This window comes from Dendropsophus ebraccatus, chromosome 4 (genome assembly GCF_027789765.1).
Source record: "Dendropsophus ebraccatus isolate aDenEbr1 chromosome 4, aDenEbr1.pat, whole genome shotgun sequence".
In the NCBI taxonomy this organism is placed as follows: Eukaryota; Metazoa; Chordata; class Amphibia; order Anura; family Hylidae; genus Dendropsophus; species Dendropsophus ebraccatus.
Window position 1 is genome coordinate 66,531,712 of NC_091457.1, and position 144,179 is coordinate 66,675,890.

The 144,179-nt window shown below is 42.5% G+C and overlaps 4 protein-coding genes across 4 annotated transcripts in view; 2 read left to right on the forward strand and 2 right to left on the reverse strand.

The window, feature by feature from the left end:
• Positions 1 to 16,593: 16,593 nt before the first annotated feature.
• Positions 16,594 to 81,008, forward strand: LOC138788269 (polycystin-1-like protein 2). Its single transcript, XM_069965990.1, has 37 exons — positions 16,594 to 17,137; positions 17,336 to 17,428; positions 19,253 to 19,293; positions 19,432 to 19,549; positions 19,632 to 19,839; positions 25,618 to 25,735; positions 26,552 to 26,696; positions 27,093 to 27,296; positions 28,685 to 28,830; positions 34,528 to 34,716; positions 35,784 to 35,909; positions 36,160 to 36,318; positions 42,641 to 42,765; positions 44,316 to 44,442; positions 44,855 to 44,986; positions 45,124 to 45,349; positions 46,934 to 47,124; positions 47,228 to 47,458; positions 47,578 to 47,679; positions 47,788 to 47,966; positions 48,477 to 48,623; positions 48,925 to 49,124; positions 49,244 to 49,467; positions 55,258 to 55,468; positions 59,668 to 59,896; positions 61,136 to 61,364; positions 61,467 to 61,563; positions 65,486 to 65,620; positions 65,938 to 66,123; positions 67,833 to 68,160; positions 68,519 to 68,652; positions 68,736 to 68,863; positions 69,277 to 69,437; positions 71,369 to 71,579; positions 75,932 to 76,033; positions 78,572 to 78,703; positions 80,608 to 81,008. The coding sequence occupies exons 1-37, from the start codon at positions 16,741 to 16,743 to the stop codon at positions 80,719 to 80,721; spliced, it is 6,225 nt and encodes a 2,074-aa protein (XP_069822091.1). The 5' UTR covers positions 16,594 to 16,740; the 3' UTR covers positions 80,722 to 81,008.
• A 4,200-nt stretch (positions 81,009 to 85,208) lies between these two features.
• On the forward strand, positions 85,209 to 100,481 carry GCSH (glycine cleavage system protein H). Its single transcript, XM_069968479.1, has 5 exons — positions 85,209 to 85,368; positions 90,672 to 90,751; positions 93,072 to 93,135; positions 95,960 to 96,091; positions 99,916 to 100,481. Exons 1-5 carry the CDS (start codon positions 85,257 to 85,259, stop codon positions 100,011 to 100,013), a joined length of 486 nt encoding a protein of 161 aa, XP_069824580.1. The 5' UTR covers positions 85,209 to 85,256; the 3' UTR covers positions 100,014 to 100,481.
• A 3,681-nt stretch (positions 100,482 to 104,162) lies between these two features.
• LOC138789706 (deoxyribodipyrimidine photo-lyase-like) lies at positions 104,163 to 117,530 on the reverse strand. Its single transcript, XM_069968480.1, has 8 exons — positions 117,234 to 117,530; positions 113,844 to 114,732; positions 113,422 to 113,594; positions 113,087 to 113,171; positions 109,396 to 109,628; positions 107,502 to 107,696; positions 107,088 to 107,313; positions 104,163 to 105,237 (listed from the first exon to the last, which is right to left on the reverse strand). The coding sequence occupies exons 1-8, from the start codon at positions 117,450 to 117,452 to the stop codon at positions 104,699 to 104,701; spliced, it is 2,559 nt and encodes an 852-aa protein (XP_069824581.1). The 5' UTR covers positions 117,453 to 117,530; the 3' UTR covers positions 104,163 to 104,698.
• A 25,371-nt stretch (positions 117,531 to 142,901) lies between these two features.
• The window catches only part of LOC138789707 (protein phosphatase 1 regulatory subunit 3E-like), a 2,567-nt gene continuing 1,289 nt past the window's right edge, over positions 142,902 to 144,179 (reverse strand). The window contains exon 1 of the mRNA XM_069968482.1: positions 142,902 to 144,179. This exon is cut by the window's right edge and continues 1,289 nt beyond it. The gene's annotated coding sequence lies outside the window, so the exon portion shown is untranslated.

Below are 144,179 nucleotides of genomic sequence, written 5' to 3' on the forward strand. Positions count from 1 at the left end.
AGACAACTGGGCCTCCTCAGGTACAGACAGCAGGGAGCAGAGACAACTGGGCCTCCTCAGGTACAGACAGCAGGGAGCAGAGACAACTGCGCCTCTACAGATACAGACAGCAGGGAGCAGAGACAACTGCGCCTCCACAGATACAGACAGCAGGGAGCAGAGACAACTGTGCCTCCACAGATACAGACAGCAGGGAGCGGAGACAACAGCGCCTCCAAAGGTACAGACAGCAGGGAGCAGAGACAATGGCGTCTCCTCAGGTACAGACAGCAGGGAGCGGAGACAACGGCGCCTCCTCAGGTATAGACAGCAGGGAGCGGAGACAACGGCGCCTCCTCAGGTACAGACAGCAGGGAGCGGAGACAACGGCGCCTCCTCAGGTACAGACCGCAGGGAGGGGAGACAACGCCGCCTCCTAATTCACAGGTACAGACAGCAGGGAGTGGAGACAATGGCGCCTCCTCAGGTACAGACAGCAGGGAGCGGAGGCAACGGCGCCTCCTCAGGTACAGATAGCAGGGAGCGGAGACAACGGTGTCTCCATTAAGGTACTTAGGGACCAAATTTTAAATGGGAACATTCCAGGTACACAGTAAATATGACATTATGTATCCCATATTGTGAACACCACACTAGTGCTGCCAGTAGAGATGACCGAATCGCTCATCTAAACTATCGCTCACCTAAACTTCATAAAAAAAAATATATATAAATATATACATGGGCCCCCCTGTGCTTACTGCGCATACAAATTGAATCTTTGCCCTGGGTGCAAGAGAGCCTAGCTACACCTCTGCATGGAGCAGCAGCTTATCAGTGAGTAAAACCAGCTAGGTTTGGGAGCCTCCCCCTCCTTCTCTGCTCTGCATCTCAGCCACAGGCCCCTGAAACAATTACCCATTCCTTAGAGCTCAGCCACCATTCCCCCTCTGGGATCACCATCCACCCCCGCCCGGAGCTCAACCGCCGGCCACCACAACGGTCATTCTCTACCCCTCCCCATGGAGCAACAATTAAACCCCCCCCCCCTTCCCAGAGCTCAGCCATCGGCTACCGCAGTGATCACGCCTGGCCACGCTTTGATCACAGGTAGTGGTATGCCTAGTTACAGCGAGAAGCAGCTAAAGCCTCCTGTGGAACTACACATCCCAGCATGTCCTGAGCCAAGGGTGGCTGTGGTACAGCTAATTCATATGTAACTGCATATTCCAGCATGTCCTTAAAGGCAGCTGTGGCACTACACATCCCATCATGTTCTGTTGAGTAGTGATGTGAATAGTCATAGCCTGGGGTCTAGAACTACACATCCCAAAATGTCCTGAGAGATGGTACGCATAAACATAATCAACTCTGCCATCTCACTACCTACTACCTCAACTTTGATGTATCATGTTGATATCATCTCATGGACCAATCAGGCAGAAGCATTGCATGATGGGAAATGTAGTTCCCTATCTTGGATATAGACCATCGGGGAAATTCATCAAACATGGTATAAAGTGAAACTGGCTCAGTTGCCCCTAGCAACCAATTAGATTCAACTTTTCATTCCTCACAAACTCTTTAGAAAATGAAAGGTGGAATCTGATTGGCTGCTAGGGGTAACTGAGCCAGTTTCACTTTACACCATGTTTGATAAATCTCCCCCAATGTTTTAGAAAAATGTGTAACTCAGGAATGGCAGCAGCCAGAAAGATGGCTCAAAATACTCAGGGGGACTTGGTCTGTAAGACCAGTTAGGTTTACGGAATTTCATTTTTTTGCTCTTGGGGGAAATACCCTTTTAACTTCTATTGAGAATGCTATTGAGAATTAATCTGTGTTTTTGCAAAAAAAATGTAAGATGACTTTACATTTTCCACACTTTCTGGAATGCCAAACAACTCTAGCATGTTTTGGTATAAATTAGCCTTCAAAGGTAACCATATGACATGTGCCTAATCCAGCGTTTCCCAACCGGGGTGCCGCGGCACACTGGGGCGCCGGGAGGACCCTCCAGGGGTGCAGCGGGATCCTGGTGGGAATTGTCACTCTTTAAGCATCCCGAGAAGCTGCGGCCGCGCAGCTTCTTGGGATGCAGAGATCGCTTTCATGTTCCGCCCGCACAGTGAGCGGGCGGAACAATAAAGTGAGCAGAATGTAGGAGCAGGACCTGTCAGCGTCCTGCTCCTACATTCACTCCCATAGGCTGCCAGAACTTCATAACTGCAGCCTATGGCAATCCGGGGTCTAATCTCTTGAGGTTCCCATACTCTTATACTGAAGTCAGTCGAACCCGCCACTTTAAGGTGTATGGAGGCTTCCACAGATTATGTCGATAGAGAGAAGAGTCAGGCGAATTTCTTCTTCCCCACCCTTTTGTTCTCCGGGGGAATAAGCCGACGCCAGGGCAGTCTGTGGCTTACCCTTCCCCTTCACCAAATGCCACGCCTAAACTTTAAAGAGGATGGAAGATATAACTATAAGATGAACAAAGGTATTCGGACACCTATACACATTCAGCATCTGCTATCAGGAAAAATAGGATTTTAACCTGGTGCCCCCACCAGGAAGTGCCGTGCTCCTGGCCGGGGTGGGGGCGGGCTGACGCGGCCGTCATGCATGAGCAGAGAGCGGCGGCCGGCCAGATAGTGTGAGAAGCGGTGAGGAACGGGGCGTGCGGGCGGGAGTAAGGAAAAGTGATGAGCGGCGCGGCCGGCCGGATAGTGAGTAGCGGCGAGGGCGGGTGGGAGTGAGCGGCCGGCTGGATAGTGAGTAGCGGCCGGCCGCATAGTGGGTATCGGCGCGGGCGGGTGGGAGTGAGCGGCAGTCAGAGGCAGCCCCTGTGTGAGCGGCGGCAGGGGTGATAGGGATAGCACAGGTACTACTCCCCCATTATCTGCAGATAATGGGGGTGTAGTACCTTGTATATGTGCCCAGCACCGAGCAGGGAGGGGGGAGGTAGATGGCACTCCTCTCCCTCCCTGCTCGGTGCCCTGCAAATCTATTCATTGAATACATTTATGGGATACTTTGGGGAGCAAGGACACTTGCTCCCCAAAGTATTCTATAAATGTATTCATGAAGTCCCCAAAAGTACAGTGCATAACATTACATTACATACACTGTAATTCCTTTGGAGTGTCCAGCAGGGGCGCACTATATATAGAAGTCAATGGTACTCATTGACTTCTATATAAAGAGCGCCACCTGCTGGACACTCCATAGGAATTACACCTTTCGTCGTGACGTCACTGGATCTGAGAGAATTCTAACACTTCCTGATACACTTAATTAAGGGAAATAGCAGTATATGAGCATTTCCCATAATTAATGTACATTAGAAAATTGTATAACTTTTCATAAGTAATAACATATAAAAAAATAATTTTTTTTTTTTATATTATTTTATTTTTATTTTTTCCATTCCTTAATTCTTACAAAAATAAGCACATAACACATTATCCAACAATAAACATATCATCTCATGACACTCTTAAAACACTCTATACCTTCCCAGTACCCCCCCCCCCCCACCCCCACCCTGGCCACTGGGGAAAAAGAAAAAAGAAAAAAAAAAAAAAACCACCTTCTCCTTTCCTCATTTTTCAAAACATTTACAACAATTTTCCCAATTTTTGTAACTCGGGGGAACATGAGATATCCAGTTTCGGGCAATCAATAATCTACCGTAAAACAATAAGCGTAACACTTTTTTAAGTTTGAATCTTGTAATTTTATCCTCAGGTGAATCCCCCAATATCATTATCTTATATGACCAGGGAATTTGTACACCAAGATCCGCTGTTATCTTCTCTCTGATCCGGGTCCAAAATTCCTCTAATTCCCCACATTCTAGCAACATATGTGCAAATCCCGCATTACTTTCCCCACACCTTGGACATTTATTATGTGACCATTTTCCGATCTTATATAAAAACACTGGGGTATAATACAACCTATGGTTGATATTAAATTGAATCATTCTGTGATTTTCAGACCTTGATATTAAATTCATGTTTTTATAGATCCGCTGCCACTCTTCACTACTGACCAACCCTATCTCCTCTTCCCATTTTCCCTGGCTATTATAACTTGTAATTTGCACTTTCGTAAGATATTTGTATACTTTAGAAATTATATTCTTTTTATAAAGACCCTCACGTAAGCCGCTTATCAGGGAATTATTACAGATCTTTATGTCGATCTTTTTACTCTCCACCTTCAAGGCGCTACTTAGTCTCATATAATCCAACCAGTGTTCATCCCGTATTCCATATTCCGCTTTCAGGTTCCCCCAACTCTTTATTTTACCTTGTGCCACTACATCAGATACTGTTAGGATCCCTCTCTCACAGAGACCCTTTAACACACCCAGAGATTTAACCACCGGTAAACTATGGTTGTACCAAATCGGCGCAAACTCACAAAAACCCTTCATCGCTACTTTCTTTTTCATTTTTTTCCAGGTTTTCGTCAAAGCTTTTACCATTTCCCACCCTTCCCATTCTCTAGTCTCCAATACACCACTCTCTAACTTTTGGAAAATATCTAACTCTGGAAGGAATTGATTATACCCTATATAATGAAAAAAAGGACTATCCCTCCAATCAGCCAACCATGCTAGCTGAGCGGTGAGATAATACATCTCCATATCTGGTACCCCTAACCCCCCTTTCCCTTTTGGGACACTCAATAAAGCCAGCTTCATACAGACTCTCTTTCTCCCCCAAATTAGGAGGTTAAATATTATTCTTATTCTCTTCAGTGCTTTCTCCTCTATCCAAGTGGGAGCTGCCATGAACACATATAACAATTTAGGGAGAAGAATCGTCCTCAACAAAACTATTCGATCTACTCTAGATAAACAACATTTCTGCCAAACCTCCACTTTTTTCCCTATCTCTCCAATCACCCTCCCTACATTCAAATCATTATAATCTGCCACTCTCCTCGAAACTTCAATTCCCAAATATTTAAAACTGGATTTCTCTGGGAGGATGGTTAATGGACCAAAATCACAATCAAAATTTACCCCTTCTTTTAATGGCATCAGTATGGATTTACTCCAATTAATTCTGAAACCTGAAAATTCACCAAACTCCCTAATCAGCGTCATCAATTTGGGTACCCCTATTGCCGGCTCTTTAAGAAACAAAAGCATATCATCGGCATACAGTGACACCCTGTCCCCCTCGCCCCTCGCCCCAAACCCTTGAAGATCTGGGTCCTCTCTGATCATACATGCTAATGGTTCAACACTTAGGGCGAAGAGCAAGGGGGAGAGGGGGCACCCCTGCCTTGTACCCCTCTGTAGTCCAATAGGTTCAGAATAGTTCCCCTCAATAGTTACTTCCGCATTGGCCCCGTCATAAAGCAGTTTTACCATATTTATAAAGTTCTCCCCCATCCCAAATTTCTCCATAACCCACCAAAGATATTCCCATTCCACCCTGTCAAACGCTTTTGCAGCGTCCAGTGACAGGATGGAATGGGAACCCGGACTCCTAATCATCTGGATATTCTCATATAGTCTCCGAATATTTGTTTTCGACATTCTCCCCCCAATAAATCCAGTTTGATCCATGTGGACAACTTCCCTCATCACTCTCCCTAACCTTAATGCCAAAATCTTCGCTAATAGTTTAATATCTGAATTAATGAGGGAAATTGGCCTATAAGACTCCATTTCTATCACATTTTTACCGGTTTTGGGAATTAAAATAATAGCTGCTGCCTTCATAGACTCGGGCAAACATCCCTCCTCTATGGACTTAGTTAACACCCGATACAAAGTAGGAATCAACAGTACCTTGTGCTTTTTATATATTTCAAATGGAATCCCATCTTTCCCAGGTGCAGACCCATTTCCCGAAGACTCCAATGCACTGTATAATTCCTCAATTTCTATCGGATATATGGGATATATTATAGGGTTTTTGTTTTGTTTTTTTGTTTTTTTTTTTTTTGTTTTTTTTTTTTTTTTTTTTGTTTTTTTTATTTTTTTTTTTTATTTTTTTTTTTTTTTTGGCGTTTGTTGCTTTATTGGTTATGGGATATGTTGTTAGATGTCTGTTAAGATTTTTTCCTGGAATGTGAGGGGACTGAATGATAAACGGAAGAGGATGGCAGTCTTTGATCTTCTGAAGAATCATCTCCCCTGTGTGGTGTGTCTCTTGGAGACTCACCTAGCAGGGGAGAACAATATTAGGTTAAATAAGCTCTGGTGGGCCCATCAATATTTTGCCGGTAACTCAAATTACTCAAGAGGGGTGGCGGTATTATTTCATAAAAAATTAGATTGGGTGGAATATGGAAAGAAGATAGATAGGGAAGGGCGCTACATCTTCCTGTATGGTAAATTAGAAGGTTTAATATGTAATCTGGGATTTATTTATATTCCGCCTCCTTTCGCATCAACTGTTTTATATGAGTGGTTTGAATTCTGTAAAAAAAGGGGGAATTGCCCTGCATTAATAGTGGGGGATTACAATATAGTAATGTGTGAAACTCTAGATCGGGTAAGGATAAACACTCCAAGTAGGACTCCTGGTGTATCCCCCTTTCCAGTTTTGATAGGTGAACTGGGGTTAAGAGATATCTGGAGGGAGAGATTCCCGCATACAAAAGAATACTCCTGCTGGAACAGGACGAGTAAAACCTTTTCTCGGATTGACATGGCTTTAATAAATGATAGTATGGCACATAAGGTTAAAAATGTTAAATATAATAGGAGAACACTCTCAGATCACTCATCTATAGTTATAGAGTTAAAGACAGGTAGAGATCACATTGGAAAAATATTTAAAATTAACTCACATTGGGTAAGTTTAATAGAGGAGAGTATTAAATTAGAAAAGGAAATAGAGGAAGCTATAGAGTTAAATTGGGGCACAGCACGACCACAAGTGGTTTGGGACACTATAAAAGCAATAATTAGGGGGTTGTATTTTTCTAAAATCACTAGTATGAAGAAAAAATTTAGGGAAAAAGAAATAGAATATAGGAAGAATGTAAAGAGTGGTGAAGAGGAACTATTAAAGGCACCAACACAAGAGGCACAGGATAAGCTTAAAGCCTGTCAAGAGGAGTTAGATGAATACCTATTAGATAAAGCGAAAAACCAGATGGAGTTTAATAAAAAGAGGAACTTTAAAGAAGCAGGGACCCCTAATAAGAGGTTGATGGCGATAATAAATAACCAAAACGGGAAAAAGGGAATAGATGCCATATATGGGATAGATGGGAAGTTAGTAAATAATAATAAGGATATATTAGGGGAATTTAAAAAGTTTTTTGCAGGAATGTATTCATCACAGTTTACACAAAATAAGGTAAATATGGATAAATTCTTTAAAGGTTACAAGCTCCCTATTATCACTCAAGCCCAAAAGGGATAAAAAAATAATTTTGACCGGACTTCTCCTTTAACAAAGGTTTAAAATTTGCCCCAAATAACTCACTTAATAAATTTGATACATATATCGGACTAGAGAACTACATCCGTAAACTTTGCCTTACTAAATACTTTCTTAGAAAACCTATGGAAAGATCAAGCAAACAAGACATATACTTACACACCAACTGTTCACTTAAGTCAAAATTCTACCCCGAAATGAAGCCAGCAATTAGATAAATACCTTCATAGAAGCAGTAGAAACAGCAGTAGAAACTCCCAACCAATTCCAACAAGTACAATCTTACATTCAAAGAAAGACAGGCTATCAAACAATTACAGACTAACCACAATATTACCAAACATTCAGCAGACGAAAGGTGTGTGTGTGTGTAGAGGGGAGGGGAACAGTCATCCTGGATCATGACAACTGCAACGCAGAGTGCCTCAAACAATTACAAGATCACTTCACTTACAGACAACTAGCTTCAGACCCTACAGACCGATATGAACTAAAACTCAAACAGCTTTGTGATCCAGCACTTGAAGAAGAAATCATTAATACAAAAGAATATGACTTCATAACTGGAACCCAGAAACGCCTCCCCGTTTTCTATTCTATCCCAAAAATACATAAAAACCCTAAAAATCCCCCTGGATGTCCAATCATATCTGGTATACAATCTCTCACTGCTAATTTATCTAATTATATAGACTTTATCTAATTATATACTTGACAGAAAAAGCACAACTGTCCATACAATCCCCTGAAAGAGAATACTTTTAAAATTATCTTACCATACAATCCAGACTACAAGAAAATAGAAAAAAATCATACATAAGAATTGGCCTATTCTCTGCCAAGATAAGAGACTTAAGAGAAACAGATTGCTGAACTCAGGGAGAACAGCCAAATGACAACACTGCCGGCTGCTAATGAAAGCGCTCAATGCAGTGAAGTCCTAGGTGCATTGCCCCCTGGGAAACATGAGTATGCAAAAGAGGAGTCCGTGGAGCCTCATTGAAGAGTCTCAAAACACAGGACTAGCCAGATATCCCTCCGGGAAGGACCCAGCCAAGTGGCAGCTCCTGTTAGGAAACCACCAAATCCACCATATTAAGTGGCCCTATAAGTCAGTGTAATGACAAGGGATAAACCAAGGCTAGGTAACCATCCACAGACAGCTGTTTCGGGGTGTTGCCCCTCATCAGTGTGGAGCAGGATTCTGGCTAGGTGGGAGCAATGCCTAGTAGAGCCATAAGAGAAACAGATTGCTGAACTCAGGGAGAACAGCCAAATGACAACACTGCCGGCTGCTAATGAAAGCGCTCAATGCAGTGAAGTCCTAGGTGCATTGCCCCCTGGGAAACATGAGTATGCAAAAGAGGAGTCCGTGGAGCCTCATTGAAGAGTCTCAAAACACAGGACTAGCCAGATATCCCTCCGGGAAGGACCCAGCCAAGTGGCAGCTCCTGTTAGGAAACCACCAAATCCACCATATTAAGTGGCCCTATAAGTCAGTGTAATGACAAGGGATAAACCAAGGCTAGGTAACCATCCACAGACAGCTGTTTCGGGGTGTTGCCCCTCATCAGTGTGGAGCAGGATTCTGGCTAGGTGGGAGCAATGCCTAGTAGAGCCATAAGAGAAACAGATTGCTGAACTCAGGGAGAACAGCCAAATGACAACACTGCCGGCTGCTAATGAAAGCGCTCAATGCAGTGAAGTCCTAGGTGCATTGCCCCCTGGGAAACATGAGTATGCAAAAGAGGAGTCCGTGGAGCCTCATTGAAGAGTCTCAAAACACAGGACTAGCCAGATATCCCTCCGGGAAGGACCCAGCCAAGTGGCAGCTCCTGTTAGGAAACCACCAAATCCACCATATTAAGTGGCCCTATAAGTCAGTGTAATGACAAGGGATAAACCAAGGCTAGGTAACCATCCACAGACAGCTGTTTCGGGGTGTTGCCCCTCATCAGTGTGGAGCAGGATTCTGGCTAGGTGGGAGCAATGCCTAGTAGAGCCATAAGAGAAACAGATTGCTGAACTCAGGGAGAACAGCCAAATGACAACACTGCCGGCTGCTAATGAAAGCGCTCAATGCAGTGAAGTCCTAGGTGCATTGCCCCCTGGGAAACATGAGTATGCAAAAGAGGAGTCCGTGGAGCCTCATTGAAGAGTCTCAAAACACAGGACTAGCCAGATATCCCTCCGGGAAGGACCCAGCCAAGTGGCAGCTCCTGTTAGGAAACCACCAAATCCACCATATTAAGTGGCCCTATAAGTCAGTGTAATGACAAGGGATAAACCAAGGCTAGGTAACCATCCACAGACAGCTGTTTCGGGGTGTTGCCCCTCATCAGTGTGGAGCAGGATTCTGGCTAGGTGGGAGCAATGCCTAGTAGAGCCATAAGAGAAACAGATTGCTGAACTCAGGGAGAACAGCCAAATGACAACACTGCCGGCTGCTAATGAAAGCGCTCAATGCAGTGAAGTCCTAGGTGCATTGCCCCCTGGGAAACATGAGTATGCAAAAGAGGAGTCCGTGGAGCCTCATTGAAGAGTCTCAAAACACAGGACTAGCCAGATATCCCTCCGGGAAGGACCCAGCCAAGTGGCAGCTCCTGTTAGGAAACCACCAAATCCACCATATTAAGTGGCCCTATAAGTCAGTGTAATGACAAGGGATAAACCAAGGCTAGGTAACCATCCACAGACAGCTGTTTCGGGGTGTTGCCCCTCATCAGTGTGGAGCAGGATTCTGGCTAGGTGGGAGCAATGCCTAGTAGAGCCATAAGAGAAACAGATTGCTGAACTCAGGGAGAACAGCCAAATGACAACACTGCCGGCTGCTAATGAAAGCGCTCAATGCAGTGAAGTCCTAGGTGCATTGCCCCCTGGGAAACATGAGTATGCAAAAGAGGAGTCCGTGGAGCCTCATTGAAGAGTCTCAAAACACAGGACTAGCCAGATATCCCTCCGGGAAGGACCCAGCCAAGTGGCAGCTCCTGTTAGGAAACCACCAAATCCACCCAACACCCCGAAACAGCTGTCTGTGGATGGTTACCTAGCCTTGGTTTATCCCTTGTCATTACACTGACTTATAGGGCCACTTAATATGGTGGATTTGGTGGTTTCCTAACAGGAGCTGCCACTTGGCTGGGTCCTTCCCGGAGGGATATCTGGCTAGTCCTGTGTTTTGAGACTCTTCAATGAGGCTCCACGGACTCCTCTTTTGCATACTCATGTTTCCCAGGGGGCAATGCACCTAGGACTTCACTGCATTGAGCGCTTTCATTAGCAGCCGGCAGTGTTGTCATTTGGCTGTTCTCCCTGAGTTCAGCAATCTGTTTCTCTTATGGCTCTACTAGGCATTGCTCCCACCTAGCCAGAATCCTGCTCCACACTGATGAGGGGCAACACCCCGAAACAGCTGTCTGTGGATGGTTACCTAGCCTTGGTTTATCCCTTGTCATTACACTGACTTATAGGGCCACTTAATATGGTGGATTTGGTGGTTTCCTAACAGGAGCTGCCACTTGGCTGGGTCCTTCCCGGAGGGATATCTGGCTAGTCCTGTGTTTTGAGACTCTTCAATGAGGCTCCACGGACTCCTCTTTTGCATACTCATGTTTCCCAGGGGGCAATGCACCTAGGACTTCACTGCATTGAGCGCTTTCATTAGCAGCCGGCAGTGTTGTCATTTGGCTGTTCTCCCTGAGTTCAGCAATCTGTTTCTCTTATGGCTCTACTAGGCATTGCTCCCACCTAGCCAGAATCCTGCTCCACACTGATGAGGGGCAACACCCCGAAACAGCTGTCTGTGGATGGTTACCTAGCCTTGGTTTATCCCTTGTCATTACACTGACTTATAGGGCCACTTAATATGGTGGATTTGGTGGTTTCCTAACAGGAGCTGCCACTTGGCTGGGTCCTTCCCGGAGGGATATCTGGCTAGTCCTGTGTTTTGAGACTCTTCAATGAGGCTCCACGGACTCCTCTTTTGCATACTCAAGATAAGAGACTGGCACCCTTACTACCTCAGAAGCCACCAATTGTATTCTCTAAAGCCCCTAATTTGGGCTTGAAAGCATCCCCTACCATTAGAAATCCTGCACAGAAACAACAAATGTCTACTTGGTTAACTCAGGGCTTCTTTAGATGTGGAACATGTTCATGCTGTAAACATACCAAATTTCCTTAGAAAACATCAAAAAAGATTTTAACCTCTAATAATTATACATGGGACATACAAGAATTATTAAGTTGTCAAACAAAAGGCGTTATGTACATAATTCAACGTCCATGCTCCAAACAATACATTGAACGTACAAAACAGCAACTCAAAATCCGATTATATGAACATTTTTATAATATACAAAAAGGCAACGAAAAACACCCACTGTCCTCCCTTTTTAAACAATACTATAATTTTGATATCTCCGGCACCCAATTTACTGCATTACAGAAGGTTAAACCAAGCTGGAGAGGGGGAGACTACATCTCAGCCATGTCCAGAGCTGAATCTCGATTAATTTATGACTTTGAAACAATAGCTCCAAGGGGTCTGAATAAAGAACTTAACATTTTTGGTTTCATCTGATACATGTCCAGTTTCCTAGGCCTCTGGGGCCCTTTCCCACGGCCCATCACCTGCCAGGCTGCCTATCAGCATGGTGATGGACCCTGTGATTGGTCCCTAGGGGCCCACACGCACTCTTTTTCACCTAGCATATCATGTTATCACTTCCATCAAGATTCCATACAGCAACTACAAGCCTAATCAATTATACACATACAGAAAAGTCTACAAACGTACAAAGAGTCACAGTCCAACTATATTCCATATATATTTACAAATGTATATAATTTCATGAATACGAAAAAAGTGGGTGTCAGCTCACCTGTTTTAAGCCAGGGTCAAGGTTTGTAGATGTGGAGTGCACGGATCCCGGGTTGCCAACCCTGTACGTAATGGAAGTCTGTCAGCTGAAAAGCGGGTGGATCCAGCACTCGTCCAGTAGGAAAAATGACTGTTAAAACATATATCTTTATTCCATATTTAGGTTAAAAGTGGGACCCATGTGAAAGGGTGCTATCGGTAAGACGACGCGTTTCGCACATGCGCGCTTAATCATGTCTGTATACCGTATGAAAAGAAGGTGATTAAAAGACCTGGATAGGCCTATTGGAATTGTGATACTAACGTCACGTGACGTGACAGCATGTTAAATGAATGCAACAGCTGTGCGGTGCGAAGCGGAGTGGAGGAATCACTCATTCAAATGCATCTGATAAAATATTTAAAGAGATCCTCTCCAAAAAGTCTAAGTGTGTATGTGTATAACACTGCAGTCTGAGCATGTATGTGTATAGCACTACATTCTGGGCCGACATGTATTATATGATTACCAAGAAAGAGGGGAAACTTCCAATTCAATGTGTTGGCACAGAAAGAAAAAAACGCTATGGACTACAAACATTAAACGCTACATATGAACACACACCTATGACTCAAGAGCTAAATTAGCAATATCTGGATATAAACAGAAAAGCAACCTAATAAAGTACAAAAATGTATGAGTAGGGAACAAGAAAGATATATATTAATTAACATTTTTCACAAGAATATTAATATTTTGAGACAGGATGAAATCTTGTCAAAAATTGTGGACATCGGTGGATATCGGTGTGTAGCCCGCAAGGGAAAATCTTTGGGAGACATGATTTCACCCACCATGTTCCAACTCAATCCCCCCCTAAACACCTCAATTCGGTGTACAGGTTCCACACATACTTATACAAACAGTAATTTACGTGATCGAATGTACTTCCTGTAAACTAAAATATGTCGGCTGCACTATCCGCAAATTAAAAAATCGGATAAGTGAACATCTAGCCGACATTAGGAAGGGTTTAACCCACAAGTCATCAGGGGCAGCAAAACATTTTGTACAGGCACATGCTGGAGATGTATCTTCCTTTTCATTTTATGGTATTAGGAAAGTTGCCAAACCACAAAGGGGTGGAAATTGGCAAAAAAAAGTTTTACACATAGAAGCGGAAAACATTTTTCGCTTGGACACAAGAGCACCTAAGGGCTTAAATTTCAAGAATGATTTATTGTTTCACTATTAATATTTATCTTTCTTGTTCCCTACTCATACATTTTTGTACTTTATTAGGTTGCTTTTCTGTTTATATCCAGATATTGCTAATTTAGCTCTTGAGTCATAGGTGTGTGTTCATATGTAGCGTTTAATGTTTGTAGTCCATAGCGTTTTTTTCTTTCTGTGCCGACACATTGAATTGGAAGTTTCCCCTCTTTCTTGGTAATCATATAATACATGTCGGCCCAGAATGTAGTGCTATACACATACATGCTCAGACTGCAGTGTTATACACATACAGGCTTAAGACTTTTTTGGAGAGGATCTCTTTAAATATTTTATCAGATGCATTTGAATATATAATTTCATGTTATTGCATGATTCATAATATTCCTCTATAAGCATTATTCATGTACATAATTTATTTCATATTTTATATGTTTTTTTTTATGCTATGTTTATAAATATGGTACAAACAATTAGCCATATACTATGTTTATTTCTTTGGAATATCGGTATCTCACTTTGTATTCGTATCTCACTATGTATTTGTGTACCTGTTTGTCAATTAAGATCCATTTACAGGCCACTAACGATCCATTTTGTGTTTCCCACTCTGTCCCACCTCACTTAAGGAAGGACCAATCAGAATTAACCCTTCCTGCATAAATATACATGGATTTACTCCACATGACCATTACTATATTGCTGTTGAGAAAGATGCCAAGAGGGCATCGAAACACCTCCAGCCATTTTTAATTCATTATAATTCATATTGCTACTTTTAATTCATACTGTTACTTTACAAATAGGACTATTCCTAAATCCATTCATCCATTAAACAGCTGACTTTGAAAATTAGCGCCAAATTTCCACAAGGTCCCGGGGGCAAAAATCCTCTTTGGGCATGTGCAATATATCTACTCTATATATTAAACACCAGACAGCGCTGTAGGTGCTTGCCAACCATCAGGAACAACATGGCGCAGGAACACTCCTATCAGACCCGACTCAACTCGAGATCTGCAACGCCAGACGGGTGAGAGTTGTATAATACACTGGACTTTATATATCGCTAAACGCTACATACATTACTGATTACTATACAAGTAGCGACACAGAAAGCTACAGAGCGATATTCTGCAGTCTGCATAAAGAAGGAATACAACATAGCCAGTGCTAACTAACGTTAAAATACGCTCACAATATCACCCTTCTTATAAACTATATGAACTATATGTTAATAAATGTATAGAGCATTAAAAATAACTTATGCACTGCAAACCTGGCATTAAGAAAGGATTATCGGCATACCGCTACTAAATATCAGATACTGACGATTAACCTCAGCTATCTGGATAAATTAGATAAATCTCATGAATTGTTTGCATATTTATGAATGCTTAAACACTGTTTTTTCTTTTAATTGAGACTCATAAATATATCGGACTGATTTTATCTTATTTTCATCTTAGTTTCCATTTTTTTCCTTATTATTTTGTATACTTTTTTTATTTTCATCGCAATTTCTGTATGTTCATATTTCATTTCAGGAGCGGCGGCAGCAGACCACTGCTATCTGCCTGTCATCTCGTTGCTGACAGAAGTAGTGCAGTGTATTGTAACAGTGACCAAAAGATCGCTGCTTAGTATACACTAGTGTACATTAATGTACACTAGTGTAAAAGTGGGAAAAAAAGTTTGCACCAAAACACACACACAAAAAATGTATTATATTCCCTATACATAATAAAACATTACATAAAACATACATAAAACAAACCTAAAACCACCTAAAAAAACAAAACCTATATTTGTTTGGTATTACCATGTCCATAACGACCCAATCAATAAAACTATTTTATTCATTATATCGCATGACACACACTGTAAAAGAAAAATAGAAAAAAAACGCCAGAATTGGTTTATTTTATCAATCCGCTCACGAAAATACATCATAAAAGAGATCAAAATGTCATATATATGTAATATTTGGTATCAATAACAGCTACACATCTTCCCGCAAAAAAATGAGCCCAAAGCCAGCTCTGTTGCGCAAAAGATAAGAACGCTATGGATCTTGCAATGTGGCGACAGTTTTTACTCTTTTTCTCAGGAAGATAGTTTCTATTGTGCCAAAGTGGTGATAATAGAAAAAAAAATATTCAAATTTGGTATCGACATAACTGTAGTGACCCAGAGTATACAATAATTATGTTATTTTTACCGCATGCATAATAGCGTAAGTTTGATATAAAAAAAACAGGAAAAATGTTTTTTTTCCAATTTTACCAATTTTTTATATTTTGAAGTTTTTAACATAAAACACACAAGATAGTGACCAAATTTTGCAATCTCAGAATCGCTAGCATAAATTAATGCATCACGAAGCTATAACCGCATAAAGTAAGGGTCCATTTACACAGAAAGATTATCTGACAGATTATCTGCCAAAGATTTGAAGCCAAAGCCAGGAATGGATTTAAAGAGAGGAAAAATCTCAGACTTTCCTTTATGACCTGATCTCTGTTTATAGTCTGTTTCTGGCTTTGGCTTCAAATCTTTGGCAGAAAATCTGTCAGATAATCTTTCTGTGTAAATGGACCCTAAGACAGTTCAGATTTAGAAAATTTAGCTTGGTCATGAAAGCCCAAACTAGCTGCAGAACTAAGGGGTTAAAAGGGTGGAAAAACATTGCCACACTGATCCTCAGATTGTATGTATTATTACAACTATTATTAAAACTGAGCTGCAATACCACATGCAAACTGAGAACAAAAGTGGCACTGTTTTTGGTAGAAAGCAGCTATGGTTTTTCTAATTCTGGATAACTACTTTAACTATGGCAGTACATATTAACTAATAAAATTAGACTGCATTCCCTTACATGGCCCGATGAAGTGCCACATTGAGCGCCGATCAGCAAGATCGATACTTGTTTGCAGACTCTTTACAAGGATCAAGCAATTGTGTGGCATATTAACTTCACGACAGTTGCTTGCACTTTTCCATTTACACAGGTAGATGTGCAAGCAACAACCAATGATTTTACTGCCTGCACATAAAATGTGATCAGCTGACGAACAAGAGATTTCTCCCTCACTGCCTGATTGCTTACTCTTTTCCACAGGTTAATTATTGGCAGTGAGGGTTCCTGTCTGCCAAAAATCAAGCCATCTAAAAGGACCTGAAGTATATGTTCTTTTTTGTGTTTTGTGTTTTTATGTGTTTGCTTTCTTGATTTAGGCAATGAAATGAACATCTCTATTTTACATGATAACATGACTTTAATGGAGACCAGGGTAAAACCTCAGGATTCTTCTCACAATCTGACCTTGGACAGTGCATCTCAAAAGCTTATTGGCCCAGGATTTCACCAGCTGCAGATCATTGCATCCGGTCACAAATCTTCAATCCAACTTAACACCAGTGTTACCATCCATCTTATAGAGGTGGTATCCAATTTACAAGCTCATTTATCTACCAACACTGTGGAAGCAGGAAAAGAAGTGCAGATAAATGTGACTATATCTCATGGGGTGCCAGCTAATGTAATGATTGAGATCACAGGACCTAATGATACCATGAGACACCCCAGGGAATGTGTGACCACCCTACCACACATATACAACATCACCATTGGCACAGAAGGTACAGTAATCTGCAAGTAATAATATTTGTTAAGTATTTTGATGCTTACTGCAAATGGTCCATTGTTTCATTTATCCCCAGTTATATATTTCATTGCATAGTACATCAGTATGTTGGCATTCATAGATTATTGTCAGATATAGCATTTATGAATTAATGCTAGATGCAGATATAATTGATTTCATTTTGTTATCACAGGTGTCTATATGGTCACAGTTATTGCTGGAAATTCAGTTTCGAACACCAGCTTATACATCGGAAACATTACAGTAACAGAAAACATCAAGAAAGGTACTGAAGTTTATGCCATGTACATTAAAAAAGAAAAAGTAGCCATAGAAAAGGTGGCCTAGCTAAGAGGTTTCATAAAGTGACACATTTATTAGGGCTTGATTCATCTTATCGGTGCAAAATATTAAACTGGTCAAGCCAAGATGGTGTAAGGAAGTGGAAAGTCTTTAACATTTGTAGCTAATTGGACCAAATTCATGTGCCTATGCACTCAGTGGGGCACATTTATCAGGGTGCACCCCTAGAGTACGCAACAAAAAAGGCGCACATTTCTGTACAAACTACCTGGCGGATGGGCGGGCATACGGGCCTCCTCCCACATCTGATTTAGCATGGTTAATGCCCAGCGAACTGCATGGGGGCAGACTTTATTTATATGTCCCCCAATATTTGTACAACTACCAGAAAATAACACGAAAGGGGAAATTTAAAAGTCTGCAAAGATTTGTAAGTTTATACTTTTTTTTTTATTACCCTTGTGATTTTTTTTAAACTGCTGGATTTACTGCAACTAATACCAGAGAACTGGTGTAATTTGTACCCGACATCTTTGTCAGGTTCTGGCTGGTGTATCTTTTACTCTACTCAGCCATAGATATGAATAATTTATTAAGGGGCCTCTATCTCTTTATTATTAGGTGCATAGTACTGCCCCACAGATTAGTTAAAGACCACTATGTGCATGCAATGTTTTTTGGGGAAACTTGTGGTTTTTTTTTAATTAACGTTTACTTGCTTTTACAGTTAAAAACAGTGAAAAACTGTCCTGAGTAGGAGAGGTTTTCAATGAGGATTCCCATAGAAAGCCTCTCCTGCTCTGGACAGTTCCTGTCTCGGCCAGAGATGTCAGCAGAGAGCACTGTGTCTGAATGTAAATAAAACACTTCCTGCATGACATACAGCAGCTAATAAGTATGGAATGACTTGAGATTTTTAATAGAAGTAAATTACAAATCTATATAACTTTCTGACACCAGTTGATTTGAAAAAAAATTGTTTTTGCTGGACAACCCCTTTTAATTTAGTAATATAAAATGCTTAAAGGGAATTTATTGGCTATCTGTTTTTGTCGTTTTTTTCCCCCCATTTACTTTTTAGTTTAATATTGTGGAAGCTGACATTTTGCATCAGCATTTAGAGATATCTTTTGCAGCTAGCACCGTTGACATAGACACTAAAGACTGATGGTGACTCTATTTACTGCTATAGAAAGGTACTCCAGGCTTGCTCTGTGACCTGTGCAGAGGTCAAGCCTTAGGAGCTCCTAATGAAGTGAGCGAAATGTACGTGGGGCAGTTAGTGCTGGAAGGGGGGTAAGACATCAGTGTGCGTTCACCATACTGTTTTTTATGTTGGCTTTTTCTTCGTTTTTTTTTCTGGGAGACGTCCTTTCAGGCCTGGCTGTTATTTTCTTGCTGTGGAATCAGTTATACTGCTTGGCTTATATTTTATGCCAACCTCTATTGGCCCTACAGCTTGGTAGTAAAATTTCCTATATACTGATGCCATACATGAGGTGATCGGTGTGCGGTGTTTTTTTGCCTTATGCAGACACCTTACTATGTTATATTTATGTCCATGATAGTGATTTTCATGTGACAAACCACAGTACCCATATCCATCTCCTCCTCCAGTTTTGTACTTCTGGGTAATCTATCCCATGAATTTTATGATGTTTTAATTATTTCTATGTGTGATTAATAAGGAAATGCATGTATTTTTTCTAAGATTGTTTGAGTTTGTGCAATTTCTTTTAAGCATTTATTTTATGTGCCAAAGTGGCCTTATAAAGTTTCCTTTGTAATGCATTTTCTTTTTAAATAGAGAAAGAAGAAAAACATGCAAAACTAAGTAAAAAGGGAGATGTGAGTATTAATCAAATTTATTTTAGATATAGTGTTTATAGAAATAAGGATTGCCGCTTAATAGCTTTACTCTGTAACATAAGTGTACAGAGTGTATCACTAGACAATTATAAAAAAAAATTTTTTTATATTATATAGGATGTCATTAAGGAGAAAATACAGATGCATATAGCACCTCGCAGACATGTCAGCCCCTTCTCCAACATTACTCTGCAGTGGCCTGGCAATAGTACTGCTAATATCACATGGACATGTGGTGCGTTACAGATTTCTATGTATTGCAGTAAACCTATCAGTTACTATGGCCTTGAACATACTTTTATTCTTTCTTAATGTAGGCACCTGCTGGTCAGGGTGGTTTGAATGTGTGAAACAAAATCTCATTAACATTAACTCATTTACGACTGTGGTCCCTGCCACCTGTCTCCCCCCTCCCAACGCTGCATTTACAATCCGGGCTATGGTAACTTATAACGAAGAGGACACCATGGAAGATGAGCAATGCTTCTATGTTACCTCCAAGAGTCAACTCCAACCAAAAATCAGGTATGACGGAATTACACAGAACTAGTGATCTCTATCTGTTGCCTTTAGTAATAAATGAATAGGACGCATGTTTGCTGTATTATACCAGTATGATGTGTGATGTGTATTTTATCCACTGATCGAAAATGTATAATCTGGAAAATATCGAAACGAGCCAAAAATTGTGCTCATCTAGCTTGGGATTCGAGCATCTGGCTGTTTGTAGGTAAGCAAGATTCTCTTATAGCTTACTCACATGTGACTAAGGGGGTTCTGCCCCCAAAACAGATGGGAGGAACTCCAACTCCGACGGAATGCAACATGTTGAAAACTCTAGCAGTCACTGTGATGCACCGAATACTTTATTAAATAAAGAAAATTGAAGACAACTAAACCGCAAGATTAATCAAGATTAAAAGTGTGCTCCAGATACACATTTATGTATTCTGGGAGAACTAGGCCATTAATGGACACGCACTTCCATTATCTGGGGCCTATCCATTTGTAAGGAGAAAAAATAATTAACAAATATACAGCGGTGCCTTGGATTATGAGCATAATTTGGTCCAGGAACGTGCTTGTAGTCCAAATCACTCTTAAACCATAAGAAATCATTGAAATGCAGACAATTAGTTCCACATTCCAAAAATAATGATTTGTTATTCTGAATAACATGTAACACAAATGATACAAACATTTAGAAACAGCTGAATATGTCATATTATAAGTTACTGTAGAGTATAGCAATGTTTATGTAGAGTATAATGTATACTACAGTTAGGGCCAGAAATATTTGGACAGTGACACAATTTTGGCGAGTTTGGCTCGGCATGCCACCGCATTGGATTTGAAATGAAACCTCTACAACAGAATTCAAGTGCAGATTGTAACGTTTAATTTGAAGGGTTGAACAAAAATATCTGATAGAAAATGTAGGAATTGTGCACATTTCTTTACAAACACTCCACATTTTAGGAGCTCAAAAGTAATTGGACAAATAAACATAACCCAAACAAAATATATTTTTTTTCAATATTTTGTTGCGAATCCTTTGGAGGCAATCACTGCCTTAAGTCTGGAACCCATGGACATCACCAAATGCTGGGTTTCCTCCTTCTTAATGCTTTGCCAGGCCTTTACAGCCACAGCCTTCAGGTCTTGCTTGTTTGTGGGTCTTTCCGTCTTAAGTCTGGATTTGAGCAAGTGAAATGCATGCTCAATTGGGTTAAGATCTGGTGATTGACTTGGCCATTGCAGAATGTTCCACTTTTTTGCACTCATGAACTCCTGGGTAGCTTTGGCTGTATGCTTGGGGTCATTGTCCATCTGTACTATGAAGCGCCGTCCGATCAACTTTGCAGCATTTGGCTGAATCTGGGCTGAAAGTATATCCCGGTACACTTCAGAATTCATCCGGCTAATCTTGTCTGCTGTTATGTCATCAATAAACACAAGTGACCCAGTGCCATTGAAAGCCATGCATGCCCATGCCATCACGTTGCCTCCACCATGTTTTACGGAGGATGTGGTGGGCCTTGGATCATGTGCCATTCCCTTTCTTCTCCAAACTTTTTTCTGCCCATCATTCTGGTACTGGTTGATCTTTGTCTCATCTGTCCATAGAATACTTTTCCAGAACTGAGCTGGCTTCTCATGGTGTTTTTCGGCAAATGTAACTCTGGCCTGTCTATTTTTGGAATTGATGAATGGTTTGCATCTAGATGTGAACCCTTTGTATTTACTTTCATGGAGTCTTCTCTTTACTGTTGACTTAGAGACAGATACACCTACTTCCCTGAGAGTGTTCTGGACTTCAGTTGATGTTGTGAACGGGTTCTTCTTCACCAAAGAAAGTATGCGGCGATCATCCACCACTGTTGTCTTCTGTGGACGCCCAGGCCTTTTTGAGTTCCCAAGCTCACCAGTCAATTCCTTTTTTCTCAGAATGTACCCGACTGTTGATTTTGCTACTCCAAGCATGTCTGCTATCTCTCATGTCTGCTATCTCTCTGATGGATTTTTTTCTTATTTTTCAGCCTCAGGATGTTCTGCTTCACCTCAATTGAGAGTTCCTTTGGCCGCATGTTGTCTGGTCACAGCAACAGCTTCCAAATGCAAAACCACACACCTGGAATCAACCCCAGACCTTTTAACTACTTCATTGATTACAGGTTAACGAGGGAGACACCTTCAGAGTTAATTGCAGCCCTTAGAGTCCATTGTCCAATTACTTTTGGTCCCTTGAAAAAGAGGAGGCTATGCATTACAGAGCTATGATTCCTAAACCCTTTCTCCGATTTGGATGTGGAAACTCTCATATTGCAGCTGGGAGTGTGCACTTTCAGCCCATATTATATATATAATTGTATTTCTGAACATGTTTTTGTAAACAGCTAAAATAACAAAACTTGTGTCACTGTCCAAATATTTCTGGCCCTAACTGTATGTGCATAAGAACAGACGCAGTTTGTAGATACAGGAAGAAGCAGAAGATCCCTATAATGCAGTAGTGTAGTACATCAGGCAAGAATAGAGAAGCAGGGCTGCTGTCAGAGGTCTGTGTGGTCACATGACCACAATGGGGAAGGGGTGTGTGTTCAGCATAGACCAATCAGGAAGTGAGAATCACAGAGCTGTGCAGGAGGACAGAGACAGAAACTTTTACATACAGCAGTGTGAATGGATGAGTATAAGTTCAGGCACATTATAGCAGCCGTGTGTATAGCTGAGTGTGAGTGCAGGACCATTATAGCAGCAGTTTTAATGGCTGAGTGTAAGTGCAGGAACATTATAGCAGGGATGGAGAGGATGGGAAACACAAGGACTGACAGAGACTGCAGGGCCCATAAAGGAATGATCAAAGCAGATGTGGGCCCAGTGAGCTCTTAAACCAAAGCAATTAAACCAAGTTACAATTTTGAAAAACTGTAAGCTCTTCTTGCAAGACGCCCTCAATTCAAGTTACTCTTAAACCAAGGTACCACTGTGTTTGTATGTGTGCGTGTATAAATATATAGATATATTATATATATATATATATATATATATATATATATACACTACCGTTCAAAAGTTTGGGGTCACCCAAACAATTTTGTTTTCCATTAAAAAATCACACTTATTCACCACCATACGTTGTGAAATGAATAGAAAATAGAGTCAAGACATTGACAAGGTTAGAAATAATGATTTGTATTTGAAATAACATTGTTTTTACATCAAACTTTGCTTTCATCAAAGAATCCTCCTTTTGCAGCAATTACAGCATTGCACACCTTTGGCATTCTAGCTATTAATCTGTTGAGGTAAGCTGGAGAAATTGCACCCCACACTTCTAGAAGCAGCTCCCACAAGTTGTATTGGTTGGATGGGCACTTCTGGCGTACCATACGGTCAAGCTGCTCCCACAACAGCTCAATGGGGTTCAGATCTGGTGACTGCGCTGGCCACTCCATTACCGATAGTATACCAGATGCCCGCTTCTGCTGCAAATAGTTCTTGCACAATTTGGAGGTGTGTTTAGGGTCATTGTCCTGTTGTAGGATGAAATTGGCTCCAATAAAGCGCTGTCCACTGGGTATGGCATGGCGTTGTAAAATTGAGTGATAGCCTTCCTTATTCAGAATCCCTTTTACCCTGTACAAATCTCCCACCTTACCAGCACCAAAGCAACCCCAGACCATCACATTACCTGCACCATGCTTAACAGATGGCGTCAGGCATTCTTCCAGCATCTTTTCATTTGTTCTGCGTCTCACAAACGTTCTTCTTTGTGATCCAAACACCTCAAACTTGGATTCATCCATCCACAACACTTTTTTCCAGTCTTCCTCTGTCCAATGTCTGTGTTCTTTTGCCCATCTTAATCTTTTATTGGCCAGTCTCAGATATGGCTTTTTCTTTGCCACTCTGCCCTGAAGCCCAAAATCCCGCAGCCGCCTCTTCACTGTAGATGTTGACACTGGTGTTTTACAGGTACTATTTAATGAAGATGCCAGTTGGGGACCTGTGAGGCGTCTGTTTCTCAAACTAGAGACTCTAATGTGCTTATCTTCTTGCTTAGTTTTGCAACGCGGCCTCTCACTTCTTTTTCTACTCTGGTTAGAGCCTGTTTGTGCTGTCCTCTGAAGAAAGTAGTACACACCGTTGTAGGAAATCTTCAATTTCTTAGCAATTTCTCGCATGGAATAGCCTTCATTTCTAAGAACAAGAATAGACTGTCGAGTTTCAGATGAAAGTTGTCTTTTTCTGGCCATTTTGAGCGTTTAATTGACCCCACAAATGTGATGCCCCAGAAACTCAATCTGCTCAAAGGAAGGTCAGTTTTGTAGCTTCTGTAACGAGCTAGACTGTTTTCAGATGTGTGAACATGATTGCACAAGGGTTTTCTAATCATCAATTAGCCTTCTGAGCCAATGAGCAAACACATTGTACCATTAGAACACTGGAGTGATAGTTGCTGGAAATGGGCCTCTATACACCTATGTAGATATTGCACCAAAAACCAGACATTTGCAGCTAGAATAGTCATTTACCACATTAGCAATGTATAGAGTGTATTTCTTTAAAGTTAGGACTAGTTTAAAGTTATCTTTATTGAAAAGTACAGTGCTTTTCCTTCAAAAATAAGGATATTTCAATGTGACCCCAAACTTTTGAACGGTAGTGTGTATATATATATATATATATATATATATATATATATATATATATATATACACACACATAATATACATACACATATACAGCATATACTATATATATATATATATATATATATACTGTATATATACACAGGAAATGTGTAAATATATAATTTTTTGTAATAGTTTTAACTGCTTTTTTAATAACAAACTCAAAGTGGCCTCCTATAGTTTTCGCATGGCTTTGTATGGCTATATATTTTGTATACTCCTTTGTTATTAGGAAATACTTTATTATGTTTCATAACATTCTTAAAATAGATATTATAGACTTGATTTATGCTCCATGAAAGTAATATGACGGAACAGCTGTACTGTGTGGATATAGTTATCCTTCTGTACATGGATATGATATTAAAGGGAATCTGTCACCTTCCAGTGCTGAAACGAGCTGCTGACAGACATGCATAGTTGTTAGAGCACTAAACACATCAGCGATGGCTAGCTACCATAGAGGCAGGGCAGGGCAGGAGGGGGGCCTGGGAATACACAGGGAAGATAAGAAGCATCCTGTGTCCTTCTGCTTAACCCGTTATGTACATTTTTTTGCTATAGGGCCCCATGAATCCTAGCTACGCCCCTGCACATCAGTGTTTTAAAATCGTAATTTTTTCCCCCATGTGGACTGTCAAAGAGGTGGAACTGAGCCACATAAGCACCTTCTTACTCCCCCTCCTCTTCCTGACCCACTAAGCCCTGTCTCAAAATCTTGCACATATGCAGTGACTCATTGACACATGCTATTTGTATTCATGGCACATTGGTAAGATTTCAAGATAGGGCTCAGTGCTGGAACAATAAATAAAGGAAAGCCAGGGATGGGGGAGGGAGTGAAAAGGCACTTGAGTGACTCAGCACCACCTCTTTGACACTTCACAGAAGTTTTTCAAGCAAGATCAGCGAAATTTAACATACTATTATGTTTTTTGCTTAACCAACTATACATGACTGACAGCAGCTTGTTTCGGCACAAGAAGGTAAGTTTCCCTTTAATTCTTTTCTTCTGTGGGAGGGAGACTGACTGATACATATTGCATAGTATATTCTTGGAATATCTGCCTTTAACTTCGTTAAATGATTTGTTAATCTGTTTCAGATGTGAAACTAACTGCAAAAATGTTAACATTTCGGAGGTGGTGGTATTCAGTGCTACCTGTGAAAACTGTCATGGTGTTACATACGACTGGTATATTGATATGAGCTTAGTACAGAAGGTTAGTGTCTCATAGTACACAGGATACTTAATATAAAGTAAAGCACTAAGGTAATTCTTACACCGCTCTCTATTGAGAGGTGCAATAAACAAAACAAAAACCTGTTTTCTTACTGATTTTAGTTGCAAATATTGTGACAGATTTTCAGGTGTATTTTAAAGTTAGTTAAATGGGTTGGTTAAACTCCCCTAAGCCGATCCAATAGAATATCCTCCATCTGTAAGAATCCTGTGCAAAAATGATCTCACAGCTAGAATCTACAATAAAGAAAAAGATCAGAATTGATAATTTATTGATGTGCACCAAATCACAGACATGACATGACTTGGGGGGAAAAAAATTCTCTGGATTTCCCCTTTAAAGCCTAAAACGGTAAAGCAAAAAGTTTGAGTCAGACCAGAAATGTAACCTTAGTAGGCACAAAGTAATAGCAGGGACCCATCAAGGGTCCCACCATGGGTGTTGCTATTAGGCACATCCTTCGCAAAAGCCTGTACTTTTTGTGTGTAAGTGGTGATGTAGTAGTGTTAAAGTTTCGCCACAAGATGTCACTGTTGATGGCTTCTTGCTCTGTCTGTCAGAGGGCCCCCTTAGTGCATAGGTCCTGTAGCAGGGGCTTGGTCTGCCTTAATGGTAGCTATGGCACTGCATACCCAGATTTAATATCATGTTAGGTCATCTATCAGTGTCAGGTGCAATGTAAAGACAGTTCAGGTTGCCTATAGGGCATATGAAAAGGGGTTGTCTTAGTGTGATAACTACTTTAATGTTATTAACATTTTTTATATAATTTCTTGACTTCTCACTTCTTTTCAGCCTGTAGGTCTTCCGGCTGTTTGCCACCTTCGTGATTTTAAACCAAGTTTTCTTACCTTATTACAAAGTGACTTGTCCACTCTTGTACTGAATAGCACATTACTACAAGACCAGACTGAAGGTGCTGTTAGGATTAGGCTTATCGGTGAGTGAGTAACATGCTTATTATTTAATGATTTTGCAAAACACTGCTGTTTTTTCCAACTGTTTAAACAACTGCTTTATTTTTACTGTGTGAAAATAGCCTAAACATTTTTCTTGGTTATGCATCATACTGCATTCCGTTAGCAGTTTTGAAGGCTCAGAACTGCTAGAATACTTTCTCTAAGCAAATGTGCCTTCTCTGTATCGCCAAGAACAAGTAACTATAGGCATTGGTTAAAAAGAAATTTGCAGCAAGAACACCTTAAACTGTATATATGTCTCCCTCTTTGCCTAGCTAAACCTTTTCGGGGAGGCGGGGGAATCATTTTAGTTCTTCAATAATGTCCCTTTTATTATTTATGTACTGAAATATCTGTATTCATCTGGTTTATTTTAGCTAAGACTTTACATGAATATGGAGAGGACATATTAGTTGTTAGTACCCTGCCACCTCCAGAGGTGCCGAGCTGTACCATCTATCCCACTGAGGGGACTGTAATGACCAGTTTCCAGATCTCCTGCCTTTCTCCATGTTCTCTTACTGACTCCTGCATTCAAGATCAACGCATCTCTCTCACATACTGTTTTTATCCTAAGCCAAGTAAGTGTCATGTACAGTAACTAGACTGAGCTGCATATAGTGACCAAAACAATGAAATTGACATATACATAGAGGTGCATTAAAGAAATTATGTTATTCCATGGTTCTGCAGAGTCCACCAATGCAGTAGCTGCTGTTTCCAGTGGTCCTCTGCTAAAGGAGACATAAGGTGTCATCCAAACTCCTCAATACACTAGAGGGGCTTTAGAAGGGACTGACATGGGATTCTCTGTTTGGAGGTTTGTTTGTTTTTTAGGTAGGTCATTGGGCAAAGCTAGATACATATTCATAATATTACATAACTTATAAGAACAGGTTCTTAATAAATAGGTGTTTTGAACTTTAGTCATGAATAACAATATTCCAAAGTAATTTCTTTTTGCGGAATAAGTTACGTCCATGTTTAAAGACTACAAACAACTTTGCATAGTCTGATTTTCTTTTTGTCTGGATAGCAAGAAGTAGGGGACAGTTGAAAGGGAAGCTGGCTGTAAGGGTTCAGATTATCGTTGAATCTTTCCAATCTAAACGATAATCGTTCGTTTGAATATCAGTTAATGATTAACGACCGAACAAGTAATCGTTGATCGTTTAATAAGACCTGGACTTATTTTTATTGTTGCTCGTTCACATTGAATAAGATGTCGTTCGGTCGTTCGCAGCAGTGACGACCGCAATAGCAACGACAAGACGACCGCAAGAACTATCATAAGTAACAATTAACGTTCCATGTAAATGGGTGAACGATTTCAGGTCTTTCGCAATAGCGGTCGTTTGGATCGTTTATCATTAACGATTATGCAAACGATAATCGTCCCGTGGACCCTAAGATCAGACAACACAAGGGTTGTGTGTTTTTTGTGTCTGTGAGGATGCATAGGTCGTCATAAGAGTGATACACACAAGGAGATCTGTACACACACAAGGATATCTGTAATCACAATTAAAAATGCTTTATTTTTTAACTGAGATGCCCTGGAGCCAGAAAAGTATTTTGGTTGCAAATGCTGCCATACCATTTTATATAAATTTATCACAAATTTATCATATAACTTAAACTTCTCTCTTTTCTTGTTTCTTGTAAAACCTCATATAAATCCACATAAAAATGCAAGTGTTTAGGTGTACAGTATACAGTGTATAAACAATATACAGTATATGATCCACAGAAAAAGCAAGAATTTAGGTGCACAGTATACATGGTTTCCACGTCTATAAGTTTTGTAGGCCACGACCCACAACAACTTTTTTTGACCTTTTGAAAGGCATTTTCTTTTACGGCCGTCATTTCGCACGCAAACAGCGGCCAAAGAAAAATAAATCGCTGTTGAACGACCAATAAAAGACATCATGTGGTCATGGCCTTACACAGTTTATTTATGTTTTAGAATCTCAGCTCTACTGTGGACCAAACCAAGAACTTCCTTCCGTGTATTTACCTCTTGGAGAAGAAGAACACAGCTTCCTATTAAACATAACTGTTACTGTCACAAATAACTTTGGTCATTCAGTCAGTACCATGTTGAAAGTAAAGGTAAAATACTCATTTCATTTTTTGACAAGCATTTAGTTACTGCCAAGGGGGGGGGGGAGATTTATCAAGACTGGTGTACTCATATGCTGGTCTTAAATTCAGGCCCCGTGCCCTTTCCCCAGCCAAATTCACTAAGTGGTGCATGCCTCTTAGTGAATTCACCCGGCCATGTGCCATTGGAATAAATGGGGCCTGCTGCAGTACCCCACGGTATGCGTCAGCATCTCTTTTTTGATGGGATACTGATGGCTACTAATGTTGTACTGGAATACACAGTGTAAACCCAGGCTTTGTGGGCATCTTCAATAAACATGGTGTAGGAAGCAAGCTAGAACTGAATTAGAACAGTGGTAAAAGTCCAGGGAAAGGAATGTAAAGGCCCTGAATGAGTGTTCCTAATTCCTCACCCCTGATAATCAGCCATGTACAAGGGGAATAGATCAGCTGATGCATGAAATAACACTTGTTCATTGTCTAGTCACATCTTTTGTGCAGCCATTAAAATCATCATTACTGACAATGCTGACCTTAAGGGACACATACACGATTCAGCAATCATTTTAAAGCTCACTAAATGGTCCTTGTTATCAGGAGCTTGTTGGCAAGAGTAAAAGAAGCTTTTACATGGGCTGATTATCAACAATGAGCTGAAACCAATTCGGCTGATAATCAGCCCATGTAAAAGTGACAGCGATTAGCTGAGCAGGAGAAAGCACCTCTTCATCGGCTGATCGCATCTTTTAAGGGTCCATTTACACAGAAAAATTATCTGACAGATTACCTGCTAAGATTTAAAGCCAAAGCCAGAAACAGACTATAAACAGAAATCAGGTCATTAACCTCTTGGGGACCCATGACGTACCGGTACGCGGGCCCTTTAAACATGCGCCGCGCAGCGCTCTGGTAAAGATGGCTGCTGATTTTTACAGCAGCCATCTTTCTTTGTCAAGTAGGGGGCAGTTTCCCTGCCCCTCGTGACGACAATCGCTGTGATTGGCCGATGACTTCTCATCGGCCAATCACAGCAATTTCCCCGGTTTCCGGGACCGGACCCCGGCACTAAGCTGTAATTGGTGCTGTCCGAGACAGCACCAATCACAGCAGTGCCCGGGCATCACCTGCCCGTGGATCCGGCCCCCAGATCGCCTGTGATTGGCCGGTAACCACCAGCCAGCCAATCACGGCCGATCTTTACTACTACTCCCATCATCTCCTTCTCTGCTTGCCCAGCGCCCGGTGCGTACCTGGTGTGTTCCAGGCGCCTCCTCCCGCCGCTGACACCCCCCCCCACCCACCCTCCCTGCTGACACCCTATCACCCACCCTCCCTGCTGACAACCCGGCTGACACCCTCCCTGCTGACACCCTACCACCCACCCTCCCTGCTGATGTCCTCCCACCCCCCCTCCCTGCTGACACCCTCCCACCCACCCTCCCTGCTGACACCCTCCCACTCACTCTCCCTGCTGACACCCTCACACCCACCCTCCCTGCTGACACCCTCACACCCATCCTCACTGCTGACATCCTCCCTCCCTGTTGACACCCTCCCTGCTGACACCCTTCCCTCCCTGCTGCCGTCCACCCACCCTCCCTCCCTGATGCCACCCACCGTCTCCTTGCTGCCACCCATCCTCTCCTTGCTGCCACCCACGGTCCCTGCTACCACCCACCCTCTCCTGATTGCCACCCACCCTCCGTCCCTGCTGCCACCCACCCTCTCCTGATTGCCACCCACCCTCCGTCCCTGCTACCACCCACCTTCCCTGCTGACACCCTCCCTCCTTGCTGTCACCCTCCCTGCTGCCACCTTCCCGGCTGCCAACCACCCACCCTTCCTCCCTGCTGCCAACCACCCTGCTGCCACCCTCCCTACACTCTTCCTCCCGGCTACCCTCCCTCCTGCTGCCACCCACCCTCTCCTTGCCGCCACCCACCCTCTCCTGACTTCCACCCACGGTCCCTGCTGTTGCCCACCCTCCCTGCTGCCACCCACCCTCCGTCCCTGCTGACACCCACCCTTTCCTGATTGCCACGCACCCTCCCTCCCTGCTGTCACCCACCCACCGTCCCTGCTGCCACCCACCCTTTCCTGATTGCCACCCACTGTCCATGCTGCCACCCACCCTCTCCTGACTGCCAACCACCCTCTCCTGACTGCCACCCACCATCCCTGCTGCCACCCACTCTCTTCTGATTGCCACCCTCTCCTGACTGCCACCCACCCTTTCCTGACTGCCACCCACCGTCCCTGCTGCCACCCGCCCTTTCCTGATTGCCACCCTCCCTGCTGCCACCCACTGTCCATGCTGCCACCCACCCTCTCCTAACTGCCACCCACCCTCTCCTGACTGCCACCCACCATCCCTGCTGCCACCCACCCTCTTCTGATTGCCGCCCTCTCCTGACTGCCACCCACCCTTTCCTGACTGACACCCACCCTCCCTGCTGCCACCGCCTGTCCTGCCACCCTCTCCACTGCCTCTGCCCTCTTCAGTTTTTTTTTGTTTTTAGTTTAATTTTCTTTTCCTTTTCCCCCGGTGTACCCCAAATGAAAAAAAAAAAAGAGTTAATAACTCACACAAATAAAATGTAACAGTACATAAAACACACACACTAACAATTTCACGTGTAAAAGCATAACACTTACACACCCCTCTAAGGGTGCCTTCACACACACACACGATCCGCAGCGGAGTGCATCCCTATGAGAAGACATACACACAGCGGGTAGACATCCCGCTGCATGTATGTAAGTTAACCCCCCGGCGGCCGGAGCATACATCACCTCCTCCCCGCTCCGGCTTGCTTCGGGGGTTCTTGGCAGTGGCAGTGGCAGACGCCAGCATCCCCGAAGCAAGCCAGAGCGGGGAGGAGGTGATGTATGCTCCGGCCGCCGGGGAAGGGGGGTGTTAACTTACATACACGCAGTGGGATGTCAATCCCGCTGCGTGTATGTATTCTCATAGGGATGCACTGACACTATATCCCAGCTTCCAAAATCCAAATTGCGCTCCTTCCCTTTGAAGGCTTTCCGTGCGCCGGCTTTGCATTTTGTGTCCACATGTGGGGTATTCCTGTAATCGGGGGAAATTGCTCTACATTATTAGTTGTTTATTTTTTCTTTTAACCCCTTGTGAACATGAAAAATTCAAAGTTACACCAACGTTTTAGTGTAAAAAATTTAATTTTTCATTTTCATGGCACATTGTTCCACATTTGTGTCTGTCACAAGTGCGGTCCATATGCTCACTATACTTCTTGTTACATTCTTTGAGGGGTGTAGTTTCCATAATGGGGTCACTTGTGGGGGGTTTACAATGTTTTGGCAGCACGGGGGCTCTGCAAACCCAACATGGCCTTAGTCCTCCATTCTGGCCAAATCCAGCTCCCAAAATCCAAACTGCGCTCCTTCCCTTTGGAGGCTTTCCGTGTGTCGGCTTTGCACTTTGTGTCCCCATGTGGGGTATTCCTGTAATCGGGGGATATTGCTCTACAAGTTTTATGGTTTTTTTCCTCCTTTTAACCCCTTGTCAATCTGAAATATTTAAGGCTAGACCAAGTTTAAGTGTTAAAAAAAATTTTTTTTCAATTTCACGGCACATTGTGTCTGTCACCAGTGGAGTCCATATGCTCACTATACCCCTTGTTACATTCCTCGAGGGGTGTAGTTTCCTAAATGGTGTCCCTTTAGGGGTGTTTGTTAGGTTTTGGCACCCCAGAGCCTCTGCCAACCAGAAGTGGTACTTTGAAAATTGGGCAATTGTAAGGAGGCTTCAAAATTCACTAGGCGCTCCTTTACATCTGAGGCTTGTGGATGCGTCAAATAGCGCAATATGGCCACATATTATATATTTCTATAAACTGCAGACATGGGGCGATAAAAATTGGGATGCATTTCTCTGGAAATAGGTTTTCTATTAAGAAAGATATTGGATCACAATATAATTTCTGCAAAGAAAATTAAAATTTTCAATTTTCTAACACACTTAGCTTTTATTTCTGTGACTCACCTAAAGGGTTAAAAGGGTTTTTGAACAGTTTGGGGGGTGCAGTTTCTGAAATGGGGTGCTTTGTGGGGCTTCATAAAATACAGCCCCCTCAAATCCACTTCAAACCTGAACTGGTCCCTTGAAAAATCCGATTTAGAAATTCTTGTGAAAATTTGGAAAAATGCTGCTAAACTTTCTATTGTCTTAAACAATTAAAGGCAAGTTTAATAAATGCTGCCAACATAAAGTAGGCATGTTGCTAATGCTATTTCATATCTAATTTATGTGTCATATCCATTGTCCTTACAAGCACAACATTTCAAAGTTAGAAAAATGCTATTTTTCTCAATTTTTTGCTCCGGTCCTTAAGGCCATTTTGGGCTCCGTCCTTAAGAGGTTAAGGAAAACCTGAGATTTCTCCTCTTTTCAAATCCATTCCTGGTTTTGGCTTCAAATCTTTGGCAGATAATCTGTCAGATAATCTTTCTGTGTAAATAGACCCTTATGGCCCTATTCCACCGGTCGTTTAGAGGAGCAAACGAGCGCTATTAGCGCTTGTTTGCTCCTCGTTCGCCGCTCGCTGCCGCCGCTATTCAACGCGGCTGCAGCGAGCGGGTGAGTGCGGGAGGGGCGGCGGGGAGCTGCGGGGGGGCTGCTCGGAGGATCGCTGATATAGGATATAGCAGCGTCTGCTGCCGATGCTCCTATTCAGCGGAGCGACGGCAGCAGATCGCTGCTATATCAGTCGCTTGTTTTTCAACATGTTGAAAAACAAGCGACTGCAACGATCAGCCGACATGAACGATGTCGGCTGATCGTTGCACTCTATTCCACGGAACGATTATCGTCCGTAGCGGTCGATATCGTCCGAAAATGAACGATAATCGTTCCGTGGAATAGGGCCATAAGCAAGGCTATAAATCATTGTATACCGGGCAGTAGCAATGTATTTATATGTCCCAAACAGATATTTAAGCAGCACCAGTAATGCAATGTCAGAGGCAGAGTGCTTGTCTTACCGGACTGGACCTAGGTCCGTAATAGGATATCCAAAAAATGTAGAGGAGACAGCACATCCAAAGGAAATCTTCACTTTAATCACACCAGTGCACTGGTGTGATTAAAGTGAAGATTTCCTTTGGATGTGCTGTCTCCTCTACATTTTTTGGATAATGTATTTATATGGTCACACCAATGATTAAGGGATTGTTTGCGCTGGCCGGCTGCTTGATTGGTTTTGCTGTGGAGCTTGTTTGTTTCCGAAGATGACCGCAAATCAGGCCGTCTAAAAAGAAGGGGTATTCCCATATCATCTTGTCATCTTCTATTCATAGAATAGGGGATAACAAGCTGACTGGTAGGGGTCTGACCACTGGGACCCCTACAATGCCTGGAACAGGGACATAATTAAGTCCCTGTGTTATCTTCACATGACCAAAACAATTTTTTTTAACTATTGGAAGTAAATCATGAAGGTTTCTATTAAATGATTCTAGCACTGAACACCACTGAAGTCCTGAACACCATGAGGATTGTATACATCAATATTCCCTATTTAATCACAAACACTAATGGCATTCCTGAGGTAGGGGCTTTGGGCCCCCAGTAAAAACATTTACCAATAGCATAAAAAGAGCTTCATGCTTGGTTACCTTTTTTTTGTTTAAGTAATAAAAGCACTTGATGAGATGCCCTTCTTTTTCCAGGTCAGATATGATGAGACAAGAACTGACAGCCTGGCATCATTTCTTTCGGAAAGGTCAGCCAACCTTTTACTGGAGGGGAGTGACGGCAGCTCGCTCATTCAGCTGTACAAATCTGTGTCTTCTGTCCTCAACCAAGAGCCCCCTAAGGACAACCATAATGTATCAATGCAGGCCGAAAATAAAAAAGAGGTTTGCCTGGCTTTAAAACAACATAATATATCTGTGTGCTCAGTACTGTGGGTTATCATAGCCAATAAGTTATTAACACAAAGTGACACAACAGACACAACATGGTGCAAATCTAATTTCTTAGGCCACCCTTCCTTATTGTGAACCAAAAAAAGGTATTATGATAATTGTTGTAGCTTATCCAGTAAAAACAGCTATATTATATTCTATCATTATATTCTATTATAACTATATTCTATCATTAAGATTGCCATTGCCATTAAGGGTATGGTCACATGCTGTGGATTTTTTGCAAATGAACTGTAGCAGGTCTGCGGGAAACCTGCAAATTCTTGCGGTCCTTTTGCATGGACCCATATGTGGCCATGTAAAGATGCAAAGAAGCACTTTTCAGTGAGACTGGCACTTGCATGCAGTGCCTTTACAAGGCATAATTAATTATGTGGTCGGGCCGCACAAATGATCACTGTATTGTTCATGCTACCATTTAAATACATTATGAGCCGCACATTTTCTATTTAGACAAGGACATGTGTAGCCAATAACTAAAATTTTCAGCCCAAACATTTTTCAGTTTACTCACTCTTTTGCTGATCTCTGTCTCTTTTACACAGGCTGATTATCAGGTGAATTAGCATTTCTAGGAATGCTTGTTATCGATAATCGGTCCATGTAAAATCAATCCTTGGCATGGAAACATCAGAGATTTAAATCAATAAATGACAAGTTATACTGAATCTTTTCCCATAAAGATATATATCAATCTGTTCAGCTACTTCTGCTCTATAACATTATGCCCATGGTGGTGTAGTCATTCACCCTTCATTGGATTGCTCACGTCCACACACTTCGTTGAATATTTTTGAGTGCCCGATATAATACCCTTTTACTCCAGGATATTTTAGCTAGGATAGCTAATATCCTGGTATATCAGTCATTGCCTTTAATGGCTAGTGTGCATAGTTTATTTCAATATTAACAATGAGAAATGCAGCACAATTTACTGAGAAGTAGAAGTATGGCTATTATTCAATCATGCCTACAACTATATTTTATTTCCACCCTAGTTACGTGAAGTGATGATCACAGCGCTCTCTGCTGTTAATGTGACAACACTACGCACAGCTCTTGAGATGTCTGAGGTGCTGAAAGATATTACAATGAGAAGTGAGGAGCTGTCTTCATCAGCTCAGGTGAGACATATTCTACGTATAAGTCAATTAATTCAAGTCTTTGGGCCTCATGTATCAAACACATGTGTGTCTCTGTCATTAAAAAAAAATGTTTGACTTGCCTTTTCTCTTAATGATGGGACATTTTAAACAAAATGCATCAGAAGTTCAGTTTTCTAGCATATTACATGGTAACAATAGTGAGGAAATCAGTTCTGTCAATAAACCACTATGGCTGCACAGTCAGATGTTTTGTGTACATTTCTTCAAGGTGGAAGCCATCAGCGTGCTAAGGGATGTCAGCCAGTCCTTGCTGACCATAAGCAATGAACAAGATGCGACAAAGGAAACAACAGCAAACTATCTTTTTAATGCCATGAGTAACGTGCTGGAGGCCAGTGCGAAGAATGGAACTGCGGGAAGCAGCATGGTATGTCTGCCATTAGTACAAAGGAAAAGTACAGCAGTTGGCCATAACAACTAATCAGATTACTACTCTCAATTTCCAAAGAGCTTAAGGCTATGTTCACATTCTGTAAGAGACCGGCCGTTCCGTGACCCGGCTCAAGTACCGGCTGAATGATATTTCCTACCTAGCTGCTCGCTCCATAATGTGCACTGACAGGGTTTTCTGCGGCCACTATTCAATGAATAGCAGCCACAGAAAACTGACATGTCAGTTTTCTATGGCGGTGTTAGGGATCCCGGCCGGAGGGTATACTACAGTGTTTCTCAACTTGCGGTACGCGTACCCCAGGGGGTACGCGCCGCAGGCTGAGGGGGTACGCCGGGAGGTGGGGGGGGGGGGGGGAATATTTTGGGTGCCGGGACACTGCTATCACCCAGCAGTGTCCCGGCACCTATCCCCGCCGCTTGTCTCACATCCTTCCCCCAGCAGCAACCTTACCAGCTTTCTGTGGGGTACAGGACATGGTGAGGCTGCTGGGGGAAGGATGAAGTCCGAGGTCACAAACCAGCAGCCTCTCAACTCACTGTCTCTGAGGCCCTGCTGGTCCGGCCGCCTGCGTGGACAACAGCCTGCCGCCGCATCTCCTCTCCGCCGGGTCACCTCAGGCAGCCTGTTCGGGATTCGTCCCCAGGCAGCCTGACGCTCTTCCCCGCGGCTCCCGGATCGGGTTGCAGCGTCCAGCCGGGGGCTCCAGGAGGATATGCGGCAGCCTGGGGACGAATCCCGAACAGGCTGCCTGAGGTGACCCCATCATCATCCCCATCATCACCTCTCTCCCCCCTCCACCTCCTTTCTACCCCCATTATCACCTCTCTCCCCCCTCCACCTCCTCTCTACCCCCATCATCACCTCTCTCCCCCCTCCACCTCCTCTCTACCCCCATCATCACCTCTCTCCCCCCTCCACCTCCTCTCTACCCCCATCATCACCTCTCTACGCCCATCATCACCTCTGTACCCCCATCATCAGCTTTCTCCCCCCTCCACCTCCTCTCTACCCCCATCATCACCTCTGTACCCCCATAATTAGCTCTCTCCCCCCTCCACCTCCTCTCTACCCCCATCATCACCTCTCTACGCCCATCATCACTTCTGTACCCCCATCATCAGCTTTCTCCCCCCTCCAACTCCTCTCTACCGCCATCATCAGCTCTCTCCCCCGTCCACCTCCTCTCTACCCCCATCATCACCTCTCTCCCCCCTCCACCTCCTCTCTACCCCCATCATCACCTCTCTCCCCCCTCCACCTCCTCTCTACCCCCATCATCACCTCTCTACGCCCATCATCACCTCTGTACCCCCATCATCAGCTCTCTCCCCCCTCCACCTCCTTTCTACCCCCATCATCACCTCTGTACCCCCATCATTAGCTCTCTCCCCCCTCCACCTCCTCTCTACCCCCATCATCACCTCTCTACGCCCATCATCACCTCTGTACCCCCATCATCAGCTCTCTCCCCCCTCCACCTCCTCTTTACCCCCATCATCACCTCTCTACGCCCATCATCACCTCTGTACCCCCATCACCTCTCTCCCCCCTCCTCTGTACCCCCATCATCACCTCTCTCCCCCCTCCACCTCCTCTCTACCCCCATCATCACCTCTCTACGCCCATCATCACCTCTCTCCCCCCTCCACCTCCTCTCTCTCCCCCTCCACCTCCTCTCTACCCCCATCATCACCTCTGTACCCCCATCATCACCTCTCTTCCTCCTCCACCTCCTCTCTACCCCCATCATCACCTCTCTACGCCCATCATCACCTCTCTCCCCCCTCCACCTCCTCTCTACCCCCATCATCACCTCTCTACGCCCATCATCACCTCTTTCCCCCCTCCACCTCCTCTCTCTCCCCCTCCACCTCCTCTCTACCCCCATCATCACCTCTGTACCACCATCATCACCTCTCCCCCCCCCCCCACACCTCCTCTCTACCCCCATCATCACCTCTCTACGCCCATCATCACCTCTCTCCCCCCTCCACCTCCTCTCTACCCCCATCATCACCTCTCTACGTAAAAAGTGGAAGTCCACAGCTCCAAGTAAAATGTAAAGTCTTTTAGAAATCCTCTTAAAATCCAAACATAACAATAGAAAACACGCCGACGCGTTTCAGGACACTGGTGCCTTCATCATGGCAAATTTATACTGAATATTACAAGCTTTTATAAGAGGATATGACTAGTATGTTACAAGGGATACGCCCCCCAAAAGGGAGGAGAAAAACATCACATGATGCTAACAGGTGTGTGCTAATAGTTGACTCCTCCTCTCTACCACCATCATCTCCTCCCTACCCCCATCATCTCCTCTGTACCCCCTCCACATCCTCCCTACCCCCACCATCTCCTCTCACCCCTCATCACTCATCACCTTCTCTCACCCCCATCTCCACTCTCCTCCTCTGTCCTCCTCTCTCCCCTGTCTTCCTCTCCCCCCTTCACCTCCTCTCTCTTCCTCTCCCTTCTTCACCTACTCTCTTCCCTGTCTTCCTCTCCCCCATCACCTCCTCTCTCCCCTGTCTTCCTCTCCCCCCTTCACCTCCTCTCTCTTCCTCTCCCTTCTTCACCTCCTCTCTCTTCCTCTCCCCCTTCACCTTCTCTCTCTTCCTCTCCCTCTTCACCTCCTCTATCCTCCTCTTTCCTTCTTTTCCCCCTCAGACCTTACTCTCCCCTTAATCTCCTTGTGGCTCAGAGGCTGGAGAATAGAGGAAGATCCCCTCCATGGGCGGATAACGTGAGTATGAATTTTTTGTTTGTTTGTTTGTTGGGGCAGGAGGGGGAGGGAGTAGAATGGTGGGCATTACTATGGGGACAGGGCAGGAGGCATTATTACTATATGGGGGGGTCATAGAAGGAAATATTATTTTTAAATGAGGGATCCTAAATACGGGGACAACCCACACACCTACTCACTTTACAGCGCATTACACCAAACAGCGAAATTATTACTGTATGGGAGCCTATAGGTAGGAAAAAGGGAGGGAAGTTAAAGGAAAACTGTGACGCCTAAGATGTTTGGCAGGTTCTCTGGCAAGAGGTAAATTGTAGCTGCAAGAAATCATCATGGTGGTCTGGGCCAGATGGAGAGGAAAATGAAAAGTGATATATGGCTACATGGGGAGGTATCTGGCTATAGAAGGAGGTATCTTAACTACATGGGGAGATGTCTGGCTGCAAGGGGGTAGGTATCTGGCTAGATGGGGGAGGTATCTGACTACATAGGGGGAGGTATCTGACTACATGGGGAGATATCTGACCACATGGGGGAGGTATCTGGCTACATGGGGGAGGTGTCTGACTACATGGGGAGATATCTGACTACATGGGGGAGGTGTCTGACTACATGGGGAGATATCTGACTACATGGGGGAGATATCTGACTACATGGGGGAGAGGTATCTGGCTACATGGGGGAGAGGTATCTGCTACATGGGAGAGAGGTATCTGACTACATGGGGGAGGTATCTGACTACATGGGGGAGGTATCTGACTACATGGGGAGAGGTATGTGACTACATGGGGGAGGTATCTGGCTACATGGGGAGGTATCTGACTACATGGGAGGAAGTATTTGGCTACATGGGGGAGGTATCTGACTACATGGTGGGAGGTATCTGGCTACGTATAAGGGGTATCTGGCTACATAGGGGAGATATCTGGCTACATGGGGGGAGGTATCTGACTACATGAGGAGGTATCCGGCTACATGGGGAGATATCTTGCTACATATAAGGGGTATCTGGCTACATAGGGGAGATATCTGGCTACATAGAAGAAGGCCTCTTGACCACATGGCGGAGGTATCTGACTACATGGGGGAAATATCTGGCTACATAGAAGAAGGCCTCTTGACTACATGGGGGGAGGTATCTGGCTCCAGGGGGACATATCCATCTCTGTGGGATATATCCCACCTGCTTCTCTGGCACCCGGTTTACTGACAGCCTGCTCAGCCAATCAGTGCACAGTCCCACCGTAGCCACTGATTGGATGAGCGGGCTGTCAGTGAGCTGGGAGTCAAAGAAGCAGGTGGGAGTACAGGGAGGTAAGTATGATCTGTTAAGGGACGGCAGCTAATTAGGTAAATAGGCAGCGGCTACATTCTCACAGCAGATAGAAAATCCTCTGTGAGAATGCAGAGCCATAGGCCATAACAGTACAGAGTATCGCAGTGGATTTTGCTGTGAAACATACATGTAAATCTACCCTGGGCAATGTTATTAATGGATGGCATAGTTGGGGGTTCTCGGCTGGAGCATCTCGTCGCATGGGGGTACTTGTCCTGAAAAGGTTGAGAAACACTGGTATACTATGTCTTGGATTCCCTTAGAAGGCAGCACTACGTAAGTTCCATGAGAATCACGTCCGTTGTTACAACGGACATGATTCCCACGGAACTTATGTTGTGTGAACATAGCCTAAGGGTGTGTTTACACGGACAGATTTTGCATTGCAAATATTGAAGCCAAAGCCAGAAACAAACTATAAAAAAAGAACAGGTCATAAAGGAAAGATGGAGAATTCTCCTTTTTTTCAAATACTTTCCTGGCTTTGTTTTCACTAATTGCAACCAAAAATCTGTACGTGTGAACATTCTTTTAGGACAATGAGAGACCAGATATGTTTTTTGTAAGAAACTTCTGTACTTTTATCTTTCTACTAGTTTACTTTAACCTCCACCATTATATTTTCCACAAATATATTCCAAGCTGTATAATTCATATATGTCAAAAAGTTACGATGAAAGGGACAGGCACAACTTCTATCATGGGGTGTAATTGTTTGGTGTCCCCATAAAATATTTTTCTGACAAATTGTTAAAACAAAACAGAAAATACTGCAACATTTTCTGGGAAAACTCTCTTTGTAAAGTAATTTAGTGACATAATAGCTTTTTGATTACCCCCCCCCCCCCAACAATAACTCAAATTAAACTGTTTGCATTTCCTAACCCTAACCTTAAAGGGGAAATCCAGCTTTTAAAATTTTAACCCTTCGAGGACCATGCCCAAAATGACCCAGTAAACCGCACAAATTTTGATCTTAGTGTTTTTGTTTTTCCCTCCTCCCATTCTAAGAGCTCTAGCACTTTCAGTTTTCTATCTACAAGGCCATGTAAGTGACAGACTTCCATGGCGTAACTGTACGTCCAGGGTCGTCTAGGGGTTAAAATTTATTATTGCACTGTTGGTAAACAAAATAAACATGCAACCTCTCTGGATGCGGCCGCTAGCTGCAGCTCCACTACTTCCGAGACAAACTCAACTCAGGAGTAACAGCTTGCTCAACCAATCACTGGCCGCGTTGCTGTCCAGTCTCAGTCAGTGATTGGCTGATCGGGCTCTTCCCCTCTGAAGTATCAGAGCTACAGTCAGCAGGGGACACCAGAGACACCATAGTGGGAAACCAGGGCAGCGTGGAGAGGTAAGCATTAAATGTTTATTATGTTTACCAACAGGGCAGCCACATAAGAAAATCTACAAAAAAAATTAAGGCTGGATAACCCCTTTAATAAATAAAAGACTAAAAGGATACAATGTTAGCTTTAAGACAAGCTCACTTGAATTCACACCTCTGAATGCAGCCATATCACTTTATTGTAGTGTTTTGGCTATTCTGGAGCTCCCTGCATCATAATGAATTAGGACACAGGGAGCCCAGTTATAGATGAGTGTTCGGCCTGTGTTACATGGCCAGCACATGGACTGTATATCATTGGCTGTACACGGATGTGTGAATGCAATTCCTGGTCCAGTCAGTGGCACTGGTACCGAGGTTTGACATGGACATTGCGCTGGGCTGTTTGACAAATAACAGGACTCTGCCAAAAAAAACAAGTGTACACCTATCACAAGTGTCACCTTAGACTGTAGTACCAGAGTAGCAAGAGCCAAGACTAACTGTGTAAACTCAGTGAGCAAGATGGTCGGAATTCCGCGGCGGAGATTTCTGCTGCGGAATCCCGCCGTGCTCAGTGTGCTGATGTAAGTGAATGGAGAGGGCGCGCGCTTGTCCGCTGCTGCTGCTCTCCGCTCCGAGGACTATCATGTTAGTTCTTTGAGCGAAGAGGAGAGGCAGCGGACGAGCGCGGGCCCTCTACATTTAAATTAGTGCTGCGCAAAATAAGTGCACAATCATAGACGTGCCTCTTACTGTATATTACTATACCAATGTATTCTATAACAATGTCAGCAGTTTGGAACATGAATTGCAGCTGACAGATTTACTTTGATGCCTTAGATGCCAATAATGAGCAAGTTCATTATGTCCTCCATTTCTGTAGAGTACAGTATCTCACCATTTACTCAGCGCAGTAGAGAATCTGCAGAGTGCATTATTGGTGGGAAAACTACCGGATAATGAACCCATGGTATTGATGGCTCCTGCTGCTACTATGTACATAAACAGGTATGTTCACCAATATAATATGAATTATGATAATATGCTCACAAATATAACATAAAATTATGAATTATTTCAGCACTCCTAACACTTATTTTTAATGCTAGAGATCAGTGGCACTAACATTTTTGTTTCCATGACTGGAAATCTCTGACAATTGGTCGATACCAAATTAAAATGTTTTTTGATTTTATTTTTAATGGGTAAAAATAATATTTATTTGTACAACGCCAACAAATTCCATAGTGCTTTTTTAAAAAAATATATATATAAGTACAATACAGAATATATTTATATTGAATTATACAATAAATAAATGAAAATAAAAATGATACAGAATTAGAGACCTGCTCGCAAAAGCATACAGACTAGGAGGACACGAGAGGCAACAAGTGCACATTTGCCGATGTTCCAGTCATTGTACATAAAGTCTCAAAGTGCCTATAAATGATTGGGCGAGCCAGTCACACGCCATTTTCTGAGTTCAGGTAGCAAGTACAATGTAGATGTAGATGGCACCGAAAAGGTTATAGAGAGGATGGAGAAGGGATAGCAGAGAAAGAGACGATATTAGGGAATGTTATGATGCTACTAACCCCCTTACTCCATAAGCTTAGATGCTGCACATTCTATATCTACCTGTATAAAATGTGTCTGTCATCTTTCTGCTCTTAAATCACTTCATTTCCTCGGTGGACATTGTCAACTAGGTGGGGCTTCACAGCAGTTGGGCCCTCTCCCTGCCATTATCCGATTAAATGAAGCGAGAGCAAGCGAGGTGACAGTATCACTTTAATGAAGTCATGCATTATATAGCAATATGTATACAACTACTGTATATGTACACAAACTGTTGTACTGAAAAGTGCAGTTGACCATGCACTAAGGCTTTAGGATCCTAATGCATCCCCTCCAAATGTAAGCTGAAAAAGACATATTAGGGGCATATCATTTTTCTAGGTCATGTCTGTCTATTTATCTATTTTAAGCGTAATCACATATTGAAAATATTATGATTATTTGGGGGAAATTTTTAGTTTTAAATCATAAAGAAAGAACTGAACACTTAGGGGGACATTTATTTAGTCCAACGTTTTTTACGCCGGACTTACAAATGTCCCCGCATCTCCAGCGCTACGGGGATTTATGTAGAGGCGCAAATCGGCACTTTCCGCCGATACGCACCTTAATACATGTCCCCCTTAGGGTCCATTCACACTAAGTAAAACGGTGTGAAAAAGTGGTGTACATGACACATGCCAAATTTCTTGTTTTTTAGACACTGAAAAGGGAGCATGGCTAAGAGGATTTTAGAAATGTTAATAGTGTTTGCTATTCCATTATTTCTAAATATAGGTGTGAAGTATATAGGTGTTAAGTATGGCAATCAAAAAAAGTATCTACAAGAGTGAGCATCTTTATAAATTTTGTCATACTGTGCGGCACAGGTATTGCCTGTCTAGTCTACTTTTATTATACAAAGCTTTTTTTATCATCTGCCCCATACTATGAACAATGTTAACAGCTGCATGTTATTTGTGTTTGTACTCTGACAGGCTGCAATCTGACCAGATAGAGAGAACATCTGTTAATATTCCAGATGTAAGCACAACAGCATTTACCCTTCCATCACTATCCTCTCTGAATCTGTTGATGAGGGATGAAGAAGCTCTGGATCTTCGGGCAAGTATAACATGGCAAAATAAACTAAATGTGCTTGTATAGTGTAGAAAGGGGGCACTTCTGATATGTGAAGAGAGCTTGTGATCTCTTGTAGGAGCATCAGCATTTCTTAGTTTTCTAAATTATATAATAGTATGTCGCCATCTAGTAGAATGTTAGGGTAAAGCAAAAATTGTCTGTTTAACCCTAGTATGCAAAACGTTAGAAATCTAAACATTCACATAAGATAAGATAAATTACTAGATCTAACTCCACTGTAGATTTCATACAGATCTCAACATTTGTCGTGGTGCATTTGTAGGTGACATGTAAAAAAAAAGTAGGTTGCTCAAGTTACAAATTGTAGATCTCCTAGCATTAGAGTGCATTGCTATCTTTATTAATGTTTAATAAGACGACCTTCCTATTCCAGATGGTGAGCTTCTCAGTGAATCCATTCACCTCTAGTAACACACTTGACATTACCGGATCTGTGGGGGGGCTGAGCCTGACCAGCATGAATGGCTCTGTTATCCCTGTAAAGGATCTCACTGAATACATAGAGGTAAAATATGCTCTCTTTTATGTTAATTACCTATAGGCAATAGATGCTGTTGACATCCCCCATCCCTGAGACTTTTTAAAATTTGAATTTAAATACTTTATTACACATTAGAATTACAATAATTTACTTTCCTGCAGATAATGTTACCCAGAGACTCCGCTGCTGATGAAGCGCAAAGCACTTTGTTCCTGGCCAATTTATCAGCCATCCTGGTAAACATAACATCACCCCACCATCCTCTTGTCATCCATTTGGAACTCAGTGAGGACATACCTCTGGTACTGTACCTGGGGTATGAATATCACCCCAATGAAACAAACTATGATATCAGTACTCATCTACCAAACAGACAGTATCCTGGAGGTAAGATTTAATACAATACACATGCTGTATGCAACAGATTAGCCATTGTGTACTTGCTGCCATTGTAGCCTACAAAATTTATATCTACTTTTTTCAAGGCATAATGCCGCATTCATGTCTGCAACACAGGCATAAATTGTAGCCAAAATCTATACCAGCTCTGAGCTGGCGTAGATTTCAATGAGAATGCACAACAGCTTAGATGTGACCGGACTTATGTAGAGGCCAAAACTAGGAGTGGAACTGTCACAGAGCAAATCTAAAATGGAAAGATTTTGGGGGAGATTTATTAAACTGGTGTAAAGTAGAATTTACTTAGTTGCCCCTAGCAACCAATCAGATTCCACTTTTTATTCCTCACAGATGAAAAATGAAAAATGAGAAGTGGAATCTGATTGGTTGCTAGGGGCAACTAAGACAATTCTACTTTACCCCAGTTGATAAATCTCCCCCTTTGTGTTTTAGACCCACTTCAGGTTTTGGGTAAAACACAGACTAAAAAACTAACCAAATGTATGAAAAATATGTAAGCATTTGTAACAGTCTATCTCTAGTGCTATGTAGATATCTTTTGGCATCCTTGTACTGCTGAATTTTAATCTATCATTGGTGACTAGTTATCTGTAAAAGCCTTCAGAACATAGAGTACATTAAAATACGAAATATTGTATTTTAGGCCATGCTCATATGTTCTGTCAGGTTTGTGTTCCTCAGAGGATAAAAATACTTGTTTTGATGGGAGACAGCTGTCAATCAAGCCAGGCAGGATAGGTTGCATGAAGCGCCAGACAAGTTACCTAGGTGAAGGAGTTGTGAAAACTTTACAGCTAAATTTTGGCCTGTGCAGCTTTTTTAGACAAATTCACAATTTGTGCCAACATTTTAATGCAAATTTACCATCAGGTACATCGCTTTAAAATGTTTTACATCAAACGACTGGTGCTGGAAGGGGGATGCCGGTGGCGCGGTCCTTTTTTTGAACCGTGACCCAGTTCCTGGGTACCAGCCTGGCCTGAAGCACTGGAGGCAGGCCCACCTGCCCCCAGTGCGACGAAAACCCTCCCCTCTGTGAGGCGGCTCCATTAGAATCTATGTCACAGAAGGAAGGGCTACGTCACACTGGCGGCGGGCGAGCCCACCTCCAGTGCTTCAGGCCCAACTGGTGCTCGGTAATAGACAGGAGCCATGTGCAGGAACCATGCAGTGGTTCAAAAAAAAGGGCCGCGCGACCAGCATCCCCGTGCCAGTCGATTGATGTAAAACTCTTAAAGCGATGTACCTGGTGGTACATTCATTTTAAATTGTATATTGACCAGTCACCAAAATGTACTCATGTTTTAGTTTTTTTGTGCAAAAAAGCGCAAGAAATTCACAAAGGTTTTCTGCATAATAGTTAAATTTCATGCATAAAATGCCTGCAAAAATAAGTGGAAACAGAATAAAAATTGCAGACTGAACAACAAATTCCCTCTTTAAAGGTACTATATATTGTTATGGGAAACAAGATCTGATTTTCTGACTAATATAAGTATTACTGGAAATTTTTCATATACAGCTATTTACCACTATAAAATTTTTTTCAAGATAAAGTGTATTCCTGGGTGATAAACCCTACAGAGCTTTATGGAGATGGTAGCTACTACTTGACATTAATACCAGAGATGGAAGAAGATGTTTTCGACATGAATTCTATATCTCTGTCAGTTACCAGCTTTACTTCCCAGTGTGTGTTTTGGGATGAGGCCAGTCAGGAATGGAATAACACTGGCTGTCATGTGAGTAGAAGTGATGAAAAAAATATATTACTTAAATACAATATCTGTATAAGTGTAAAACTAGAAACAAGTCACACACATCTGCTTGTTTCTTTATTTCCAGGTGGGACCAAAGACAACCGCTCGTAGCATTCAGTGTCTTTGCACCCATCTAACCTTCTTTGGAAGCTCTTTTATCGTCATGCCGAATGCTGTAGATGTGAGCAGAACAATTGAACTTTTTGCTACATTTGTGGACAACCCAGTGGTGGTCACTACAGTCGGATGCATTGCTTTAGTCTATGTGATGGTGTTGATTTGGGCCAGGAGAAAAGATATCCAGGATAACGCCAAGGTTGGTAGTCTTAAGTACCAACATAAAGCTAGTATGTTCTACAGAACCTTATATAAGAAACTCAACATTTGCCTGTAGATACAAATAACTTAGACATAATCCACATTATTTTGAATCAGGTGAAGATCATAGCACTTGAAGATAATGACCCATTTGCCCAGTATCGGTACCTTGTGACTGTTTTCACTGGTCATCGAAGAGGAGCTGCAACCACATCTAAGGTACACGATCAAAAATTGTTTCCAATGAAAGTTGCTATCATGTATTGTTATTTTCTTCCTTAAAGAAACTCTTTATTCCTTTAAATTAATGGAAGCTCTGTCCTGCAGGTAACCATAACTCTCTATGGCTCTGATGGAGAGAGTGAACCGCATCACTTGTATGACCCAGATGGCATTATTTTTGAGCGGGGAGGGTGTGATGTTTTCTTGTTAACTACTTTATTACCTCTCGGAGAAGTACAGCGTATAAGACTCTGGCATGACAACTCAGGGGATAAGCCTTCATGGTAAGAATGAACTTTGCATAAAGATGTCTATGCACATTAAATGAAAGATGGTGACACCTGCTAACTAATATGTATGGTGTCCAAACCTCCGATGGCAGATGTCATGTGAAAGAAGGATCAGTTTGATATAGGAATCTGAGTTGTCTGGTAGCAGCTTATTCCTCTCTCTCTATTTAAAACCCATAAATGTTTGGCCAATTGTACATATAAATGGAGGAGTATATTTAAATCAGCTGACTGTTGTTGACCTATACAATGACTGAACCTAATTGTATAATTCTAATTTTAAAGGCAACAGTCTAATCTGAGTTTCCTATAAAGATCCAATCCACCATGAACCCTAACCCAACCACCAAACTGTAGGGATAAAGTGGGATAAGCAGAGGGAAGGGGGTCTTGTAAACATAAATAGTGATATATTAGAAAAATATATATGAACATTATATTAGTACTTGTCAGCTTTCTTTTCAGTATATTGCTGATTTCCTGCATCATTTATTGTTGTTACAGGTATATAAACAGAGTATTGGTACATGATGTGGAAATAGATCAGAGGTGGTACTTCCTTTGTAACTCCTGGCTCTCCATCGAGGTTGGAGATTGTGTGTTGGATAAGGAGTTTAGTGTTGCCACAGAAGAGGATATGAAGCAGTTCAGGTGAGGACATATTGCCACAAAGTATTTTGGTCCATTCTTTTTAATCTATTAAACTGTTGAACAGTATAGTAAGAAAAAAAAAGCTCTTTGTTCAAATATACATTATATATTTTTATTGCAATAAAATTGTCAGGGCTGTTTGTTTTCCACATTTTTGAATGCATCTTGAGCCATAAATGGCCCAAAATATAATAGCCAAAATAAAATAGCCTTTCTTTTGGGCTATAGCTTTTGCTACACCGATTACCTGACATTACAAATACATTCAGTCTACTACAACTTCCACACCTTTTGCTTTCAGCAATCTATTTTTTATGAAGACATCCAAAGGTTTCAGAGATGGGCATATCTGGTACTCAGTATTCAGTCGTTCACCCCGGAGCCCTTTCACTCGGGTACAGAGAGTATCCTGCTGCTTCTCCCTGCTCCTGTGCACCATGTTGACCAGTATTATGTTTTGGGGGGTACCTACTGACCCTGCGGAACAGAAGATGGACTTAGGTAAAGACTGTATATTGTTTATTACTAGTGAACCAATAGATCTTTTTGGAGTTAGATGTGATATGCCATTATCCACATTCATCCTCACTCACTTGAATTGTTGTTGTCTGTGATACCAGGTAAAATTGAATTCACATGGCAGGAGGTGATGATTGGATTTGAGAGCTCCTTATTGATGTTCCCCATCAACCTCCTAATAGTTCAGATCTTCAGAAATGTCCGACCTAAACCAACTAAAGAGTCTTCAGAAAAAGCGGGAAAAGATTGTACATCCCATACTGAAAAGAAATCTGCTTCACCTATTGTGTCAAGCTCAGTTGTTACCCCAGATGCTGTTTGGAAGGTACAGTAATTCTTATGATGGGATCCATTATGAATATTACAGCTTTTGCTTCGCAGTGCTATAGAACCTTCCACTACTTGGCAATTCAAGATACAGAGTGATCAAAGGTCCTAAAAGATTGAAATGATTGTTAAAAAATATAATTCTGCTGACTTACCTATGCAGCATTTCATTGGTAACCCCATATTAGGGTTGTCCTGCAGTGCTGTGGTCTTAAATACCAATCCAATCATGGACAACATGTGCATGGAGTTTGTATAACCTGTCTGTCTTTCGTTTCCTTTAGGGTTTCACATATTTTGCCATGGTATTTAAAGCGACTCTGTACCAACAATCTGCCCCCTCCTAACTGCTTGTACCTTCTTATAGCCTCTTTAATTCTAAGATCTATCCTGGGGTCTGTTTGGTAGGTGATGCCGTCATTGTTGTTTTAAATTGGCGTTGCCTATAGTGTCTGTGCCCTAGGCTTGCACCGCCTCTCCGTCCCTCCTCCCCACTCTCTTCATCATTAGGAATTCCCCTGGACAGGATTTTTTCTATTCATCACTTGTCCGAACAACACACGGGTGCCTTAACGATCTACGCAGTGTTCAGACAGGTGATGAATAGGAAAAATCCTGCGTGGGGCCTTTCTAATGGTGAAGAGGGCGGGGAGGAGGGATGGAGGGGCGGAGCAAGTCTAATCCTCAGATACCCTAGGCCACACCAATTTGACACAGGGCTGCAAGTTTAAAAGTAGGGATGGTCTGAACCTGCCGAGGTTCGGGTTCGTACGAACCTGAACTCTCGGCAAAGATTCACGCTGTCTGCCCTCTCTGTGCAGCGGGTGGATACAGCAGGAGGACCGCCTGGAAAACTGGGATACAGCCATAGCCATAGGCTGTATCCCAGTTTTCCAGGCGGTCCTCCGGCTGTATCCACGCTCTCCACAAAGGTGGAAGACAGCGGGAATCATTGCCGAGAGTTCAGGTTCGTATGAACCTGAACCTCGGCAGGTTCGGACCATCCCTATTTAAAAGTTCAAATATGTAACAGTGTAGTAGGCTCTCAAGAAATGGGTGAAATAATATTATAAATGTAGCTGTAATGATTTCAACAAATATTTAATACTGCAATTCATAAACGGCAATAATCTAGAAGCATAGAAAAATAAAATACAATGAAATAAAGATACACGTATAAATCTGATAAAACGTCCACATGGACAATAAAAATATCCAATAAATGGTGGAAATGTATATATATAAATATACTAAAAAGAGAGCCAAGTGGTGAGCACCGCGCCGGGCCCAGCGCGGTCACCCCACTTTAATAATGGCAGTCCCGAGTCACGGTTTTTAACCTAGGCTCGTATTGTTGTTGAGCCGGTGTACTTGTACTTTAGATAAATAATACTCCTTTTAGAATGAGATCATGCAAGGGAGAATTAAAAGACAAGTAAATGGTGGTGGGATATCCACCTCTCACCCTGCTGGTGATATCATCTGCAGTCAAATGCGGTATTGTGATGGCAATCCGTGAACCAGTCTCTGCAGTCAGCTTGGGAGCCGTGTGATCGCGGTCTAGTGCAACTATGCGTTGACTTGAGTTGTTTGTGGCGTCCGCGTGGATGGAAGCGCGCGCTCCTTCCGGCTGATGTTGTGTAGGGTGCCAGGAGAATGTGGCTCCGGTTCGGGATCTGCGTTTGTAAACTTAGGTATAGTTTCTAGAAGGCTCTGTTATCCTGAATTCCCAGGACGCGTTTCAGGAGATCTACTCGCTCCTTTCCTCAGCAAAAGGAATCTGGATAACTCTAATGTCCCTTGTATCCTGTCAGCTTTTATATCCGTTCTGGACTAATCCACAAAACCTGTGATGGATCCTTCCAGGTAATTCTCCACACCTGTAGATCATTTGCTGCTACATAGTTGTCACAATCTCATATGGAGTTACATGGATCGGCAACTTAGCAACATATATTAATCTACATCATTACATTTCTTTTCTTATTTTTGCATTGCTCCCACCGTACAGTTTAAGTGGAAAATGAATTAAGTTTAGATATAATAATAAAAATAATACACAATAATGAAAAGTAGTAAAAAGAATAAGAAATGTAAGACTGCATAGAGGAATATGTGTCTGCAACATATAAGGACAAAATAAAATGCAATACAATAAATATGTAAAATTATAATTGAATTCCCTCTGTATTGCCATCTGATCTTACTTAGTACATCTGAACATATGAGTGTTCCACGTATTTCACACTAGGTGTGGCTTCTTTCCTGTGTGAATTCTTTGTGATCTGATCTTACTTAGTATATCTGAACATATAGGTGTTCTGAACATATAGATGTTCTATGTATTTCACACTGGGTGTGGCTTCTACCCTGTGTGAGTTCTTTGTAATCTGATCTTACTTAGTGTATCTGAACATATAGGTGTTCTACGAATTCCATACTGGATGTGGCTTCTTCTCTGTGTGGGTTCTTTGTGGGAGGTTTGCCGATGTGGCTTCTTTCTTGTGTTGGTTATATTACAGGTGAGATAAGATGTTGGTGTTTCAGGCGATATGGTCTAAGTACTATGTTCACTAGGGCACCAAGGTCTGGCCAGAAGTGTTGTTTGGTAGTATCATAGATTTACATATACATGAAGGTATGCCCATGTCCAAAAGACAAATGTATATATACACCAACAGATATGGAGAAATAAACTGGGAAAGAATAAATGGATCAGGTAACAGATGAATGGAATAGAATAAAATGGATACAAAATATATGAATAAAAATATAAAAATATATATAAAAGATGTATATATAGAATGTAAAGAAAAAGAAAAAATAGAAGGATGCCGGGAGTCACCAAGGGGCGGTCCAGGCACTGATGAAACAGTCTGGCACTGTACCGTCCATCGGTCACACCCCCCCATCCCTAACCTCGTAGGTTTAAAAAATCCACGAGGTTAGGGATGGGGGTGTGTGACCGATGGACGGTACAGTGCCAGACTGTTTCATCAGTGCCTGAACCGCCCCTTGGTGACTCCCGGCATCCTTCTATTTTTTCTTTTTCTTTACATTCTATATATACATCTTTTATATATATTTTTATATTTTTATTCATATATTTTGTATCCATTTTATTCTATTCCATTCATCTGTTACCTGATCCATTTATTCTTTCCCAGTTTATTTCTCCATATCTGTTGGTGTATATATACATTTGTCTTTTGGACATGGGCATACCTTCATGTATATGTAAATCTATGATACTACCAAACAACACTTCTGGCCAGACCTTGGTGCCCTAGTGAACATAGTACTTAGACCATATCGCCTGAAACACCAACATCTTATCTCACCTGTAATATAACCAACACAAGAAAGAAGCCACATCGGCAAACCTCCCACAAAGAACCCACACAGAGAAGAAGCCACATCCAGTATGGAATTCGTAGAACACCTATATGTTCAGATACACTAAGTAAGATCAGATTACAAAGAACTCACACAGGGTAGAAGCCACACCCAGTGTGAAATACATAGAACATCTATATGTTCAGAACACCTATATGTTCAGATATACTAAGTAAGATCAGATCACAAAGAATTCACACAGGAAAGAAGCCACACCTAGTGTGAAATACGTGGAACACTCATATGTTCAGATGTACTAAGTAAGATCAGATGGCAATACAGAGGGAATTCAATTATAATTTTACATATTTATTGTATTGCATTTTATTTTGTCCTTATATGTTGCAGACACATATTCCTCTATGCAGTCTTACATTTCTTATTCTTTTTACTACTTTTCATTATTGTGTATTATTTTTATCATTATATCTAAACTTAATTCATTTTCCACTTAAACTGTACGGTGGGAGCAATGCAAAAATAAGAAAAGAAATGTAATGATGTAGATTAATATATGTTGCTAAGTTGCCGATCCATGTAACTCCATATGAGATTGTGACAACTATGTAGCAGCAAATGATCTACAGGTGTGGAGAATTACCTGGAAGGATCCATCACAGGTTTTGTGGATTAGTCCAGAACGGATATAAAAGCTGACAGGATACAAGGGACATTAGAGTTATCCAGATTCCTTTTGCTGAGGAAAGGAGCGAGTAGATCTCCTGAAACGCGTCCTGGGAATTCAGGATAACAGAGCCTTCTAGAAACTATACCTAAGTTTACAAACGCAGATCCCGAACCGGAGCCACATTCTCCTGGCACCCTACACAACATCAGCCGGAAGGAGCGCGCGCTTCCATCCACGCGGACGCCACAAACAACTCAAGTCAACGCATAGTTGCACTAGACCGCGATCACACGGCTCCCAAGCTGACTGCAGAGACTGGTTCACGGATTGCCATCACAATACCGCATTTGACTGCAGATGATATCACCAGCAGGGTGAGAGGTGGATATCCCACCACCATTTACTTGTCTTTTAATTCTCCCTTGCATGATCTCATTCTAAAAGGAGTATTATTTATCTAAAGTACAAGTACACCGGCTCAACAACAATACGAGCCTAGGTTAAAAACCGTGACTCGGGACTGCCATTATTAAAGTGGGGTGACCGCGCTGGGCCCGGCGCGGTGCTCACCACTTGGCTCTCTTTTTAGTATATTTATATATATACATTTCCACCATTTATTGGATATTTTTATTGTCCATGTGGACGTTTTATCAGATATATACGTGTATCTTTATTTCATTGTATTTTATTTTTCTATGCTTCTAGATTATTGCCGATTATGAATTGCAGTATTAAATATTTGTTGAAATCATTACAGCTACATTTATAATATTATTTCACCCATTTCTTGAGAGCCTACTACACTGTTACATATTTGATTTCTATTTTTATCCCGTTAGCGCCGGGACAGTAGTGCACTCGATAAGGGTGGTTTCCATTTCTATGGAACAGGTGTAGCAGACCTCCTTCTTTTTCTTTTTCTTTGACCTATTTAAAAGTTGTTTTTAGTACAATAACTGCATTACCTGCCAAGGGGACCCTAGGACAGATCTTGGATTAAAAGCAGCTATCCAGAGGTACAAGTGGTTTGTGGGGGGCAGACTGTGGGTACAGAGTCGCTTTAAAGAATAATTCTAGATAAAATACTTAGAGAGAAGGTTATCAAGACTGGTGTATTGTATGCCAGTCTTAAATAAAGTCTCTCTCCCATTTACCAGACATGCAACTTTTAATAAACCAGTGGGAGCTGCGCCTGTCACAGGGATTGCATTTTAATCTACATCTCCAGAGCAGGTGTAGACTTCTGCATGGTTTATGCCTGTTTGCAGGTGTAAACCAAGATAACCAAAGAGGGCTAGAAGGGTAAATCCACAATAAAATAATTTAAACATGCATGGGATCAATATATTTCTATCCTAAGATAATAAGAAAGAAATAAGGGCAGACTAGATGGACCAAGTGGTCTTTTTCTGCTGACACTCTTCTATGTTTCTATGGAGACCTTGCCCATCAGGCAAGCAGGGCTTTTGCCTGGCATATGCCACAGAAAAGGCAGAAATCTGCACCTCCTCTGCGGTGTATGCCAGGGGTGCATAATGATAAATGTGCCCCTTAAAGTGTACCTTTCATTCCCCCACCCAAAAAAATAAAATAAATAACAGTGCCCTATAAAGAAATGAGTGGGATTGTGGATGATCAATGCATGGAAGTATTCTCTACCTTATAATACGTCTCAATTCACAAATTATAACACTGTTACATAGTACATACTAATAAAAAAAATATCACAGATAAACTTGCATTCAACTTTGTGCTTCACAGGACATCAGAAGAATTGCCAACTCCATCTTCAAAGCCCAAAAGGCTCCATTACCAAGTGTAGATGCTGGAAAGTCAGCAGATATCAATAAACTTTTATCACTTGTAGAAGACATCATCCTGAAGCAGAACAGAATTGGACAAGAGTTTTATGATGATAGTAAGAAGAAGGAAAGGTCATTGACCCTCAGCTTGGGCTCTGTAGACCTACATGGTAATGTGTCAAGATCCTTCACTGACTTATTCTTAGCAAAGTTGGCCAATTTTGCAAATATTTTTGGACAGTGTTGTTCACTTTTTAATAGTGGTGTCAGTTATTATTTATGTATGATCAGATCTATTAACTAGCAGCACTCAGAATATGTTTTCAGAATATCTCACTATTATCCCTCCCATAAAAGAAACTATATAACAACAAAAAAGCGCCCAAAATAATTTGTCCTATTTGCAAAAAAATGCAAATCAACAAAGAAAGAAAATGAATCTATCCAAGAGATCCCCAAAAGAATTGCTTGACAGTAAATAATATAACACAATAATTCTTTATTAATTTATGATTAAAAAATGGAGACGAAAAAACAGTACCATACACATAATGTTATGAGGGGACAAGGAAAATCAGTTACATGATAGTATATTGCACATGTTCACAATAAATATATATATGTATATACCAGTACATGCAAATAACAGTAGATGGCACCTTAAAAGAAACCTGTCATCTCTTTCATGGTACCTGAACCATGAAATCTTAGGGCGGCCTCGCTGGCTTCTTCACCTCCACATGAACCTTGGGTAAGAGATGTCTCCCTCTTTGGGTATAGGGAAAGCTCTATAAATTGAGGGCAGCGGGTAGGGCTTGATTCTCCCTGCATTTTCCCATCTGTTTCACTGTGTTCATGGTCAACCCCATCAAAAAAATGTATTTGTTCCAACCCACTTTTTAAAACAATGTAATCCAATAGACAACGGATTCTGCCATATGGCATACAGCAGAATCTATTTTTAACATCGTTTTTGCATCCATTTGTTTTCTTTTCTTTTAATATATGTTAAATCAATGGAAAAACACAGTTTGAACCTAGCCTAAGGGCCCTTGCACAGTGAGTAAAAGAGGCAGAAGTTACGAGCGGAGTCCATGCGGCGGATTCCGCTTGTCATTCTGCCTGTCCTATTGCTTCAATGGGATTTCTTGAGCGCCTCTGTTCTTCACTCAAAGAATGAACATGTTCTTACTTCCATTTTACTCTTCTGTTGCCAAGACACATCTACTACACACACTGCTAGCAGAGGTATTGCCAGGTGCCTGCTCTGTTTGTTAGATTGGACGAGCCTAATGGCACGTTTACACAGGCAGATTTACTGACAGATTTTGGAAGCCAAAGCCAGGAATGGATTTGAAAAGAGGAGAAATCTTAGTCTTTCCTTTATGACCCCTTCCCTGTTTATGGTCTGTTCCTGGCTTTGGCTTCAAAAATCTGTCAGATAAATCTGCCTGTGTAAACGCACCATTAGGCAGAAGTTGCCCAGGATTACCCAAATATATTATGATTCTGGCAGCATGAAAGTAATGATTCCATTTGATCTATGCTCAGTTAACCCCTTCATGACCATAGGTCATTAATGCATTGGTGTCCAGGTCACATTGAAGCAGTGTTCCTCCTCACCTTCTGTAACGCTTTTATTTTTCCAATGCTTTTATTTTTCATTAACACTGTTCACTTTGCGTGAACACTATTGTTATTTTTATCTATTTTTAATAGATAGGACAGTTCTGCATGCTACAATATATAATATGTTTAATTTTCTTTTCAGATTTTTATTTGTATAATGGAAAAGGGTGTTATTTAAACTTTTATTTGCAGAGGTTTTTGTTAAAAAAAAAAAAATATATATATATATATATATATATATATATATATATCTTAAAAAACTTTTTGTTTTTACACTTTTTAATTCCCCCTTGGTATGCAATCATTAGATTGCATACATTGATTGATCATAGCATTGATCTGTATTATCAGCGATCTTCCCATAGAGTCTGTCTGAGGCAGACTGTATGAGAAGATCGCTTGTCTGACAGGACAGAGGTAAGTATTTTTCCTCCACCTGCCAGGTGTCCCATCAGTCAGTGACAAGTACATATCCTTATCCAAAAAGAAACAGCATATGCACAAAGATGCACATCAGAAAATACTTTATTGTTTAACAGTTCTAATACAAGATTCCTAAACAGGAGCAGTAAAAAAGGGGAGACAAGCCTCATGAACTACCAAATATTAAAAAGAATTAAAATGTCAATACATATCATACTTGCATCCAAAGTATTTTCTGATGTGCTACCTCTTTGTGCATATGCTGTTTCTTATTGGATATTGTTGACTTTTTTTTTTTATACATTTGGTTTAGCACTCGATTATACTGTAGATAGGTGGTGCCCAGCTATTTTTTAATTGAGTTCCTAATGCTTCGTTTACACGGAAAGATTATCGTCTGAATTTTCGCAATAACAATCACATTTGAGCGATAATCGTTCTGAGTAAACACAGCAAACGATCAAGTGACGAGCGAGAAATCGTCCATTTTGATCTTTCAAATCGTCGTTCATCGTACGCTAAAAATTCGCAGATCCCTTCGTGTAAACAGTCTTTCAAAGATTCACCCTATGTCAAAGATGGGCTTAAGCGATCTTAAAAATGATCGCAATAACGGTTTTTCTTAAGAATTTTCTAACGATTTTTCTAACTATTTGTCTAAACGCTGATAGTTATAAAAACCAAGTCGCTGCTTCAAAAGCGTCAAACGATCCATTGGGCGAATTATCGCTCCGTGTAAACGTAGCATTAAACACTGTGACAGATAAACGCTGCTATAGATTGCAGCATTTATGGGGTTGATAACAGGCAGCTGTGTGAAGCAGGCCTGCACACCTTAAAGCGACTCTGTACCCACAATCTGTCCCCCCCAAACCACCTATACCTTCGTATAGCTGCTTTTAATCCAAGATATGTCCTGGGGTCCGTTCAGCAGGGGATGCAGTTATTGTCCTAAATACAACTTTTAATCCTGCAGCGCTGTGTCTAACGTCCGGGGCTTACATTTGTATATGCTTTAGGCTGGCACCACCTCTCCGTCCTTTCTCCCCACCCTTCTCATCATTAGGAATGATCCAGGAACATTTACTGCTGTTTGAGCTTTGCACAGGTGTATTAACGATCCAGCCCATGTGCCGGGCTGCCACAGGTGGGGAATAGGAAGCAATCTGCCTGGATCATTCCTAATGATGAGGAGGGTGGGGAGGAAGGACAGAGAGGGTGTGCCAGCCTAATGCATGTACAAATGTAAGCCCCGGACGTTAGACACAGCGCTGCAGGATTAAAAGTTGTTTTTTTGATAATAACTGCATCCCCTGCCGAACGGACCCCAGGACAGATCTTGTATTAAAGGCAGCTATCTGAAGGTACAAGTGGTTTGGGGGGGGTCAGATTGTGGGTACAGAGTCGCTTTAAAACCCCTCTATGTTGCCAATATACATATACATTCCTATATGAACAAGTCATCTGCAGTAGGAACACACATAGTCGTATAGCTGACGTGAAGGGATTAAAGAGTCACTGTCATTTTTGCAGTAAGGGAAACATATCAATAGTTTTAATCCAATTGAGGTCTGTGGGTTTAGACTGTGACTAATCACAGAACAAGCCAGGAGAACTGTGTCTGGTGCGTTCTCTCCCGATTCTTTGTTAGGTTATCAAGGCCACTTTAAATGAAGTCATGATGCTGTTTGTATTGTTTTATTTTGGTTTACTATCAAGTGTCTATCCATTGTAAATCTTGACTTTTTGGGCACTTTAAAGGAGAAGTCCTGTGAAAATTTTTATTAGTGTTGTATTGCCCCCAAAAGTTATACAAATCACCAATATACACTTATTACGGGAAATGCACATAAAGTGCATTTTTTCCTGCACTTACTACTGCATCAAGGCTTCACTTCCTGGATAACATGGTGATGTCACTTCCTGCATAACATGGTGATGTCACGACCCGACTCCCAGAGTTGTGCGGGCTGTGGCTGCTGGAGAGGATGATGGCAGAGGGATGCTCAGTGTCCCTCCAGTGTCCCTCTGCCATCATCCTCTGCAGCAGCCACAGCCCACACAGCTCTGGGAGTCGGGTTGTGACATCACCATGTTATCCAGGAAGTGAAGCCTTGATGCAGTAAGTGCAGGGAAAAAAAGCACTTTATAAGCATTTCCAGTAATAATTGTATATTGGGGATTTGTATCTTTTGGTGGGGCGATATAATACTTTAATAAAAAATTTCGCCGGACTTCTCCTTTAATACCTATGCCCCTGAGCTTGATGCAAGTTTGGGATATGTAAGCTATCAATAAATATGCATTTTTTCCCTAGATGAAATGAGGAGCCCAACCCCAGAAAAACGAATGGTAGAGAGACATCCTAGAGGAGATCACAACCGTTACCTTTACCTGCAGTTACAGCACATAGAGAGAAAGCTGGAGCTTCTAGGACCTCTTCAGTTTCAGAATCCTCAAAGTTACATACAGGCTGTTTCACAAGTCCAGCACATGAAGGAAGTATTGGAGAACCAGTTTTATGCTTCTGGATCTGCTAGTGAAATGTGAGATCCAGATTCACCCACCCTTATGTTTATAGTTGCAGTGACATTTCACTTTCAAGTACAGTGGTACCTCGGTTTTCGAACATAATTGGTTCTGGAAGGCTGTTCCAAAACTGAGCAGTTCGAGAACCGAGCTGTAAGTTCCCATAGGGAACAATGTAAATGTGATTAATTGTTTTTTACACTCCGTGGGTCAGGTGCAGAGCACCCGGCCCACAGAGTGCAAAAACACTCCACATCCCCCGCAACAGTGAGAGGCAGGAGCGGGCGGCTATTTAAACTTGCCGCTGCGCTCCTGCTCCAATCAGCTGCAGGGGACACCCTGTAAAGAAGTGGGGAATCCCATCATAATAACCAGCTTCTTGCTCCCGCTGCTCCCCGCTGCCTCTGCAGACTCTCTTTTACCCTGCAAAGGCGGCGGGGAGCAGCGGGAGCAAGAAGCTGGTGAGCGGGGCTGCGGGCGCAACAGCACGGGCGCGCCGCAGTCTATAGGGGTGTACAGGCTGGGTAAGTTTATCTGAAGCTCTCTTGGCCGGCGGGGGCTGGTGGGGAGAGACAGGAGGACAGCGATGGGAGCCGGCTTCTTTACAGCCTGTCCCCGCAGTGAGAGGCAGGAGTGGGCGGCTATTTAAACTTGCCGCCGTGCTCCTGCTCCTTGCTGCCAGGGACACCCTGTAAAGAAGTGGGGAATCCCATCGTTTTGGTTGTCAACCATGGCCGTTGTTTAGCATGTTTCTACGGTTGACATTGCAATTTCATCCATAGGAACACTATTTTTGCTCAATATTGACTGCTGTCCCATTAGGGTGTGTCCTGTAATAAAATTCCATTGCCTTTAGGATGGGTAAAAAAAATGAATACTGTGTGTGAACAACTAAAAACAACAGCCATTAATAATTGACATTCAATATTTCTACAGCTCTACCAACGGCTGTTGCTCACTATATTGTGTGAACTAAGGTTGTTGTATGCATTGACTACAATGCATTGTGTTAATTGAAGACAATGGCCGTTCTTTTCATAAAAAGTACATTGTGTGAACATAGCCTAATATTTTATGTCTAACACAGGCTAAAGCACCATCATCACCAGAAACTCAATGTTATTCACTTCACTTTAATGTTACTTCATTTTAATGTTATGGCTGATAAGTGTAAGACAAGTTGCGCATCATGCTCCTGTAACTGGAATAGAGCATGTAATCATCATGTAATCATCTTCTGTTCTCATGCTTTGTAGATGCTCCTCCATTGTAAGTCTCTCAGAGGACAAAAAGAAAAATACAACCAAGGGTCTGCCCTGGTGGTTTGTCTTCATTGGATGGTTTCTTGTACTGGCTACTAGCGGAGTATCTGGATTCTTTACAATGTTGTATGGCTTACATTACGGCAAGGACAGTTCTATCAAGTGGCTCATTTCAATGGCCATCTCATTTTTTGAGAGTCTCTTCATTACGCAACCTTTAAAGGTGTGGTAGGATGTTTTTGCTTTAATAGATATTGCATACCAGAGAAGGTTAGTAGGAATATACTTTTACATTGTCATATTATTTATCTCTTATATGTTGCAGGTACTTGGTTTTGCAGCATTTTTTGCTCTAGTCCTAAAGAAAGTGGAACCAGAAGATGAAGAAGAAACCACCATCAATGGAGATCTTTCAGCACCAGGTACTAAGAACCCCTTAGGGGCGGTATGCAACAGCAGGGGAAGGCATGTCTGTTACCATGTGGTGAGGTTATTTGTGAAGAAGTATACTTCACTTGGCAATGCAGATAACATACAATGCAGAAGACATATTAAGTTATGTATTAGGATACCTTGAAGATCCCCGAGGGCAAAGATTACAGTACATATAGAGTACTCTGGTTAAATTTCCCTTAGAGAGGCACACAGCTAGGACAGGTAGTGATAAACTGTATCTGCTGCTAACATTGCTGTTAAACATTTGCTGGCTTCTAGGTGTATATTGGACACTATTATCTAACATTCATGGGTGAGGCACAAAGGTGTTTTTTACTTACAAAATAAACTATACTATATAGACAGATAAAACTACAATATGTGGTATGTTAAAGATCTCTTGTATCTGTAAAATATATATTTTAAAAAAAAATCTGTATTTAATTAATTGACTTTGATAAATATGTGTTTTCTTCCTGTTGCTATTGAGACCACTGAAAATTTTCATGTGTTCTGTGATAACCTCTGAAAAATGCTATACCCCTATATTTTATAATGTGTGGCTCAAAATCACAGGTACATTTTTAAGGCTGGGTTCACACTACGTATATTTCAGTCAGTATTGTGGTCCTCATATTGCAACCAAAACCAGGAGTGGATTAAAAACACAGAAAGGATCTGTTCACACAATGTTGAAATTGAGTGGATGGCCGCCATTTAATGGCAAATAATTGCTGTTATTTTAAAACAACGGCTGTTATATTGAAATAATGGCCGTTATTTACTGTTATATGGCGGCCATCCACTCAATTTCACCATTGTGTGAACAGAGCCTTTCTGTGTTTTTAATCCACTCCTGGTTTTGGTTGCAATATGAGGACCACAATACTGACTGAAATATACGTAGTGTGAACCCAGCCTTGCAAAGGTGTAGTTCTGCCAAAGGAATGTATCACCTATTGTCATTTTAGGTAGGGATCAGTGCAGCTTTGTTCTCCCCATGCCACTGTTCATGCCTATTTGCATGATCTGCCCTAAAGGAACACCCCTCAACTGAGCAACAGTCCCTACACTGGAGTATGTGCATAGGAGAGGGAAAGAGGTCAGACAGGCTGGGTCAATACCAAATGTGAATGTATGAGCAATAATCCCATGACGGAGAAAAAACAAATAAACATCCAAAAGACAAGAGGTCCGGCAGGGTAGGTCAATACCAAAGGGTCAAAGTCAGGTCTAGATCATCAGAAAACAGCATGGATAATCACAGGCTGAAAATCATGATACGGGGAAAGCTAGATACTGAGCAGGATAAACACTGCTGAAGCTTACAGACACCACATCACAGGTGTCTATTGCCAGCAGGTACCCTTATTTAAAGGACAACTCCCACGGGAAAAAAATTTTTGGCTTATTTAACACACATTACAAAGTTATATAACTTTGTAATGTGGTTAAATACCCGATCTTGACTTAACCCTTTGAGGACCAGGCCCAAAATGACCCAGTGGACCGCGCAAATTTTGATCTTAGTGTTTCCGTTTTTCCCTCCTCCCCTTCTAAGAGCTCTAGCACTCTCAGTTTTCTATCTACAAGCCATGTAAGGGCTTATTTGTTACAGGAATAGTTGTACTTTGTAATGGCGTCTTTCATTTTACCATAACATGTATGATGGAATTCCAAATATATTATTTATGAAGATATAAATTGGTGAAATCGCAAAAAAGAATGCAATATGGTAATGTTTGGGGGGTTCCTGTGTCTACGTAATGCACTATATGGTAAAAGCGACATGATACCATTACTCTATAGGTCAGTCCGAACACAACCATATGCAGGTTTACGCAAATTCTCTAATGTTATATATTTTTTTTAAATGAAATCCTTTTTTTTGGCAATTAATTATAAATAAAATGGGACTATTGTGACGCTTATAACGGTTTTATTTTTTCACCTACGGGGCTGCATGGGGTGTCATTTTTTCCGCCATGATCTCTAGTTTTTATTAATACCATATTTGTGAAGATCGGACGTTTTGATCACTTTTTATTAATTTTTTTATATATATAATGTAACAAAATCGGTAATCCGCGCACTTTTTTCCCTCTTTTCGTGTACGCCGTTTACCGTTCGCAATGACGCTTGTTATATTTAAATAGATCAGACAATTGCGCACGCTACGGTATATTATATGTTTATCTATTTATTTATTTTTATATGTTTTATTTATATAATGGGAAAGGGGGGTGATTTCAACTTTTATTGGGGGAGGGGTTTTGGGGTAGTGTGTTAGTGTTTTTAACTTTTTTATTTTTACACATTTGAAGTCCCTTTGGGGGACTTTTACATAGTTTAGTTTGATTTCTACACTGATGAATGCTATGCCATAGGCATAGCATTGATCAGTGTTATCGGCGATCTGCTCATTGAGCCTGACTGTGCAGGCTCAGTGTAGCAGATCGCCGATCGGACCGCACGGAGGCAGGTGAGAGACCTCCGGCAGTCCGTTTTACCGATCGGGACCCCCGCAGTCACACTGCGGGGGTCCCGATCGGTAAGTGACAGGGGACTCCCCCTGTCACTTACACTTAAACGCCGCGGTCGCGCCGCGACCGCGGCGTTTAAGGAGTTAATGACACGCGGCAGCACGATCGCTGCAGCGTGTCATTACCGGTGAGGTCCCGGCTGCTGATTGCAGCCGGCCCCCACCTGCTATGAAGCGCGCTCCGCTCCGGAGCACGCTTCATAGCGGGAGAAACACCCAGGGCGTACAGTTACGCCCTAGGTCGTCTGGGGACAGACTTCCATGGCGTAACTATACGCCCTGGGTCGTCTAGGGGTTAAAGAGTCACTGTCGTATTTTTTTTTTTTTGCTGAAATCAATAATCCAGGCGATTTTAAGAAACTTTGTAATTGGGTTTATTAGCCAAATCTGCCATTATCTGCATGTAAAAAGCCTTTTCCCAGGTCCCCCCCTCCTTCCTCTTTTTCATCCACTCTGAAAAATCTGAAAATTGTGACTTGTTGCAGGAGACGTACCCTGTCTGTTCTAGGGAGAGGGGAGGGGGGAGGAGGAAGGAAGGAGTTAGCCGGCAGCAGATAACAGAGGATTACAGGCACGCAGCTGGGTGACAGCTGTAATCCGAGCTCAGACTGGTCACTGGTGACTGTCACAGGAAATATCCCGTGAGGGATTTGTAGATTAACTCTTTGTTGTCCTGTTTTGGTCTTTTCTTTAGCTCTCTCCATAGGAGAACAATGAAGACAGGGGGGAGAGCTTCAAACTGCTTTTTCATGATAAAAATGCATTTTTCGGATAATAAACCCAATTACAAAGTTTCTTAAAATCGCCTGGACTATTGATTTCTGCAAAAAAAAATTCACGACAGTGACACTTTAAATACTCATTGACTCGGCTTCTGTATTGCTCAGTGTCAGCCACATCTCTCCGCACTGGTCTTTACAGAATGAGCGGAAGACTAGAGATGAGCGAACTGGGTTCGGGTCGATCCGAACCTGAACGTTCGGTATTTGATTAGCAGGGGCTGCTGAACTTGGATAAAGTTTTAAGGTTGTAGCCAATGACTATATCCATGTTTTCCACATAGCCTTATGGCTTTATTCAAGGTCAGCAGCCACCGCTAATCAAATGCAGAAAGTTCGGGTTCGGATTGACTCGAGCATGCTTGAGGTTCGCTCATCTCTACGGAAGACCATCTCTGAATGTATACTTTTATGGGATGATTTTTAACAAATTGCTGGTGCGTCAATGTGATCAAGTTAATGCAAGCTACACTTGAATGTGTTTATGTGTTATGTGTATATGAGATATGAATGGACAAGTACTCGAGTATCCATCACTTAGATGATTTATGTGTAATTTACCAATATGAGTAATTTATATTCCCACAGGAGATCCAGACCTTATTCTAGAACCTCCCAGAGATAGTAACATATACCAACCGCCTCCTCCCACCGATGTCTCAAGAATGAAGAATATCTATATAAAAGAGCAAAAGGTGTTCGCTTTAATACGGGAAATACTGGGTAAGCTTTCAACCTGTTGGTAAGATACTCTACTGTATGTCATGAGGGCTGACTGCAACTCATTTATCTCCTATTTATATCCATAAAATTGTCAGTGTGAATGGTGAAACCTATAACTATAGTACAATCATTATTCATCTTATAGCTCCTGTGTACAAAATGGCTGAACAGAACAAAACTATCGGATGCCATTTATTTATTCTATGTTATGTAAGACTCCTGTGATGCCATTTATTTATTCTATGTTATGTAAGACTCCTGTGATGCCATTTATTTATTCTATGTTATGTAAGACTCCTGTGACTTCTGTCTTGCAGCATACTTGGGATTTCTATGGATGCTTCTTCTAGTTGCATATGGGCAGAGAGATCCAAGTGCTTACTACCTCAATAAGCATATTGAAAGCAGCTTCACTAATGGACTTGAGAAAGTATGTAGTTACCAAGATTTCTTTACTTGGGCAAACACTACCTTGATCAATAATTTATATGGAATTTATCCAGGTAGGTATCAGTTGTAGTCATTTCAAATTGCTTCTTTCTGGTAATTTAAAACATTGTAACATCTGGTTTTATCTGATATTCATGAGCATGCAGGCTGTGTATTTTATTTTTGCTCCTAACTGCTGATCACCAGAGAGTTTGCTGTTAGGATCCTCCATACCACCTGCTTACGATTGGGAAGTCATTGCAATCATCATGAAGTAGGACAAGGTCATTGGACAATAGACAGGACTTGTCCCATTCAAATGAATGACAAAGCCTTCTGGGTGTGCTTTGTGTGTACCTCTGTTATCTATATACTGGTATCATCTTCGAATGTACTCCTAGCTGTGTTGTTAAGAAGGGCACTGCTGGGAGATGATCTGTACAGAACAGGAAGTTTCAGTTTAAGGCCCTATTAGATGAAGCGATAGTAGTATGTATATGTAGTAAAGACAACGATCAGCCAATGGCAACAATCATCTTTTAACCTGCTGAAAAATCATCGGCCATCGGCTATTACACATAGCGATTCACATCTGACAGCTGATGACTGTGTAAAAAAAAACTGTATACATATCTGTCCCCGATCCCCAGTGTTCTCTACGCTTCCGCCCACTGTCTGCAGCCACCGCTGGAACTTCAGAGGTGGTTTCTGAAGTGACAGGCCGCTCAGCCAATCACTGACCGAGACAGGACAAGGCCGTGGCCAGTGATTGGCTGAGCAGCCTGACCAGCTCTGAAGTTCCAGCGGTGGCTGCGGACAGCAGGCAGAAGCGAGAAGAACACAAGGAGTGTGGAGAAGTATGTGTACAGTTAATTATTTTACATTTAAAAACAAGGGCTGCATGGACAGTGATTATCTGCCGAATCAGGCAGATTTGGGCAGATATTGCTTTGTGTAATAGACAACAATCAGCTGAGGAACCAATCATTGGCTAATCATTATCTTTCAACATGTTTGAAAATTAGCAGTTACTGGCCGTACATCACTACGTGTAATAATTGTGCACATCCAACATGTGATGCGAGGATAAAGAAAATAATAAAGACATATACTTACCTGTCCTTATTTCCCCGGTGTCTGCCTGCTTTGTTTCTGTGACTTCCCACTCATTACAGCCACCTCCAGCACTTTCAAATCCATCTATGAAGTGACAGGCCACTCAGCCAATCACTAGCCAAGGCACTGTTCCGTCTCTCCCAGTCATAGGCTAAGCAGCCTGTTTCTTTAGAGTCAAGACCAGAAGTGTGAGCTGCAGCTGCAGCTGTGACCAAGTAATCCCACAAACAAGGCTGTAGGACACCGGGGGAACGTGGGCAGGTAAGTTCTTTTACACCTTTAAAACAAGGCTGCATGGACATCACTAGTGATGTCCATGCAGCCTTTGCTGCATGATAATTGAGTCTTATTAAGTGAACAACGATCTAGCAGACTGGCACTCGATTATCCAGGATATCAGACCATATAATACAGCCCTTAGGGGCTACACAGGGCTACCAGGCAATGCAAGTCATCATCTCACACTGCCTGGTTGTGCTAGCCCTTCATTCCTACAAGTGAATTGCGTTGCGCTACAACTTGGATACATTTTCTGAGACTGTAGGGTCCTCATTCACTTCAGCGAGACAGGCAGTGCAACACTGTATTTCTTGTCGTGCGACCAGGTATCGATGTGTATTTAAAATGTGTTTTGTAAACCAGACAACTTTTGTTTTCTTTGAAACAGGCTTTGTAACAGATGGCAACTCAAAGCTTGTTGGCAGTGCGAGGATCCGACAAGTTCGAGTTAAGAAGGACACCTGCCCTGTAGCTCACGTCCTACAAACCACAATTGAAGACTGTCGGGCTCCTTATTCTCTGGATTCCGAAGATATGGAGCAGTATGGTGAACAGTGGAATATCTCAGCTTTGAGCAATTCATCTGACTCCAGTTCGGCATGGAGCTACAGAAGCCAGTCCAAGCTTAGAAGTCACCCTACATGGGGTCGACTGAGCACATACCGAGGAGGGGGCTATGTAGTGGATTTAGGAGGTGATCGGACTGCTGCTTCTGGGTAATTTATCTAATCCAATTACTTGCTGCATAACCAAATAATCATCTTTGTTCCAAGCAGACATGACATGAATCAAAGGACTGCTCTAGCTTAAAGGGCTTATCCAGGGCTACATAAACATGGCCACTTTTTTTCCAGAGACAGCACCACTCTTGTCTCCACTTCAGATGAGGTTTGCAATTAAGCTCCATTCACTTCAATGGAACAAAGTTACAAAACGCCACCAAAACTGGAGACAAGATTAATTGTTTCTGTGGAAGAAAGTGGCCATGTTTTTGTAGCACTGGATAACCCCTTTAGCTATCATAGATTACATCACTGGCTGATATTAGTATTTTATTCATTATATTCCTGATAGGGTCCTGCAATATCTCTATAACAACATCTGGCTGGACACTTACACCAGGGCAGTTTTTGTTGAGTTTACCATTTACAACGCCAATGTCAACCTATTCTGCCTTGTCAGGCTGATGTTTGAGACAAAAGCATTAGGTAAGAATGGCAGTGATAGATTTACTAAATACTAACCAGCAACTATGGAGAGTAATTGAAAGCATCACCTTCTTGTCTTTAAGGCACCTTCCAGACTCATGCTGATCTCCAGAGCATCCGCTTGTATCCATACACTGATGGCTTACATATCTTTGTTGTGGCGGCTGAAGTGATTTATTTTCTCTTTGTTATTTACTACATGGTGATACAGGTATGGAGGTCTTTCCATAGTCCATCCTTAGATGTTTATAACATCCTGGAAAGATAAATATCATAGTAAATTCACATAGCTTTCCCTAAACTGTGGATGTGCTACATTGTGGCTCCACAATGGTTAAATGTTTCAAATCCTTAATTTTATATGACTGCTGTGTTATAATACACAGGGTCTGTTTGTAGTCTGTCACCACATAGACACATAGGTTTACATAGGAATTGCATGTACAAAATAATAGGATATTTTCAAAGAAGACTTTGTAAAGTTGTCTAATTTCTCGTCTATATGTTCTGAAGCTATAAAAAAGTTAAAGTGCACGTAGAAATTAAACTGAATAGTGAGGAGTGAATAAGTCTGGTAAACTTTATTTTACAATAAGGTCACATTATTTTATATACTGTATACAGGGGAAACTTATAAAAGCTCAAAAGTGGGGATATTTTCGGAGCAAATGGAACTTGCTGGAGTTGGCAATAATCCTTATAAGTTGGAGCGCCTTATCTGTCTTCGTGAAACGGACTATTCTTGGAAACAGGGATATTAACTACTACCAGGACCACAAGGATGAGTAAATTGAAAATGCCATCATGGCCCATCTTTCATAAACCTATGTAACACGCCATACTTTGTAGAAGGAGTTGTGCATAGGCCTCCCTGTGTCACACAGAGCAGATTAGTTTATATGAAAGATTTGCAGGGATTAGTGTCCTGCGGTTCTGGGAATGTACTTTGACCTAGCTCTGTCTGCAGCAAGAAAGAGGCAAGTTACATAATCCACTTTTAACTAGCAAGTGAGGCAATTATAGCACAGGACAATGTAGTACAAAGAAAAAACAATGTTCTAAGCACTTAGCTTTGACATTACAACTACATATAAGCAGCAGAGAAATAAAATGCTGTGTTCAGATGCGGTAGGCTGCGCATCCTAAGGCTAAGATCACATAATGTAAATTGTCTATTAATCATGGCCGTTGCTGCCGATTTGCAACAACGGCCGGGATTAATAGAAAATTTACATTGCATTGCAGTCATACACATAGTATACACTCCGGCAGAGATCCCTAGTGGCCGCAGTGAAAACTGACAGTGGGCTCCAGCCGCACACTCCATGGCCGCACACGGATGCACCCGCATCCCAATTCAGCACAAATTAAGTTCATTTGGCCGATACTGCAGTATGGGCCAGGATGATCTTCACAGACACTGGACGCTGTGTGAACCTGGCCTAAAATTCATATATTTATTTTAAACAGTAACTGTACTTAAAGGAGAAGTCCGGCGAAAATTTATATTAAAGTATTGTATTGCCCCAAAAAAGTTATACAAATCACCAATATATACGTATTACGGGAATTGCTTTTTCCCTGGACTTACTACTGCATCAAGTCTTCACTTCCTGGATAAAATGGTGATGTCACGACCCGACTCCCAGAGCTGTGCGGGCTGTGGCTGCTGGAGAGGATGATGGCAGGGGGACACTGAGGGACACAGGGCACTGGAGGGACACTGAGCATCCCCCTGCCATCATCCTCTCCAGCAGCCACAGCCCGCACGGGCTGTGGGCTCTGGGAGTCGGGTCGTGACATCACCATGTTATCCAGGAAGTGAAGCCTTGATGCAGTAGTAAGTGCAGGGAAAAAAGGACTTTATAAGCATCTCCCATAATAAGTGTATATTGGTGATTTGTATAACTTTTGGGGGGCAATACAATAGTTTAATATATATTTTCGCTGGATTTCTTCTTTAACATTTCAGAGTGTTGACAAAGAAATTTAAGTGCTTTCACTGCTGTTTTTGAGCACCTGAGAATATGTACACTCCATGTTGCAAAGCTATCTCTTATTCCCTCCATTCTTTCTCTAACCCAGTGCTAGGATGCTTGCCAGCAATGTTCACATAGGCGCTTCCTCTCCCTTACTTTTCTGGCTGATCACAGGACATAGTGCTGATGAAATAGCATGTGGTGGTGACAAGGGGATCATGTGGTGGTGACAAGGAATCATGTGAGCAGAAAGGAAAGAAACCGCAGTAGCACAAAAAGGAAGGGGTTACACTAAGCATTGAACAGCTGCTGCTGATAATGATGATGATGGCAAGATTGCAAACTATGAGGAAGCAGAGGAAATAAGAGAAGCCTTGATTTACCTTTTAGGCACAGGGTGGACTCTATGGAGGAAAAAGACTCAGAGATTACTCGCAGAAACACAGCCTTTCCCCTGAACATAACACTAGCTAAGCCCCTCCTCCAGTGTTCCATCCTATGTCTCTGTTCTTAGAGACAAACTGAGCCTAACAACTGGCAGTGGACAGCAGATTTCAGGGAAGTGACATACATAATAGGCATAGGATTTTTTCTGGGATAAGGAAAAAATTTTTGCTCTTTGTAGATATCTGCTCTTACTAATTTGCAAGTAGTTTCATTGCTTATGCTGTACCCATATGTATAGTGGTCACATAATAAAATAAAGCACTGTTTTCTTTTTTTTCTGTGTTTTCTAGGTTTGTGAGTTTTAATGAAACCGCAGCAGCAGATGCTGCATTGGGCTACCTCATTGCCTTCTTAGTACTTCTGTCAACTATTAAACTGTGGCATCTCCTGAGACTGAACCCAAAACTTAACATGATCACAGCAACACTTCGCAGAGCCTGGGGAGACATCTCTGGATTTATTACTGTCATTGTTATAATGTTCCTGGCCTATTCCATTGCCGTGAGTGACTCCATAATCTTATACTTAAGGGCTGTAGTCATGTTTTTAGTTAGAGGTGTTGACCATGGATAAATAATATTTTACTCTATTACATCAAGAAAAACATAACAAATTTCATTTAGAATCATTTAAAAAATGCCTCTTCTACTACCTATGTGTTATTGTGTAATGAGACTGCACAGGTGTAGCATGTAAACCACAGAGAAGACTGTAGGAGATCTGGAATCAACCACTTTACAGGAGTACTAGAACCAAAGATGGTACAATTCATACACAATTACCATTACACAACTCCCTCAGTAAGAGACAACTAGCTTGGTGCTTTTGAAGGGAATGTGTCATCAGAAAATGTCTTATTGTTTTATTTTTTAAGAATTTGTGGTGATGTTTATTCTAATTTTACATTTTTCATCTCTATCTAATACTGTAAATTAACCCTGCGATCTTGCAGTTTTCATTCTCACCACTGAGGCTAAAACTAAGATGGGACTTCCTGTTCGGTCTTTGGTGATAAGAGGAGGGTGCTATAAAGTGATCTGTACAGCATTAGGCTATGTTTACACTGCGTATGAATCCGTCCGTAGTGCGAACCGCGAATATACGCACGTAGTTTGAGGTTGAATACGGCGCCGTGAAAAATGAACAAGACCATTGCTTGAGGACGGAAATGTTGAAACTCACGGCCGTGGATTTCCATACGGTCCCGTACGAAGTACTTATTTCAGCCAAATTGAACTTGATTTTTTGATCCAAAAGGTTCTGTGTGGTTTACGGGGCTGGGCGAAGATTTCCAAGTAAATGACCTGCCTCAGATCGCTTCGAAACAAGCTAGGAAAGCATAACTGTACTGCGGGCGTATGTTTGCGCTGCGTACGCATCCGGCCACATGTCGATTTTTTTGCACGCTCGTAGTTTCAGCCGCACATGTACGGCAGCGTAAGACCTGCGTACGGATTCGTACGCAGTGTGAACATGACCTGACAGTGTCCGGTGATACCAGTAGATAAATAACATCAATACAATCAAGACAACAGCAGCTCCCTGTGGAATGACCCCTTCAAATGTTACAGAGGACCCTCAGAAATGTTTTTATTCCTCTCAAGGGGACAGAGTCTGTCTATTGTTGTCTATGTCCATGACTTTTACTGTAAAACATGTCAATGAATCCTGGTAAAAAAAAAGCTCAGGCAAGATGACAGCCCCCATAACAATGTAAAAGGAGTGAAATACAGCCAGAAAAAAGAAACAGATTAGAATAAAGGAACAACTTTTAGTATCCAACTCTAATCAGTAAAAGAAAATCTGAAGATCAGGCACACTTCTTAAGTGTCATAAATGTCTGTTGGATGTGGGTCATACTTCAGGGACCCGCAGCTTCCTCGACTGCCTAACTACCTATAATGTTTAGGTAACTCCCATTAATATTAATGGGGATTACATAAACTGTGTAAAACAGACAGATGCCAGGGGCTGCCAAAGGACCCTTAAAGGGGTTATCCAGTGTGGGGGCACTTTTTGGGGGGGACCAGGGAGGAGGTGGCTGAAATAAAAGACGTCCACTCACCTCCCCGGTTCCAGCGGCAGGTCACTCATTGCGGCGCTCCGGTCCCCGGTTCCCGGCCGCTTCCTGGTGTCTGACGCCGCCCGAGACGCTACGTCTCAGGGCCGCTCAGCCACTCAGTGAAGGAGGCGGGATCCGAGCGGACTTCAAACGGATCTCGCCTCCTTCACTGAGTGGCTGAGTGGCCCTAAGACGTAGCGTCTCGGGCGGCGTCAGACACCAGGAAGCGGCCGGGAACCGGGGATCGGAGCGCCGCAATGAGTGACCCGCCGCTGGAACCGGGGAGGTGAGTGGACGTCTTTTATTTCAGCCACCTCCTCCCCGATCCCCCCCAGAAAGTGCCCCCATGCTGGAGCACCCCTTTAAGCTGTAGAAAGGTACAAGTTCCATAGGTGAGACCCACATTAATTCCGACTTTTATTTCATTTCCTGTGACTATGCTATAAATATCCAGATGGGAATATCCCATATAATTTCAGAGAGGTAAGAGCAGTTATGATTGCAGTTCTAACTTGTCTCACATACACACAGTATCTAAATATTGCTGGGAAAGTCTCTTTAACCTCCTCCAGTCTGTCGGGTTTCCAATAGCTCTCTCTTCAGGTTGTGGCTCTACAGCAGTCTTGACACTCAACATGCCCCTCTGCTGTCTCTAGTGGCAAGCCTCAGTAGCTAACAACAGGGTCATGAGGTGCCCCTTTTACGTTTGAGGCCCAAGCACCAGTCACTGCCTGGGCCTCAACTGTGTTTTAGAAATACAACAATTGCAGGACCTGCCAGTTTTTATTAGCTCAAGCATGCTTGAAAAAGGTTCCAGTTGTAAGCTGAAACGTTGCACCTGTTTTTGTATTATGATTGATGGAATAAAAACACTGCTCACCTTTACTTTTGGAGTGCCGCTGAAGTTTGTACATTGGAACAACTATACATCTAGTCTGACTTCTCTGGCACCCAGGATTGCGGTGCACTACCTGTTGTTAAGTACTAATATATATATATATATATATATATATATATATATATATATATATATATATACACACACTACTGTTCAAAAGTTTGGGGTCACCCAAACAATTTTGTGTTTTCCATGAAAAGTCACACTTATTCACCACCATACATTGTGAAATGAATAGAAAATAGAGTCAAGACATTGACAAGGTTAGAAATAATTTTGTATTTGAAAAAACTTTGTTTTTACATCAAACTTTGCTTTTGTCAAAGAATCCTCCTTTTGCAGCAATTACAGCATTGCACACCTTTGGCATTCTAGCTGTTAATCTGTTGAGGTAAGCTGGAGAAATTGCACCCCACGCTTCTAGAAGCAGCTCCCACAAGTTGGATTGGTTGGATGGGCACTTCTGGCGTACCATACGGTCAAGCTGCTCCCACAACAGCTCAATGGGGTTCAGATCTGGTGACTGCGCTGGCCACTCCATTACCGATAGAATACCAGCTGCCTGCTTCTGCTGTAAATAGTTCTTGCACAATTTGGAGGTGTGTTTAGGGTCATTGTCCTGTTGTAGGATGAAATTGGCTCCAATCAAGCGCTGTCCACTGGGTATGGCATGGCGTTGCAAAATTGAGTGATAGCCTTCCTTATTCAGAATCCCTTTTACCCTGTACAAATCTCCCACCTTACCAGCACCAAAGCAACCCCAGACCATCACATTACCTCCACCATGCTTAACAGATGGCGTCAGGCATTCTTCCAGCATCTTTTCATTTGTTCTGCGTCTCACAAACGTTCTTCTTTGTGATCCAAACACCTCAAACTTGGATTCATCCGTCCACAGTACTTTTTTTCAGTCTTCCTCTGTCCAATGTCTGTGTTCTTTTGCCCATCTTAATCTTTTTCTTTTATTGGCCAGTCTCAGATATGGCTTTTTCTTTGCCACTCTGCCCTGAAGCCCAAAAACCCGCAGCCGCCTCTTCACTGTAGATGTTGACACTGGTGTTTTGCGGGTACTATTTAATGAAGATGCCAGTTGGGGACCTGTGAGGCGTCTGTTTCTCAAACTAGAGACTCTAATGTGCTTATCTTCTTGCTTAGTTGTGCAACACGGCCTCCCACTTCTTTTTCTACTCTGGTTAGAGCCTGTTTGTGCTGTCCTCTGAAGGGAGTAGTGCACACCATTGTAGGAAATCTTCAATTTCTTAGCAATTTCTCGTATGGAATAGCCTTCATTTCTAAGAACAAGAATAGACTGTCGGGTTTCAGATGAAAGTTCTTTTTCTGGCCATTTTGAGCGTTTAATTGACCCCACAAATGTGATGCTCCAGAAACACAATCTGCTCAAAGGAAGGTCAGTTTTGTAGCTTCTGTAATGAGCTAGACTGTTTTCAGATGTGTGAACATGATTACACAAGGGTTTTCTAATCATCAATTAGCCTTCTGAGCCAATGAGCAAACACATTGTACCATTAGAACACTGGAGTGATAGTTGCTGGAAATGGGCCTCTATACACCTATGTAGATATTACACCAAAAACCAGACATTTGCAGCTAGAATAGTCATTCACCACATTAACAATGTATAGAGTGTATTTGTTTAAAGTTAGGACTAGTTTAAAGTTATCTTCATTGAAAAGTACAGTGCTTTTCCTTCAAAAATAAGGACATTTCAATGTGACCCCAAAGTTTTGAACGGTAGTGTATATATATATATATATATATATATATTCTTTTTCCTTCAAGGCACATGACTAAATGCACCTTTTTGTATTGCAAGATAGAGAGTGATGAAAATGAAGGAATTTGTTAATATGTGTCTATTACTGTTGGTTACAGTGTAATTTGATATTTGGATGGAAGCTTTATTCTTACAAGACTGTGTTCGACTCTGCAAAGACTATGGTCAGCCTTCAGCTGGGAATCTTCAACTATGAGGAGGTATTGTAAAACAAAGCTCATTGCATTGCATTGCAGTGAAAAGGGAAGCATTTTCTGAATGACTTAAATTGTGCTATGCAACTCCTGGCAACTGCAGGGCCTGCCTTCTACAACTGCTATTCTTGTGGTATGCTGAATCACCTTTACACCCTATTCCCATAATCTTAGCTACATGCAAGATAGAGCTCCCACTAGGGAAATAAAAACATTCTTACATACATTTATGAGTACCTCAAGAGCATTCTGTTTTTTTAGAGGTAAGATAACCCACACAAAACTAACTTCTGTATGACATTGGTATTTACATGGATCTCCAACCCCCAACCCTCTACATTGAGTGTCACAACCTCATGAACTTAAAGGGGTTATCTGGCTAGGGAAAATTTTATACAGTGGCCTTGGGTTACAATATTTTCAACATACAATGGTCCTTTCTAGACCATTGTAACTTGAGACAAGACTCAACATATAATGATACAGACAGTCAGGATCTGCAGCACAGGTGTAACAACCCAGTATTAGTAAAGTGCATGCAGTGATTGGCTGTCTAGTATCTCCTCTCTACAGTACAGTGATACTACGTGTCCTGTACTGTTCTGTACCTAGGCCAGGATGAGTTGCTCCTTTGGGCACCAGGTAAGGGAGGCTCTATTTTATTTTTCTTTGACCCTGTGTGATCTGTAAAGGTCCCTGAAAACACTCTGTTCCTCTACATACAAAGTAATTCATAGCTTTCAGTAGTTTTTTATTATTATTGTATGTAAGGACTTGCTTTATCCATGCAATTAGTTATCTGCTTATTTTTCGTTAACGCTTCATTTTTTTCTAAAAAAAAAAATGCTTACCTCTCCATGCTCCCCTAGTGTCCTCCTAAGGGTCTCTGGTGTCCCCTGCAGAACAATCCTGCCTCCACTTTCAAGACAGACTTATTTTGGAAGTGACAGCATGCTCAGCCAATCACTGACTGAGACAATGCCGCAGCCAGTGATTGGCTGAGAAGGCTTTCACCCCCAGAAAAGTCTGTTTTGGACATGGAGGCGGGATTGTTTAGCAAGGGGCACTTGAGACCTGTAGGAGGACACTGGTGGAGCACAGAGAGGTAAGCATAGCCTCTTTATTGTTTTCTGCATACTTGCAACAATATATATATATATATATATATATATATATATATATATATATATATTGTAACGCCCGGAGTAGTGGATCCACTGGACCGGCACCAGCGATGGCACAAACCTCACCAGGGAGCGGAGTCTAAGGGGCCGCTGGTTTTCACCAGAGCCCGCCGCAAGGCGGGATGGACTTGCTGCGGCAGGCGACCCCCAGGTCGCTACCCCTGGCTTGGTTGCTGGTGTCGGCAGGCGAGGCGTGGCAGGAGATGGCACAGGCAATAGTCTGCAGATGAGAGAGCACGTGACAGGCTGGACACGGGAACAGGTGGAGTGACAGGGGAACAGGAACCAGGAACAGGGACTTGGGACCAGGTAACGGACAGGACTCAGGAACAGGGACTTGGGACTAGGTAACGGACAGGACACAGGAACAACAGGGAGCTGGGCCAAACGCTATGGGAAGCATGTAGAGGCTCCAACCCAGGGGACAGGGCATGCTGGGATTTATAGGGGAGTGATTAGGTGCAACTACCAATTAGGAGCGCACTGCCCCTTTAAATCTGAGACAGCCGGCGCGCGCGCGCCCTAGGAGGCGGGGACGCGCGCCGGCCGGCACAGCGGGAGACAGGAGCGTGGAGAGGTGAGGCGCCCCCCGGGGCCGAGGTGATAGCAGCGCCGGGTCCCCGACTATGGACACCGGCTGCTGCATGGGGCAGGAAGCGGTCGCGGCGGCGGCCCGGAACGCGGGACGCCGCCGCGGCTGTGACATATATATATGTATGTAGACACGAGCTTCTGAACAGCTTTATAAGACCTCTGCTACTTGGCAGAACCTACTCATTCACTTCATTTAGAGAAACTCTTCTTTAATATTGGTAGCAAAGCAGCATGGTGTCATTTAAGTAAAACAATAGTTTTTGAAATTATAAAAAAATCTCCCCAAATAAGTATTTAGTACTTCACTAAATGATTTCAGCCTAAAGCCGCTATTACATGGGCGATCTCCAGGAGCAAGCAAGTCAGGTCAGTGTTCGGTTGCTCCTTGTTCCCCATTTACTGCGGATGCTATTAAATGCGCCAACAGCAAGTGGGTAAGTGTGGGGGGCGCGGGAAGCTATGGGGGGGGGGGGGGGGGCTCCCGGGACGATCTATATATATATTCTTACTTTTTCGATGCATTGTTCAGCTTTTAGATCGTTAGTAGCACCCATCTTTTTATGAGGTTCACTTTAGTTGTGCTTGCATTCTTTCTTTGTAATTCTATCAAAACTATTGATGTGTATATGACATGTCAAAGGCTTTTTTTTAACACAAAAGTGACACTTTAAGTGAAGGCCACAGTTTACATATAAGAGACTTGATGATACTGTTGCTTACTACACTACATCATTTTCATGGTTATTCTATGTCTCTCTGTTCTTAGGTGTTGGATTATAACCCAGTGTTGGGCTCTTTCCTGGTTGGATCGTGTATTATTTTCATGACTTTCATGGTATTGAATCTTTTTATTTCGGTTATCTTGGTGGCATTTAGTGAAGAACAAAAGAACCATCAGGTTAGTGATAATACAGCAGAATTAAAGGGGTATTCCGACAAAGCTTACTTTGAATAAAGCTCACCCACTGGAAGTCTGTGCCATACTGTGCCGTGCCATCAGCTGCAGAGGGAGTCTCTTGCTTCAGGCTTTGCTGTCCTCCTCTTCAGAGACAGTGCTGTGCCGTACTCTTGCAAGTGAACATTGAACAAGGAAAAAACGGTAACCCTAAAAGCAAAACTGATAGGGTCTATTCACATATCTGCAGCAGAAATCTGGGTGTATGCCTTGGACTTCTCCTGTGGATCATTTAGTAAAATACATTTTGGATTTGGAATATGCACATTTGGTATGTATGAACATACTGTTCCTCTACACTGTTAGGGATACAGGGATCCAAGAAACATGAAAGATAGACCACTCAGACAAGGCAGAACATAGTATAAGTTTACTCAGAGTGTTCCTTAAAGCGTAACTTTCATTTAAATGTCAGTTTTCAGAAATCAATAAATATCAATTGGACAACTGATTTTAAGAAACTCTGTAATAGGTTTTATTAAGCAAAAGAGTTTCCTTCTGTACTCAAAAAGCTGTTTTCCTGCCCCTCCCCCTTCAGAACAAGAAGGATTTCTGTGTCCATTATAGTCTATGGGGGGGAGGTCAAAAAGGATGAGTGAGCACAGAGAGGAGAGAGAGAGAGAGAGAGAGTCTCAAAATCCTCTTCCTGCTCACTCATCCCTCCCCTCTTCTTAGGTTATAATGGACTTGGCAAACCCGTCTTTATTTTGCTTCTCTGTAATGAAGACAGCTTTGCCTGATTTGCACTGATTTCAATGCAACAATGGCTGTAGTGGTTACACACAGTATACACTACGGCCGTTGTTGAACTGCAGCCGCAGAAAATAATGAACACCAAAAGGTGCCCACAATCCAAATAGAAATAAAATTATGTTCATCCGGCTGATACTGCAGTATTGTCTGGGTGAGCACACAAGACAGCGGCCATTGTTTGACACTGCTAACAATGGCTGTGTCAAACAACAGTTGTTGTCAATACAGACTATAAACACAGCCTCAAGGAAACTTGTCACCATGAAAATGCTACCTTAGCTATCTACATCATGATATAGAGCAGAAGGAGCTAAGCAGATTGATATATATCTTTAGGCAATGTTCACACATTGTGAAACACCAGCAGTTGTGTGGCCCAGCCGGGTCACAGAACAGCCGATGTTACTGAAAATCATCTTCATTTCTGATAAATTCACCATTGCACACAATGGAGAGTGCGTCCGGAGCCGCACGCTCCATTGTGCAAACTGCCATTCAATTAATAGTGGACGCACAAAACTGACATGTCGGCCGGAGCGTATGCTATGTGTATACACTCCGGCCGGGATTCCATTCATGCACATACAAATGTTTTGTATAAATCACGGCTGTTGTTGCAAATTGCAACAACGGCCGTGATTTATACAAAACATATGTTGTGTGAACATGGCCTTATGGTAAATGATTCAGTATAACTTGTTATTTATTGATAAAAACCTCTAATGTTTCCAGGTTAAAGAGTCCAGTGAGTGATCCTACTATTGAGTGACACTGTCCACTGCATACAGAATAAGCAGGGATTTCAATCAACACGTTACAAGTTATACTGAATCTTTTAACTCAAAAGTATATATCAGTCTGCTCAGTTTTTCCTTCTCTATAATATGATGGTGATAGATTTTGGTGAAAGGTTCCCTTTAAGCATGCATGTATGTAAAAAAAAAGAAAAAAAAAATTTGCATGACTTCCAGTAGGTTCTAACCACCTGCACCAATGTTTTATCTACAGTAAATACCATAAGCTTTTAAAATAGATGGCCAAGGGCAGTGTGTGAATTTCCTACACCATAGAAACTAAATGCGTCTCTATTACAGGCATCAGAAGAAGAAGAAATTGTTGATCTCATGTTGATGAACATATGCAGCTTTCTTGGACTACGACATAAGAAGGAAGATGGCGGGACTAATGCAAATTGTCAGAATAACTGAAGATTTATTCTATATTATGTTTTTAAATTATTGGTCATGTAACTACACTGTAACCATGCATATGCTTATTCAGTAGGAAAACGACAGTGAAAATGTGATAGGTTGCTGTATTTGTCATCTGTTCCTGGGCACAAGGTTTATGGATGTCCTTATTATACTTATTTTTTGGAAAATAATACCGGTCTCACTGGTGGACAGATAATGTTCGGGCACCTAGGAGGGTACAGATGTTAAACTGCAGCCCTCCAGCTGTTGCAAAACAATTCCTATAATGGCTGGACAGCTAAGGCATGATGGGAATTGTAGTTTTGCAACAGCTGGAGGGCTGCTGTTTGAAACCCCCCCCAGCCCTAGGTCATTAAAGTGAACCAATCACAGTGCCTATAACACTGTTAGAAGCTCCTAATAGGAGCCGCTAAAGTATTTTGTTACCATACTTGCTGTGCCGTCCTCCTAGGGGGTATATAAAAGAAAATGTTTTATTCTGGAGCACTCTGCATGGAGAGATGCTGTAACTAGTCACAGCTCTCTGCCTGTCAGTGCACTCTGCAGGGATGATTGACAGGAAGAGGCCCGTTAAAAGCATCTATGCCTGTCAATCATCCCTGCAGAGTGCGCTGACAGACAGAGAGCCATGACTAGTTATGGGCCACCTCTGCTCAAGTGACTAGTTCCCGCCTCTCTCCCTGCTGCATGAGCTGCAATTAGACAATGTTTTCTTCTATATACCCCCTATGAAGATGACACTAAGTATGGTAAGAAAACACTTTAGCAGCTTTACTAGAAGCCACTAACAGCATTATATGTGGTATAACAGTGATTGGTTCTCTTTAAAGTCATTGGCCTTTTATTTACCACACCTATAGGGATTATCCAGTTTTATTAAACTGACGGCCTATCCTCAGGGCCCCCCTTGCCAGTCTCCTGTTTGAGGGGCCATTGTACTTGTTTGTGCCCCTTTAAGCAGTTGATCAGTGACGCTGTTGGGAATTGAACCCCTCGACCAACCAGTTGTTCAATACTCAGAGAGCAGGGTCTCCAACTAATTCCCAAAGAAAGAATGATTTCAACTGAACTATAATTTCCAGGACTCCAAATCTCAGAAGTTTTAATGTTTTCTTGATACAGATATTTATTTGAAAAGTTATTTATAAGGGATTCTAAGTTATGAAAAAGCCAAACAGGCATACATAGGTTCATGAGCGTTGTACCCCCTTCTCTCCCACGTATGTCTGGGGTCCCAAGCTCAGAGCCCACCATTTTATTGCTGCATCATGTCAGCAGATGAACAATGAGACAAGGAGAAACCCACGTAAAGCTTTCACAGCTTTATCGGAGAACACGGATCTCTTCAAGCAACCGGGACTTGCTGCATCTCTGAAATGATACAGGCAGAAGACTATGGGCACAAGCTCCAGCCAGAAACCACAAGTAAAAGACACATTCAGATTATGACAACATGATACAATGCATCTAAGTGTATATATATTATCCACCTGTACAGCTAGCTCATGTGTATGCCCTTCTTGTATCCACTAGACCTTCTTATTTTAGCCATATTTTATTGCTGCTAAGTTACCATTATACATAATAAACATAGAAGCTTTGCAGACAGATACTTTCTATAGATTGTGTATCCTTTCCCTGTTCTGTTCTTCTTCACTAGATTCTGGAATTCTATGAAGCTGCATTGCTCAGAGAAGCTGTAAGATGGGGCAGCTTTATTATTTACTGCCACACAATATTGCCATACATACCATTTCAACTTATAATGGGAGGGATACCGATACATTTAGGGTAGCTTCACATGTGAAATCTTCTGTGGATCTATTGCTTCGGGGGTTCCCAGCTGGACGTCCTGCTCAGCCAATCAGTGCCGGGCACCCCCAAAGCGTGCCGGAACGTGGAGAAGGTACAGTATGCTCTGGCGGGGGGTTAACTTACATACTCGCAGCGGGATGTCAATCCCATTGTATGTATTCTCATAGAAAATAATTGCCAATGGATCCGCAGCGGATTTTGCTGCAAATTAGCAGTGTGAAATCCGCTGCGGATCCGGTACGTGTGAAGGCACCCTTAAAGGGGTTGTCCGGCGATAAAAAATTATTCACAGAATAACACACATTACAAAGTTATACAACTTTGTAATGTATGTTATGTCTGTGAATGGCCCCCTTCCCCGTGTTTCCCCCCACCCACGCTAGACCCGGAAGTGTGGTGCATTATACTCACCGCATCTCGTGTCGTCCACGGTCTGCGATCGTCAGCAGTGACGTCTTCTTCGGGAGGCCGGCGGATCTTCCCGAGTGCCGGCCACCCTCTGCAGCGTCATCCGACGCTCAGCCGCGATTGGCTGAGCATAACTGTGCTCAGCCAATCGCGGCTGAGCGGCTGATGACGTGGCCACGTCATCAGCTGCTCAGCCGCGATTGGCTGAGCACAGTTATGCTCAGCCAATCGCGGCTGAGCTTCGGATGACGCTGCAGAGGGTGGCCGGCACTCGGGAAGATCCGCTGGCCTCCCGAAGAAGACGTCACTGCTGAGGATCGGAGACCGTGGTCGGCACGTGACAGGTATGTATAGCGCACCACACTTCCGGGTACACGGGGAAGGGGGCCATTCACAGACATAACATACATTACAAAGTTGTATAACTTTGTAATGTGTGTTATTCTGTGAATAATTTTTTATCGCCGGACAACCCCTTTAAAGTAAATCTGCACAAGCTGCCTCCAAGCCCAAACCACCAGTAGCACTCGCTAGTCCTCACCTTGCCATGTCTGGTCCAGGGGTCGGCCTTCCTTCTGGGGCTGGTATTATGGTTAAAAACAAGTTGTATTTGGGGAGCAATATAATGAGGCCGGTCATAAAGCAGCTGTGTGCTAGACCTGCAGCACCTCACTCCCCATCTCTCTTATTGGCATGCCACTGGGCTAGAAGGAGGCAGGGAGAGAGGCTCTGCAGGCCTAGGGCATGCTCTGGCTTATCTGTGCCTCCTGCCGCAACTAATTTATCATGATTTACACTAATCATGGCAGACATCTAGGTGTTCATTTCTGCACCTGCCCCAACATATTTACATGGGGGCGGGGCTTTATGTAAGACTAGTGTACAGGTACCCCAGGCAGTAAGCCCCCTCATGTAAGTATTCTCCCTGAAAGTAAGCCTCTCTCCCCAGTACTTATCAGTCCTCCAGTACTTATCAGCTGCTGTATGTCCTGTGGGAAGTGGTGTATTCTTTCCAGTTTGACACAGTGCTCTCTGCTGCCACCTCTGTCCCAGAAAGGAACTGTTCCGAGCAGGAGAGGTTTTCTTTGGGGATTTGCTGCTGCTCTGGACAGTTCCTGACAGGGACAGAGGTGGCAGCAGGGAGCAATGTGTCAGACTGGAAAGAATATGCCACTTCCTGCAGGGCATACAGCAGCTGATAAGTGAAGACTAGAGATGAGCGAACCTCGAGCATGCTTGAATCCATCAGCGTTCGGTACTTGATTAGTGGTGGCTGCTGAAGTTGGATAAAGCCCTAAGGCTATGTGGAAAACATGGATATAGTCATTGGCTGTATCCATGTTTTCCAGACAACCTTAGAGCTTTATCCAAGTTCAGCAGCCCCAGCTAATCAAATGCCGAACATTCGGGTTCGGATGGACTCGAACCCGAACCCGGTTCGCTCATCTCTAGTGAAGATTGCTTTAATAGAAGTAAATGACAAATCTATATAACTTTATGAAACCAGTTGATTTGAAAGAAAAATATTTTTTGCCGGAGTACCCCTTTAAAGGGCCACCTAGTCCAGGGGCGGATTAACTTTACCATAGGCCCCGGGCTGTTAACCAAGCCTGGGCCCCCCCACCCCACTGTAACTATGGCAGCACTAGCCTGGCGTTCATAGTACAGGACAGATAATGTCATGATGTCCTGATTTGCGCAAAGTTGCCATAAAAAAACTGTGATTTTTTTGCAAATCATGGCGGAAGTGTAGCCAGGAGACAGTAGAAGACTAAAAGTATAAGTCTTGTTGGGTGGTCATGGGCCCCCCAAGAGCTCAGGGCCCCCGGCTTCTGCCCAAAACGCCCCTATTATAATCCACTACTGCCACCTACGCACAGGGGAGCTGGGCACATGGAACAAGTTGTAGGACAGGAGGTATGCATTCTATAGTGCCGACTATTTAATGGATTCTCCGTGAACGCCATCCAACGAAAACGCAGTGTGAACACAGCCATAGATCCCTCATGTCAGCACATGTCCTGATACTCCACATTCACCAGCTGGCTATGTATTAGGTCAGGGCTGCACTGTGGCTTCTCTATAGAGCTTCTATAGAGTTACAGGTGCAGTCCATAATAAGGGCCCGTACAGCTCCGTGTAGTCGGTCGGTCGGTCGGTCGCACTTCGGAGCAGACCCCTGCTGTATTTGCATAAATAACACGCCACTCGTCCCGCCCCCTGACGGCGCCTGCGCAGTATTAGCCAGAGTGGTAGGCGGCGGGGCCGAGCAGTAGTTGCTGGAGTCGGGTGCGCGCCTTGGAAAAATGGCGATGAGAGTGCTGCGCGGGGTGAGCAGCGTGTACTGTGCCGCCCGCCTCCTGCCCCGGAGCAAGTGTCCTGTCCGGTACCTGAGCGGAGCCGCCAGACTGCTGGCAGGTGAGTGCCGGAGCTTTATTGCACTTTGCACTGAGTTGCGTCTGGAATGGAGTTGTTCCCGGTAGGTTCCCGCAGCAACTCTGGTATAGACAGCTCAGGAGTGCGGAGTGTGCAGTGACTGGTGGTCCGATCTACAGGGGGCGAGGCTGCTCACTCACTACTATCATGTGCTTGTCCAGCCATAGCCATGGACTGACATAGGGTCTGCAGGGAGAGCACCCTGAGCAATGTATAAAGCAATAGAAGCATGGGACATTAACCATTTATATTATATATACTGGGGAGGGGGAGTATTTGTCATCCATGGGACATTAACCATTTATATTATATATACTGGGGTGGAGTATTTGTCATCCATGGGACATTACCCATTTATATTATACTGGGGAGGGGGGGGGGGGGGGGAGTATTTGTCATCCATGGGACATTAATTATTTATATCCTATATACTGGGTGGGGGGGGGTATTTGTCATTATATATACTGAGGAGGGGGTGGAGTATTTGTCATCCATTAGACATTAACCATTTATATCCTATATACTGGGGGGGAGGTGGGGTATTTATCATACATGGGATTCTCCTGTGCACAACATTTTGCAACTTTTTGGTATATTTACTGGGTTCACCAATTAAGAAAATTTGGGCGGAGCCTGATGTAGAAGGGGTGTGGCCATGGGGGTGCTTGTCAAATTGACTATGATAGGATTTATCCAGTGTCGCTAAATTTATCTCCTATCTGTGCCAGGTTATAGCTGGTGTAAACACAGGGCAGGCGCCTCATACATGGGGCTGTCTTGTTCTCCGATCAGTTGGGGGTCTAAACATTCAGACCGATAAAAAATTTTAACATGTCTCTGCAACGTTTACAGGAAGGCTATGATAAATCTGCCAAATGTAAAAGCAGCAGGATTTTGCTAAAGATCAATGTAACAATTGGCGGGCTTAGTTACATTCCCCTCCCCCCTTTTCTGGGGATGCATCCAACTTTAACAGTCACTGGTAACCGAACAATCAGAATCGGGTTGCGCTCCTCTCTACATCCCATGCAAATAAAGAGGTCTTCCATATAGCAACTCTAAACTAGCTGTGTCATTGCTGAACTGACTAGAATGCGGTGATATGTAGGTTGTGTATTATCCACACTGTAATTATTATTATGTCCTTTATACAGCAAATCAAAAGAAAAAACATTAGTAAATGGAGGACACTCTTCTCTGCTACGCTAGTGATTGCAGCTTCTGCATGCACTTCTGCAACACAAAAACATAGATGCATGCATTTGGAGCACTGGAGGTGGGGCCACCATCCCCTGAGCACCAATTATCATGGGGAAGTGGTCGAGGGCAGACCGCCCGGCCACCTCTTCCAATGATTATCAGTGAAGGAGTTTACAGCTGAGAGCATGGACCTACCTTCATCCTCGCTGCCTTGTGCCCACTAGGGAGCTATCAGCAGGTTAGATTTGTCTAACCTGCTGATAGTTTCCCTTTAAAGGAGCAGTCAGGTGATTTGAAAAATTTCACATTTTTGCCTGCTATGCATCGTTCACACGCTCAGGGATCCCCGCTGGAAGGCATTTTTCCCGTGACATGACGTGACAACTTGGGAAAATGCCTGTCCCAGCTGATGGTTCGTGCTCAGCCGATCAGTGATTGCGGCTGTGTCTATTGTTTGTCTCCCCTCCGGATTTTTCAAAGTGCTGCACTTCTCCTTTAACACAATGTGGGAACACAGTCTTGACACTTGCCCCTCCCTGAACCTGTCTGTATGGCATCTTTCCTGCACTGCAGCCTCTAGTGATCATATGACTTTCCCTAGAGGCTGCAGTATAGCTGAAAAAAGCGTGGGGAGGGGTATGCACTCTGTGCCCACTGAAAATCAGAACACCCATCATTTTGACAAGTGTCTTGCTACTCTTCGGTGTGCAGCATCTGTATAGATTTATAGATTACTGCAGACCGTAATTAATGACCTGTTAGATTGCTAATGACCCCCTATAGGCTGTGCTGAGCCCACTGCACCTGGCTCGGTTAAAGGAGAAGTCCAGTGAATTTTTATTAAACTATTGTATTGCCCCCCAAAAGTTTTATACAAATCACCAATATACACCTATTACGGGAAATGCCTATAAACTGCTTTTTTTCCCTGCACTTACTACTGCATCAAGGCTTCACTTTCTGGATAACATGGTGATGTCACGATCCGAACCCCAGAGGTGTGCGGGCTGTGGCTGCTGGAGGGGATGATGGTAGAGGGACGCTCAGTGTACCTCCAGTGCCCTGTGTCCCTCAGTGTCCACCTGTCATCATTCTCCCCAGGGGCCATAGGGAGGATACTACATTTTTTGGGAGGGAGGGAGGGAGGGGGGGGGGGAATTGCCTGCACAGAGAAGTCTAAATGCTAGATAGATGCACAGAGGGGAGTCTAACTTGTACATGAGGGCACAGAAGGCCCTAACCGCTACTACATGGAAGAAATACGATATTTCTGCACAGAAGGCCTAACTACTATATGGATGCATAGATAAGCTGAACTTCAATATAATGGTACAGAGGGGCCTGACTACTATATATGAGGGGTGGATTAATGTACAATATTAGGGTATACATAGTGGCCTTTTTACTATATTCGAGCATAGAGGGAGTCTGCTTATTATATGAGGGCTTAAATTTGGGTCTAAATTCTATATGGGGGCATAAAGTGGGCAACAGTGTAGAGCAATACACATAGGGATGGTGCCTAAATTGTTTGGCAGAGACGGGGCATCTCCAGGAAAAGTCTTCATGATGGCCGACAGAGGAAAAAGGTCACTTGCAGTTCAAGCAGAGAAGACACCCCCTGTGCTTTCAAAAATACAAAAAGTGCAATGCAACAGCAACCCACAGGTGCAAGATCTTACTGTATATACTCCTCCCAGTGTACACACGATAAACACCTGCTCTGTAGATATTGAAAAATGAGGATCTTGGCAAACTATTTGATGAAACAGTTTGCTAAGATCCTCATGGGTAACATAATCGGCTGGCGGCCCAATTATACTCTCTTGCTGAACCCCTAGCTACGCCTCTACTATGAGCGTTACATGGCATAAAAACATACTTTGTCAATCCTTCCTATATGTAGACATGGGGTGGTCCTCAGCTGCTAACTAGTCCCGGCTGGTGGGGAACATCTTCGGCAATCGCACCTGGGAGGGTGTTAGAGCTGTGCAGTGTGCAGTCTGGGGGTGTCCTGTGTAGACAATGGTGCAGGCTCTACAGAAGTTGATTTCTGTATGATTGGTCTTGGCACCTGTCTGTATTTTAGATCCTTATTGTACAGAGCTGTAATAGGGCCCCTATGATTCCCTATTGTTTTCCCCCTTGGTTGGTCAGCACATAAGTGGAATGTACTTGTGTCCATATGTATAAATGGTAATTCTCCATAGAGGATGTTTTTCTGTAGAAGTACATTAAGGACGCACTCCCCTCGCTGTACAGCCCCAGATCTGGTTTAAGCCAGAGATTTCTCGCTGCAGTCACTGAGCATATAGAGTGTGAAATGCTTGTAGACTGTACATGCTGAGTTACAACAAGTGATGTGGAATCTGAGAGAAAGAAATGGCTGGAAATTCCTACACGTGTCGTGTAACCTGGGTAATCGCATGTTACCTGATTTATATACAGCCTGGAAGTGTGTTACAGCTGGGCTTCTGTGAGTAGATGGTACAATGTAGCTTCATACCAGGATGTTTCAGCTGTATGTAACCAGTATCCTGTGGGACACCGGCAAAAGAATGGCATGCCGATATATACCACAGCATACTCACGGCAGGCTCATTGAATATAATAGACCATAGTCTACTAGTGATCATTTAATTTCCTGAACATACATATATGGCATACTAGTAGATGGAGTTTGGTTTAGTCTAATAAACATGGGCCCATCAGTACTATATCACAGTATACACTGGCATACTTTTTTTTTTTTTTTTTTTTTTTCTGTCCTGCCATATCGGTGATGTACTGCTAAAACTGAACCCATCTTAAAGAATAGTGGTGTATCCAGGCTGTCCAGAGGTGATGGGAATCCTAGTTTTGCAACAACTGGAAGGCTTCAGTTTGACACTTCTGCTTGAGACTGATAAACTCCAATCTGTGACAGTGTCGTCGGCCATACCCTTAAAGCCGACATTGTGTCATTGGTCACTGCATGGGGGTGCAGTTTTGCCTTCATGTAATGTTTGCATTTATACAGCTTCCATTACCCACATGGTGAGCTGTATAAAGTGAGCTCACCCTGTAGTAGTTGCAGTTTCATTGTGAAAGCAATACAACGGCTAAGCAGTGGCCTCTGTTACCCATATGGTAGGTGTCCTGCTTAACCTGCAGCTACATGTTTGGCATATCATGTACTTGTATATTCTGCTGTACCATCTAGGTTTAAACTATTGCACAACCTGTTAGCAAGTTTAGCATACAGAACTGCAAATTTTAATAAACGTTTAAAGGACCTGTAGCGAATCTCACAGAAAACGTTACTTAGCGAGTCGTGGTTACACCATTTTACAGTCTGTATATGTGCCCTCCTGAGATACTAGGGTTCAAAGTCTGCTTAATAATTCAGTTAATAGTCAGATGGGTGTGAAGTTTTAACAATGGGAGTGATGGGTGGGATTATACAGTTATTAGGATAGGTGTATGTTCTGCATTAAGGGCTTTGTGTGCATTATTAAAGGGAATCTGTCACTAGGTTTATGCTGCCTTAAAAGAAGGCAGCCTAAACTAATGACAGAAATGCTGAACAGATCAATGTATTACTTACATCATTTTGGTCAGCAGTTCTCCTAATATGCAGGAGAATAGGATTCTTCCCACACCCCTCCCCTGCCCTCCAGCTGCTGATTGACAGGTGACTGCCTATACACAGCATGGATAGATAACTGCCAATCAGCAGCTGGTGAGCGGAGTTTTTTGCTTTTCATGAATATCCAGGACTACTGGGCTCATGCACATAATGGAGAGGACTACTTATTGTCCATATTACTAAGGAGTATATCTCTGGATCAGCTGCACAGAACAATGTAAGTGATACATCATTCTGTTCAGCTTCTCTGTCACCAGTTTGTTACTCTTAGATGGGACAGCATCGTCCTACTGACAGTCTCTTTAATCAGGACACGCTAAGCTAATTCATGACACTAACATATCATTTTTTGGAGTTGGCTACAGGTCCTCTTTAATAAACCCTTTAAATCTTTATTATTGATTATACATGTATACTTGTAAAACTCATGCCATCTTGTTGCTTTTAATTTTGACAGCTCGCAAGTTCACAGACAAGCATGAATGGATATCGGTGGAGGACAGTGTTGGGACTGTTGGAATCAGCAAATATGCCCAGGTATTGACTTGTTTGTGTGGAATGTTACTGGCTGTGATCCCTTGACTTCTGTGAACCCTGTGCTGCAAGATTCATCTTATCGCTTTTTTTTGCCTGAACTTTGGCTGTTATGTGGTTTCCTTAACTGGCACGTCTTTATCAGTTAATGGTGAGCTGCGGTAATAAAGGTTATTTTAATGGAGAACTACTATAAACTGTTTATTCTCCTGGTAGGTGTATACTACTTTCTGTTCAGGATTACAGTCAGTGTAGCAGGATGTTCATGGTTATCATTAGTTACATGATCACACATGAGTTACATAGGCAGTTGTGTCAAAACCAGGTCTGTGGAGTCTGTAAGCCACAGCTCCGACTCCTGAATTTTTTCAGGTCCGACTCCTGCTCCTTCATAAATGGCCAGTCAGCTACCAGAGGAGTTACTTATCACACTGGCTCAGCAGATTCTCCCGAATGTCCTACATGATCCTGGGGCGACTTTTGAGGGAATAAGGAAAGCAGCTTCTCCTGTGTGTAGTGGATGCAGCCAGTCTCCAGCCTCCATGTCCTGAACAACTCACAACTAAACTAGAAGGAGCAGGTGATCTTTTAGTTTCTAACTAGATATTGACCATACACACAGAAACACCGCTAACAATGCCAGATACCTGTAATATAGAGGTCAGCCTTAGTGATATAGAGGGTTCACACATAGTGACATAGAGGGGTCACTGTGGGTGTGGGGGCATGCTATAGCACGCGCGTGCACACACACACACACACACACACACAGCCTGCTGCAGCCATAGCGCGCGTGCGCACACACACACACACACACACACACACACACACACACACACACACACACACACACACACACACACACACAGCCTGCTGCAGCCATAGCGCGCGTGCACACACACACACACACACACACACACACACACACACACACACACACACACACAGCCTGCTGCAGCCATAGCGCGCGTGCACACACACACACACACAGCCTGCTGCAGCCGTAGCGTGCACGCACACACACACAGCCTGCTGCAGCCATAGCGCGCGCGCACACACACACAGCCTGCTGCAGCCATAGCGCGCGCGGGCACACACACACAGCCTGCTGCAGCCATAGAACACTGAAGAAAAACACCACAATGAGGACAGAGGTTACTGCTACACTACTTATGTCTTCTCCTCCTCCTCCTCCTCCTCCTCCTCCTCCTCCTCCTCCTCCTCTATTACACACGATATCTTCATATTACACTGCTGTTTATATACAGGCATCCAGGAAGAGAAGAGCACAGATCTTCCCCCCCCCACACACAATGGACTCTTCCAGCTCAGAAACAAACTGCCAAATAGTGACTGACATCTTTTCCATGACCACCCTTATGTAATAGGGCCAGTGTCCTATAAGAATGTTGCTCATAATATGTATTGATGAGCAAAACTTGTTCTAAGATTTTTTTAAAAGCTGGTTGGTACATTTTTCCAACTTCAGCCAAAACTAGCTCCGACTCCACGACTCAGACTCCGACTCCACAGCCCTGTTCAAAAACCCAGATTTCTGCAGCAGATATATATCTATATCTTTATATTATATTGTATTCTTATCCTGTGGATCTGTATGAGCAATAGTCCCATTGTCATCAGTAGGGGGTAATTCTCAGCTTTTCTGCTCGTAATCAGATATTTCTAATGCATATAAACAACAGGTTAGCAGAAGTCACATTTGCATTGGATGCTTATTGCCCTTGGAATTTGATGTGGACATGGGTGCAGAATTCATGGCAAAATCCACATCAAATTCTGAAGGTGTAAATATGTCCTAAGGGCTTTAGGGCATTTTATGCCTTTAGAATTTAACAGAACAATTAGTAAAACCTGATGATATTAGCAGGACAAGCCAAATGACTGTGTACAATGGCCCCAGGAGCATTCAAGTTTTTTTTTTCCCCATCTAAGGCTGGGTTCACACTACATTTTTGCAGTACATTTTATTAAATCCGTTTTTACAACTCAATGGAAAAAAAAAATTTTGGGGAAAAAAAGGATTGCAAATATGTAGTGTGAATTCAAGAGTAATTCTGCCGACTGGGCTGGGCTTTCAATGAAATGCCAAAATGGTTGACAGAACATCAGCCCTGTGCCCTATGGGAGTGGCCTAGATTGTGTATGCATTAGGCTGGCTTGGGGGGGGGGGGGGTCAGATTGTGGGTACAGAGTCTCTTTAAAGTATAGTATGCAATAGAGTGCATAGATTTCAGTATTTGCCTGTCAGTATATATTACTTACACCTAACCACAGTCTCGCTTGTGTATGGTTTCTCTTTCAGGAGTCATTAGGAGATGTTGTGTACTGTAGTCTTCCTGAAGTTGGAACCAAGCTCAATAAAATGGGTATGTTCCTTTGCTTTTTGACGCTTGTCTACAATATTGGACCTACCACTACACAGGGGTTAAATAATACTGCCACATCCTGACCCTTGTTACCACTGCCTAATGACTTAAAAATACCACCAGTACTGCTACTGAAAAAAAAAAACACATGCAGAGTCCAGCATTACTCCAAGTAATAGTAGGGAGTGCAGTTACATAGATTGAATCACAGGTGGCGTCTTCTCTCATCAGAGTTGTCACTCCGCTTTTCTTCTCCATTTGATCCAGGCCATGATGAAGACTACTTTTAGCCGTGACTTGTTCTTGTAGCATCCATTAAAGTGACTCTGTACCCACAATCTGTCCCCCCTAAACCACTTGTACCTTTGGATAGCTGCTTCTAATCAAAAATCTGTCCTGGGGTCCGTTCGGCAGGGGATGCAGTTATTGTCATAAAAACAACTTTTAATCCGGCAGCGCTGTGTCTAACGTCCGGGGCTTACATTTGTATATGCATTAGGCTGGCACCACCTCTCTGTCCCTCCTCCCCCACCCTCCTCAGCATTAGGAATGATCCAGGAACATTTACTGCTGTTTGAGCTTTGCACAGGTGTATTAACGATCCAGCCCATGTTCATTATACACACAGGTGGGGAATAGGAAGCAATCTGCCTGGAGTATTCCTAATGCTGAGGAGGGTGGGGAGGAAGGACAGAGAGGTGGTGCCAGCCTAATGCATATACAAATGTAAGCCCCGGCCGTTAGACACATCGCTGCAAGATTAAAAGTTGTTTTTATGACAATAACTGCGTCCCTTGCCGAACGGACCCCAGGACTGATCTTGGATTAAAGGCAGCTATCCGAAGGTACAAGTGGTTTGGGGGGGGGGGGGGACAGATTGTGGGTACAGAGTCGCTTTAACTATATAACTATGTAACTAGATCTGTCAGCTCTCCTGTTTGTCCTCACCTCTTTACCAAATCCCCATCTGTAGTGCCCCAACATCATTAGTTCCTCCTATTTAAGACCCATTCAGCAATTATCTCTTCTGTTCCTCCACTGTTAATATCTCCCTTATTACCCTGACACTAAAGATCCCTCCACGCTATTATTCTTCCTAATTTGTAATAATCCCTTCTTTGTCCCAAAGTAGCAATAATCCCCCTCCTCTGCCCATAAATAGGAATAATATCCTCTGCCCCCAAGTACGGATAATTCCATTTCCTGTGCCCCCTAAGGAATGTTTTCTCTTTTACCCCCGAAAAAAATGCTACTCACCTCTCCAGTTGCTTCCACGCTGTGTCCTGCTCAATGCTGCCTAATGCAGCTACACATCGATCTTGTGGAGCAGCCTGTGCCAGGCAGACATCCACAGCTGCTCTAGATTACTTTTGGATCACAGGCCTAATGCAGCCTGAGGTCTGGAAGTGAAATACCCAGAGCAGAGAGCTGATTGCTCACTGCTCTGTGCCTCCTGTCAGCTGTGTCTGTGCCTTTAGGCCTCATTCACACGTTCAGTAGTTTTTCAGGACCATATATTATGTTTGCAAAAAATGTCTGTAGTGCATGCATAATCTGTATTTTCTTGCGGATGTTTCAGGTGTTTGTTCCGTAGAAATTACAGATCCGCAAAGATTATGGATGCTTCTATTCTATGGGTGAATTTGTTCCACAATTACATCCATACTAGGACATGTTCTATATTTTTTTTTACAGTACAGATTGTGGATCTGTAAAACAATGGGCATTGTAAATAGCCCAATAGAAATCAATGTGCCTTAAATTTACGGAACGTGTAAATAAGGCCTTACAAGAACAGATAATAGCGGTGGCTCTCGGTAGAGTACATGGAGTCTGGCGTCAGACTGCGGTCCCTGCTTTTGCACACATTCTGTTGTGTGGTATGCTATTGGTGTAGTGACATAATATGTGTATAAGAGCAGAGACATCAGTCTATTGCTGAACTCTCTGCTCCTGTACTGCAGTGAGCGGTCATACATATAATATATGCATGACTGCTCACTGTGCCTCAAGGGCTGTATAATCTGCTGCCTGAGGAAAGATCTTTGTCTGTGCCTCACGGCAGATGCGGCCTGTATAGGAAATATAGATGCCAGTAGTGCAGACCATCTAACTATTCAATACAGCCGAGTGCTTTATTTTCAAATGTGGCGCTCACTCTGCAAGCCTACTTGCTCATTTTCCCTATAAGTAGGTGGGTGGATGTTGAGTAGTAGGCGTTCTTGGTGAACCATGCTTTTATTTGAAAATAAAGCACCAGTCCCTATCTGACGGTGAGCTGAGCACACAGGTGATAGGAACAACCAGGACTGTGCCGTCTTTCCAAGGAGCCCCAAACTGGCTGTTTTGAAGGATCTACATATCATAAACCATGCAATGTGGAAATTCTCTTGGTTGAGGCTAAAGGGTTTAGGGCCATATTGCTGAAACATTCAGCACAACAAGGCAGCATGCAGTAAATACACCTCTGCCTGAATGTCACAATAAAGATATATATGTAACTGTGTGTATGATAAAGAACTGGTCAAGATGGTAAGATTACTGCATTACCTTAGAGAGAGGGGGGAGCTGTAAACCATACACATTTTAGTTCATAGTTCTTTTGTTCTCTAGTTTAAGCCAGTACTATTAGTGATTAGACCATATTAGTAAGTTTATATGTCTTTGAATTATTTTTTTTAAATACAATTTTCTCATACTGGATAACCCCTTTAACTTAGACTAGTGGTGTTTACTTACCAGGCATTGCTGTAGGCTGATTGAATCATTATAATAATCTCATCTTGTATTGTTTGTTTTACATAATTTCTTCTCTTTGCTATAGATGAGTTTGGAACATTAGAGAGTGTAAAAGCTGCTAGTGAACTCTTCTCTCCTTTGACTGGAGAAGTTACAGCAATAAATGAAGCTCTGACAGATAATCCAGGCTTGGTGAATAAATCCTGCTATGATGAAGGTAAATAGAGTAATGTTCTGTTGTGACTGACAGTCTACAAATGAAGTGATCACCCTTTGTTAATACTGCACCTAAGGTAGTCTTAAACTGTACCTTAAACTGTTACATGTTAGATTCTGTACACTGTGATCCCCTGCAGTTTGAAGAAGGTGGTGGCTTACTCACAAAAAAGTGCGTCTAATTAAGCGACACTTAGATCACCATATGGTATGTTCACACTGAGCAAAATACGGCGGATCTCTCTGCGACGGAATCCCGCAGTGCTCAGTTTCCTGATGTGAGTAAATGAGGGCGCGCGCTCCTCAGCTGCCGCTGCTCGAGGTAGTGACGCTCTCCAATAGAGGGGCTATGGCACACTGAGACAGACTGGATTCTGCCTGAACATACACTGAGGGTATAGTGATCAAAGTACAGTTCAACTGGATGTCAAGTACAAAGAAGTGAATCGCTTTGTTGGCTTAGCAATCTGCTTATAAGCCAGCTGCCTTGGAAGTCTGTGCTGCTCTGCCCGAGGTGCCTGGTCCAGGTTTCCAGGACTGGATACAGCTTTTCCTGGCACCTGGGGTGGAGTGGCATGGACTTCAAAAGCCAAATAAGGCCCATTCGGCAGATTATTGCTCCATGTAATAAAGACAGCAATCAGCCAATGACAACCATTATCAGCTGATCGCGTCACTAGGTCCAGACCTAAAATCATTGGCCGCTGACTGCACATCGCTACGTGCGATGGCTGATGAATCTGTAAAGAAATTAATAAACTGTATATGTTACCTCTCCATGCTCTCCGATGTCTTTAGCGCTGAAGTTGTACCAAGTGATGGCTAACCTTGACACTCCAGCTGTTGCAAAACTACAATTTCCATCATACCTGGGCAGCCTAAGCCATATCTTTGGTTGTTCAGGCATGATGAGAATTGTAGTTTTGCAACAGCTGGGGTGTCAAGGTTAACCATCACTGATTGTACCTGTGGCTGTGCAAAGAAGACATGAAGAGCATTGAGAAGTAATGAATACAGTTTATCATTTACTATATACAACAAGGATTGCACGCCACTGCCAACTATGTTTGTGCAGTCCTTGCTGCAGAATAATCGAGCCGTGTGATGGGCTTAGTAAACAAACGCAGATCTAGCAGATCGGTGCTTGTTTACTAAAGTGATCAGACTCTGTAATATGTCCTTCGTGTCTCATACTACTAAAGTTTTGTCCTCCAACAGGAATTTTATTTTATTTTTTCAGTTTAAAAATCTTTGGTGTTAAACTTTTTATTTTAGAATTGGAAACTAACTTTTATTTCTGTAACATTGATTATGGATTACAGCCAATTAAAACCCAAAAGTCAGTATTTTAGGAAATTAGAATAATTAACCCAAAACACCTGCAGTGACTTCCTAAGTGTTATAAAAGGTCCCTTAGGGTAGTATTACACGCGCCGATGGGGCCCGATAATACCTGTAAACGAGTGCCCATCTGCTAGATGGGCGCTCATTTACTGGGCCTATTACACGGCCCAATAATCGTTTAGCAAGGGCTGCAAGGATATCGTTACCGAGTCCCACGCTCTCTAGCTTCAGAGCGGCCTGTCAGTCGCCGGCCGCGCACCGCTATTACACGTAGCGATGCCTGGTCGGTGCCCGACAAATATAGGTTCTAACCTACATCAACGATCAGCCGATCACACCGATGATCGGCTGATCGTTGTCTTTATTACACGTAGCAATAATCGGCCGAATTGGACCGATTTTTCGTTCCGTGTAATAGTACCCCTAGTCTTGTTCAGTATGCAACACAATCATGGGGAAGACTGTTGACCTGGCAGATGTCCAGAAGGCAGTCATTCACACACTCCTTAAGGAGGGTAAGCCACAAAAGTTCATTGCTAAAGAAGCTGGCTGTTCTCAGAGTGCTGTATCAAAGCATATTAATGGAAAGTTGAGTGAAAGGAAAAAGTGTGGTAGAAAAAGGTGCACAAGCAACTGGGAGAACCGCAGTCTTAACAGGATTGTAACGAAAATGCCATTCCAAAATTTGGGAGAGATTCACAAAGAGTGGACTGCTGTTGGAGTAAGTGCTTTAAAAGCCACCACATACAGATGTCTGCAGGACATGGGCTACAAGTGTTGCATCCCATGTGTCAGGCTACTCCTTACCAATAAACAATGTCAGAAGCGTCTTATCTGGGCCAAGAAAAAGAAGAACTGGACTGTTGATCAGTGGTCCAAGGGGCTGATTTCAGATGAAAGTAAATTTTGCATTTCATTTGGAAATCAAGGTCCCAGAGTCTGGAGGAAGAGTGGAGAGGCACAATCCAAGCTGCTTGAAGTCGTGTGAAGTTTCCACACTCAGTGATGGTTTGGGGAGCCATGTCATCGGCTGGTGTAGGTTCACTAGGTTTCGTCAACGCTGCCGTCTATCAGGAAATTTTAGAGCACTTCATGCTTCCCTGTGCTGAAAAGATTTTTGGAGATGGAAATTTCATCTTCCAGCAGTATCTGGCACCTGTCCACACTGCCAAAAGTACCAGACCTTAACCCCATAGAGAATTTATGGGGTATTGTCAAGAGGAAGATGAAAGACACCAGACCCAACAATGCAGACGAGCTGAAGGCCACTATCAAAGCAACTTGGGCTTCAATAACACCTCTGCAGTGTCATCAGCTGATCCCCCCCCCCCCCATCTTACCCCGCATTAAAGGACAACTCCAATGAAAAACTTTTTCCCAGTAACTGAAGCACATTACAGTTATATAACTGTGTAATGTGCTTCAATCACCTATCTGCCTCCCTTCCCTGCCTTTTCCCCCCTCCACCCCCCCAGCAGGAAATGCACTAAAGTCAGATACCTAATTACTGTCCTCACCAAGCTTCTTGTGACGATAAGTCATCAGCAGTAGGGCTGCTCTAGCTCCTGTTACACCAGCCTCCCCCTCCCCTGCCTTGTTAGGTGACTGAGCTTGCTCAGCTCAGATTGGCTGAACAACTGCAAGCCATCTCAGTCATGTCACTTGCTTAACTTCTCTGTGACTGACTCCCAGCACGTAGGCAGCCCCCCCTCATACTCTCTCCTGCTGCCGAGTGGACTCAGTGAGTGAAAGAGTTCTGTCACTTGTTAATCTTCCCTCCTTGTGCAGATGTCACTTTGCAATGTACACTACATTGCAAAGTGGAAGTATGTGTGTGCAGCTTCAGTGCAGGGGCTGACAACCTGTGATTATACAGCAGCCTGATTGAAGAGAGCGCGAGAGGGGGTCATGTGTATGATGGGAGTTGAAGTGAATGGAGGGGCAGGCACTTGCAATGTCACAGCAGCCAAAGTGCATCATGGGAAGCTGAAACCAGGAAGTAAGGAAGAAATGAACACCAGGACTAGAGATCAGGCAGTATGCAGACGGTGGGAAATTCAAAACAGTAACAGCTCAGGAGGGATGATAAGTATATAAACTGTTTCTGATTGGGTTTTTTTTTTTTTTTTTTTTTTTCTTCGCACCGGAGTTGTCCTTTAATGCTGCCATTCATGCAAAAGGTGCCCCGACCAAGTATTGAGGGAATTTACTGTACAGACTTTTCATTTGGTCGACATTTCTGTGTTAAACTTTTTTTTTCAGTTGGGTTTTTCTTGGCTGTAATCCATAAATCATTAACTTTAACAGAAATAAACGCTTGAAAAAGTTCACTCTGTATGTAATGACTCTATAGAATAAGGTCACTTTTTGAATTTGATTACTGAAAAAAAATTGTTCTAATTTATTGCAAACCACTGTATATATAGGTGGCCTGTGATTGCCTAAAGCTTCATCTGTTTGTTTTTTTTCTCTCTCATACAGGGTGGCTAATAAAGGTAACAGTCGATGTTCCCTCGGAGCTGGATGATCTGATGAGTGAGGATGCCTATGAGAAATATGTAAAATCAATAGAAGACTGAACAAGGCACCGCTATCACATTGTAGTCCTGTTTAGATTCAGTATAGTGGTACACGGGAGGGCACATGCCCCCCAAGGTTGGTGGACGTGCTTACTACAGGAATAACTGTTAACCACTCTGTCCCTCCTCGTAGCTTTAAGTTGAACTGGTCGACAAAGAAGCAACTTCAGGATCCTTTGTTTAAGTCTTGTTTTCTCTTTTTTAAGAAGAATTTATCTGAAATTTTTACTGTGAACACAAATAATTAACAAGATGTTAGTTTTTCCTGGCAACTTTTGTCCTGTTCTGACTGCAGCAGAAACACTAAGACACTTTCCAAAGACTGTTCTTTACTTCTGTTCTGGCTTCTCTCATAAAAGAAAGTGATTGTCTGTCTATTATGGAGAGTGTGTCTTCTACAATTATGGTGCCAGGAGCTAAATGCTTCCTCTTTAATACATTGTGTGATTAAAAGGATAATCTGAAAAATGTTTGTGTCATTGCACGTTCTATATATGCAGCACAACACAAAACAGTTATGTGATCCATCGCTGTGTCTCTAAGGGCTGTTCTCATTGGCTGACTTTGTACTAGAAATTCCTGAGCAAAAAGTCTTACTGATCTTTGTTCTGAGCTACCCCTTAGGCCTCATTCACACGTCTGTAGTTCTGTCCACAGATCACTATCTTCTGTATGGAGGTTTGTGAATTGTGGACCACTACGGACATGTGAATGAGGCCTAAGGGGGAATTCATAATTTCCTGTGCCACAACAGATTAGCAAAATTGGGAATTACATTTGTGAACTTTTTTCCTTTCAAATTGGGCGTTTGCAAAATCATGTGGCCTGTGCAAAAAGTTTTCTCCCCATAGTGTATAAAATCTATATCTGTTACTGTTATAACTTTTAAAATCTAAATCAACAGTATGTTATATGACAATTTGTGCAATTTACATTCACTTTTTTGTTATCATGGGAAACATGGCACTTCCTGTGTTTAGGCTTTTAGCCTTTTTTTTTTTCCTTAAGCAGTTAAAAAAACTAGAAATTCCGTGTTTCCCAGGTCATCTGATCTCACAGAGAAGGCAGTCATGTGATTCATGGACACATTGAGCCGTGACACTCTGTGCCACGGCTGCCTTTAGAATACTGGACCTGGATTTCTGGTATATCTACAAGGTATAAAGTACAAAACTTGTGTGGCAGTGTTTAGTGCTGCAGGCTCCCATCCTGCTTTACAGCAATATTTCACAGGGAGGGAGGAGACATGCTGCATCGGCTCTGTGACTCTTAAGCTTGGAAGGGAAAACATGATTTTATAATAGTCATTAGCTTAGGGATATATAGCATTTGTTTTATTTATATCTGCAAATCTGGGCTGAAATCGAGCTGACAGTTCCCTAAAGGAAAACTGTCCAAATCTAAAAATCCTGGGCAGGGGGAACATAATAAAGTCAGATTTACCCAACCCTGTGCCCACAGTTGCCACTCACTGACCCCCATCGGTCTCCTGCATTGTCACTTTCTGGCTCAGAAATGTTTTACCACAATGCCGCTCTGAATCCTGCCGTTACCGGGTGCTATTAGTGTGGGTCCATCGCTGTGCCTGCCTGCTCATTTAAATGCAGCTGTCATATCTGACAGCTGTATTTAAATGTCCATCCCTGGTGTCTAGTGGGGGGGATCATAGAGGGGGGGGGGGATCCTTATTCTTTCCCAACCGGGCCTCAACGTCGCACTCATGCTGATCCTGGCTCGGCAAGCCATATATCAGGGCTGCAACAGCCTCATAGAGATCAGTGCAGTATATATTATACAGCACTGATCGATTAGAAGTCCCCCAGGGGCATTTCTAAATGCATGTGAAGGGGGGAAAATTTTTTATTTATTTATAAAATGGGAAAAGGGGGGGTCAAACTATTAGGGGATGGGTTTTTGTTAAACACAAAATTTATCACATTCTTGATTTTGCACATAGTGCAAAATTGCTGATTTTTGATCAGATGCAGAAAAATTGTAATAAGTGATCAAAAGTCTCATATACAAAAGCAAGTTCAGGGGATGTCTATTTTTCCATGAAGAGTTCACAAAAAACTAAACACAAAAAAATTAAAGTTTTTATATACTGTAGTTGTCATCACAAACCAACAGGGTTATATCTTATGTTCAGGGGATGCCTTATTTTAAGCTTTTTACTATAGGCCAAACTGTACTTTGCAAGTTTTTTTTTTTGCATTTACACAATTAGTAGTGGAAAAAATAAGGACTGATGTGGGTCTGTAGGTGAAAAAAATGCAAGCACTATGGCTTTTAAATATTAGGAAACAAGCGCAAAAGCGAAAATTGGCTTGGTTCTTGAAGTGTCACTTCACAAAACCTTTTCAAAACATGTCAAAAATTCTGATTGTTCCAACTCATACTGATCATCTCAAGGGGACATAGTCTGTCTATTGTCATCTGTCAATGAGTCTTGCTGTAAAGCATGTCACTAAATGCTGTTAATATTTGGCTAGGGCAATATGGAAGCTCCTATAATATACAAAAAGTGAAAAATAAATAAATTTCAAGTCAGAAAATAGAAACAGATTAGAATAAAACACGTTCTAGTATCTGACTCTAATGTGTAAAATACAATTTAGCTGACACATTCCTTTTAAGGCTGTGTGATACTACAGAAGCTTTTTTTTTTTTTTTTTAACGGACACTGGTTTTAAACCAAAAGCCAGATGCAGTCTAGCATAAATCAGAAGTATAAGTCCTTAATTTATAGTTCCCATTCTCTTTGAATTCACGCTTATTGTTGGCTCAAACTACAGTGGCATTTAAAAAAAAAAAAAAAAAACTGCTGTGTGATGACAGCCTTAAAGGGGTTATCCAGGTTTAGGAAAATATGGTAATTTTCTTCCAGCAACAGCACCACTCTAAATTTGGGTGTGATACTGCAGCTCCGTTCTATTGAAGTAAATGGAGCTGTGCTTTTTTTTTCTAATTCTGGACAACCCCTTTAATGGCATATGTACCATTACTATGATAAAAAAAAAACTCCTACCTTATATGTAATGAAACAACAACAAAAAAAACTTCTTGTGCATCATGTGATTGCCAATCAGTGGTTATGTGCAATACTACCGGCATTGGAAAGCCCACTGGCTAAGCAGTGATGTTACTGGTACATCACATGGCTGCTGATTTACAGCTATATGCCAAGAATTAAAGGGGTTATCTGGGTAACAAACATTCTAAACAATTCCCCTTCCCAATACAACCCTATGTGTAACATGTATAACCTATCTTTTGCACCCTTTTTCTGCTCATTATCTAAAATACTCTCGGTCCATGCAAACCACGATCAGCTTTTGTGGTCAGAGGACATGTGATCTCCTCTCTGGGGGCTGGGTTAGCTGTCTATTGACTTGGTAACCCGACCCCCAGGAGACATTATCTGCATTATCTCCAAGCCTCTGTGCTGCTACCATAGACATACATGTGTCTTTGAGCCTAGGTCTCTGTAATATGAAAAGTTATAGTTCTATCTCTGCTTGCTGTCAGTGAATGCAGATGTACCTAACTGTGTCACAGCTCTGCATATTGTGTTATAAATGTTCTTAGTCTGGATGGAACTAGAATGTTTTCATTCACAGTCAGCAAGGAAAGATCTAAACCTGCACTACACCCCTGGTAAACAGATGCCTTTTATGCAGCACATAGCTACACCATGTGCGCATCAGCTCTGCTACTACATCAGCTAGAATGGAATACATATTGGAGTAAAAAAAATAGGCCTGTGTTTACTGTGCAATAGTAATGACAGCAGTGGACAGAAAAGAAAGCTAAGGGGGAGAGTACTCAAATGGACCAATCAGTAAAATGCATGATGGGAAATGTAGTTTCCTATCTTGGTTATAGATCGGCTTTTTGAAAAACTTGTAACTCAGGAATGGCAGCAGCTAGAAAGACAGGAGACTAGCTATCATTTCAATTGTTTTGCTCTTAGGTGAATAATCCCTTTAAGGAAAGTTTACAACCATGAGGCTATGGGTATGACATATTACATAACAATTAATATCATATAACAATCACAGTGGGCTCTAAGTTGAGAATGTTCTGAAATTTCTGAATATTGAGCTTTAAGCTTAAAACAGAAGCATTACCCAACAGATACTATCCAGTTTGTTAATTTATTCATAAGGCTTTGCTTACAGATTAGTTGCAAAGTAAGTAAGTTTTTTTTTTTGGTACTTCTGTTTTAAGGGTGCGTTCTCACGTACAGAATCATTGATCTTAATTTAACTAACTGAACATAGCATCAAATCTGCTGCGAATCCTGTATGTGTGAAAGCACCCTAATGGGGTTTTCCAGGCAAAATGTACCAATAAGCTACCCACAGCTCATCCATTTTGAAGACACATTCCTGGTTAGGCAACAATAAGAAATGAGAAAATATTACTTGACTGAAGACACAGTAATAGATGTAAGAAGCAACTGTCCAGTAGATGTGGTTGGTAAGTGTACAGAAAACTGCCTGGGAAAAGATTATTTTCTTTATTATCTTAGGAAAGAGAAGGCCAGAAAGTCCTTCCATATAATTTAAGGCACTAGCACAGAAATGAGGTAGACAGTAAAAATGCTTGCTGCCAGGACATTGGGGGTAGTGTTCTGAAGAATAAATAAGTTGGAGAACTAAAGTGTTTTGTCAATGTATCTTCTAGTTGGCCAGGTGAAAGTAAGCTGGAGGTATTATAGAGAGAGGATCACTTCTTGGCGTTCTCCTATTTGTTTTCTTTGAGTCTGTGGCTTGTGGGAGACCCTCCAAGATCCTAGCAGTCCTTTCCTTCCTTTCATGCAGTTGGGTCCCTTCATGGATTGTACTGGCTGTGAAGTGTCTTTCATTCATGTAAGCAATAGTTTCATCCCGCCTACGGCTCACATAGCCTTTCAGTACTGTGTTGTAAGGGTTATCCTTTGAATCAGGCTGTAAAGTTTTGTATTTGAACTCCTTCCTTGTGATAACTGGTAATAGAAATCGTCCAGTCTGACTTTTGATTACATCATCTTCTCCTTCGGAATATCCCAAAGTGAGAGCAAGAAGATTGTCGGGAACAGGAACCATGTCACTGCCAGATACCTCATCAGTGTATTCAGGGTGTTTTTTACGCACTTCCACTACATCCTTTAAGGACTGTTCGCGTCTGTCTTCCAAATCCACAATTATACGGTGGGGGTAATTTTCACCCAAGGTGACTCCTTTTAAAAGAAAAGCAGCACATTATAGAAAAAAAGTTGACTGGTTTTGTATAACCAACCAAGACCTGGCCATTCTACTGGAGCAAAGCATAGAGTACAGTCTATTCCTCTGGAACATTTCTTCCCCCTAAGTTTCCATTGTGGTGGTCACTTTTTAAACAGGAGTGTGATAACCTCTAGTTGTCTATGGATATGTCCATGTTAGAGATTAGTGCATGTACAGTACAAACAAAGTGAATTGATGTGTTAGCAATCGGCAATCTTTTTTATCAACCTTCCACTTTTGAAGTCTGTGCTGCTCCCTCTGGGTGCCTGAAAAAGCTGGATCCAGCTTTTCCAGGCACCCAGGGTGGAGTGGCATGGACTTCAAAAGCAGAAGGTTGATAAGAAGATTGCCGATTGCTAACACATCAATTCACTTTGTACTGTACATGCACTCATCTCTAGTGCCTGCATACTGCAACTTTCATGGAGAATAGAAGTATTTATTATAATAGACATGTTAGGAAAGGCCACAAGTTCTTTGAAGCACCATAACATTATGTAGTGAACAGACCTTGTGGATCACACAGACCTTATGTGTAAAACCTGTCAAACAACAATAAATAGTTCTGGTAAAATACAAATGTGATCTGGTTGTTGAACACTTACTGAGGAAGTTTTCCAAGCAAAAGAGAATACTTTTAAAATGTTGTGGATCTGAACTTAAGTGGTATACAGTACAGACCAAAAGTTTGGAAACACCTTCTCATTCAAAGAGTTTTTTGTATTTTCATGACTATGAAAATTGTAGATTGTCGCGGCATTCTATTCCATCCGGTTTGGTTGGCCAAAGGGCCAACAAGTGCTAAGCATCTTTGGGAACTCCTTCAAGACTGTTGGAAGACCATTTCAGGTGACTACCTCTTGTAGCTCATCAAAAGAATGCCAAGAGAGTGCAAAGCAGGAATCAAATAATAAAGGAGGCTACTTTGAAGAACCTAGAATATTGTTTCACACTTTTTTGTTAGGTATACTGTATAATTCCACATGTGTTAATTCATAGTTTTGATGCCTTTAGTGTGTATCTACAATTTTCATAGTCATGAAAATGCAGAAAACTCTGAATGAGAAGATGTGTCCAAACTTTGTCTTTACTGTACCAAACTGGCCAATGTCTAGTACATCCCCACAGTAATCAAGACCTCTGTTGGCAGCTAAATATGCACACAGAGTTTCAAAGGCTGAACTGTGAGAGGTACGTTTTAGATGTTAGATTACCCCTTTAAAGGGAGTATCCAGAATTAGAACATAGATAGCTGTTTTCTTCCAAGAACAGTGCCACATATTACCTCAGGTTGTGTCATATTACAATTTGGCTCCATAAACTTCAGAGGGAACAGTGGTGTTTTTGGAAGAAAGCAAGTTTGTTTTTTGTTACCCTGGAGAACCCTTTTAACAATACAAAATGCAAAAAAAAGTGCATGTCTGAAGACTACTCCCAATTAAAATATATTAGCTGTTTCCAAATATGTAAGTTAATGGATCCACAAAGCAGAGGATCGATCATTTGCTAAATCTCTGCTTTGTACCAGTAGGGGGCGCTACAGGACGGCCTTTGCTTTTCTCTCATGTCTGACCTCCAGCCATGCTGAGTAACATCACTGTACCTGCCTGTTCCAGTCACAAAGTGAAGTGTCATTACAGATGTCAAGACTACTACTTAACAAATATTCCCATTAGAAGTAAGCCTTTTTTAGGATGTCTCGTGGTCGACATTTGTAGTAACAACCATACCAGTATATAATTAGGTAGTTATCTGGCCTACATTAAATCCCTTCAACCATTAGCAGATTAGAAATGCTACATACCTGCTCGTCTGAGCTGAGATGGGGCACATTTCCACGGCTTGTGGATGTATTCATCAGGTAAGCCAGCAAGCTCTGGACACCACTTCCTAACATAAGATCCATCTGGGTCACAGGTCAGAGCTGCATCCACCGGATGCATCACAAAGTTCCAGTGGTCAAGCCCTGACATTCCCCCATTCTGCCACATCATGGCATTGATTGCAACATCTGCATCCACAAGGGTGTCCTAAATGATAAAGAAAACAACAACCACAAGTACAGTGAAAGTGTTGAAAAAACAACCACTTATGAATGGGTGCAGAAAAAAAATTAGGCTACTTAAAAATAGAGACATGTTATCCTGCCTAGTAGCTGCATATCTGTAGTTGAGAATTGTTGCTAAGTACAAAAAAAAATAGGCAGACTACAACCTACCTGAAACCACCTGTATCCATGAATCCAGTGAAGATGCAGATAGGCAACAAGGAAGGAAGCCACCACATGTCTGGAGTAGTTACACATCCATCCTGTGAGCCACAGTTCTCGCATGGCTGCATCCACCAGGGGGTATCCTGTCATTCCCTTCTGCCATGCTCGCAGATGCTGCTTATCATTGCTCCATCGCTGACTCTGAAACAAGCAGTTTACATCACAGAAGAATGCACACACATTATCTGCTTATTTTTCTACTGGTTATGCTTTAGCTAAAAAGTAGTGACAAGCGAACTTGCGAATGTTGGATTTGGCCAAACCAGATTGCTCTGTATTTGACTACCGGCAGCTGGATGCAGCCCTAAGGCTACCAGGAAAATATGAATACAGCCCTCCCTAGGGCCACATCTAACTTTTCCAGCTGCCAGGAGTCAAATGCAGAGCGATCAGGTTTGGCAAAATCTAAACATTCGCAAGTTCGCTTGTCACTACTGAAGAGTAAAAACTGCAAAATATAGTGGGGGCTTAATCGAAAACATGTGAAGTGATACACTTGTCTAACCTGGATCATGTCACCGACTCTACCCTGAAGAAACAGACAATCTAACAGATAAGGTAAAGTTCACAATTTTATAGGGATTTTCCAGTAAAAAAAAAAAATAAAAAAAATGTATGGCCTATCCACAGTATAGGCCCTCAATACCTGATCAGCGGGGTGCAGACACGCAGCACCCCTACTAATCTGCTGTTTGGCACTTGCAAGAGAACAATACATGGAGCTGGAAGCCAATGGCACCAGGTTACTGAAGGGCAGCTCCCAATGCAATATCAGTGAAGTAGAAATATCAGTGCTTTAACCTGATGCCACCACTACACAATGAATTATATTTCCCTGTAAAACTCCCTTAATACAGCAGCAACATGAACAGGTCAGTGACAGTCAAAAGCGGAAGTGGCAGACTATATAAGCAATGTCCGTATGATATACAGATGTGTCCACTCTTACTTTTCCACATTTTAATTTTACTGAAGTCCACAATACATTATTGTCACACGCTAATAAAGCACTCAACATAAACATCTTCTTAAGGCCAGGTTCACACAGCATATGACACCGGCTGTTCTGTGACCAGGTTGTGTCACAGAACGGACGGTGTCTAAAGTTTATCCCAGCTGATACTGTAGTACCTGCCGGATAAACTCCATTTCTTTTGAGTTGGGATGCAGGTGCATCAGTGTGCGCCCGCATCCCAATTCACCATTGCACACAATGTAGTGTGCGGCCGGAGCCACAGTCTCCATTGTGTGAACAGGCAGTGGTGTGTGGCCACTATTCAATGAAGAGCGGCCGCACAAAACTGAAATGTCAGATTTTACTGCGGCCGCTAGCGATCCCGGCCCGAATGTATACTATGTGTATACACTCTGTCCAGGATTCCCTCTGACTGCAGTGCAATGTAAAATTTCTATTAATCATGGCCGTTGTAACAACGGCCGTGATTAGCAAACATTTTACATTGTGTAAACGTAGCTTAACAGAGTATGACAAAATCATTATTTATTCAAAGCTATTTGTCCAGAGACACTCATTTTGGGACACACTATGCCAAGAGTAAAACTACACATCTCAAGGAAGAGGGAGAAGCTTTATTTTCTTACATAACCATTTTACCGCAATATTCACTAGGGTTAGAAATGTCTGGTCATTAAGGGGTTAAACATCTTTAGGAGCCAATTGACATATATTCTAAGCCATTACAAGGTCTCATGTACAGGTTTTGCTATTTGCAATAACATGGTCCTAAAATATGCTTCCTGGAGAATGGGATATGAGGCTGCTTTGTGGCTGATGCATTGTATATAGCAATAACATAATATTGGGCTATGATCTCCTTACCTTGTATGCAGGTCTGACTGGCTCCACATGCAGGTCAGGAAACAGGACTAGCAGCCAATATGCCAGGTCTCTCCATGCCAGCTTTCTCAGGAATTTTGGAACACTCTTTTTTGTAAAGTGTGCTTCATGTAACACTGTCCTCGGGCTGATCTGACCAAAGTGGAGATAAGGGGAGATATGGCTGGTGTAAGGTTTATCCGCCCGACCAGATTCTTTATCATAGTGTTTAATTCCTACAGGGAAAAAATAGAAAGAATTAGAAAGTCCCCATACACGTTCAATAACTGACGGACGATTAATTGTCTGGCCATCCTCCCAACACACCAGAACGTTCGGCTTGGCCGAGCGTTCCTGTGTTGTCTATGGGGTTTCTGTTTGATCAGTGAAAAAAATTAAGAATGACATAGATGAAATGATGCCTTCTTTAGAGCTAACAGGTTCATTTAGAAACATCCATTAAATACATACAATATTAGCCTATGAGTGATGGATGCCAAAGTATGGCATGAATCAGAAGGCTTTAGTTTATTGAATACCCTTAAATAGGGGCTTAGGAGCCTGGAGCACCTTGGCAACTAGGGGTTCTTGTTTAAATTTTTGCCTAAATAAAGTTTTCATAATCTTACTCAAAACACGAGTTCTACTTGTTTCCTGCATGTTATGTGCCTACTGGCACCTCCGGTAGAGCCGCAGAGAGAACATTTCTACAAGTTGGTTTAATGGAAACCTTGTGAAGCTCCAGTGATGTCGCTCTCCATTTATAGACACTACTACTAGATCTGCCAGAGGAAGACATTTCCTCCTCCTGAGAGATGGTACTGCAGACAGAAACCAAACACACATTTTGCACTGAAGATATATGGTGAGTGGCCGCTCTGGAGGACACTCAGTCAGTTACCATACATGTCGCAGGGCCGTTTCTAGCGCCGGGCGGGCCGGGCCACCGCACGGGGCGCAAAGGGCAAGGGGCGCCCGGCGGTGCCCGACAACACCCGGCCCCTGCACACTCCCCACATCATTGTCGCCCCCGCCAAAAGCCCCAACGGGAGCTGATAGGGCACATTAAGATGGACACTGACAGGCCCCGTCTCCCTGCAGCCCCCGCCCCCGGACACTGAAGTGCCGCGCCGCAGCTCCGGTGATGTAAATACAGAGCCTCCCGGTGCAGGCTTCCTGCATCGGAAGTTCACTGTATCTGCCTCGCAGCTCCCTCACTCCTCTCCTGCTTGGCTCAGATGTGACGTCATGTCCAGAGCCAAGGAGAGAGTGCGGACGCTGCGGGGCTGGAACAGGGGACTTCTGATGACAGGAAGCCTGCACCAGAAGTCTCTGTACTTGGAAATAGCGGCTCCAGGAGGAGAGACTGCGGGGGAGCCTTGCGATAGGTGAGTTTGCTTTGTGTTTTTTTTTTTTTTTTTTACATCGAAGCTACTACACAGGGGGAGGGGAGGGGTATACTATGTGGGGACATACAATGTGGGGCTACATAGGGAGCTTTACTGTGTGGGTGACAATGCTGGGGACATTATAAATATATGGGGGACAGTGCAGGGGACATTATTATAAATATATGGGGGACAGTGCAGGGGACATTATTATAAGTATATGGGGGACAGTGCAGGGGACATTATTATAAGTATATGGGGGACAGTGCAGGGGACATTATTATAAGTATATGGGGGACAGTGCAGGGGACATTATTATAAGTATATGGGGGACAGTGCAGGGGACATTATTATAAGTATATGGGGGACAGTGCAGGGGACATTATTATAAGTATATGGGGGACAGTGCAGGGGACATTATTATAAGTATATGGGGGACAGTGCAGGGGACATTATTATAAGTATATGGGGGACAGTGCAGGGGACATTATTATAAGTATATGGGGGACAGTGCAGGGGACATTATTATAAGTATATGGGGGACAGTGCAGGGGACATTATTATAAGTATATGGGGGACAGTGCAGGGGACATTATTATAAGTATATGGGGGACAGTGCAGGGGACATTATTATAAGTATATGGGGGACAGTGCAGGGGACATTATTATAAGTATATGGGGGACAGTGCAGGGGACATTATTATAAGTATATGGGGGACAGTGCAGGGGACATTATTATAAGTATATGGGGGACAGTGCAGGGGACATTATTATAAGTATATGGGGGACAGTGCAGGGGACATTATTATAAGTATATGGGGGACAGTGCAGGGGACATTATTATAAGTATATGGGGGACAGTGCAGGGGACATTATTATAAGTATATGGGGGACAGTGCAGGGGACATTATTATACGTATATGGGGGACAGTGCAGGGGACATTATTATAAGTATATGGGGGACAGTGCAGGGGACATTATTATAAGTATATGGGGGACAGTGCAGGGGACATTATTATAAGTATATGGGGGACAGTGCAGGGGACATTATTATACGTATATGGGGGACAGTGCAGGGGACATTATTATACGTATATGGGGGACAGTGCAGGGGACATTATTATACGTATATGGGGGACAGTGCAGGGGACATTATTATACGTATATGGGGGACAATGCAGGGGACTATTATAAGTATATGGGGGACAGTGCAGGGGACATTATTATACGTATATGGGGGACAGTGCAGGGGACATTATTATACGTATATGGGGGACAGTGCAGGGGACATTATTACTAGATGGGGGACAGTGCAGGGGACATTATTATTATTACTATATGGGGGACAGTGCAGGGGACATTATTATTACTAAATGGGGGACAGTGCAGGGGGATTATTATTACTGTATGGGGACAATGCAGGAGGCACATTACTATTTGGGGGACAATGCAGGGGACATTATAAATATATGGGGGCAATGCAGGGAGACTATTACTACATGTGGGGCAATTCAGGGGGTCATTATAAGTATATGGGGCAATGAAGGGGGACTTTATTAGTATATGAGTGGGTGCTTTTATCAACATTCGCCCTGTTGCCAAGATGCCCTAGAAACTGCCATGACATGTCCTATCTGTATATAGTAAAGCTAGTGTGATTACTTCCAATCATAACAGAAATACAACAGATCAGTATTTGGGTGGATCCTCATGGACCCCTCACAATCAGTGAGGAGTCCAAGCAGTTGCGCCCCTACCAATGTAATGTTAGTTACCACATATGCTGTGGAAAGAGGAGAATATCTTGGCATAACAACTTTACACCATTTGCCTTCTGAGCTTAAAGGGGTTATCCAGCGCTACAAAAACATGGCCACTTTTCCCCCTACTGTTGTCTACTGTTCCACCCAATCTGGAGACAACAGTAGGGGGAAAGTGGCCATGTTTTTGTAGCGCTGAATAACCCCTTTAATGTGCGCCCTCATCCACTTATGAGCCACAATATTGTGATGATGCATAGGGCTCCCTGTGCATGCCACAAAGACAAACGTAAAATAACATGCACACTGTCAAACTAAAGGCCCTATTCCACCAACAGATCTGACGACAGATTATCTGCCAAAGATTTGAAGCTAAACCCAGGAGTGGATTTTAAAAGAGGAGAAATCCAGTCTTTCCTTTATGACCTGTTCTCTGATTATAGTCTGTTCCTGGGTTTGGCTTCAAATCTTTGGCAGATAATCTGTTGGCGGAATAGGGCCTTAAATCAGTGAGGAGATTTAAAAATACATTAAAGCTGTAGTTACCATCTTTCAGGAAATCCTCTAAACAAGTGTAAGCTCCATCTTCACTAAAATCCCAGGATTTCCTGATAGTTGCTGCCCAGTCAATCTATGGAAACAGAAGCAAACATTAGAGAGTAGTATATGTATGTAAGGGGAAACCCATGGTCTAAGATATCATTTGTAGAGAACATATAGACAAAAACAGTTTTCCACCACTCAACCCTTTTACTTCTGTAGGAATGTCAATCCTGTGTACAGTGTTAGGATGTCCATGCATATGTAATACAGGGCTCCACATGGCCATAGTGCTGGAGGATGAGCCTCTTTTTCCCCCCAGTGGAACCATCCTCACTTACCTTAGAGCCATCTTTCCTACGGGGCATCTTGGCCAAATTTAAACTATCCAGGTTCACCGACTCCGGCCAATGAGATGGGACAGGAAGGCTAGCAGGAGCTTCATATGGCGTGCCTATGGGAGGAGATGCGTTCCTCGTACAGCAGCTCATGAAATGGCTGACAGAGCCGATACCTACACAATAAGTAAGATACTATTCACACACATTTTCTATTAAATAGCAATTTCTTATTTATGATTCATGTATTTGCCCCAAATCTATATAGGTAATGAGAGAGAACTGTAATACAGACAGGAGCACGTGTGACTTCAGGGGTCCATTTCTAGTTCCTGTTGCTTACAGGATGTAACTGTAGACTCTGTGGTGTCTTTATTCAATAGTTTTGTCATATACAGACAGGTTCCCTATATAAGGACAATTACCTCGTAGTCCAACCCCTTCGGTACTGACTGAGTAAGGCTCATGTACACAGTATGAATGGCATCTCTTGAACGTCACTCTCTGTCTTTCCAAATTCTCTGAAATAAGATCATCTCGTTCTTTCAACCATGGTTCATACAAAGCATTCACTATGACTGTGTCTGCTCCAGTCTCCCGCACAAGACAAACAAGTTCCTCCGCACATGATGAAGTCACCCTAAAAACAATATGGCTGCCAAACTTGTCTATCAGAGACTTGTTGAGCTGGAACAAGGCATGGTGAAGCCAGAATTTAGTAGCACCACCAGTGGCTAATGTAAAGTTTTGACCAGTTTCTTCACTCAGACTCCAGATGAAGACAGGGATGACTGGGGCTCCACGCTCCAGGGCAGATATTAGTGCTGGATTATCATAGAGTCTCAGATCTCTTCTAAACCAAACTACTACAGGCTTCATAGCTACAGGAGCCCCTGGTATGGATGGGTTTTTTCTCCTTCTGTTCCTTCTATTCTTTCTGGTCTTGTTTGGGTTTGTAGTTTGAGCCTCTATAGGGTATATATCTCTATACGTGTTCAGGACACAGTCTTCAGGCTCAGGCTGACCATTATACGCACTTTCTACATGTGCCCTCCCATGGTCAGAGATGTGAAGGCCCACCATGGCTTGTGGGAGGTCTCTGCAGGGCCTGGTGCCAGGTAGGTGACAGTCTTTGCCGTTCAGTGAGGATTGGTGTCCTGTATTCTGGGCAGTCACTTTTTTAGCAGCATCAGCAAATGAAGCCTTACAACCTGGAGACCTGTTCCTAGGAGGAGCGTCCTGGCTGGGAGAAGTTTCCTGGAGAGACAGTGCAATTGCAATCTCCAGTTCCTCATCATAAGGATCACTTGGTCCCTAAAAAAAAAAATAAGAGAGGATTATTCAGCAATCTACCATATGTGGTTAAAACCCAAGTACCGTATGTGGTTCAGAGTAACCATTATACACAAGGTCTATGTGTAACACTATATGGCTGCGTTCACACTACGTATATTTCAGTCAGTATATGTATATTTCAGTCAGTATATTTCAGTCAGTATTGCAACCAAAACCAGGAGTGGATTAAAAACACAGAAAGGATCTGTTCACACAATGTTGAAATTGAGTGGATGGCCGCCATTTAATGGCAAATATTTGCTGTTATTTTAAAACAACGGCTGTTATATTGAAATAATGGCAGTTATTTGCTGTTATATGGCGGCCATCCACTCAATTTCAACATTATGTGAACAGATCCTTTCTGTGTTTTTAATACACTCCTGGTTTTGGTTGCAATACTGACTGAAATATACGTAGTGTGAACGCAGCCTATAAGAGTAACCACTATAAGGCCTATGTGTAACACTATTATAAGAGTAACCATTATACACAAGGTCTCTGTGTAACACTATATAAGAGCAGGGGCGGTCTTGGCATTTCTGGGGCCCCAAGCGAGGTTATGTCTGGGCCCCCCCCCTCGACACGCATTCCAAAACAATAGACCGCTGTGTGTTGCCCCCAGTAGTATATACCCCTTGTGCGCTACCGCCAGTAATATATACTCCTTGTGTCCTGCCCCCAGTAGTATATACCCCTTGTTTGCTTCCCCCAGTAGTATATAGACCCCTGTGTGTTCCCCCAGTTATATATAGCCCCCCGTGTGCTCCCCCAGAAGTATATAGACCTCCTGTGTGCTGCCCCAGTTGTATATAGACCCCCTGTGTGCTGCCCCCAGGTGTATATACCCCCTGTGTGCTCCCCCACTAGTTTATAGGCCCCCTGTGTGCTCCCTCAGGGGTATTTAGCCCCCCTGTGTGCTCCCCCACTTGGATATAAACCCCTGTGTGCTCCCCCCAGTAGTATATAGACCCCCTGTGTGCCCCACCAGTATTATATAGACCCCTTGTGTGCTGTCCCAGTAGTATACAGACCCCTGTGTGCTCCCCCAGTTATATATAGACCACCTGTGTGCCTCACAAGTAGTATATAGACCCCCTGTATGTTCCAGTAGTATATAGACCACCTGTGTGCCCCACCAGTAGTATATAGACCCCTGTGTGCTCCCCCAGTAGTATATAGCCCCCCTGTGTGCTCCCCCACTTGGATATAGACCTCCTATGTGCTCTCCAAGTAGTATATAGACCCCATTCTGCTGCCCCCAGTAGTATATAGACCCCTCTATGAAGCCCCAGTAGTCTATAGCCCCCCTGTGTGCTCCCCCTGTTATATAGCCCCCCTGTGTGCTCCCCCCATTTATATAGACCCCCCCGATGTGCGCTCCCCCGGTTAAACAGACCCCTGTGTGCTCCCCCTCCCATATAGTATATAACACAATAAAACAAACACTTATACTCACCTGGGTCCGGGCGTCTCCTCTTCTCTTCACTCTTGTGGCCGCAGGAAGGGTTTTCCCTGCGATCACAAGAGGCCGTGCTCCCCTTGTCCTGGCGCCGATGCTCCAGTGATGTCACTGGAGCGCCGGCACCACAAGGACAAAGCTGCCACTTGTGACCGCAGGGAAAACCCTTCCTGCGGCCACAAGAGTGACTGACAGGAAGGGGGCCAATGTCTCCCGCCCTGTCAGCGCTGCTGCATGTAACTATGAGCGCTCATTACGAGTGCTCATAGTTACAGTTTAGATGGCAGCAGCGAGCGGGGCAGTGGCCCTGTCCAGCAGTGTTGAGTACAAGAGCGGAGCGTGGGGGCCCCCCTGGATGTTGGGGGTCCCAAGCGATCGCTTGGGGTGCTTGGTGCCAAAGACCGCCACTGTATAAGAGTAACCACTATAAAAAGTCTTTGTGTAATTTTTGATAATTGAGGATTTTAATATATGAAAAGCTGGCAGTAGTCAGAGAAGGTACGACTAACAGAAGAGAAATCTGACACACTGTACCAAAGCCCCCCACCTGTGTTAGATACACTATTTTTTTAGGGTTTACTTGCAGTGCAGTACTACAGTCAAGATAGGGGTTAACAAGCTGATCAGTAGGGGTCCATACACTCCCACTGATCCTGAGAACAGAAGAAAACTGTGCCCTGAATGAATGAATGGAGTGCAACACATATATTCTCTGTGAGGCTTGGATAGGGATAACTTTGCCATGGGAATATCCCCCTAAACCCAGAACTCTTCCTAAGTCAATGAGATCTATCAGGATCCACTGGAATACTGATCTGTGAAAGGTGACACTAGTGTGAATAGGGACCTGGCAGAGCAGGATCAGGGTGGGTTCTGTTCACTGCATTTACCTCTCATTCACTGACAGCAAGCAGAGACCTTCAGAACAATGACCTGATCCGCAAAGTCTATTAGATATGACCCAATGGATACAGGGAGCCCAGGCAGGCCATATAGTAAGGCTATACCCATGCATTACCTGCAGGCAGTAGTGGCGGTGTATGTGCAGCAGCTGGGAGGACAGGGCAGGGCGGCTGGAGCTCAGGGGCTCTATGATAGCAGGCAGCAGGGCTCGGCTCCGGTGCTCCCCCACTAGGGATAGCAGCATACAGAAGAACTCCTCGGCCCCCACCTCCCCGGACAGCAGCTGCCTCTTCATGGCCGCTATCTCCGCTTCCTCCAGCCCGGTTTTCTCCATTCTCTTCCCCTCCGCGTTACACAAGCTCTTCCGAACTGTTTTGTAACCACCGTAACCTCTCAACTCTCCCCTTTGACCTTACCGAATCAAGGCACGCCATGCGCATGCCCACACGTGCTGCCCGAAACCACGGCGGACATATTGGTAAAGGGCGCAGTAAGCCAATCAGTAATGAGCGGAAGAACAAACTACAAATCCCATGATCCTTGGCTGTTTATGGTTCGCTGTATACAGAAAGTATAAAGAGAAGGTAATTGTTTATCGGCTTTTAAGCTTTATATTAAAAAAATACCAACCAATGCAAAGTTCTTATAAAAAAAAAAAAAAAATATATATATATATATATATATATATATATATATATGTATGTGTATATATATATATATATATATATATATATATTGTGTGTGTGAGAGTGTTTATATATTTATTTCTTTTGTGTACATAATTTGCACATAAGTATTATCTGTCCAGAGGATCGGTGTAATTGGAGAGAATACCCTCTAATGGTTTGTATATGTAAGTCATTGCAGTACATCCTTGCCTTAGTACTGTATAGAAAAAAATGTTCTTTTTAAAGGGGTAGTGCGGCGTTTAACATTTATTCACTTAATAACACACATTACAAAGTTATACAACTTTGTAATGTGTGTTATTTAAGTGAATGGCCCTCACCCCGGGAGTGTTCCCCCCACCCCGGAAGTGTGATGCAGTATACTGCCGCGTCATCCTCATCTGCGATTGGCTGAGCATAACAGCCAATTGCAGCTGATGACTCGGCAGAGGGGGGTCGGCATGAGGGACGGCTAAAGCGGCCGGCCTCCCGAAGATGACATCGTCGACCCAAGATGGCGGCCGGGGTCAACAGCAATTGAGTAAGTATAATGCACCACACCTCCGGGTGTGGGGGGAACACGGGGAAGGGGGCCATTCACTTAACACACATGACAAAGTTGTATAACTTTGTAATGTGTGTTATTTAGTGAATAAATGTTAAACGCTGCACTACCCCTTTAAACACGTTCCTTAAAAACAGTATTAACAGTGTATACTTTTTTTTAAATGTACTTTAAAATCTTGTTTTTTTTAAGTTGTAGACAGTGTGGATGTATATTAAAAGCTGTTTGCAGACATGCCTGGCAGAGCTGTCTTTCCCATTGGGTAGGGTAGGCAGCTGCCCGGAGGCCCATGATTCATAGGGTGCCCCTCTGCGCTGTGAACTGACTGTAAAACACTGTTGAGGAGTGAGGAGCAATTCACTCCTCTGTCTGTCAGTGCCATTATCTTTTGTAAAACCATGGACCACACAGCAGGTAGATGTCTTCCCTCCAACCCACCTCCCCTTGCCACATTTACTTAAGCTTCGCTTCACAAATCACTGCGACAAGAGGCCCGTGGACCCACGCACTGCACAATTACATCATCATAATCAACGTGTGTGCGTGGGTAGGGGAAGTCTATTGTTTGACAGTTGCATATTGTTTCCATTGACCATGCATACTTGCAAAGTACCAAAATACCTAAAAAAGGTAGTAGACTTTAATTTTGCATCCTTAAAAGTACACAGATGTAAAGCTAATATACAAAACATACACTATGTGAGGCACTTTTTGATTGTTTGCTTAAAGGTACTCTACTGATATGGTGGTCAACATGTTTGCATGGCATTTTTAGGTACACAAATGCGTACGGCAGGAGTAGAGAAAAATGCACTTTGAATGGAGCCTAAAATTATCTGTCTTTCAAACATATTAAAGAAAAACTCTCGGGTCCCTGCAGCCGCACACTGACCCTGGGACCCGATGAGGAGAATATTGTTCTGATGCTGTTCTGGTGCACTGCTTTAAACCACCAAAATGCAACTTCGATCCGTGCTATCCAGTAATTTGGACAGCGGACAAAGTAGCATCTAGTCATGCTCAACGGGTTTCTACCTGTACTTAGGCTGTCAATAAAGCACAGACATGTCAAAGAATTTGATGTTGGTATTCAGACCCTTCTTTCCATGGCTTGTTTTTCTTGTCTCATTGCAGGAGTCCGGTTCTGTCGTGATAGTAGCGAAGTAAGCACTATCAATAGCAGATAAGTCTTATTGTAGATGGGTGCAAACCTCACCGGACTGGACCAAACATCTGCCACAAATCTAAAAAAATGAAATTGACAGCACTTTAAGAAAATGTGTGCCTTTACTTTACACTGCAATACAACATTTCGGCTTACATCAAGCCACCTTAGGCCGCATTCACACGTTCCATTTTCTGCACCGAACACAGATGTGGAATGCATGTAACGGCCTCCCCCTTCCCGCCTGGGCAGCATCTATGATAAGATGCTGGGAGCGGGGGAACTGCATGCATAAGCTCCGCACTGTAATAAAGCAGCCACGTGGCGCTGTCATTACAGCACAGCGCATATTCATGCACAGTTGTCCCGCGGAATCTGATGCATTCCACGTCCGTGTTCCTTGCAGAACACAAAATGTGTGAATGCGGCCGTACATCAAGCATGCTTGAGAAGGGCTTTATGTAAGCCGAAACTTTGCATTGCAGTGTGGAGCACAAAGGCACAAATTTTATACTAAAAAGCTGTCTATGGAGCTTGTCTCCTGCAATTTATGTCACGGTTGAAAGTGTTGAAAGTGTCTGGCGGCCTCTATTTTCCCGGCAGACCAAACAGAGACTTGTCTTTTTCTGTCTTGTTAACAAAATCCCAATGGATATGTTTGATGATGCATGTATGATGCAAGTCTATGGCAACAGGAAGCTACCACAGGATAAGCATCCAGTTGCACCATCTTGTTTGCTTTTTTTTCCATCTAGGAATAGTATATAGTGAAAAGGTGGAAGGAATCTAGCCACAATCTCCCACAATGCACTTCCACCTGATAACGCAATTCAGACACAGGGCATCTTTTTTTTCCCTGCCACACTATGGGGTCTCTAAAGACTGGTACATATGACAACTCTACTTGTCTACCTTCCCACCTCTATTACCTGCCAAATTGCCAGGGCTGAACTGAACTCTTCTGACCCTGTTATTTTATACAGTGGCACCTTAGCCCTGGAAACCCTGTTTCTGTTACTTTCCATAGGAGCAGTTCCCAATTCTGTAACTTAACTAATTGTCCGTGTTTAATTGTAGCCCATTCTTTTTTTTTTTAATTAAGCTTTATTATATTACAAAAGGAATAACATTACCATATAAAAAAAAAATATATCTTCATTCTTCCCCCCCCCCTTTTTCTCTTCCCACCCCATCTCCTCCCCCACTTCCCAGGCCTGGCTTTATCCTCACTTACACGACCAAAGTCCAAACAAGCTTAGATAACCCCCAAGGTTTCCCCTAGGTTACAATGCTTCTATTCCGAAGCTAATCCAAGAGGGGGGACCTCCCAGATGTCCATCCATTACTGTACCATGTCTTTTTAGAAAATTCCTATATCCTATTCCCCACCCCTTATCCCCTAAAACTACGTCTAGTTAACATTATCCTACTTCTCATCTGCCACAGTATGGCATTCACCCCCTTCTCATACTTTCTCACACACAAAAAAAAAAAGAAAGTTGCCAATCAAGTCACTTACTAGGACATCCGAGGTCGCCCCTCTCAGTCACATATAACAACCTCCAGGGTTTAAAACCAAAAAGCTTATTGGAAAAGACCAGGCCCAACCCCCCTTCCCACCCACCCCTTCCCGGCGAAGTACTACTAAACAAATCATTTCCATTACTTATTTAACCCTCTCTCCAATACATATTCCACTCTTCCACACACTTTTTCAGAGCTAACCATCCTTTCTTATCTTTATTTGACCAAACCTCATACCGCAGAATTCTATCAGCTACCTTCTTCCATTCTTTAACAGACGGCACCTTTACCCGCAACCAGTTCCTAACAATTAACCACCGTGCAGCAAATAATATTTTATATATCACTCCTCGTGTCACTTTACCAAGCTTTATATCAGAAATATTTCCTAGTAGTGCATAAGTATATTCCATCCCTATCTCCAACATATAACAATCCCCAATGATCTTAAACACTTCACTCCAAAATTTCCTTATCTTTCTACATCTCCACCAATGATGATCTAGGTCTCCCTCTTCTACTCCACACCTTATACATTTTACTCCCTCCTCCTTCTTCCATTTTTTTATATCCCTGAGTGAATAATAAAGTCTATAAATCCGTGAGATTCTTTTCTGCCAAACTATAAACTTCAAACCAAAATTGCTCCATTCTCTCCCCTATCACACTTTCCCATTTCTTCTGTGAAATTAACTCAGTGTTCCCTATCGTCAACTCTCCCCACCATCTATAGACTCTTGCCAGTTTCCCTCTCTTCCCTACCGTGCTCTTTATACAAGTTACAAACTTAACTTTGTGTACTTTCCACTTATATGTCCCCACCACCTCCCGGGTTGCGCTCTGCATCTGCATATATCTAAGCGGGCATAATCCACCTTCAACTACCTGTGATAACTCCTCATACATTTTAAGGCTATTACCTTCCTTAAATTGCGATACCTTAACTAGACCCTTACTCTTCCAATAGTATGTGTCAGGAATGGCGTCTGGTCCCAAGAGTCTAATATTTCCTAAGAGCGGGGTAAAATCATATATCCCACTTACCCCCTCAGCTTTCCTAATATGTTCCCAGGATTTACAGAACATGTATTCCAACAAGTACCTAGGGTATCTACTACATGTATTTATCTCCAGTGTATCAAAAATATCATCGGCAACCCCCTCCTGCCTCCCCATCCAACGGGTCAGAAAAGCCACCTTGTTCCAATTTATCATCCAACACACCATAGCAGAGATATAATAACCAAAAAAATCCGGAAGTGCCAATCCTCCTTTTCGCCTCCAGGAGAGTGAGAGCCCTCAACTTAAGGCAAACCCTCTTTCTGTTCCAAAGCAGTTCATTCATCACCCTCTCTATCTTTCTGAACACCGATTTCCCTAACCATACTGGAGAGGCTTTTATTATGTACAGTATCTGGGGGACCCAGATCATTTTTATCAAACCGACTTTATCCGCCCTTGACAGGTGCATTTTATTCCAAATACTAACTTGCTGCTTCATTTTATTTAATCTGGGATCCACATTAAGTTCAACAAATCTTTTAGGGTCAGCCGACAACCATATCCCCAAATATTTACATGCTCCCTCCTTCCCCTCCACACGAAGCCTAGTATCCGCTGCCAGTTCACTTTTAATCTGTAACAAGACCGACTTGTCCCGGTTTATAACTAAGCCAGAGTGGTCCCCAAATCTTTTCACCTCTTTCATTGCCACTTCTAGCCCATTTTTTGTGTCTCCCAGGAAGAAATTGTAGCCCATTCTTACCTCAATAATATATGATGGGAACATAAATCACATGACAGCACCCTGAGGCCCTGGAAATAAACCCTATATATCACCGTAAAGAGAAAATCAAAACCTTCGGACACCTCTGTGTCGCATCTAGATGTGTATTGAATCCACAAACCTAACCCTTTAAGATCTGTGTTTCTTGGATTTTTTTTTCAATAAAGAGTCATGTTACAGGTCACTAAAATGTCCCATAAATTGTCATCCATTATAAATTGTTATGGCTGTAAAATTAAGTGCCAGGGTCTTTTCTCTGCTGATTACATTACATGCATGAAATATACTCTTCTCTACCATTATGCCAGAACTACTTCTGCAGGTGCAGAGTAGTATAAGACACAAGAGGAGAACACACAAAGGTAAGATACATATTTATAAATCTAATATATAAAAATGAAGATTAACATTCTGTATGGAAATACCTAGTGAAGTATGGAAAAGTGCTAATCTATAACTGGAGTCATGCTCATTTAGTAAAATTGGTCCTGGTCACCAGACACCCCCAACTATAATAAATAGCAGGTACCTCAAAGTCTATTGATTTCTGGAATGAATCACCAATCTCTGGTGTCTGCACATAATAGATTGCATTGCCCACTGGGAGACATTTTAAAGGATTCTTCTTGGTAGTTGTTGTAACTATGGCAACAATCAATGCAGAAGTACAGAGTTTGTCACCTAGCTGAACTAAGCCACATTCAAACATGAAGATGGTGTCACAATCTGCTTGATATAGAGGTCCTTATGCCAGGGTTCACTGATGACACCATTGTCAGAACTAGCCCAAACACCATTTCCACATGATTTATTTAAAAATCTGTAATAACAAAAAGAACATTAACCCCTTAAAGGGAACCTGTCACATGGCAAGTAAAGTATAATCTGCAGATTAGAGTTTTCAATGTGACAGGCTCAATTACCAGACTTTGTTTTTGATGTAGCTGTAGGACACTTTGTTTTGTGCTGCATACATTTTCGGTGCAGTTGTTAATGGTACATATAAATTATGGTGCAGTAAAAAAGTGGTTAATGGTAATATTTATTGTGTTCACATTTCCTTAAAGGGGTTATCCAGTGCTACAAAAACATGGCCACTTTCCCCCTACTGTTGTCTCCAGTTTAGGTGGGGTTTTGAAACTCAGTTCCACTGAAGTAAATGGAACTTAATTGCAAACTGAACCTGAACTGGAGACAACAGTAGGGGGAAAAGTGTCCATGTTTTTGTAGCACTGTATAACCCCTTTAAGGCTCAATTCATGCAACCATGGTTCTGTCTGTAGACATGGACCTGCAACTATAAACAGGACCACAGATGTGCATCGGTAACCTTCTGTTACCGCCTGCATGGACCCATTCATAAGAATAGATGATCCATTCTGCAAATACAGGCCGCACAATTGCTTGCCACTTTTTTTTGCGGTGCTGATCAAAGCCCCGACAGGGATCCATAACACCTTCAGCTGTGTGTGTATAGGGCCATAGAGACCTGGGGGTCCTTATTCTGTACGCATTTGTACAGACATAATAAATGGGGGGGGGGGGGTCTAAGACCTTTTAAAGGGCTCTGTGGTTGTCATGTAAATCCTGCAATTTGTTTTCTTTTTTTTTTATCTTAAGGGTGTCTTTACACACACCGGATCCGCAGCGGATCCTCCTCCCTGCTCCGGCTTGCTTCAGAGGTTCTCGGCTGGACGTCCCACTCAGCCAATCAGTGGCTGTGGCGGGGCAGCGCACTGATTGGCTGAGCGGGATGAGCAGACGCCGGGTACCCCCGAAACAAGCCGGAGCGGGGGGTGATGTATGCTCTGGATGGCAGGGGGTTTAAATTACATACTAAGGCTGGGTTCACACTATGTATATTTGAGGCTGTATTTGGTCCTCATGTCAGGTCCTCATAGCAACCAAAAACAGGAGTAGATTGATAACACAGAAAGGATCTGTCCACATAATGTTGAAATTGAGTGGATGGCCGCCATATAACAATAAATAACTTCCATTATTTCAATATAACAGCCGTTGTTTTAAAATAACAGCACATATTTGCCATTAAATGACGGCCATCCACTCAATTACAACATTATGTGAACAGAGCCTTTCTGTGTTTTCAATCCACTCCTTGTTTTCGTTGCTATACAGCCTCAAATATACGTAGTGTGAACATAGCCTAAGGGTGCGTCCCACGTACAGGATCTGCAGCAGATTTGATGGCGCAGACTTGAAGTTGCAGATTCAATGCAACGTAACTCTGGGCCATCAAATCTGCTGCGGATCTGCTGCAGCTTCAAATCTGCGCCATCAAATCTGCTGCAGATCCTGTACATGTGAACGCACCCTTAGCTGGGTTCATACTACGTATATTTCAGTCAGTATTGTGGTCCTCATATTGCAACCAAAACCAGGAGTGGATTTAAAACACAGAAAGGATCTGTTCACACAATGTTTAAATTGAGTGGATGGCCGCCATATAACAGTAAATAACTGCCATTATTTCAATATAACAGCCGTTGTTTTAAAATAACAGCAAATATTTGCCATTAAATGGCGGCCATCCACTCAATTTCAACATTGTGTGAACAGATCCTTTCTGTGTTTTTAATCCACTCCTGGTTTTGGTTGCAATATGAGGAACACAATACTGACTGAAATATACATAGTGTGAACCCAGCCTCAGTGAAGGTGGAATGTGATAGGGATGAACTGGCACTGGATCTGCAGCGGACTTCGCTGCGAATTCGCAGCGTGAAATCCGCTGCGGATCCGGTGTGTAAAGGCACCATTATAATATGTTTTTATTTTCTGGTTTCACAATAGATTTCATTAATAAAATAAAGACGGAAGGAGACCAGGAGAAAAAATAGGCCAAAAAATTCTTTCAAAGTCTTTGCGCAGTGTAAATTCATTAACAGCCATATCAGGCAATACTTTATGCTAGTTGTTATCCTGGATAAGTGATCTTCAGTCTTTCCAGGGGAGAATATATCAGGGCTCCAAGGTTCTGCTCCACTGAACACACTTTCGAACAAGAATGTTCCTTCATTGACTTGACAGATTTTTCAACAAGGTTATTCTACAAAACCATGTGAGCCAAATGTCTTTAAATGCTGCGTTCATATTGTCTAGAAATTTGGACAGGTTAGTACCAAAATGAGCACATGGCAGATATCCTTAAAGGGGTGCTCCAGCATGGGGGCACTTTTTGGGGGGGACTGGGGAGGAGGTGGCTGAAATAAAAGACGTCCACTTACCTCCCCGGTTCCAGCGGCGGGTTCCGCATCACGGCGCTCCAGTGCCCGGTTGCTTCCGGGTGTCTGACGCCGCCCGAGACGCTACGTCTCAGGGCCGCTCAGCGACTCAGTGAAGGAGGCGGGATCCGTTTGAAGTCCGCTCGGATCCCGCCTCCTTCAATGAGTGGCTGAGCGGCCCTGAGACGTAGCGTCTCGGGCGGCGCCAGATACCCGAAAGCGGCCGGGAATCGGGCACCAGAGCGCCGTGATGAGTGACCCGCCACTGGAACTGGGGAGGTAAGTGGACGTCTTTTATTTCAGCCACCTCCTCCCCGGTCCCCCCAAAAAAGTGCCCCCACGCTGCAGCACCCCTTTAAGACGGGAGTTAATTTTGTAGCCAAGAGGGGTGCCATTTTGGGAAAAAGACTCTCATACATAAGGCAAGCATTAACTATATATCTGCTGCATTTTTTTTTTCCACATGCCATACTAGGTACACTTTAAGCTGAGAAGGTGGCTTGATGGGTTCACTACTAAAAAGGCCCAGTGCCTTTTTAGTAGTGACCCCATCAAGCCACCTACTCAGCTTAAAGTGTACCTGGTATGGCATGTGAAAAATTAAAAAAATGCAGCAGATATATAGTAAATGCTTGCCTTATGTATGCTGTTGGTTTTGATTTTTATTTCACAGCTCCAGCTGACTCTTTATTGCCTCATTGTGCTGCTCATCAGGGATGGTCCGAACAGAGTTCGGTTTGGGTTCAAACGAACCCAAACTCTTGGTAATGATTCCCGCTGTCTGCCCGCTCCGTGGAGAGGGTGGATACAGCGGGAGGACCGCCTGGAAAACTGGGATATAGCCATAGCCATAGGCTGTATCCCAGTTTTCCAGGCGGTCCTCCCGCTGTATCTACCCGCTCCACAGCGGGAATCTGATGCCGAGCGTTCGGGTTCATACGAACCCGAACCACGGCAGTTTCGGACCATCCCTACTTCTCATGCTTCTGCATTTCACTCTGAGCAGGCCCTTAGATTAGTTAGTTTTCTCAGCTACAGCAGTGCACAGGTCATGTACAGAGGAGCTGGCCAGTCAGCATCATCTTCACTGGGCCAATCTGTGCAGAGCAGAGACACAACTGACATCACTTCCTACATTTGGTCTCTTTTTTACTGTTGCAAAAGACCAAATGGTCTTAGTAACAGAGCCTTGGCTGGTTTCCAGTAGGTTAAATAACTAGTGGCCAATTTTATAGCATTTTTTAATATAAAAAACAGGCAAAAAATAAATAAATTAAGTAAATTGCGAAGATGTACCTGCCCTGCCGAGTTACCATTATTAAAATTCGCAGGTAATGTGATGTGTGGAGGTTCCTCTTGTAATGACTGTAGTGTTATGAAGAAAACTGGTTCTACTGTTTCCTTTTTTAGTCGGAAAATATTTCCTATTGAAAAATCTAAACACAATGAAGGGGATTTATGGAGACCGACGTACTTGTGTGCCAGTCTTAAAGTAGGCCCGCCCCCTTTTCCACGTCTGGATTCACTAAGAGGTACACACCAGCAGGTGTAGATTTGGATCATGATTTACGCCAGCAGGTGTGCACCAGGGAGAAAGGGCGAATTTGCCCCTTCTCTCTGGCGTACACCTCGGGCGGGACCCCAATCTCTCTTAGGGCCCTATTCTACAGGACGATTATCATTCAGATTATCGTTAAGTCATTCGAATCTAAACAATAATCGTTCAGTTGAATAGCAGTTAATGGTTAACGACCAAACGAGAAATCATTGATCGTTTGATAAGTCCTGGACCTATTTTTATCGTTGCACGATCGCAAATCGTTCGCATTGAATAAGACGTCGTTCGGCCGTTCGCAGTAGTGGCGAACGCAATAGCGACGACAAGACGACCGCAAGAACGATCATAAGTAACGATTATCGTTCCATGTAAATGGGTGAACGATTTTGGGTCTTTCAAAATAGCGGTCGTCTGTGTCGTTTATCGTTAACGATTATGCGAACGATAATCATTCTGTGTAATAGGGCCCTTATGACTAAACAGTTCAGGAACATACATCTGGGTAACAGTAAATCCATGCAGGTAAGGGGAATAGAACACGTTATCCACCCTCTTAAAGGAGGCGACTGGAGAAGAAAACTCCTCTCTATAGAAGTTTTTGGATTTTACTAATGGAAATCTGCTGTCTATTAGGTTTAAATATAGGTCTGATACCATGTACTTCTATAATATTTTTCTGTTAGATTTGTTTGTTTTTTCCACACATGCTATTTATTTGGAGCATCTGACAGAGGTTTGATTTTTTTTCTCATTAATTATGCGTGAGATAAGAACTGCACACTAAACACCAATAGAAAAAACACAAAAAATGTGCCTGATGATAAAATCCCTCTTTGGTGTGCATTACCAGAAGGCTTACTAAACAGATAGCCCCAAGGTCCTTCTAAGATCACCCGGACCAACTCCAGGAGGTTCCCTCAGTCTGACATTGGTGACCCAAATTGAAGGGACGACTCCCTTTTGTTCATGCTGTCGTCATGGACTGTGGCGGTGAAAAGGTTAAATGGCCAGCGACAGAAATTCTCCTGCTGCCAGCTGTAGTCAGGCGGCTGCTCTAAGGACTGGAGCTGCTAGTAACAGCTGTGTCTTAGAGGAGGAGCGCACAGTGCACTGCTCACCTTCCTTTACTGCAGTGATGCCAATGACATTGCTGCAGACTGAGAACCTGCACTGTCCACCATCAGACGGAAGGAGTAAGGACATATCATGTTTATAGTGCACTGTACTGCATTCTCCTCTCCTATGTATAGATGCAATTCTTATCTATATATAACTATATTCACAGTGCCATGCAGGTTGCTATTTGGAGCTTTGTTGACAGTGCTATCCCTTATAGCCCCTTTAGGCTGGCTTCACACTGCCTGGTTGTCTCAAAAATGCCACTGCTGGGGGTTTGGTGTTTTTGTCACTTTTTGTGGTTCGCAACTAGGTCATGTGATGGCAGATGAAAAAGTTGAGCACACAAAAACCACAAAAAGAACATTTATACATCAAATATGCCAGAAAACCGCAAATGCATACAGAAAAAGCATTGGCAGTTTTTCTGGCATTTTATTCTAGGATTGAAAAACGCCACACAAAAAGGACGTGAGGGCACCCTGATATGTCTATGGGGCACTCCTTGGAAACAGCGCAGCATTATGTGTTGTTGTATAAAAAGAAGATGATGCAGATGTAAACAGATTAAGGCCTTATTCACATGTCCAGAAAAATACATTTTAATGGCCCCATTTACATGTCTGTATGTGTTTACGGGGCTGTGATCCATACCGCAAAAAAACAAAACAAACAAAATTGGTCCTAGTAATGGTGCGTTTACACAGGCAGATTTATCTGAAAGATTTTGGAAGCCAAAGTGAAGAATAGATCTCCTTTAAAACCCGTTCCCTGTTTATGGTCTGTTCCTGGCTTTGGCTTCAAAAATCTGTCAGATAAATCTCCCTGTGTAAACCCAGCATAAGGCCCTGCAATTGCGACATGGATCACTATGAGCCTATGCAGGGGGTGATAGGTAATAAATTAGTCTGCAATATGTGTGAATAAGGACTAAATAAATGCACTTGCACTTCCTTATTTCTTGGTGAGTTCTTCACTATCTAATTTATAACATGTCTGTAAATTTGGACCACCCACTTACAGAGAATGAAGGGGGCCATCCAGCCTTCCAACAGTTGAAACTACTTTATGTTGGTTAGAGCTTTATATAGTTTGGTACCTGAAACTACAGTGGTTGTCAAACCAAAATTACAATTGCCAGCATCCCAGGACTAGTCAGACTTCACAGACCTGACTAGGAAATCACTGCAGCCCGCACTTTTGCCTCACTTCAGGGTGAATTATCTTTGTATAGTTCCAGCGGATCAAATTTATGGTAAAGGTTTTTAGTCTACTCAAGGCTCTTCAGATTATTGACTAAAACAGACACAGAGAGGAACAGCACCATGCTATTGGTAGGGATCTCAGCGTTCAGACCCCAACAGTCTAGCATCTATAACCTAGCCAGTTCATAGGTGATAACTGTTTCTAACTGGAAATCTGATAGTTTGCCATCTGTGGAAGGATACCATTTTTGCTGATCACTGGACGTCAGGATGCAATATTTTTTCCCTATTATTGTAAAGTGCTATTCAACCTCTCTTGGCCTAAAGGTAAAAAAACTCAGTGACACATGAACAGATATGTAGGTCACACAAACATACAGTTGAAGCACAGTTCACTGTTACTAAAATGTTTTAAGACATCTTTAGCGACCCATATATACTCAGGGCTTGTTATGTGTGAGACATCACTGTGTATTATATCAGTATATGCTAACACTGACATATTTTTTTTATTATATTTTTTACACATTCAGTACTGGTTGTACAGTTATTAGGGGGCGGCTGGGTATTGGCTTAAAGGGTTAATCTGGCACACCAAATTGTTTATATTGGAGTCAGTGACTGACTGAGCGTACAGTTCCTTCTACACATTTACTAAGTGAGCGGCTTGGTTTGGGACTAAGTCACACAGTGAAATCAGCACCAGATTGCGTCTTTTTTCGTACAGTTCCTTCAGCATCAGGGCATCACAGGAATCAGGAAACAGCAGTGATCGCCGGGACCAGGAGCCACTGGAACAGCAGCAGCAACATACTGTGGTAAGTGAGTATGCATTCTTCTTTTTTTAGCATCCTGACTTGCTTTAACATGTTTTTTGGGTCTGGAATACCGCTTTAACAAATAATGCACATCCATTTCCTGAAACTGCAGCCCCCATGAAAGGAGCTTGGGTTTGAATTTCAAACGGTATTTTAATATAGTTAGAAAGCCTCAAGTGTTCAGATATATACCCGCTCTTTTTAATAAAATTTTTAGGTTAAATAAATAATATAAAACAAGTCAGACGATTCTTGAGAACAGGGCCCTGAATTTTTATTTCAAATGTAACAGTGAGTTGCGCATGGAAGACAGAGCTCCATTCATCGAAGCCAGATACAAGAACAAAGGGGGAAATTTATCAAGCATGGTGTAAAGTGAAACTGGCTCAGTTGCCCCTAGCAACCAATCATATTCCACCTTTCATTCCTCACAGAGTCTTTGTAAAATGAAAGGTGCAGTCTGATTGGTTGCTAGGAGCGACTGAGCCAGTTTCACTTTACACCATGTTTAATAAATCTCCCCCAAAGTGTTTTAACTTGGAATACCCATTTATGTCCTTTCATATTATATATGATTTTACTGCTGTTACTGATAATGTTTCCGCAAGAATCACAGACTTCATTAAAAGAATAATCCAGAATCCAGACGTACATTTTATTCTGTGAATCATGAAGAATTAGGAAACGTTTCAATCATGTAAAACTTTTTATTAGACATATGTACTGCACCCTCTGCTGTAAGACATTAGATATGAGGAAAGAGATACTACAATGGAAAAAAGGGAAGAGGAGACGCCCAGATGACACTGAAACATAATCTAGATTTATTACAAAATGTGATGTTAACATGACACTTTCAAATATAGAAATATTGTGACACAGTATCTTGGAACTGACTTGGCAGCAGGGTGAATTAAAAATTACATTGATTTATGCCATGTGAAAAGAAAAAGAAAGAAAGAAGCATCACAAATCCCTAATACTCAAACTAAAACTAGTGCAAACAAATTTGAGATCTTGTCCATGGTGTATACCAGCTTTTATTCTGTCAGCATAGAAGAGAAAATGAAAGCATCAGGCTATGTTCACACAACGGGATTTTGCGTCCGTCATTGCCGACAGCCGTCAAAAAAAGTCAATTATTTGCTAATGATGGCTGTCTATAATGATTACTGTATAATGACAACTGTCATTAGCAAATAATGGATAGTGACAACACCTGTCGGCAATGACGGATGCGAAATCCTGTAGTGTGAACATAGCCTCAATCTGATTGGAGACTTTTTCTTTGTATTAATGGTAACTTGTATGCAGGTGGTCTTGCTGATCACCGTAACCAGAATACATCATGTTTGCAGAAGTAAACTGGAAAAATTAAATATGATGCAATGAGCAACTTCACTTTTTTGTCTGGAATAATTTTAATATATGAGGTTTACGTAGTCAAGCTAAAGGCAAATTGTTGACAAGGTGATTACTTAAACCCATGTGACGGTATATTTAGCGTATGGTCCACGTTACTTGCTACTTTTGGCGTGGTGATGCAGTTGAGGTTCCATTAGTGGCTACCTGAGTGCAGAGATGGATTGTTTCCTGATAATTTTGCACAGATCTAATACACATATTGTAAGGCTCAATATTACGGAACATACACACACGCACACACATACATGCACACACATCACAAGAAGAATCTACTCCTGTCATGGTAATAGACTCCTATATAGTTATGCCTAAGACAGTTTTATTGTGGCGTGCTAGCAGTTGATATGTCCATATATTGTATTGCACAAAAGTTATTGTGACAAACATTGTTACATGTGAACAATAAGAATTAAGAGAACCAGACAACAGTAAATCAAAGCTGTGTACCACACAATAAATGAATGCAACATCTCACAGTGATAAAGTGCAACTGTACGTCTGTATAGCTCACTGCATATGGATTTGTGACACATACTTTACAGTATAGCTTTCATCTATGGAGGTAAACCGTTCTGAAAATGTGCCCAATATTCTATTCAATCTATTAGTTCTTAAAGGGACATTTCTAGAACACACTCCAGTCAATCCTGGGTATAACCAAAGGTATGGTGATTTCAGTAGTAAAAAGGATGGGAATACAGATACAGAAGCTTATGACTGCTCACCCTGCTCTACCGCAGCTCAGGAACTCCCATTTATCCTAACAGAGAATAATCATGTATTCGTAGCCGCATCTCCACCTAAACTGGTGACTGGTTTCAGTAGAATGGATCCTCTTGGGAATTCAGATAGCCCATCTACATCTTTACTAGACAATTTAATCAGTCCTTACAGAGATAAGCGGCACTTGCATTGTTTATCAACCATACACCTGTCCTGCAGCTATATGGATTTACATGCACGCTTGGTAGAGCGAAATGCCATGTTAAAAGCCGAAACCAGTTCTGTGAAAAACTGTGTACAGTCCATGTGTATGGCCAAATTTTGTGGTATCCCTGACAAACAAGGCACAGAGTTGACTGCATTCATATATATACAACGATATACAGCAGAAACTGGCTAGTTCCACTCTGCGTAGCCTGACTGGTACCACATTCAAAGCAACTTTAGGTTTTGAGGACTCATCTAATATAACATAGACATTTCAGTAGGAAAATTAATTTACTAACCAAACACACAAAAATCCAGGCCTGAACATTACCTCATGGATGTAGGCCGAAGACAGCCCTGAGGTACTATTGGTATAAAACTTCCTAAATGGGCCCTCAGGAAGAACACACCTCAGCATAATAAAACTCTGCCTCATAGAGGGATTATAGGCCTCATTCTCTTGTTACTATTAAATAACAAATCCCCATATTAGTAATACGAGTATAAGAATCTCAACAGAAAAAGGAAGTGCATATAATAGGAAGAAACAGTAATAAGCTGGGTTCACACTACGTATATTTCAGGCAGTATTTGGTCCTCTTGTCAAGTCCTCATAGCAACCAAAACCAGGAGTGGATTGAAAACACAGAAAGGATCTGTTCACACAATGTTGAAACTGAGTGGATGGCCGTCATATAATGGTAAATAACTTCCATTATTTCAATATAACAGCCGTTGTTTTAAAAATAACAGCAAATATTTGCCATTAAATGGCGGCCATCCACTCAATTACAACATTATGTAAACAGATCCTTTCTGTGTTTTCAATCCACTCCTGGTTTTGGTTGCTATACAGCCTCAAATATACGTAGTGTGAACCCAGCCATAGGCTGTAATGCCTATAAATCAGAAGCCGATAATGAAGAGACACTTAAAGTCTCACATTAACTTCCAGCACAAATCTGAGGAATATTCTGGAGCTGAAGAGTGAAGCTGCGGGAAACTAATAATCACCGGTAAGTATATGGCTACGTTCACACGTAGCAAAACTAGTGGAATTCCGCGGCGGACAATGCCGTTAGCCTCCCTCTCATAGACTCCCATTATGAGAGGGAGGCTAACGGCATTCCGGCATTCCGCTAGTTTTGCTACATGTGAACGGGGCCTATGTGCCACCCTGCAGAGGTTAGGGGGAAGAGGGGGGAGCAGCTGGGTGTGGTTTAAAAAAAAAAAAAAGGACTGTGTTGTAGGAATTCTAAGACAAATATTGATTTTCTTTTTTTTTCCGCTGGGAGTTAGACATTACAGCCCAATGACTAAGTTTGGAAAGTTGTCATTGGGCCATGACTTTTGTTAGTAAAATACTGAATGATCAATGAGCAGTCTATGCTGATGTCACCACATTAATGGAAATAATGGAACAGGAGATTTTCCATGGACAACTGGTGGTGACATCTGACACATGCTGTGTAGTTAAGTGTTAAGCTATTAATCTGAAAGGCCTGTACACTGTCACCATATAAAAATAAAACACTATTTTAAGTAACTGTACATTAGTGAAGTAGGTATTTGTCACAGGAAGAACATGATAGAAACCTGTCCTGAGGAATTTTAAATGGATAAGATATGTACTATCTGTAATACAAGACTTGGAAAAGTATGCAGCATTCTATCTGTTAAGCCCCTGACTAGACTGCCACGCTGGGGACACCACTCAAGTTCGAGCAGTCAGAAGTTTCTCTAACTAAAATCTACAGCAAGTTACAGGTCAGAAGAAAAGCATACATTTCATTGCTAAACCATAGATAGTAAAGTCTTGCACAGCAAAACACCATTGTTTTCTAATAGATAGAAAACCAAAAATGACCATATAAATCCTACAGCTTTCTAAAAGAATGACATTTACAGGTCTGGTAGTGTAGCAATAAATGGATAGGTAAGGCCCCTGCTGCACCCGGGGCACCACTTTTGCTGGGCGTCTGAGAGTAATGGAGTCATGTATGGTAGGCCTACATACCAAGACCAGATTCTGATTTTGTGTGGTAAAATAAATACAGGTATGGCCAGAAGTTGGTACACACATAGATTGCTCCTTTAGTCAAACCAGGTGAGCATAGAGAGATATAACATGTAGGCTACCAAGCCCTTTCCCTACTCCAGATTATGAGCTATGGGGAGAAGGGCTCTAAATGGAGTAGAAGTGAAACACTATGAAATGACAATCAAGTAGTGCTTTCAGAGATGTCCCTCTTGCCTGGCCCTATATCAGTGGTATGGGATGCCTCTAAGGCTTGGGCACCAGTGAAGATGACCATTCAGAAACATACCCAAGTTAATATAGAAAATCTTATTTCATTAACAGGGGCCGATTCGGCAAGGGTACTATGGCCTAAGGTACAGCAATGTGACCATCAAGGTTGCACACCTGATGATTTATACCACTAATGTCTGATGAGTAATCCACAGTGATATACAATGTATTTCTAACATTGATTCTACTCCTTGTAACATTATAACATTAATATTTGTATCTACTTCTGAACAGCTAACCCACACAATAAGAGATCTCCCATTAAATATATAGTCCGGTTCTAATATCAACTACCTAATCTCATTCGTTTGCATTGCGATTGAGCAGCTAGTTATTATAAATATACTAACAATTTATATAACAATTATTATGCTAACTAAGAAAATAGAAGCTGAGACTAGGCATGCAAGAAACATTTACTTCTTAAGATGGCCTGACGGCAAAACAATCACATAATTAATAGATCAGACAAATCAGTAAAAAGCAGCAGGTGTTTTGATCCCCCCAAAAACGTTAGGGCACTTTTCCTGAACACAACCAAATTTCCAGATTTGATTGTTTAGAAGTGGTTACACCTTAGTTGCAGTTGCGGAGCTCTACTGATACTGTATCTGAGAAAGAGTTAAGGCCCTATTACACGAAAACAATTATCAGCAACCATAATTGTTTGTTGCAATAAGACATGTTAATGTTTACACAGGCAGATCTGACAGATTACTGAAGCCAAAGCCAGGGATGGATTTGAAAAGAGGAGAGATCTCAGTCTTTCCTTTTTGACCTATTCTGTCTTTATAGTCTGTTCCTGGTTTTGGCTTCAATAACCTGTCAGATCTAAGGATCATCCAGGGAGCCCACCCTGCTGCTCTCTGCGACTCTTGCTGCTGCCCCTAATTGCTGTCTGTGTGTGTAATAGCACAGGCGGCAAGCAGGGAGGACAGGTTGGTGCCTGCTTCCTCCTTATTATTGTGCCATATAATATGGCCTTAATGCTGCTCAGCTATTCTGCAGGAACAAGCCTGCCTGAAAATATCTCTATTTGTATTCAATGCTGGTAGTAACAAGACTGCAATAAATACCAGCTAAGAAAAGGCCCATCAAAGTGCATGTAAAGTGCATGCATCAAGAATATAATCTAATATTCCTGCAATCTATGTTGCACAGACACGAATGTACTTTAGGGTTATATCAGTATCTCATTATACATCTTTTACTATATTTTTCCTAAATACCTTCTCCATCTTAAAATATAATACAATAAAATATCACTTTGTTGATTAAAACGCAATTATCATAAATAGACTCTAGTGAAAAACTATCATTTATATCGTAAAGCTTATCCACTAGTACATCCAGGCTTGTCATTGTACCCCGCATTCCGATAAAAATATCCTGCTGCTAGAGGCTGCCATTTTATACTTTAAACATTTGTCTCATTTCTAAGTTATGTATAAACCTTATATGAGGTTTAGCTTAGATTACAGCCATATGTTGCCAGCGTATACAATTGCTTAAGTGGCAGTTCCACAAAATACATCAAAGTAGAGTGATTTGGAGTTCCAGAGGCTTTTTTCCTTACCCACCAATACCCTATAGGCCATTTTATCACTATCTTCTGTTAGCCATCCATCCATATATGTTTAGATATCTGCAGCATCACAACAGGGACCCTAAAATCCCTCAATCTTCTGTTCTGCTGGAGACGATGGAGCTTCCATACTAGGGCATTGCTAGTTAGTAAGTTCCCTATGTTCTCATAGGGTCAGTAAGGGTTGCCCTACACAATAGTTTTGTATTCAGAAACATGCAATAGTTTCACACAAATAAAATACAAATTCTATAGCTCTTTACTAAAGCTAATACAAAGAAGCATTACCATCCACCATATTATTCCCTAATCATTACATTCATACAGTAAAATCAACAAGTTACCATGTTATCTATGTTTCAAAAGGTAATCCATAGAAAACACTAAAAAACTAAAATGCTACAAAAATATACTACTCGCAAGTAAAATGTCTACTGCCTGTGTTATCACACCTGTCAATATCTGTCAATGACTTCCGTTCTTTGGTCAAAGGATGACCTTCCCAAAGCTGGAAGCAACTTAGCTCCTGGGAATTCTATTAAAAAAAAAGCAACGACATGCAGCTAACCACTAAGCAACAGAATGGAAAACTGAAGAATGAGCTTTCTCCATCACCACTAGAATATCAATTAGATGTCATTGTGTCTCACAACCTACTGGCAATAATGACCAAGAACTCAGTGATGTGATGGCTGGAAACAGTACAGAATATACTGGAGAATCTATAAGTTTTATGTCTTAAGGGTATAAAGATCTATAAACATAGTACATTTTTATGGCAACATGACATAATGTTGATGACAATAAGGATCTGACATTTCTCCTATTACACATACTTAGGTAGTCCCTGCCTTTTTTTTTTTAGACCTGGCCTCTAAATTCTGCATATCTCAATCCAGCTGAGGGTCTGTGGGATGTGCAAGTAACCTAAAGAACTTAAAGTATTTGCTGCCAACATCTTGAAGCCAGATACCACATGACACCTTCACAGGTCTAGTTGAGTCCAAGCCCCCATGCCTCGGTGGATCAGAGCTCAAGGGTGACCTACACTATACCAGGTTTTAATGTTGTGGCTGATTTGTGTATATGACCAGCATAACCTTTTTCAGACATATAGCTACCAGTAATCACCAATCCTATGTCTACACACAGAATGAATTTGTAACATATATCACCAGTTAACCCTCTGGTGGAAAAAAATATGACCACAAAAAACTACTCAACAAATAATAGCAGGCAGCCTACAACTCTATTATACCACACTGAAGGAATAAAACGTGTACATTCTTACAGTAATACCCACCATTTATGCAGATATGACACTGCTAAACCCATACTGCGGCATCAGATCAGAAGATGGTCTCCAATGGATTGAGAGAAGGGCTCTCACCAGAATAGTGCATCCTGTAATTAGAAAGTGTTAAAAAATACTACATAGTCCCTGGACATTTCCCATAATCTCCTCCTGCCTATACCACTTGGATTTAATCGGGATTACAGTCTTAAAGATTGCCCTCACAGACACTATACATGATTCTACATTGCCCTCAGGTATTCATCATTATCAGTAGTAGGCCTCTCAGCACATAAGCATCAGGATCATCACTTGTTGATCTCCTTTTTCCTAGCTACATCAATAGGAAACCATAAACGTAACATAAAAACTCTTTCTCGCCAATGGTCCCAGTTGTTGCAAAACTACGCCTCTAAGAATTCCCTGATAGCCTCCGTATTTCATAACAACTATAGCATGCCAACCACAGGTCTTGGTTTGTGACTTGGGTCACAAGATACCATAAGAAAAATGTGAAGAAGCTTCTTCACTACAAACCATATAGATGTTTCCTGACATTCTAGTATTGGTAGGCCTATAGTGCTTTACAGTCCAGATATAAGAACAAAGCATAAAAATTCTCCTTCACCTTCAAATATCAAAAGACTGCAGTGAAAATAATATCTGTGCTTTATTCCTCCCTACATCACACTGTTCTATTCACTTTACAAATAACCTTTAACAATATATCTCTAGTGTAGAACATACAAAGGCAACATGTACTACTCCACCCACATCCAACTGCTTGAATGTCATATATAGTCCATATTATTAGAGAATTTCCTGGCAAAGTGATGAATGTCACTCAGCTGTGAGAGCAGGAAATTGAAGTCCTGCCCATAAAAGTATATCAAGAAATGTGTGAGATGACGTATCCGGAGGACCCTTCTCAGGGCCTGTGTACGTGCATAATGAAACCCTGCTGGCAGAGAAGAAGCAGAAGGACACTGTAATAGCTCAGCTGTCACTAGCCAGGCGATATCAGCTATACGTTAGACAATGTAGCCTGCAGTGTGATCTGTTCTTCTGCAGACCCGCCTGAAGAAACCAGGAACATTACAGAAATTAAATATCCGATTTACAGACTCAAGAAATAGGCTGTTCAGTCTCAGGAGCTAACTGAGAGCAGTCTACTCTATTACTCACAGAGAGCAGTCTACTCTATTACTCACAGAGAGCAGTCTACTCTATTACTCACAGAGAGCAGTCTACTCTATTACTCACAGAGAGCAGTCTACTCTATTACTCACAGAGAGCAGTCTACTCTATTACTCACAGAGAGCAGTCTACTCTATTACCCACAGAGAGCAGTCTACTCTATTACCCACAGAGAGCAGTCTACTCTATTACTCACAGAGAGCAGTCTACTGTATTACTCACAGAAAACAGTCTACTCTATTACTCACAGAGAGCAGTCTACTCTATTAGGCCCCATTCACACTGAGCAGAAAAGGCAGAATCCCGCCGTGCTCAGTGTCCTGCAGTGAGTGAATGAGAGGGTGTGCACACGTCCGCTTCCTCCCCTCTGTGACAAGAAGTGAGAGCTCCGCTGCGGAATTGCGCCGTTTTTGCTCAGTGTGAACGGGGCCTTAGGGCTTATGCACGCTGAGCAAAAGACAAGGAATTGAAGAGGAAAGATTTCTGCTTAAAATTCCTCTTCTATTTTTCTCTGGCAGAATAGGAGCTGAATTTGAGCAGTATTAAAGCAGAATTTTAAGCAGAATTCAAGTCCCATTGACTTCTATAGGATTCCTCTAGCAGGATCCGCCCAAGGGCTACGTGCACACGGAGCAAAAGTGGCGGAATGCCGCCAGCCTCCCTGTCATAATGACGGTCTATGGGAGGCTTGCGCGCCTCCTCTCTTGTTGCTGAAGAATGAACTTCAGAAATTGAAGAGCAGAATAGAAGAGGAATTTTCAAGCAGAAATCTTTCCTCTTCATTTCCTCATCTATGTGCATCGATTTATCGATTTTAAAGCAACGATTTGATTTTTATAACGATCAGCCTTTAGACAAAGTGAAAAATCATTTAAAAAAATCGTTATTGCAATTGTTTTAAGATCGCTTAAGCCCATCTCACACATAGGGTGAATCTGTGAAAGACTGTTTACATGAAGCGATCTGCAAACTTTTAGCGAACAACCAATGACCATTTGAGAATGTGTTAAAAGATCACAATGAAAGATTTCTTGCTCGTCGCTTGATCGTTTGCTGTGTTTACACGAGCCGATTATGGCTCAAATGCGATCGTTATTGTGAAAATTCAAACGATAATTGTTCCATGTAAACGCAGCATAAGAGTCACTCACTTAGGGTCCATTTACACAGAAAGATTATCTGACAGATTATCTGCCAAAGATTTGAAGCCAAAGCCAGGAATGGATTTGAACACAGGATAAATCTCAGGCTTTCCTTTATAACCTGATCTCTGTTTATAGTCTGTTCCTGGCTTTGGCTTCAAATCTTTGGCAGATAATCTGTCAGCTAATCTTTCTGTGTAAATGGACCCTTAAGAGGACTAGTTAACTCACCTGACATTACTTGTCTTTCCCAAAAAATTACAAGCCTGGAGCATCTTTTCCTAGAATCCTGTTGTTCCTTTGTTATTCCTCCTGAAAATGTGTGAATCTCTTCATACAGTTCCAGGAGGAATAAGGAGGTATGGCACAATACGGAGAATACGTGCTTCAGCATGGTTATTTCACAGACAATACAAGTATTAACTAAACCACTGAAGCTGCCAGACCCTCCATAGAGCACTCACATATATAGCTGGAACTGTCCAAATAGCTTCCCAGTATTGGAAATGGGAAGATAAAGCAGATTTTTATTCTATTATGGAAGCTGGCATGTAATCTACGATAAAGAGAGCAGCAAACCCCCATTACAGTATGCTTCAGAATTCACTGGGACCTGTTCCAAAGCTCTTATGGCGCTGCTAATAATGTGAACTGAAAAAAAAACACTTGTGGTGGGGGAGGGGGCATATATGAGAAGTGTTAATGTCAGTTTGTAGATCAGAAAAATGGCACAATGTTCCCCTCATGTAATTTACAATGTCTCACACGTGACTTCCTATGACTGATCAGATGTCTTACATTTTAGGCACTTTACTGATAAAAAAAAATACTTTACTTTGATTTTTACATTTATCATGGAGCTTGGAAATGTGTCCACACTCACTTTTCATACAGGACACATTTAGGCTAAGTTTACACATAGTATTTATGTCAGTCTTTTGGTCAGTTTTTTTTTTCCCAACCAAACCCAGTAGTGGATTGAACACCCAGAAGCTGTGGAAATCTTTCAATTATAATTTTGCATTGTCAGTCCTACTCCCAATTTTCGTTGAAAAAATACTGACCAAAAGACTGATGGAAATACTATGTGTGAACATAGCCTAAAATGGATTATCCCACAGGCAACAATTCTTGCCTATACACAGGGCAGGTACAATGAATGACTGCTGGAGTTCAGACTGATGGGATCCCCACTGTTCAGGAGAAAGAGGGTCCTAATTCCCCCTAGATCAGCAGTCACACATGCACACTACCACTTTATTCACTGTCTATAGGACTGATGGAGGACTAATGGGAAGCCAGGGATCGGGCCCCAAGCAATAACACATTTATCACCTATCCTGTGGATGGGTTATAAATGCTGGACAACTCCTTTAATAAAAATTCTGATTTTGGTCCACAGCCGCATGTACACCCATGTAAAGGTAATGGACCACAAAAGCTACAAAGTATAGTTACACAGTAAATTGTGCAAGGCATAACCTGGACTTGTGGTCTAACAACCCCATAGTGAGCGCTGGTGGAGATAACACATCTGTCTATGGTCCAGTTTCTCTGACCTCAGAGTCTAAATATAAACTCCCGCTTTTAGGGAAGTGCAGAGAGAAAAGCCAGCAAGTCTACATATGGCAATGCACAGTGCAGGATCCATAAATTATTCAGCACTGACCTGTTTAATACAGCTCTGCACCCAACACGGCTGCAGACATGGTGGACTAGGCATACACTGAGCTTGTGCCATATACAACCATAAATAAACAGAAACCATATCATAGGCACCATAGGCCCACTGCCTGCAAAAGGTATGATCAGCACCACACATTATGCATCACAGACAACACTGAGAATAGAAAATATTATACAGGAAGGATGACCACAGTAAATGCTACTAATCCTTTAAATATAAGCTAAATGTTATAAAGTATGCTTTGCCATGGCAGGCACAGTGGCTTAGGTAAGCATGAAATGCCCAAAGGCCCGGTTGTTAGTTGGCAGAGGTTGAGCTAAAAGTGGGGCAAACTTCACTGGCAGCTTTTAACATTGGATCAGCTCAGCATCCTCCTTTAAGGCCTCGTGTACATGGCACAGCCTGACGGTGCATGGACTCCCTAAGCACTATAAGGTTATGTTCATACTACGTAAGTTTGGTATTAATCACGGCCGTTGTTGCAGATTTGCAACAACTGCTGTGATTAATACGAAACTTACATAGTGCTGCCGTCTATGGAATCCTGGCCAGAGTGTATACACATAGTATACACTCCGGCTGGGATCTCTAGCGGCGCCGCAAACAACTGAACCTGCCAGTGCACACAATGGAGCGAGCGGCTCCAGTTGCACGCTCTATTGTTTGTAGTGGCGAATTGGGATACGGGCGCGCACAGGTGCCCCCGCATCCCAATTCATGCAGTACCGGCCGGGATGATCTTCTATGACACCGGCCGTTCTGTGACCCGGCTGGGTCACGAAAGGCTGGAGTCTTATGCCATGTGAACATGGCCTAAAGCTGCAGATACTGCCTCAATGCAACAACATAGCACTGATCTACTCTCCCCTAGAAACAAAATGCCTCTATGGGAGAAAATACCCACAAGAAAACCCCTATCACATGCCCTCTGATCTGGCACAATCTTTTTTCTTTATATGCTTCTGTGTGATATCAATGACATAGAGAGGCACACTATGGCTCTATAAACTTCTGTGGGTGCCATACTGCAGAACTTATATGGAGCCATAAACTGTTCACGTCATGCAGCCTATGTGACATTACCATGCTGTGAAAGGGCAACCAAGAAACTAAGCACAGAGATGATGAACAATGTGGTAAAAAATAAATAAATACTATATATATATATATATATATATATATATATATATATATATATATATACGCCCCATAAGACTAGAGTGGTAATGTTGCTACAGGATTATGGAAAATATCAGCGTCTCTACCTACCAACAGCATTTAGAGAAGATGGACAGCTATTACTATTGCACTATGTGAGCCCTGTGTGCCTCATGTCTCACTGAATCATAAACAGATGCTTGATGCCACTGTATGTGGGCTGTGGGTTCCGGGTACACATCATAAATGAATCACTACTAACAGCACGGGGCATCTGAACGCTAGAGATGACAAATCCAGGTGGTTTTCTTTCACATACATTAAGGTTGTCTTGAAGTGAGAATTATGGGTCATTGTCCTTTAGAGAACGCCATCTCTATTATGATTAGTAATCCTCGAAGATTGCCGGTGGTCTTCATTTCATTTTCTGTTCTCCTGTCCCGGACTCTACGGAAGTATTCTCTTCTGGAAGGCAATGGGGGATTCCACAATTACCCGACCTAACTACAATTTCTAAACTTTTGAAATTTTTGAACCAAACTTGTATGAGCCTAGTGACCGCTGTCTACTTCAACGTTCCATGTTCCAGTGGTGGCTCTTTAACAAAGACCATGTGACCTGACACCAAACAAAATAATAGACTAATAATAACCCAGTCCAGTAGCTTATTTCCTTGGAAGCT

Excerpts from the sequence above, each read along its gene's own strand:
- LOC138788269 (XM_069965990.1), top strand. The coding sequence starts at position 16,741 with ATGAACATCTCTATTTTACATGATAACATGACTTTAATGGAGACCAGG. Across the intron at positions 59,897-61,135 it reads TCTGGATCTGCTAGTGAAAT|ATGCTCCTCCATTGTAAGTC; the intron begins GTGAGATCCAGA and ends CATGCTTTGTAG. Across the intron at positions 68,161-68,518 it reads GATCGGACTGCTGCTTCTGG|GGTCCTGCAATATCTCTATA; the intron begins GTAATTTATCTA and ends TATTCCTGATAG.
- GCSH (XM_069968479.1), top strand. The coding sequence starts at position 85,257 with ATGGCGATGAGAGTGCTGCGCGGGGTGAGCAGCGTGTACTGTGCCGCC. Across the intron at positions 90,752-93,071 it reads GAATCAGCAAATATGCCCAG|GAGTCATTAGGAGATGTTGT; the intron begins GTATTGACTTGT and ends TTTCTCTTTCAG. Across the intron at positions 96,092-99,915 it reads TAAATCCTGCTATGATGAAG|GGTGGCTAATAAAGGTAACA; the intron begins GTAAATAGAGTA and ends TCTCTCATACAG.
- LOC138789706 (XM_069968480.1), bottom strand. The coding sequence starts at position 117,452 with ATGGAGAAAACCGGGCTGGAGGAAGCGGAGATAGCGGCCATGAAGAGG. Across the intron at positions 113,172-113,421 it reads GTAGGAAAGATGGCTCTAAG|ATTGACTGGGCAGCAACTAT; the intron begins GTAAGTGAGGAT and ends CTGTTTCCATAG. Across the intron at positions 107,697-109,395 it reads CAGTCAGACCTGCATACAAG|AGTCAGCGATGGAGCAATGA; the intron begins GTAAGGAGATCA and ends TGCTTGTTTCAG.